The 144,179-nt window shown below is 43.0% G+C and overlaps 1 protein-coding gene across 3 annotated transcripts; it reads left to right on the top strand.

Moving 5' to 3' along the window:
* Positions 1 to 27,662: 27,662 nt before the first annotated feature.
* TAF1 (TATA-box binding protein associated factor 1) lies at positions 27,663 to 105,293 on the top strand. Of its 3 annotated transcripts, none has more exons than XM_075835705.1 (40): positions 27,663 to 27,851; positions 32,329 to 32,446; positions 32,935 to 33,051; positions 33,134 to 33,253; positions 55,803 to 56,044; positions 58,423 to 58,638; positions 59,111 to 59,353; positions 59,446 to 59,641; positions 59,722 to 59,838; positions 60,154 to 60,321; positions 60,483 to 60,610; positions 62,171 to 62,278; positions 62,904 to 63,077; positions 63,299 to 63,472; positions 63,559 to 63,663; positions 63,742 to 63,942; positions 64,051 to 64,192; positions 64,406 to 64,536; positions 66,429 to 66,509; positions 66,587 to 66,736; positions 66,970 to 67,092; positions 67,444 to 67,619; positions 71,185 to 71,426; positions 73,396 to 73,609; positions 73,727 to 73,889; positions 74,053 to 74,264; positions 75,786 to 75,894; positions 76,813 to 76,911; positions 77,313 to 77,490; positions 77,596 to 77,663; positions 88,836 to 88,958; positions 89,325 to 89,417; positions 90,479 to 90,563; positions 91,424 to 91,491; positions 91,587 to 91,703; positions 97,540 to 97,662; positions 98,700 to 98,810; positions 98,900 to 99,050; positions 99,265 to 99,439; positions 104,704 to 105,293. In XM_075835705.1, the coding sequence occupies exons 1-40, from the start codon at positions 27,744 to 27,746 to the stop codon at positions 104,915 to 104,917; spliced, it is 5,883 nt and encodes a 1,960-aa protein (XP_075691820.1). In that variant the 5' UTR covers positions 27,663 to 27,743; the 3' UTR covers positions 104,918 to 105,293. The 3 variants fall into 3 exon arrangements, with proteins under 3 accessions (XP_075691820.1, XP_075691819.1, XP_075691821.1); XM_075835704.1 differs by having other exon boundaries at positions 27,664 to 27,851; positions 73,724 to 73,889; XM_075835706.1 differs by having other exon boundaries at positions 27,666 to 27,851; positions 73,402 to 73,609; positions 73,724 to 73,889.
* The last annotated feature ends 38,886 nt before the right edge of the window (positions 105,294 to 144,179 follow it).

Genomic DNA, 144,179 nt, shown 5'->3' on the forward strand with positions numbered 1-144,179 from the left:
CATAATTCCGATGTGGAGGCAAAGTTTCAGCCTTTTGTTTGCAAAAGACATCCGCAAAACTGGTATATTGAAATGGTAGGCCGGAAAGTGACTGAGGCAGAGGAGGCACAACAGGACGGACTTGTGACAGGCAATGGCTATGGCATCTGGAACCCCATTGAAGAACCTCTCCAGAATTCCAGTCAAGTGTCGGGGCGTGTAGACGGAGCCATGGCAGACCCAGCAGGATAGGATTGATAGCCTTGGGTAGTACCAGGAAGGTGATCTGTTCTGAGTGAAGGGCTCCGACCCGTAGTGTCAACGGCTCTGTGATGAGCATGATCGGATCAGGCAATGGTAGACCATTCACAGAGGCAACTGCCAGGGGTCTCTCCAGACGGACTGTGGGTAGTCGAAACCGATCCACTAGATCCTGCTGGATAAAATAAGCAGCCGCTCCAGAGTCAAGATAGGCGGAGGAAGGATGTGATATCTCTCCGGTGACGATGGCCACAGGAATCGATAATCTGGAAGAGGTTTTAACGTTTGGAGACGTTCCACCTAGAGTTGCCTCTCCAATCAACCCTAGGTACTGGAGTTTCCCGGTTTCTGTGGGCATTGGCGCACAAAATAACCCTTGAGGCCACAATACATACAAAGTCCAGAGGAGCGTCTGCGCTGCTTCTCCTGTTCAGATAACCGGACTCTGTCTACCTGCATGGGTTCTTCAGGTAGCACAATAGGAGTGGACAACAGTGGTCTCTGGACAGAGGGTGCTGGTCTGTGGACCCGGCTCTCCTGACGAACCTCTTGAGAGCGCTCCCGGATTCTCATATCAACCCGGGTGGCTAACAGGATGAGGGCATCCAAGGTAGAAGGAAGGTCGCCGGCTGCCAGTTCGTCCTTGATGTGAGAGGACAGTCCCTGCCAGAAGGTCGCCACCAGTGCCTCATTGTTCCATGCCAGCTCGGCTGCTAGGGTACGGAAGGAGATAGCATACTCCCCTACTGTGGAGCCTTCTTGCTTGAGGGTCAACAGAGTGGCTGCGGCAGAGGATGTTCGACCCGGCTCCTCGAACACGGCACGAAAGGACTGCAGGAACAAGGCTAAGTCCGCGGATACAGGTCCTTGTTGCTCCAAGATTGAGTTCGCCCATGCGAGGGCCTTGCCAGCGAGGAGGGAGATAATAAATGCCACTTTGGCCTCCTCGGAGGGGAAGAGATGAGGCCGTAGCCTAAAATGCACCGTAGATTGATTGAGAAATCCTCTACATGCTCTGGGGTCACCGTCGTAGCGAGGAGGAAGAGGCAGAGGAACTGTGGATCCGGAACAAACAGGAGGAGCAATGGGCAGTGGCACAGCAACAGCTTCAGGAGGAAGAACCGGAGGTGGAACAGCGAGTAGATCCAGGCGGACCAGGATAGAATTCACCGCCTCAAGGAGTCGATCCTGACCTGCATCTCTGTCTGAATCTTCTGTACTGGGGTCTTGGGCTGGCCAGCGGGCTCCATCGCCTGAGCGTACTGTCACGCACACAGGGTATGTGTCACGGACACAGGGTATGTGGACCCACTAGGCCGCTCCGCCGTAGCGGGGAGGCAGCTGACCAGGTCACAGTCTATACGAAAGTCAATGGCAGACAGTAACGCTTGGGTACCTGAAATAGTCCGGACGGTGGCTGTGGCTTCAGCACGGATGGGGGCTGGTGCGGTAGGTGGCTCCAGATGTGGCGGGCAGTATCCGATGAAGCAGAAGACACTGGACGTGGCAGAAGACACTGGACGTGGCAGACGACACTGGACGTGGCAGAAGACAATGGACGTGGCAGATGACACTACTCCAACGCAGGTAGGCACAGGAACTAGAAAAATACAGAATACAGGAACGGGTAACAGGGCACGGGTAACAGCTGGAACGGGAAACACTAAGGGACCATTTGCGAGACAGACTGGGATAGACTAACAATGCTCAGGCAAGGATCAGAGGGCCTGGGGCCTTCTTATAGACCAGGAAATCAGTGCAGTTGATGATGATGACGAATAATTTGTGCGCTCGCTGGCCCATTAAGGCCGTGCGCGAGCGAGCGCTCGCACCCTACGGGACACAGCAGGACGGAGCGGAAGTGAGCGCTGGCGTCTCCTAGGAAGGAGACAGGGGCCAGCGCTCACGGATCCATGGCCGTGGGCGTCGGGAGGTAAGTAAACCCGACGGCCCACGGCCATTGACGTTACAGCATTCTGTTCCAAGCTGACTATTCCTGTGACCCTAGTATCCAGCGAGAGGACGCATCAAGTTTCTGCCTATCTTGACTCTGGGTCTGCGGCAAATTTCATCCAAAAGGAGCTAGTGGAACATCTTCTGTTGCCCACAGTTCCCCTGGAGACATCTTTGACTGTTGCCTCAGTGAATGGACTGCCTCTGCCTGATCCCATCGTTTCTAAAACCAAGCCGTTGAAGCTCCAGGTTGGAGTCCTTCATTCTGAACTGATTTATTTTCTTGTTTTGCCCAAGGTCATAAATCCTGTTCTACTGGGCCTGCCCTGGCTTCGACTACATGCCCCAGTCCTGGACTGGAATTCTGGAGAGGTTCTCCAATGGGGCTCCAAATGCCTTGGTCGTTGTCTGTTGCATATCCATCCTGTCCAGCCTCCTCTACCTCAGTCATTGGCAGGACTGCCCCCGAGTTTGCAGATGTTTTCAGCAAAAGGGAGGCTGAGACGCTACCTCCACATCAGACTTATGACTGCCCCATTGAACTGGTTCCTAATGCATCTCTCCCCCGTGGCCGAGTATATCCTCTCTCCTTGCCGGAGTCTCTATCCATGTCGGCCTATATCAAGGAGAATTTGGAGAGGGGTTTTATACGAAAGTCTTCCTCCCCGGCCGGGGCTGGATTCTTCTTCTTTAAAAAGAAAGACGGACCCCTTCGACCCTGCATTGACTACCGTGGTCTCAACCGGATCACGGTCAAGAACAAATACCTGTTGCCACTTATATCCGAGCTGTTTGATCGCATGCGAGGAGCCAACATTTTTTCTAAGCTAGACATGCGGGGGGCTTATAACCTAATCCGGATTCGCCGGGGTGACGAATGGAAGACAGAATTTAACACCCGGGACGGGCACTACGAATACCTAGTGATGCCCTTTGGACTGTGTAACGCTCCCGCAGTGTTTCAGGAATTCATCATTATATCTTCCGAGATCTCCTCTATGTCTGTATTGTTGTTTATCTCGATGATATTTGGATTTTCTCCCCAGATCCGACGACTCATCGGAGGCATGTCCGTCAAGTTCTACTACAATTAAGAGAGAATCGTTTATACGCCAAGCTGGAGAAGTGCATCTTTGAGAGGAGTTATTTGCCCTTCCTGAGCTACATCATCTCGGATCAAGGTCTCAAGATGGATCCTGAGAAAGTGAGAGCTGTCCTGGAGTGGCCACGTCCTCAAGGCCTAAGGGCCATACAGCGTTTCCTGGGATTCACCAATTTACCAATTTCTACCGGCAGTTTATTCCAAACTTCTAATCTCTGATGGCTCCCATCTCTACCCTTACCAAGAAGGGTGTGAACGCCAGGGTGTGGACTCCAGAGGCAGAGTCTGCATTTATTAGTCTCAAGAAGGCCTTCACTTCAGCTTCGATCCTCCATCATCCTGACGTATCTCGGCAGTTCTCATTGGAGGTGGACGCTTCCTCTGTTGGTGCAGGTGCACTTCTGTTCCAGAGGAGCTCCAAAGGAAAGGCAGTAATATGTGGCTACTACTCAAGACTGTTTTCTTCTGCTGAGCGCAATTACTCTATTGGAGATTGGGAGCTACTGGCCATCAAATTGGCTCTGGAGGAGTGGAGACATCTTCTAGAGGGCGCAGCTCACCCCATCCTGATCTACACCGACCACAAGAATCTTATCTACCTTCAGTCCGCTCAACGACTAAATCCCTGTCAAGCCAGGTGGTCGCTGTTCTTCACTCGTTTCCAATTTGTGCTCCACTACCGTCCCGCTGACAAGAATGTGAGGGCCGATGCCCTGTCCAGATCGTTTGAGACGGAAGACACGGTGGAGTCCCTACAGACTATCATAGACCCGTCCTGCATTGTCACTGCTAATCCTCTGCAGGTTAGAGACATCCCTCCAGGTAGGACGTTTGCTCGGTTGGCAGACAGGAGGAGAATTCTCCGCTGGGGACACAGTTCTAAACTGGCTGGGCACGCTGGTGTCCGTAAAACCCGAGACCTGATTGCTCGTCACTTCTGGTGGCGCACGCTGCCCAAGGATGTTGTGGACCTTGTCTCTTCTTGCACTGTGTGTCCTTCTAACAAAGTTTCTCACTCCAAGCCTGCCGACCTGCTTCAACATACACAATGCCCCCTGGCAGCACATTGCGATGGACTTTGTCACAGACCGCCCCCTCAGCAGGATGCAACACTGTCTGGATGGTGGTGGACCGGTTCTCTAAGATCGCACATTTTATCCCGCTGACCGGCCTACCTTCTGCTCCCCGACTGGCGAGTCTCTTCATTCAACACATCTTTCGCTTGCATGGCTTGCCTCTTCACATTGTGTCCGACCGGGGGGTTCAATTTACCTCAAAGTTCTGGAGAGCCCTCTGTAAACTCCTGGACGTGAGATTGGACTTTTCCTCAGCCTATCAGCCCCAGTCCAATGGGCAAGTTGAGAGGATCAACCAAATCATAGAGAATTATCTCAACCACTTCATCTCATTACAGCACGATAACTGGGTACAGCTTCTTCCATGGGCCGAGTTCCCGTACAACATCCACACAAGTGAGTCCACCACTTCCACTCCATTTCACATTGTGTACAATCAATATCCTAGAGTCCCTCTTCCAGTGTCGACTACATCTCAGGTACCCGCTGCTGACTCTGCATTTGGGGACTTTCTGCAAATCTGGCAACAGACCCGGTCCTCTATTTTGCTGGCAGTCGATCGCATGAAGCGAAAAGCAGATACTAAGAGAAAATAGCCGCTTCAGTATCTTCCAGGTACCAAAGTCTGGCTATCCTCTCGGAACATTCGTTTGAAGAGGCCTTCTTACAAATTTGCTCCTTGGTCCTTTCGAGATTCTGCAACAAATAAAACCCTGTCTCCTATAAGCTGCTCCTTATGATGCCTCCTACCCTCAGAATCCCCAACTCCTTTCATGTGTCCCTCCTGAATTCAGTGGTCCTGAACCGCTACAGCAAGACTTCTAGTTCCACAGTTGCTCCCAGCGGTTCTTCTGAGGTATTCGAGGTGAGGGAGATCCTGGACTGCAAAAGGGTAGGAGGAAGGACTTTCTATTTGGTGGACTGGAGAAGGTTTGGTCCTGAGGAGAGGTCCTGGGAGCCAGAAGAGAACTACAGTGCTCCTGCTCTCATTAAGAAATTCCTCTCTCGCTCTGGCCCCAAGAAGAGGGGGTGTAAGAGGGGGGATACTGTAGCGTCCATGGCCACGGGCCGTCGGGTTTACTCATCTTCCGACGCCCGCAGCCATGGATCCGTGAATACTGGTCCCCATCTCCTTCCTAGGAGAAGCCAGCGCTCATTTCCGCTCCGGTCTGCTGTGTCCCGTAGGGTGCGCGCGCATCTGTAAAACAATCATCATTATCAACCACATGATTTCCTGGTCTATAAGAAGGCCCCAGCCCTTCTGATCCTTGCCTGAGCGTTGTTCGTTATTCCCAAGTCTGTCTTGCAAATGGTCCCTTAGTGTTTCCCGTTCCAGTTGTTACCCGTGCCCTGTTACCGGTTCCTGTATCCCGTGCTGTGTTCTTGTTCCTGTGCCTACTAGTTGGAGTCGTGTCTACTGCACCTGCTGTTGCTTTGCCACGTCCTGTGTCATCTGCCACGCCCTGAGGGATTCGCCACGTCTGGCGCAACCTTCGGCACCTGCTGTCATCCATCACGTTTGGCGTTACCTGCTGCACCCACCTCCATCCGTGCCAGAGCTGCGGCCACTGTCTGGACTATCCAGGTACCCTTGTGCGGGACTTTGCATTTCTGGGGTTCCTGTTGTTTGGCTAGCTGCCTCCCTGCTATGGCGGTGCGGCCTAGTGGGTCCACATACCCACATACAATGACATTTAGGAGGTCGTCGGTAATAAATAAATGGAAGTAATCCATTTGGACAAAATTTGCATTGCCCACAGTTATGCCAGGAGTGGAAGTAAATCCGTGGATTCTAGGTCCAAAAGACAGAGCATGTGCCCATATGAGAGCCTGGACTGGAGGGACTAGGCTGTCCTGTGCTACAGCACTCCTAGGCCCTGCGCTTCCATGTTCTGCAGTTTCAACTGCATCAGGGATAACGTCCCCTGATGAAGAACCTGAAGTGACGCTATCATTGTCACTGCCTAAAACAGGTTCCATTTCCGATGCCATCTCTGATGCGGTCAGAATCTGACCACAGCATGGCATATGCCTCCTCAGACATAAGATAGATGGATAGTATCACGAAGGGTGCGTGGACCCACTGGGCCGTACCGCCTTAACAGTATGGCAGCTGGCAAATAGGACACAGGTCAAAGTCTATAGTTCATATAGGTGTACCTGTGGTAGCTTCAGACGGTAGCAAGACAGGCTCGGATGGGACTAGGCAGCTTGCAGGCACCAGGCGTGGTGAAGCAGAACAGGCGAGGTACTCAGCGCAGCACGACTCCAACTGAATACGGCACTTGGACCAGGATAACACGGGGCACTGGGAACTGGAGACACTTCGGGGACCATTTGCAGAGACAAACTTAGGTAACGACAACAACGCTCAGGAAATGCAGGAAGAGGCAGAGCCCTTCTTATAGTCCAGGGTGATCTGGGAGCAATCATCTCAATCTCACACATGTGTGCGCTCTGGTTCCTTGAGGCTGGACTGAGCTCGCGGGCGCACCCTAGTGGTTACTGAGGAACAGAACGGCCGCATGTGCAGACATCTCTGGAGAGAAGGGCGTCGAAAGGATGGGAGGAGTTCGTGATCAGTGACCACAGACATTACAGTATCCCCCCTCTTACGCCCCCTCCTCTTGGGACCAAAGCGAGAGAGAAACTTCTTCAGGAGGGTATGAGCATTCAGGTTCTCTTCTGGCTCCCAGGACCACTCTTCCGGACCATGCCCCCTCCAATCCACCAAATAATAAGTTTGGTGAATATAGGAATCTTTGTATAGCGGTTCCGGACCACCGGCTTCAGGAGGGAGACATGGAAGGAGTTAGGGATCTTGGGGGTAGGAGGCAGCCAAAGCTTGTAGGAGACAGGATTGATCTGCTGTAGGATCTCGAAGGGTCCGAGGAACCTGGGAACAAACTTGTATGATGGCACTCTGTCGGATATTCCTGGAGGACAGCCAGAGCTTGGTGCCTGGGAGAAATTGAGGTTCTCGTCTCGTGTCTGCCTTCCTTTTCATACGGTCGACCGCCAGCAGAATGCAGAATAGAGTCTGCTGCCAGATCTGCAGGAAATCCCTAAAAGCAGAATCAGCTGCTGGTACCTCGGACATAACGGACACCGGGAGAGGAATTCGTGGGTGTTGGCCGTAGACAATGAAGAACGATGTATTTCTTGTGGACTCGCTAGTATGATTATTATATGAGAAGCTGCACCCAGTCATCATGTCATCATGCTGCTTGGAGATGAAGTGCCGTAACTAGTTTTCCAGTATTTGATTGATCCTCTCGACTTGACCATTGGACTGAGGATGGTAGGCTGATGAAAAGTCCAACTTTACATTGAGGAGTTTACAGAGGGCGCCCCCCAGAACCTTGAGGTGAACTGAACCCCCCGATGAGACATGATATGCCGAGGCAAGCAGAAGATGTGTTGGATGAAGTGGGCGGCCAGTCGAGAAGCAGAAGGTAGACCGGTCAGCGGAACGAAGTGAGCCATCTTCAAAAATCGGTCCACCACCACCCAGACCACACTGCATCCCGCAGAGGGAGGCAGGTCCTTAACAAAGTCCATGGCTATATGCTGCCAGGGAGCATTCGGCACAGGCAGCGGCAGGAGCAGGCCAGCAGGTTTGGAGTGAGCAACCTTGTTAGCTGCGCACACCGAGCAGGATGAAACAAAGTCCATGATGTCTTTGGGCAGTGTGGGCCACCAGAAATGATGGGCAATCAGGTCTCGGTTTCTTACGGATACCCGAGTGAACTTGCCAGTCTGGAGCTGTGTCCCCAGCAGAGGATTCTCCCTCTGTCTGCCAGACGCACAAAAGTCCTCCCCGGAGGGATGTCTCTAACTTGCAGAAGGTTGACCGAGACAATGCAAGACGGATCAATAATACTTTGTGGAGACTCCATGGTGTCCTCTGTCTCGAATGACCTGGACAATGCATCGGCCCTCACACTCTTCTCGACCGGACGGTAGTGGAGCTCAAACTGGAACCGGGCAAAGAACAGCGACTACCTGGCCTGACGAGGGTTCAGCCGTTGGGCTGTCCGGAGATAAGTGAGGTTCTTGTGGTCAGTGATAATCAAGATGGGATGAACTGCTCCCTCTAGCAGATGTCTCCACTCCTCCAGGGCCAATTTGATGGCCAGTAACTCCCGATCCCCAATCGAGTAGTTGCGTTCTGCGGAAGAGAAGAGTTTAGAGTAATAGCCACATACCATTGTCTTGCCCTTGGAACCTCTCTGGAACAGGAGTGCACCAGCACCAACAGAGGAGGCGTCCACCTCCAATGAAAACTATTGAGATACATCTGGATGATGGAGGATAGAGGCTGACGTGAAGCCACTCTTCAGACTATTAAATGCGGATTCCGATTCTGGAGTCCACACCTTGGCGTTCATGACTTTCTTGGTGAGGGTAGGGATAGGAGATGTCAGTGAGAAGTTTGGAATGAACGGTCTGTAGAAATTGGCGAATCCCAGGAAACACTGTATGGACCTCAAGCTTGGACCAGGATAACACGGGATACAGGTTACACGAATGGATACACTGGGAACTGGAGACACTTAGAGGACCATTTGCAGAGACAAACTTAGGTAACGACAAAAACGTTCAGCCAATGCAGGGAGGGGCAGAGCCCTTCTTATAGTCCAGCAATCAGCTCAATCTCACACATGTGTGCGCTCTGGCTCCTTAAGGCTGGACTGAGCTCGCGAGCGCACCCTAGTGGTCCCTGAGGAACAGAACGGCCGCATGTGCAGACATCTTTGGAGAGGCCGTCGAGAGAATGGGAGGAGTTCGTGGTCAGCGACCATGGACGTTACAGATAGATTTCTATCTATATATACAATCTATCTATACAGAGAACGTATTGGTGTGTAACGCTGTGAATTTTTTTTTGTAACAATTCTTCTGGCAGCAAATCTCTCTAAGTCTCTTCTTCTCCTCAAACTGAAACAATGTGTGAGGAGAAGAAAAGAGGCAGGAGATTTGCTGCCATAAATGTCAAAATAAAAACAAATGTGATCGCTGTGATAGGTTTTCACAGTGATCACATGTTCAGATGTTCAGGGACCAACAGATTGGTCCCTGATACTCTGCCCAGTGCCCAGAGTTGTTGGTAACAGCGTGAACACTATATTTTGCATAGAAATACATGTGTTCGCTGTGATTGGTTCTCACATCGATCACATGTTCAGAGACCAAAATATTGGCCCCTGATACTCTGCCAAGCGTCCAGAGCTACTAGCAACAGCCAGGGTACAGGGTGATCGTGCGTGCACATTCTCTGAAGTCCCGCCGTAATTAGTCTATACGGCAGACTTCAGAGACCCTGACTGTAAAAACACAGTCAGTGGTTGGGAACCTGTTAAAGTCACCAATCATGAGAGTGGGTATTTTAGAAGATGGGAAGTGGGGAAGCTAGGCAGAACAGTCATCCAGGAACTGTGAGGTGAACCAGGGGGCGGAAGATAACCGCCACTCGGAGGGAAAATGGACGTAATAGTCTGAGGGTGTGGACCTCAAATCAGGGGAATGTGACTGAGGGTACCGGGGGAATGACCTGGAAAGTGCAGTGTGGGGAAAGAAGTTTTCAGATCTGTGGCGCATGAAAGAAGTGTAGACCACCATAAGATAGAGCAGCAGGGGAAGCGGTGTCAGACTGTTGAAGCCATCTTTCTGTGAGAGGCAGGAAGCTGTACATGGGCAGGGGGGACGGACTGATGTGGATAGAATCCGTCAAGGACATAAATGGCCAGTAGGTCTGAAAGCAAACAACTGCTAAATCTAAATTTATAGGGGAGTAGATGCTTAGTACTAGGCCTAATTTAGCTATTAATCAAATAAACTTCATTAAGCCCCAGGCTGCCATGACAACCATCGGGACCCATGGGGTGTCGGAGGGGGCTGCATGCCTAATATCTTAGATGCCGCAGTCACTATTGACCGCATCATCTAAGTGGTTAAACAGCGAGGATCGAAGTCATCTATGTTCCTGCCCATTGAAGTGAGGTGTTGGCTGTAACATACAGTCAAGACCTACTGAATATGGAGGGGCTCAGCCAGTGAGCCAGCTCCATACTTCCCCTTCCGGGCTATGATGTAACACTACGTCAAATGTTGGGAAGGGTTTAAAACGGTATAAAGCTACAGCTTGCCATGAAAAGATCAAGCCCTTATACAGCTTATACAACAGTTGTTTGTGTTGCGCTTACCCGCAGAATAAAATTAACATGTCATTTTTACCACACGGTGAACGCCATATAAACGAAACCCTAAGAAACTATAGAGTAATTGCCGTTTTTTTCGCATTCTACCCCCATGATAATTTGTAAAAGTTTCTCAGTACATTATATGGTACAATATATGGTGCTAATAAAACTGCAACTTGTCCAGCAAATAAAAATAAAATCCTCATACGGATTTGTTAAAGAGACTCTGTCACTAGTTTAGTAATGCCCTATCTCCTAGCTAATCTGATAGACGCTGTCACACTGATAAGGATAGTGAAAATTGTGTCCCACAAAGTTTATTATTTTAAAAGTTATGAGCTTAAAGAGGCTCTGTCACCAGATTTTCAAACTCCTATCTCCTATTGCAGCTGATCGGCGCTGCAATGTAGATAACAGGAAAGTTTTTTTTTTTTCAAAAACGAGCATTTTTGGCCAAGTTATGAGCATTTTTATATTTATGCAAATGAGCCTTTCTTATGTACAACTGGGCATGTTTACAGTTATGTCCAACTGGGCGTGTATTGTGTGTGTACATCTGGGCGTTTTTACTTGTTTTACTAGCTGGGCGTTGTGAATAGAAGTGTATGATGCTGACGAATCAGCATCATCCACTTCTATTCACAACGCCCAGCTAGTAAAACAAGTAAAAACGCCCAGATGTACACACACAATACACGCCCAGTTGGACATAACTTTAAACACGCCCAGTTGTACATAAGAAAGCTAATTTGCATAAATATAAAAATGCTCATAACTTGGCCAAAAATGCTAGTTTTTGAAAAAAAACAAAAACGTTACTGTTATCTACATTGCAGCGCCGATCTGCTGCAATAGGAGATAGGGGTTTGAAAATCTGGTGACAGAGCCTCTTTAATAGTAAATATGTAAATGATCCTTTATTAGACAACTCGGAGGTAATAGCAGCGATTCTCCTGTGGAGCGACCTCACAGCCTCTGACGCTGTCCTATCAGCTTCACACAGTGTGAGAGAGTGAGGCGGGAAGGGGGATCACTTCAAACAGCCAAGTCTCGGGCGGTGGACCACCTAGAACAGCGGTTCTGGTGTGATATGAAAGAGCAGATTCTAATCTTTCATACGACACACAGTTCTAAGGCTATGTTCACATCTGCGTCAGGGGTTCGTTCCATCGTTTTGACGGAATCAATAGCGGCGTAGACTATGGTATTGATACCCGTGCACAACGGAGACAAACGGAAACCATTGGCACTGGATCCGTCACCATTGAAATCAATGGTGATGGAAACGGAAACCTATAGTTTCCGTTTGTTTAAGTCGGGGCTCAGTTCCGACGGAAAGCTCTGACAGAACGGAGCCCTGACACAGATGTGAACGAAGCATAACTGTGACAAAACCGGAGGTATCGCCAGTTGAAAAGACAGGGAATGGAAGCTGTATACTATAAGATCACGCTGTGTTCTGGGCAGGGAAGGGGGAGAAGCTGTATGATGATTGTACAGTGTCATACAGAAAACATTACACCGCCCAGAGTGAAAAGAAAGAGTCACCTCCTATTTGGCTATTTCTAGCTACATTAGCATATTTCGAAAAATGCTCATAACTTTGCAAATAAACGTTTTTTTAAAACAAATCACACTGTAGTTATCAGCAGCAAAGCGCCTATTAGATTAGTTAGGTGATAGGGAATTGATAGACTAGACTAGTGACAGAGTCTCTTTAAAGAGGCTCTGTCACCAGATTTTGCAACCCCTATCTGCTATTGCAGCAGATCGGCGCTGCAATGTAGATTACAGTAACGTTTTTATTTTTAAAAAACGAGCATTTTTGGCCAAGTTATGACTATTTTTGTATTTATGCAAATGAGGCTTGCTAAAGTCCAATTGTGCGTGTTTACAGTAAAAGTGCAACTGAGCGTGTATTATGTGTGTTACATCTGGGCGTGTTTACTTCTTTTACTAGCTGGGCGTTCTGACGAGAAGTATCATCCACTTCTCTTCAGAACGCCCAGCTTCTGGAAGTGCAGACACAGCGTGTTCTCGAGAGATCACGCTGTGTCGTCACTCACTTCCTGCCCCAGGTCCTGCATCGTGTCGGATGAGCGAGGACACATCGGCACCAGAGGCTACAGTTGATTCTACAGCAGCATCGGCGTTTGCAGGTAAGTCGATGTAGCTACTTACCTGCAAACGCTGATGCTGCTGCAGAATCAACTGTAGCCTCTGGTGCCGATGTGGCCGACACGATGCAGGACCTGGGGCATGAAGTGAGTGATGTCACAGCGTGATCTCTCGAGAACACGCTGTGTGTCTGCACTGCCAGAAGCTGGGTGTTAACGAACAGAAGTGGATGATGCTGATTCGTCAGCATCATACACTCCCATTCCTAATGCCCAGCTAGTAAAAGAAGTAAAAACGCCCCGATGTACACACATAATACACGCCCAGTTGTACTTTTACTGTAAACACGCCCAGTTGTACTTTTGCAAGCCTCATTTGCATAAATACAAAAATGGTCATAACTTGGCCAAAAATGCTCGTTTTTTTAAAATAAAAACGTTACTGTAATCTACATTGCAAAATCTGGTGACAGAGCCTCTTTAAGGCTGTGTTCACGTCAGCGTTCCTTTCCGCTGACGGGTTCCGTCAGAGGTTTCCGTTGGGTTAACCCCTCAACGGAAGGGCAAACTGAAACCTTGGCTTCCGTTTCCCTCACCATTGAACTCAATGGTGACGGAAACCTAGCTAATGGTTTCCGTTTGTCACAGTTGTGACAGGTTTCCGTAGTTTTTGATGGAATCAATAGCTCAGTCGATTGCGTTAACCTGACGGAAACCTCCGATGGAACCCCTCAGCAGAAAGCAACGCTGATGTCAAAGGGCCCTAACAGCAAAAAACAAATTTATGGCTCTAGGAAGGCAGGGAGGAAAAGCCAAAACTAAAAAAATTCAAACTTGCTGCGGTGTGAAGGAGTTAATCACAGGGGTAATGTAGACTTCTGATGTTACAATGACAGAGATTCTTTCTGTGCAGTTTTATGTGAATAGCCCTAGGCAACAGCTCAGATTTCATGAGGGAACTAAACAGGTTTGCTTAGAGAGCATTTTACCTCGTTATTAGTCTACATAAAGACATATTTACGAAGACTGGCGTTTCATACCCCAATCTTAGTATGAAGCCCGCAGGAGTAAGATGTGTCTAATTTCGTAAGAGGCAAACACCTCTTTATAAGTGTGGCGCATCTTCTGCTGCTCGTGCATCAAAAAAAAAAAAAAAAAGGGTAGATTTCCTCTATAATTATTGCCAGTTTCTTGCATAAATTATAGTAAATGTGTTGGGCCATTGCGGTGCCCACCCCTCCACCCACTTAAAAAAAATGTGCCGTCAGCGGTGTGAATGAAGATGCATTTGCAACTTTTCTGGCATTGAAAAGTTGATAAATTCACCCCATAGCGTTCTCCATTCTTGGCAGAAGGCCCTATTTTACAAATATACTGTTCAAGGAAAGTGCTGATGTCAGGAAATATACATTTTAGCTTTTTGTCAGAAGTGCTTATTTCAGAACAAAGCAATGTAACAAATATGTTTTTTTATAGACTATCACATATAAGCTCCATCATAGTCTAGGGCAGTTTAAGGGTAACTAAACGTTCGACAAACTTCTGACATGTCATAGTGACATGTCAAAAGTTTTGATTGGTGTGGGTCCGAGCACTGAGACCCCATCAATCGCTAAAATGAAGTGGCAGAAGTGCTCGTGTGAGCGCTCAGCCACTCCATATCTTTTCAGCCTTCTCCGGAACTCAATGTATCGGAGTACGGACTCAATAGAATGTCTATGAGCCCGTACTCCGATACATCGGCTTTCCGGAAAAAGTCAAACAGAAATTAAGTGGCTGAGCGCTCACACGAGCTCCTCTGCTGCTTCGTTTTAGTGACCCCCACCAATCGAAACTTCTGACATGTCACTATGACATGTCAGAAGTTTGTCGAACGTTTAATTAACCCTTAAGGAAACAATAATCTCCACAATTATCGTAGCAGAACATTCAAGTTTTAATATTGTAATGTGAGTGCTTTTTGCTATTGTAATACCATTCCCTATATAAGTTGCAATCAGGACAACAGCCAAAACCTAGAAATACAATAAGTGCCAATAGTGAAAAGTGCATATAAAATTCCATTTTATTATTTTTCGACTAATTTAAATAAGCAATGATTAAAAATGAGTCTACTAGCAAAAGATGCTGGCATCACAGGAGCATACCTCTATGTTACCATGTATATATATTTATCCAAAGATAGCATAGACATATATAAAAATAGGTACATGTCCATTAAGTGCAAAACAATGCAAACAATAATCACATTATGTCATCCTATCTATTGCAGAGTGCATATTACATAACCATAAGAGAAACTGTCATCACAATCACATATCCTACTTTTTATGCATCAGAGATCAAATCCTATTCCACCTAATCCATTGCGGCGTTATGTAGAACGCAGACCCCACATCAGTCACTTCTGGCTTCCACATTACTTGATGGACTCGTAATGCATCACGTGATACCATGTACAATCTCTGTTATGGCAGGAAGAAGGGGAAGGGGATAAGTGAGCCCTAATCTACCCACCGCCCTGTCCCTGCCTACTTGCAACGACCCGCCCTAGGCGACGGGGTACAACTGGGCGGCGGTCCCTACGCTGACTAAGTGCAAGGGGATACAAACAGGGAACAAGCAAGGGAAGGGGCAGTAGCCCACGGAACACCGTGAGGAAACCAGACTGGTCATCGAGGCAGTCAGAATCAGGATGTCACGAAGTATACGAACGCAGAGCAAGGAGCAGGAAGCAAGCCGGGGTCAGAGCGAAGCAGGATAAGCGGAAGCTGTAGCAAGGCTGAAGCAAGGCAGTAGCAGGCTGGAGAAATGCCGTAGCAGGGCCAGGAAACCAGGAAGAATCACAAGCAATGAGGAAGAGAAAACGGCAGGTATAAATGGACAGGGGGCGGAGCTAACTCTGACTGACCAGGCCGCGATAGGCTCTCCCACTCCTGAGCCTGCCACCCTGATTGGTGGGAGCCGGAGTTAGTCTAAGAGGTCCGGCCTCAGGTGTCGATTGATTAATCCTGGGAGTATCCACTGACGTGGTGCCTGGCAGATCCTTTGCAATCTCCATATATACAGAGCAAAAGGAAAAATGTGGGGTTAGCGCACGAATGCATACGGAATCGGGGCAGATCGTAACCAGAGTAAACTTATACTATTAATCTAATTGGAAAGCCAATATCGAGTTATAAATATAGTGCCAAATGGAGACCAAACCTATATATTATATACCTAAAATAAGGCCCTTTTACATCTGTGTTCAGCAATTTTGTTATTCTGCTCAGTCATAGGAGCAGAAAAACGAAATTGACAGAGTGCCGGATCCCTAACAACGCCTGGCATGCTGGGTTATTTTTTTCGCCAAATGTGAAGGATCCTCCAGCGCAGATGTGAACAGAGTATGATGTGATACATATTAAAGTGCTATTGCGCTGTTCAGTGCAGGTATTACTGAGAACATCAGAACATACTGAAACCTATTGTGGCATTGCAAAATACATATACATTGACTTATAAAGTAATAGTGAAGAGGTGATACAATTAACAAAGAGATCACGTATCTCGCGCACACCCTCTCCTCTATCTTCGCTCTTGCTGTAACACTGTCCATATCTGATTGGACAGTGTCACAGCCATAATAACACGCCCCTTGCCAGTGCACGCCCTATTGACAGTTCAGGGGGTTATTTAAATATAACGCACCGATAATAACGGAGGAGGGTAGAAAAAAAATGTAAAGTGCCCCAGGGTTGGTGAAGCTCTGCCCATTACATGCTGCACATGTATGGGGAGGTGAAAGGTTCTCTTTAAGGCTCAGAGCCCATTTTTCAAATCTGACATGTGTCACTTTACGTGGTAATAACTCTGGAATGCTTTTACCTATCCAAGCGATTCTGAGATAGTTTTCTTGTGACACATTGGACTTGATGTTAGTGGTAAAATTTGCACAATATATTCAGTGTTTAATTGTGAAAAATAGCAAAATTTTGAGAAAATTTTGAAAAAATAGCATTTTTCTGAATATAAATGTATTTGCTTGTAAGACAGATGGTTATACCATACAAAATAGTTACTATTTCACATATGCCATATGTCTACTATACGTTGGCATCATTTTTTGAACATTCTTTTATTTTTCTAGGATGCTACAAAGCTTAGAACATAAACAGCAATTTCTCATATTTTGAAGAAAATTTCAAAAGGCTTTTTTTTTTAGGCACCAGTTCAGTTCTGAAGTGGTTTTGAGGGTCCTATATGTTAGAAACCCCCATAAATCACCCCATTTTAACTAGACCCCTCAAAGTATTCAAAACAGCATTTAGAAAGTTTCTTAATCCTTTAGGCGTTTCGCAGGAATTTATAGCAAAGTAGAGGTGAAATTTACAAATTTCATTTTTTTTGCAGAAAATCCTTTAGATTCCATTTTTTTCAGTAAAACAGAAGGTTTAACCAGAGAAACGTAACTCTATATTTATTGCCCAGATTCTGCAGTTTTTAGAAATATCCCACATGTGGCCCTAGTGTGGTAATGGACTGAAGCACAGGCCTCAGAAGCAAAGGAGCACCTAGTGGATTTTGAGGCCTCCTTTTTATTAATTATATTTTAGGCACCATGTCAGGTTTGAAAAGGTCTTGTGGTGCCAAAACAGTGGAAACCCCCAAAAGTGACCCAATTTGGTAAACTACACCCCTCAAGGAATTTATCAAGGGGTATATTGAGCATTTAAACCATACGTTTTTGTTTTTTTGCTGCATTTTGTGGAATTAGGCTGTGAAATTGAAAATATTTTTTTGCGGATAAAAGGTACAAACTTTTAGTGTTCACAAAGAATACAGGAGAAAAAACAGCAAAACATTTGAAAAGCAATTTCTCCCGATTACGGAAATACCCCATATGTGGTCATAAACTGCTGGTTGGACAAACGGCAGGGCTCAGAAGGGCAGGAGCGCTATTTGGCATGTAGATTTTGCTGGATTGGTTTCTGAGTGCCATGTAGCATTTGCAGAGCTTCTGAGGTACCAGTACAGAGGAAACCCCTTAAAAGTGACCCCATTTTCGAAACTAGACCCCTTGAGGAATTCATTGTAGTTTTCATGGGGTGCATGTGACTTTTCGATGAGCATTAATTTTATTTTTTAGGAGGCGTGGTGAATAAAAAACTGCAATTCTACTACGGTTTTTTATTTCAGCGTTCACCGCATCGTGCACTATAAATAACATATTCACTTTATTCTGCGGGGCGATACGATTACGGCAATATAATATGTTTATATTTTTTTTTATAACTTATGGCATTTGCACAATAAAATACATTTTATAAAAAATAATTTACTTTTTGTGTTGCCATATACGAAAAGTCGTAACTTTTTTATTTTTCCATCAAGAAAGCCGTGCGAGGACTTGTTTTTTGCGTAACGAACTGTAGTTTCAATCAGTACCATTTTTGGGTACATGCGACTTTTTGATCTCTTTTTATTACATTTTTTGAAAGGTGAAGTGACCAAAAAATTGTGATTCTGGTATGGTTTATTCTTATTTTCTTTTACGGCGTTCACCGTGCGGGATAAATAACAAAATACTTTTGAAGTTCAGGTTGCTACGGACGCGGTGATATCAATTATGTATAGTTTATTTATTTCATTTATAATAATAACGGACTGCAAAGGGAAAAGGGGGATTTAAACTTTTATTACTTTAAAAAAAAAAAAAATTTCCACATTTTTTGACTTTTTTTTTTGTCCCACTGGGGGACTTGAAGGCAGGAAGTCCTGATCACAATTCTAATACACTGCACTACATGCGTAACACAGTGTATTAGAGCTGTCAGCTACTCGCTGACAGCAAGCATAGTGGGACCTGACTTTGTCAGGACCCACTAGGCTTCCGTAGATGGCATAGCCCATAAATCCCCCTATGGCGGCTCTACACTGGCTAATAAAAAGGGTTTCCTTTTTGCAAAAGTTTGTGCTGACAATTTATTTTTTCTACAGATAAAGTGGCAGATGTGAGTCTGGGATTGCAATCCCAGGCACAGCCTCTACGAAAGTGTACAGCGCTGTGCCTGGTAAACTATGACTAGACCACGGCCCCTTAAAGGGAAGGTGTCATGATTTTTTTAATTTTTTTATTATATTGCTTTTAATATAATGTAAACAAAAATTTGATTTATTTGTGTTGTCACGTTCTACTTTTTAATGTATTCATACTTTAACTTTTCTATGGGGGCTGCCATTTTTTTTTCATCTCTGTATGTGATACAGAGATGGAATACGGCAGCTACAATACATAGTGCACAATGAACGGCAGCCGTCCATTGCCTCTGCTATCTGGCTCTGTACTGCGCAGACGCAGGTCAGAGTCACACAGCAGAGAAGCCGGTTTGTAGGGAAATAGCAGGCGCAATTCTGAAGACCAGCTGCACTGCAGGTAAGGTGTATGTCTCTGTCTGTCCCTCTCTCTCTCTCTCACAGACCACCGACGGGCCGCCCATGCATTGCATTGCAAACTACAAGCTGACATAAACGGCCCTTGTAATCTGCTGACGATACCTGCAGTGCAGCCGTGGAGTCTGTCATCCCCTGCAGGTTTATTATCAGTAAAGTTCCTGCTGATAACATATCGTGCTTGTTCTGATCTTCTAAGGGCCATTGCTTCTTAGTGTTCCTTGGAAAATCCCTGCCAGTGTCTGTATGTAGCAGTGCTGACTGTGTGTGTCTGTGTAGTAGAGCTGAGTGTGTGTGTATGTAGCAGTGCTGAGTGTGAGATGTATTGTCAGTGTGGAAGGTGTGCGGATTGTGATCAGATGAGGAGGTGAGGTATCCGTCAGCAGGAGGTCGGGGAGGAGACTGTCAGCAGCAGAAGGTTGTTCCTATCACAGAGTGGTGTGACAGTCTCCTCTACTGCGGAGGAGACTGTCAGCAAGATTGTATGGGGACACTGGAGGAGACTGTCAGCGGTATTGGGTGGTGATGCTGGAGGAGACGGTCAGCAAGATTGTATGGTGATGCGTCCCCACCCAATCCTGCTGACAGTCTCCGCCATCTTGCTGACAGTCTCTTCCAGCGTCACCATACAATCCTGCTGACAGTCTCCTCCAGCGTCACCATACAATCCTGCTGACAGTCTCCTCCAGCATCACCGCCCAATACTGCTGACAGTCTCCTCCAGCGTCACCATACAATCCTGCTGACAGTCTCCTCCAACATCACCATACAATCCTGCTGACAGTCTCCTCCAGCATCACCATACAATCCTGCTGACCGTCTCCTCCAACATCACCATACAATCCTGCTGACAGTCTCCTCCTGTCAGCAGGATTGTATGGTGACGCTGGAGGAGACTGTCAGCAGTATTGGGCGGTAATGCTGGAGGGGACTGTCAGCAGGATTGTATGGTGATGCTGGAGGAGACTGTCAGCAAGTTTGGGTGGTGATGATGTAGGAGACTGTCAGCAGGATTGCATGGTGACGCTGGAGGAGACTGTCAGCAGTAAAAAAAAGGTTTAATTTGCGACACATTCCCTTTAAGACAGCTGGTCGGTGGGGGACTCCCACCGATCTCAGGATAGACCATCAATATAAAAGTCACGGAGAATGCCTTTAATTTTCCATGATTTATTGCTTAAAAAGTACTGTTGTTTGTGGGCAATTCCTCTGTGAATTCAAACAAATGTAGAAAAAAAAATCCTACGTAATGTTGCAGTACAACCTAATACATGCGAAAGCAAAGTGAAAAAAAAAAATAACAAAAACAAGTTGCAAAAACATAACAAAGCAATATAGTTTATAATATACATAATTATATAAGAAATATTGGCAGGAATCCTCCAGCTCATCATTAGTAGATTTCACCCACAGGCTGCGCCACGATCGCCGCAACGGCACACGGCAATTAAGCAGGAAAAAGGAAGAAAACCAGTGATCCAGCGCGGAGATATTTAAAATGAAAACTTGTTTCAATTTTATTTCAAAATCTTTAAAAGAAATATATGAATAGCTTCCAGATACAGGGATATAGACACTGACTGTTGCCTACGCGTTTCAGATGTGCACCACATACCAGACGTGTACCACAAGCCATGAGGAAGGACGTGGTACACGTCTGAAATGCGTAGGCAACAGTGAGTGTCTATATCCCTGTATCTGGAAGCTATTCGTATATTTCTTTTAAAGATTTTGAAATAAAATTTAAACAAGTTTTCATTTTAAACATCTCCGCTCTGGATCACTGGTTTTCTTCCTTTTTCCTACATAATTATATATTATATATACACACACACACACACACACACACACACACACACACACACACACACACACATAGGTCCAGAAGAATATGGACACAATTTTCATAATTTTTTTCATCAATCCTAACAGAATCCACAACATGTAGACATGGCCTAAGTTAAAGAGGCTCTGTCCCCACATTATAAGTGTCCTATCTCCTACATAATGTGATTGGCGCTGTAATGTAGATAACAAGTGTTTTTTATTTTGAAAAACGATCATTTTTGACCAAGTTATGAGCAATTTTAGATTTATGCTAATTACTTTCTTAATGCCCAACTGGACAATTTTTTACTTTTGACCAAGTGGGCGTTGTGAAGAGAAGTGTATGACACTGACCAATGAGTGACCAATCAGCATCATACACTTCTCTCCAATCATGTCCATTTGTACTCCGCACAGTGTGATCTCTCGAGATCACGCTGTGCTGTCACATACACCCACATTAACTTTACTGAAGTGTCTTAGGGTATGTTCACACGTAGTCAACCAAAACGTCTGAAAATCCAGAGCTGTTTTCAAGGGAAAACAGACCCTGCTTTTCAGACGTTTTTTGACCAACTCGCATTTTTCGCGGCGTTTTTGGCGCCGTTTTCGCGGCGTTTTTTACGTCCGTTTTTGGAGCTGTTTTCATTGGAGTCTATGAGAAAACAGCTCCAAAAACGTCTGAAAGAAGTGTCCTGCACTTCTTTTGACGAGGCTGTATTTTTACGAGTCGTCGTTTGACAGCTGTCAAACGACGACGCGTAAATAACAGGTCGTCTGCACAGTACATCGGCAAACCCATTCAAATGAATGGGCAGATGTTTGCCGACGTATTGGAGCCGTATTTTCAGACGTAAAACGAGGCATAATACGCCTCGTATACGTCTGAAATTTGGCCGTGTGAACATACCCTTAGGAGTGAATAGACATCACCTCCAGCCAGGACGTGATGTCTATTCACACTCCCGACAATTCGGTAAAGTTTGTGTGGGACTTAATCGCTGCACAGCGTGATTTCGCGAGATCACGCTGTGAATGCCAGCATGCTGACAGCAAACTTTACAGAAGTGTCGGGAGTGTCAATAGACATCCGTCCTGGCTGGAGGTGATGTCTATTCACTCCTAAGACACTTCAGTAAAGATAATGTGGGTGTATGTGACAGCACAGCGTGATCTCGCAAGATCATGCTGTGCTGAGTAAAAATGGAATGAATGGTGAGAAGTGTATGATGCTGATTGGTCAGTGTCATACACTACTCTTTACAACGCCCACTTGGTCAAAATTTAAAAAACGCCCAGTTGGGCATTAGGAAAGTAATTAGGATAAATCTAAAATTGTTTATAACTTGGTCAAAAATGATCGTTTTTAAAAATTAAAAACAGTGTTGTTATCTACATTAAAGTGCCGATCACATTATGTAGGAGATAGGTAACTTATAATCTGGTGACAGAGCCTCTTTAAGTTGCTGACTGATACACGGGCCAATTATCGGGGAAAACGAGCGTTCATATGAACGCTTGTTCTCGATCATTGCCTTGTGTAAATTTTATTGCTTGAGAGGGGTGAGGTACTGATTTTGGTGGTATGGCATTGTAGTAGTTTTTAACTATATCATTACTGCCAGTGTGTTGTACAGACAAGATGTTTATTGTGCATGAGAAAAATATACTTTGGTTATATCATATTTGTAATTCTAACATCATTCATACATGTATCACATAAAATAGTTAATGCTAGCCCTTTAATATGGAGTCAAATGTAGTAGGTTATTTTAACATTAAAAGCATAGAAAATCTGCTACAATCGACAAATGAGGAGTAAAGTAAAGACACTCATAGGATAACGTATTAAGAAGCAAGGCAGCCTCAGATATACAGCTCTTTTTGAAAGATCGTGGATAGATTGAATAATAATGAAGAGGGGACAAGTATCGCCGCTTCTCCTAAAGAATATCCCATTGAAAGCCTTTGGCAGCAAAGAGCACAAAGCATCTATTTACAGCCATGAGTAATTTGTGATTACGTAACTCCAGCATGACAGAAAGCGAGAATACCAATGTCACTATTACCAATATACATATTCTGTACTAGGAGATATATTGTTGCAGAAACATAAAGCAAATAATTTGCTTGTCATTAGAGAGAACATTTCCACAACAGCACTGTAAATCGTTTTCATGTATGATAGTCTTCCCACAATAAAGTCGCTCAGGAATGAGAACTACATGGCTTACACATTTTTATGCTAGGTTTTTTTTTTTTTACTTCTGGAGCGGAACAAATGCAGGGGACAGATATTACATTAATGTGAATGAGATATGTAAAAATGACATTTAGGATTAATGCTCCTCTTGTTCAAGAGCTGTGACTATTTGCAGTCCCAATTATTTGAAAAATGGTAGGAGATTTTACATCAAGACATTTTGCAAATATTTTTCAGTTTTTAATTTAGATGCATTAGAGCAATGCAAAAATGTATTGCAAAATTGCACATAGCCTTTAAGGGGGTTGTCCTATTAGGGTATATGCATGTTTTGTGACCCCCACCTCTATTAGCTAGAGCAGAAAACTGCTTGAAAGAGTGGGTCCACATCTATGAGATTTGGAGCATAAATTACATGCCCGCACTTTCATTTACTTGGCCACTGTGTAATACCACATTTCCCTGCAACAATATGTGTGGCTACTCACAGCTTCCCCAGCGATAACAGCTGATATCTGAGGGTAATAGAAATGGCAATCAGCTAGATAAAGTCCAAAATTGGTTTTGTCACCTACTTTTCATCAGAGCTTTTGCCAATAGGGTACCGCCTAGCAATTTCTCAAGATACACTGCTCTGAGGAGAGAAAACCTAACCCTGTGGGCAAACACATAATAAATGAGCAGCACTTTGGACATGGATGGGATCTAGTGAAAGTCTATCAGTAGCACCCTGCAAGCTCTGTGAGGCTTGGTCACGGCTGTGCCTACGAAAGCCATATGTACAAGTCAATTCTGCAAGGAAAACGTCCTTGAGGTATTACATGTCAGTAGGCACCTCATGGACGCTAACTTATATGTGACTAACTGATGTTTGGTGCAGAGCAGTTCAAAGTGTGAGTATTGTTGGAATCCTCTGTTAAAGAGGCTCTGTCACCAGATTATCAAATCCCTATCTCCTATTGAATGTGATCGGTGCTGCAATGTAGATAACAGCAAAGTTGTTGTTTTTTTAAAAACTATCATTTTTGCCCAAGTTATGAGCAATTTTATATTTATACAAATTAGCTTTTCAATGGACAACTGGGCGTGTATTATGTTTTTACCAACTGGGCGTTGTGAATAGAAGTGTATGAAGCTGACAAATCAGCATCATACACTTCTCATCGTTCCCACCCAGCTTCTTTCACTGCAGACACACAGCGTGACGTCACCCACAGGTCCTTCAACCTTGTCGTCGGACAAAGAAGATACATCGGCTCCAGGCGTCCAAAAAGGTTAATATACTCGTCTCTAGGGAGTTTACTAGGCTTACCTGCACACGGTGATGCTGCTGCAGATTCAACTATACCCTCTGACGCCTGGAGCTGATGTGTCTTCTCTCTTCCGACGCCAAGGTTGAAGGACATGTGGGTGACCTCATCGTTCCCACCCAGCTTCTTTCACTGCAGACACACAGCGTGACGTCACCCACAGGTCCTTCAACCTTGGCGTCGGAAGAGAGAAGACACATCAGCTCCAGGCGTCAGAGAGTACAGTGCAGGGTATGTGCAGGTAAGCATAGCAAACTCCCTAGAGACGAGCATATTAACCTTTTGGACGCCTGGAGCCGATGTATCTTCTTTGTCCGACGACAAGGTTGAAGGACCTGTGGGTGATGTCACGCTGTGTGTCTGCAGTGAAAGAAGCTGGGTGGGAACGATGAGAAGTGTATGACACTAATTTGTCAGTGTCATACACTTCTATTCACAACGCCCAGTTGGTAAAAACACAGTACACGCCCAGTTGGTAAAAACACAATACACGCCCAGTTGGTAAAAACACAATACACGCCCAGTTGGTAATACGAGAAAACACGCCCAGTTGTCCATTGAAAAGCTCATTTGCATAAATATAAAATTGCTCATAACTTGGGCAAAAATGATCGTTTTTAAAAAAAAACTAAAAACGTTACTGTTCTCTACATTGCAGCGCCGATCACATGCAATAGCAGATAGGGATTTGATAATCTGGTGACAGAGCCTCTTTAAAAGAGTTTTCTGGAATGAGATATTTTTGGTAGAATCCAAAAGAAAATGTCCAAGGCACTAGAGATGTTCCCAGGTAGTTTATTTTTAAATAATACCATTAAGGCAAAAATGTTGCTATTTTCTTTGCACATGTGCCACCTATTAATAAAAATAATGTACTTGGCAACACAACCTTCTGTGGTGTCTTGGAGTTCTGTAATACCCCACATCCGAACGTAGCATGCAGTCTTTTGCATTGGTGAATTCACACACAACTTATTTTCATAAATAGATTTTAGTAGATAAATAAAACAAAAAATAAAATTGCTCTGTATTAAAAACATAAATAATAATAATAATAATAATAATTATACAGAGACTATTGTGACATCATCACACTGAAACAATCTGAAAATGAATACAGTTAATATTGTGATATCATCACAACGGAACACGCCTAGGAATAGACATACTATTGTGACATCATCACAATCACATATATGTATAAAGAGAATATTGTGATATCATGACAATAGAATAAAAACAAAGACTAATAACAAACACTATTGTGACATTATAATATAACTGCCTAGCAAAAAAAAAAAAAAAAGCACTATAGTGATATCATCATAATGACGTTATGCCTAGAGATTAATGCAAACACTGTTGTAACATCATCACAAAAGAATTCTGCCTAAGAAAAAAGATAAACTCCATTGTGTTGTCACAATAAAGCGTAGAAAATGTGTATATACAAACAATACTGTGACATCAGCACAATAGAAAACACAATGTATAAATGAATACAGAGAATATTGTGATACCGTGACAATGGAAAACACCTAGGAATAAAAACAACCTCTATTGTGACATTATCATGATAGGACTCTGTCTAGGAAAAAACCTTCAGGATACTATGGGGTTTTTTTTGTGGGGGGGGGGGGTGCCGTGTCGGGCACTGTAAAACATGTCAAGTTCAGCCAATTGCTTAATAAAAGCACTTTTGAGGAATATGGATGCAATACAGGGGGCTCTACTGCCCATAAATCCCCTATGGCGGCTCTACGCTGGCTAATAAAGTGTCTCCTTTTTGCAAAAGTTTGTGCTGCCAAAAAGTTTTTTATACAGATAAAGTGCCAGATGTGCCAAATATCTGCAACATTTTGGACTTTATTGAAATTCACAAGAATGTCAGTTTATAACATGGATGTTTTGTTCACTAAATGAACTCTGAATGACTCAATTATCAAAGGGGTTGTCTCACAATTGACATTGGTGGCTTATTCCTATGATATGATACCAATGTCTGATCGGCAGGGGTCCATTTGATGTGACCCCCATCATTTGCTAGAACATAGTGACAGTGGCGCTAGGAATGTGATGTGCCTATTTATCTCCGGTCAGCTTTGCTCTCCCTTTTCAAGCCCAGCCACATTAATGGCCATTGGATTATTACTATTTTAGAGCTTTATGTCTATATCTGCGGGATATGTCATAAATGTCTGCTACATGCAGTTCCAGAATTGGGACCCACACCTATCTCAAGAATAGGGATCACCCGTCCCCTTTCCTACCTGGTGAAGTGGCCGCTAGCTGCAATGAGCGGGCCACCACATCCAGGCAGGGGATGAATGGAGAGGAGGCTGCTCACTCAGGGTCGGCCATTTCCGCAATAGCGATCAATAAAATTGCGTGCCTGTCTTTCCAGGTCGGACAGGGGTTGGCGTGACCCGTTCTTGAGATACGTCTATCAAACATTTATCGTATATTCCACGGATATGCAGGAAATGTCTAAGGTGGCAATATATCTTTAAAGGCTATCCATGTGGCCACCTGGAAAGGCAAAGGGTCAGGGCACTTTCCTAGTGCTGCTGCCACTTTATTATAGTGATCGTCAGTGGTTTCATTAGCTGGAAACACCCGGTTAAACCATCCTAGCAATATGCCACTAATGTTGATGGCGAGACAAGGGGGCACGTCAATGGGCTACACTGCAATAAGCATATCATTGGAGGATCTCTCACCCCTGAATCCCTTTAATGAGGAATAGTAGGAGTTTTACCATTTTATAATGTTAAGAAAACCCAGTGACATCACCTTGCAGAAGAGAAAATTCACACGCTGCAGATTTGCTGCAAAACGCAACATAGGGTTTGCAGATATCCAGGCACATACTGCAGAAACAACCCAATTCAGATTTATGGAATGTTTTTGCAGTCGCAGAAATTTCTGCAGCAAATCTTTCTGTGTAAACATACTCTTAACACTTCCGGTGGTTGGGGCATTCTGGGAGTTGTAGTTTCACAACTGCAGGACAGCCGCAGATGTGTAGAGCTGGATAGGATGTCTCGGTACGATGTCCAGCCTTATAACGCTATAGGATATTATTACATGTACAACTACTAGCCATTCCGACACACCACTCGTTTCTCACATAGTCTTGGCGCCTACAATCCATAACCACTCAGCCCCCCCCCGTTTTCCGGAAACGGAAGTACCTGCGTTCCACAGTGCACACCGTGCACTTGCCCGAGTTTACCATAGGAACTTCCTGTTTATAGTCACCCACTTCCGGTTTACGATGTCGGACTCGGAGAGTGATGAGGAACGGCCGTTTTCTATCACAGGCTTTCTGTTCGGGAATATTAATGAGGACGGGCAGCTGGAGGATGACTCGGTGCTGGACAAGGTGAGCTCCTGGCATGTGACGAGCAAGAGGAATGTTCTTGTGTACTGATGATGTGTTGCTGGTACTTGTAGTTCATATCTCCCGTCTTCACTACATGAGAGTCAGGGCAGTGTAGTGATTTGTTGAATGACTCTTGGATTGTATATGATATTATGTATCTGTGCCAGTGTCGGTCATCATGGATTTGTGATCATTCGGTGGAGGAGTTGCCCATAGCAACTGATCAGATCCCAGTGTTTGAGGTCCTTTTGAGAATATGAACCGTCTTTCCTATTCTCAGATGTGCGAGATGAAGTTACTGTTGTTTGTTGCCCGTTATACGACTCGGTGCGTTTCTATGGCCATAAGGGTTCTCTTACGTGGGCCGTGTAAACGAGCGCCGATCAACGAGCCAGCTTATTGATATGCGCTCATTTGCTTCTTTCACAAGGAGCTATGTATGGGGGCGAGCGCTCGTTACTCCGATCGCCGGTCCCATACATTTCTATCATGTCAGCAGTTTATCTCCCTGATCACCCAGGAAGGTGTTGTGCCGTCAACGATAATATTTCATGCTGCATAAACGATACAGTCAGCCGATGAACAAGCGTTAGCGTTCATCGGCTGATCGTTGCGCTCTTTACACAGGGCAATTATTGGGAAAATGCTTTCTGTGAACGCTTGTTTGCCCGATAATTGGCCAGTGTAAAAGGGCCTTAAGCAATGTGCATGTCATTAGAAGAGAGTTCTATAAGCTAGTCCAAAGAAAAAGTTGCCAATAGCAACAATCAGGTCTATTCTTTCATTTTCCAAAAGAAAAATGAGTGCCCACGTAGGCGTTCTCCAGAATAGTCAAAGATTAAAGCGACTCTTCACTTGTTTAACTACGTGCCCCTATCTCTAAGATTAGCAAACTGTCATGATGTCATTGTCCTGTGCCCGCATGGTGGCGATGTAAGATGCAGTGTTGGTAAACTGTGTGATGGCTGGCACTATAGGGGGTTGTATGCGACTGGCACTGTAAGGTGGTAGTGTGGCTGGCATCAGGGGGCACTGTAAGATGACATTGTAGACAATATTATCAGGGAGTGCTGTGGCTGACTCTTGAAGGTGTGTGGTTCAAAGCAAAAAAGTTGAGTCAGTGGTTGGATCTGACAGTGGGGTACACTACTGGCCCACTGTGACTCCCAGATAGAGCACAGATATATTTGGAGCTAGCACTCTTACATTGCCTGCTGTGTAGACTTATCACCTGCGTTTCAAACACCCATCTGACTAAACTTATAGTTATCTAAGGTTTGCATGAAAGATACAATGCAGATTGTTACAAATGTTGACAGTTGCTGCTGTTTAATTTACATTTTGTTTTTATTTATTAATGTTTCTAAAAGGATCACGTTATTGTTTCTTTGCTTGCCAGCCCGTGACAAGTAATTTTTCTGCAATGAATGTATGCTGTCAGGGTCAGGCTGCATGCACACTTCCGTTGGCCGCTAATGACGGTTCCGTGAAACACGGACCGCACACGGATGGCTTCCGTGTGCAGTCAGTTGTTTCACGGTCAAAATCAATGAAAAGGCCGAGACTGTCCTATTTTTGAGGGAACAGACGCACAGTTCTGTTAAAACAACGGAAGTGTGCATGGCCCCATTGAAATGAGTGTGTCAGGGTGCTATCAGTTAAAACAACGGATAGCACCCTGAAAGAGGCTCTGTCCCCACATTATAAGTGCCCTATCTCCTACATAAGGAGATCTGCGCTATAATGTAGGTGACGGCAGTGCTTTTTATTTAAAAAAAGTGATCTATTTTATCCACTTTCACGATTTTAGATTTATGCTAATGAGTTGCTTAATGCCCAACTGGGCGTGTTTTTACTTTGGACCAAGTGGGCGTTGTACAGAGGAGTGTATGACGCACTTCTCTCCATTCATTTACACTGCACATAGGGATCCTTTTAGATCGCTATGTGCTGTCTTATACTAACACATTAACGATACTGAAGTGTTTAGACAGTGAATAGACATTCCACGGGATGTCTATTCACAATCTCTGCACTTCGTTACTGTTTCTGTGGTAGTTACAGCAGAGGAAGCGTGGTCTCGTTGTAACCTGTCATTTACCGCGTAATCTCTGCTGTAACTACCATAGAAACAGTAACGAAGTGCAGAGATTGTGAATAGACATCCCGTGGAATGTCTATTCACTGTCTAAACACTTCAGTATTGTTAATGTGTTAGTAAAAGGCTGGGTTCACACGACCTATTTTCAGACGTAAACGAGGCGTATTATGCCTCGTTTTACGCCTGAAAATAGGGCTACAATACGTCGGCAAACATCTGCCCACTCATTTGAATGGGTTTGCCGACGTACTGTGCCAACGACCTGTCATTTACGCGTCGTCGTTTGACAGCTGTCAAACAACGACGCATAAATTGACTGCCTCGGCAAAGAAGTGCAGGACACTTCTTTGCAACGTAATTTGAGCCGTTCTTCATTGAAGTCAATGAAGAGCAGCTCAAGATTACGGGCGTCAAAGACGCCTCGCATAATGCGAGGAGGAGCTTTTACGTCTGAAACGACGCAGCTGTTTTCTCCTGAAAACAGTCTGTCTTTTCAGACGTAAAAGGAAGCTAGCGGGTGCACATACCCTAAGACAGCACATAGCGATCTAACAGGATCCCTATGCGTTGACTAAATGAATGGAGAGAAGTATATGACGCTGATTGGTCAGCGTCATACACTCCCCTGTACAACGCCCACTCGGTCTAAAGTAAAAACACGCCCACTTGGGCATTAAGCAACTCATTAGCATAAATCTAAAATCGCTAACAGTGATGAAAACAGATCATTTTTTAAAATAAAAATCACTGCTGTCACCTACATTACAGCACCCATCTCCTTATGTAGGAGATAAGGCACTTATAATGTGGTGACAGAGTCTCTTGAAGTGGGCATGAGGCCTAACGGCTCGTCTACATTAGTGAGTTTTTATTTTTTCAAGTACCGTATATCCTCTTTTGATTGCTGTAAGCTGATGCCCCTTGGCTGTACTTGCCACCCCCTTGGGGTGTCTGTCTGTGGCTTGTCTTTTTTTGGGGATCAATATGCAAAATACGGGTTGGTATCTGACCTAATTCGGGTCTTTGATCTTTGTCACTTTTATATCTTTACCCCTTGTCTAGTGATTGTGTACTCATATACTGGTAATTCATGAGGTGTAATTTTATACTGTGTTTTTGAGTATTTATATACCATACCCCATTTTTGAATATATATGTAATTTGGTGCATTGTGATCCCTCATGCTACCACCACATTTTATTGTATGTTATTTTATATTTTGTGTGATGGCCTGTATATGTTTTTATAATCTATTCTAATAAAGGTATTTTTGATATATTGGATAGTGCTACATTTTGTACTATTGGTTAATTATACTCTGGATCTATGTATGTTTTAATAGGTATTCTATTTCTAGTGTTGATATATATGGCGGTTTTCGGTTTGGCTCGATAGGTATTGATGCCCCTTGGCTGCAGTTTATGTGGACTAAACAGTCATCATCAACTTTTCTAACTGAAACATACTGATGAAAAATAAATCTGGTCTGACTATTTCACACAGTATTTTGGTCAGTATTTGTAAGCCAAAACCAGAAGTTGAACATAAACATGAAAGACGTACAAATCTTTCCATTAGGTCTCATGCACACTTCCGTTGGCCGTCGTGCGGCCGCTAATAACTGATCCATGAAACACGGACCGCACACGGATGGTTTCCGTGTGCAGTCCGTTGTTTCAACGGACTAAATTTATTTAAAGGCCGAGACTGTTCTGTCAAAAACGGACAGGAGTAAGACCTGTCCTATTTTTGTCGGAACTGTTCCGTTAAGACAACAGAAGTGTGCATGGCCCCATTGAAATGAGTGTGTCCGGGTGCTATGAGTTAAAACAACGGATAGCACCCTGAAGAAAATAACTGAAGTGGGCCTGAGGCCTTATGCTCTCTCTGTGTATTTTGCACTCCTGGTCTTTGCTTTTGAAGGGGTATTCCAGCCTTGAGCATTTTTCACCTTTCCACTGGATAGGGGAAAAATGCCAGATCGGTAGTGGTCCGACCACTGGGACTCCTGTTTCCCCCAGCTGCAAGATTGCGACTAGAAGGAGTTTGAATGGAGCTGAAGCCCGGGCATGCGCTGCTTCATTCAAAATGAAAGTGAATAGGTGAAAACATTTTGAAGACTGGACTACCCCTTTAATTATACCTGGGCTGACCACCTGTCATCTGATGCCTTTGGGGAAATAAATGGATAGTTTCAGCTCAGGGAATGCTGTTTTATATCAATGGCACTGTGCAATGCTTCATTCTCCCTACAGCGCGGAAAAGGAGCGTTTACAACAGTGTGATCCCACCGACAACATTAACACGGATAAAAGAAAATTGTTTTATTACCGTTAAACCAATTGTCTTTGTCTCATTTTTTTTAATTTTTTTTAGGAGTCAAAGAAACACCTTGCAGGGTTGGGAGCTCTTGGATTTGGGAATCTTATTACAGAAATCACATCCAGTGTAGACGAGGCTGCAGAAACTGAAGGGGTGAACTTGGATGAAGATGGTAATGAAATGGAATACATAGAATGCTGTGTCAATGTAGTCTTGTAGCATCCAAATGTGTAGCATACATGTAAATTAGGCCTCATTCAGATCACGTTCTGCAATTCCATTGTTTAATATTAATGGAGTACCGGAACAGTGGCCCAATGGACACCAATGGTACCGATGGACTTTATTGACTTATAACCGGGTCTGTCGGGTTCCGTCAAGCGCTGTTGTTCCTAATGGAACAACACATAGAAAGCTGTAATTTTTGTCCGCCATTTTGGAAGGTATACAGACATGTCTTTGGTCACATGGACACTTCCCAAGTTTACACGAAGACTTTCCTATTCTCTGGAAGGAGCAGTGGTTGGTCAAAAAGCAGCTATGATCATAAACCCAAAATGCAGGAGGAGATAAATCGAGCACCCTGAGGCACATCTCTTCATACTTTTTTTTTGGATGATGTTCCTTATTGTTTATAAAGTTATTTATTTTATTATCTAGGTTGGGTTAAGAGTACTGATGATGCTATTGACTACTCTGATATCAATGAAGTGGCTGAAGATGAGTCTCGCAGATATAGGCAGGCTATGGGAAATCTTCATCTCTCTCGAAGAACAGGTAAATAAACCATGTCATAGTCATCCCAGTTGATGTGAAAATAGTTGAGGTTTTGTTGCAATTGATTTTGTGTTCTGCTTAGATGATGATGACGATGACTATGATGCAGACTGTGAAGACATTGATTCCAAGCTAATGCCGCCTCCACCTCCTCCTCCAGTGTCATGTAAGAAAGAGGAGGAAAAGGGATCAACGCCAATAAGTAAGTGATGTTAGGATTATGGATGAGGAGTTTTGTATTTAACCAGTTCAGGACCGGGCTATTTTGCGCCTTCAGGACCAGACACCGTTTAGCCATTTTTAGCACGTGTTAGTTAAATGGCTCTAACTTTTTTATTTGTTGGGCTAACGACGTGATTTTTGCGACGTTTTTTCCGTAGACAATGCAGGTTTCTTTTTTTTTTATCGTTTTTATACACACCTTTTTTGCTATTTTAGAATTTTTATTCATAAAGTTTGAAAATAATAGTAAAGAAATAAGCTTGTTTTACGTTTCAGCTGTTTTTTTATGGTAATAACATAGTTTTACCCTAAAATAGACCTTTTATTTGTAATCGTCATTGTTTACCGTAAATTTTAATATATTACATGTCTATATTAGAGTAATTGGGTCAGCGCTAGCGTTGCAACAATGATTGGCGGGGGGGGACGTTTTTTTTTGGGGTGGGTATTTTATGTGTATTTATTATTTAATTTTTTTTTGCACTTTACTTTACAATTTTTTTTATTACTATGGTCTGTCCCTCAAAGGTCAAAAAAGACCTTTGGGGAACTTTATATATTTTTTTTCTTTCTTTTACACCATGTTTTTCCCCTGTAACTGGGGAAATCAGCCCTCTCATAGTGACGATTGTCACTAATAGGGCTGTGCTGGGTCTAGTAAGACCCAGCAGCAGTCTGTCAGTAACGGCACCCGGCGATCATGTGACCAGTCACATGATCACCAGGAGGAATAGAGACAGCGCCGCTGCTGCTGTCTCTATTCCTATACACAGAGTTCATTGAGCGCTGTGTACAAATCATCAGAGAAGACAGAAGCAGCGAAAGCTGCTTCTATCTTCTCAGGGTCCCCGGAAGTCACTGACAGCCGGAGACCCGACATTCAGCTGCCCGATCGCGCGGGCAGCAAGTTAAAACCCCAGCCGTAAAAAGTCTATGGCTCGGGTTTTAAGGACCCTTCCCTGACCGCTGGCCGTAAAAATACAGCCAGCGGTCGGGAACCAGTTAAACTCTGCTGAACAACTCTTATTTCTCAGATTCCCAGACCACTGTTAGGCCTCATGCACACGACCGTAAAAACACCCGTTATTGCGGGTCGTAATTACGACCCGCAATAACGGGCCCATAGACTTCTGTTGGTCACGGGTACCTTCCCGTTTTCTCACGGGAAGGTGCCCGTGCCGTTAAAAAAATAGAACATGTTCTATTTTTTCATTTTACGGGCCGTGCTGCTATGCTTTATAATGGGAGCACGGCTCGCAAAAGTGCCCGGCCGTGCTCGTAATTACGAGTCGTAATTACGAGCACGGTCGTGTGCATGAGGCCTCAGTGTGACTTGGTGGGGGGGGGGGGAATTCTCATGTTATCTGCATTTACACCTTAACCCCTTCCCGACATCCGCCATATATATACGGCGCTGCCGGGAAGGTGTTCCCGCAAACCGCAGTACAGTTACGTCGCGGTGATGGTGCGGGCTCAGAAGCAGAGCCGGCACCATCAACACGGGGTGACAGCTGTTACCCTCCTGTAACTGCCAGGACCGGAGCTATTCTCCGATCTGGCTGATTAACCCCTCAGATGCTGCGCTCAATAGACGCAATCACTGCGTTGCTGTGGCATTTGGAGGCCAAATAATGGCGTCCCAGTCTGCCTTGTTTGTACAGGAGCCGATGAGGACCCGCCTGCGGCGTGTCCTCATAGGCTTGCTGTCAGTGAATAACTGACAGCGCTAATACACTGCACTACGTATGTACGTATGTAGTGCAGTGTATTAGAGTAGCGATCGGGGCATCAAGCCCACAAGTTCCCGAGTGGGACAAGTCAATAAAGTAAAAAAATGTCGTAAAACAATAAAAACACACGCTTCATTTTTAAAAAAAAAGCTAAACTGCCTTTTTTCCCATAGTAAGTCTTTTATTATGGGAAAAACTGTAAAAATAAAAAAAAACTATACATAATTGGTATCGCCGCGTACGTAACGACCCAAACTACAAAACTATTATGTCATTTATCCCGCACTGTGAACGCCGTAAAAAAAAACCATGAAAAACAACGCTAGAATCTTTGTTTTTAGGTCACATCTACTTCCAAAAAATGCTATAAAAAGTGATCAAAAAGTCACATTTACTCCAAAATAGTACTAATAAAAACGGCATTCCGTCCCGCAATAAAAATAATCCCTGACACAGCTTTGTCCACGCAAAAACAAAAAAGTTATGGGTCTTAGAATATGGCGACACAGAAAACAAATGATTTTATAAAAAAAAGTGATTTTATTGTGCAAAAGCCGCAATACATAAAAAAAACAAACTATATAAATTTGGTATCGCCGTAATCATATCGACCCGCAGAATAAAGTTAACATCGTAATTTAGGGCGCACTGTAGATGCCGAAAAAAAAAACAATAAAAAACTATTCCAGAATTGCTTGTTTTTGGTAATTTCCTTTACAAAAAAGTAATCAAAAAGTCGTATGTGTTCTAAAATGCTACCAATAAAATCTACAGCCCGTCTCGCAAAAAAACAAGCCAGCACACCGCTCAATCAACTGAAAAATAAAAAAGTTATGGCACTAGTAATGCTGTGATGAAAAAACATCTCAATGCGCAGGCCGGAGGGGAACATTCCTTCAGTTTCAGGGCCCTAGTATTTAGGAACTAGGAAAGGGAAGGGACATAGCAAATCCGCTGGAAGCGGTGGCGCCCATATTATATCAGCGCAAAACTTTCCCTGAAAAGTTTCCCAAACTGAAAAGGTCCCCAAAAGGTGCAGAGTATTACAAAAGGGGGATAAGAAAGAAAACAGTTTATCAGTGTGACACCGGCCTGCGCATAACTGATCGTTTCACATCGTAACACACATCTATGGAGAATTGTATTATTTACCCCATTATTATACCCTGATGTACTCCGCACAGATTACATATGCCCCCACATTATAAACTGAAATACCAGTAATACTCAAACAAAACGAATACCAAGCAAAATCCATGCTCCAAATGGCGGTCTTTCCCTTCTTAGCCCTACAGTGTGCCCAAACAGCAATTTATGGCATTACCATACCCGGGAGAACCCGCTTAACAATTTATGGGGTAAGATTCTCCAGGGGCACAACATATTGTGAGGTGAATAGGCATATCAGTGGAAAAATTGCAATTTTCACTTTGCACCATCCACTGCGTATTCATTTCTGAAAAACCCCTGTGGAGTCTAAATTCTCACTACACCCCTTGATAAATGCCTTTAGGGGTGTAGTTTCTAAAACGGGGTCACTTTTGTTTGGTACATCAGTGGTTTTGCAAATGCAACATGCTGTCCGCAAACCATTCCAGCAAAATCTACGCTCCAAAAGATAAATACCGCTCCTTTTCGTCTGAATGCTCCCATATATGTAAACAGCTGATTATAACCACATATGGGGCGTTACCGTACTCGGGAGAAATTACTTTACAAATGTTGGGGTGCTTTTTCTTCTCTATTCCTTGTAAAAATGAAAAATGTTTATCTAAAACTACATCTTGTTGGAAAAAAAAATATTTTTCATTTTAATGGCTTAAAGGGGTTGTCCGAGATCCCAACATTTTTTCAAAAACTCTGTCATACATTACCCCTTATACAGACAACCTAAATAAAGCATTATTTTTTAAAAAAATTCTACTTAACACATTTCTTCTTTGAATTCAGCACAGTTTGTTTACATGCAGTTCAGCTCTGGTTGGTTGATCTTTCCTTGTGATGAAACTTTTTTCACGTGCACGCTCATTGCAGGCTGCAATGAGCGTGCACGTACCTTCCAAGAGTTCATGTGAGCTGTCCTTGCTCCTCCCGCTGACCTCCTTCACTGCACTTGTCTTCTTGATGACATTCTTGAAGGATGATGAGCAAATGTTCTCCCCCCATTATGTTTTTCACATTTATGTTTTATTTCTCTTTTCACCTCTTCGTGTCTACCCTAAGGGTATGTTCACACGCACTAATTACGGACATAATTCGGGCGTTTTTGCCCCGAATTACGTCCAAAAATAGCGCCTCAATAGCGTTGACAAACATCTGCCCATTGAAAGCAATGGGCTGACGTTTGTCTGTTCACACGAGGCGTATATTTATGCGCCGCTGTCAAATGACGGCGCGTAAATAGACGCCCGCGTCAAAGAAGTGACCTGTCACTTCTTTGGGCATAATTGGAGCCATTACTCATTGACTCCAATGAATAGCAGCGCCAATTACGCCCCTAATGGACGCGGCGTTCAAGCGCCTGCACATGCCGTTATGGCTGAAATTACGGTGATGTTTTCAGGCTGAAACATCCCCGTAATTTCAGCCGTTACGGACGCCCTCGTGTGAACATACCCTAACCCTTGTCCGCCCTCCTCTATCTCATGTCTCTCTCCACTAAGGCTATGTTCACACAGAGTTTTTTGGCAGGAACAATATCTGCCTCAAAATTCCGTCTTGAAGTTTGCGGCAGATTTACCTCTCCCTGCACGTTGTTTTTTGCGTCGTTTTTCCCGGCGTTTTTTGTGCGCTGTTTGCGTTTTTCTTTGCCGATTTTTTTCGGGGCGTTGTTCGCTTACTTTATCTTGGCGTTTTTTGCTTGTTTGTTTGCGTCTTTTTTTGCGATGTTTTTGAATGTGTTTTCCGTTTCGTTTATCGTATCCTTTTTTTCGCGTCGTTTATCGTTTCTTTTTTTGCGTCGTTGTTGTCGGAAATTTTTTATGCGTTTTTCATTGCGTCTTTCGTGTGGTTTTCCCCGTTTTTTTTCGCAGCCTTCTTTGCCTCTTTGTTTGCGGCTTTTTTCGCGTCATTTTCCACTATATTTTTTTCGTCGTTTTGCGTGTCGTTTATCATAGCCTTTTTTTCTACGCTTTTCGCGTATTTTTGGGGGGTTTTTTATTTCTGCGTTTTTCGTTGCGTCTTTCGTGGCGTTTTCCCTGTCGTTTTTCGTGGCGTTCTTTGCCTCTTTGTTTGCTGTTTTTTTCACGTTTTTTTTTTAATGTTTTTCCCCGCGTTTATCGTAGCCTTTTTGGCGTTGTTTTTTTATTGTTTTTTGCGGCGTTGTTTGCGGCTTTTTTTGCGTTCGTCCAGCCCCGTCTTATGCCTCATGCACACTTGCGTGTAAGATTGACGCCCGTGAGAAACGCATATGAAAACAGGCCAATTTAAAATAATGGGTCGCGTGTGCTGTGCGTGGTTTTCACAATCAGCACACGGGCGAGATTCACCCTGTTGAGAATGGGGCCTTAGGCACGATTTACACAAGCGTGAATCACGTCCGTGTGCTGTGCTTTGAAAAAACGCACAACACACGCGACCCATTTATTTCAATGGGGCCGTTGACACATGCGTGACTTTTCACGCAGCGAGAGTCCGCTGCGTGAAACATACTGCATGTCCTCTATTGGTGCGTTATCCTGCACCTACACTCACATTGAAGTCAATGCATGCGTGAAAACCACGCACCGCACACACGTGTTTGGTGCGTGATTTACACAATTTGTTAGATGAAAAAAATGTGCTGGCTTTGTGAGTGCGTGAATAACACATGACAATCGAAAAGCACACTGATGCATAAGGGCGGATTTACACGAGCGTGTGCGTTTTGCGCACGCAAATACAGTGGCGTTTTGCGTGCACAAAATGCACTTGACAGCTCCGTGTCATGTTCATATGGTGCGCAGCTGCGTGCTTTCCGCGCAGCCACCATCATTATGACACTACGTTTGGATGTTTGTAAACAGAAAAGCATGTGGTGCTTTCCTGTTTACATTCATACTTTTTACTGCTGTTGCGCGAATCACGCACGTCCCACGGAAGTGCTTCTGTGTGGTGCGCGTGATTTTTACGCACCCATTGACTTCAATGGGTGCGTGATGCTCGAAAAACGCAGAAATATAGAACATGTCGCGAGTTTTACGCAGCGTACTTACGCTGGGCAAAACTCACGGACAGTCTGCATGCCCCCGTAGACTTGCATAGGTCCGTGCGACCCGCGTGAAAACCACGCGGGTTGCACGGACGTATAGCACGTTCGTGTAAATCCGCCGTAACGCACACACACAGACATGATTGACGCAAGTTTTTCACGCGTGTAAAATACACACGCTCGTGTGCATGAAGCCTTACTAATGGACGCTGTTAGACAGTAATGAACTAGTAATACATTTTAAAATAAATGAGGACATAGAAAAAATATTGTAATGAAATAACACACACAACACTGGTTAACGATTTTATTAAAAATAAAAAAGGGTGTCATTGAAGTAGTCCTTGAACTGTAAAAAACACATAACTAAGAAAAAAAAAGTGATGCTTAGATACACTGCTCATGTGTGATACTGTCTGTTTGACCATGTATCTAAGCCTACCACAAGGTAGCCTTAGATACATTACCCAAGCAGACAGTGTCACACATGGGCCATGTATCTAAGAATACATGTTAGGCTTAGATACAGGGCCCCAAAACACAAATCTTATACAGGAATAAAAAGAATGTCATCTGGGGTCCTGTATCTAAGCATACATTGTGTTAGGCTTAGATACAGGCTCCATGTGTGACAATTTTTTTTAGCCACTGTATCTAAGCCTAACAATGTAGGCTTAGATACAGGACCCCAGAAGATCTTTTACAGTTTAATATTATACGCTCTGCTCCGGGACTCCTGACATCGTAGCAGAGCCTATAATAGCGTAGTGCGGCTCCTCCTTGGGCCTGCTCGGTGCTACGGCGCAACGGTGTCCCGCGGGCCGCAGATAACAGCCTCAAGGGCTGCATGCGACCCGTGTGCTGCATCGAGTTGTCTGATCCCCTATCAAAGCCTACTATGTGTAGGCTTTGATAGTGGAAGAACTAAAAGTACAGAGGTCACTGTACCTCTCTAGTCCGCGGGTGCCGTCCCTCTTCACTTTTTTCACTGTGAACACGCATAGGCGCGCTCACAGTGAAAAAAAGCTGCATAGGCTGGGCGGGCACCCGCAGAAACGACACATCTCCAGTGACGTGTCGTGTCCCATCCGAGGTCTCGCTGGGGCGAGACCATGTGATCGGGACACGACACGACAGTGGAGGAGGAAGAAAACGTGACGTCAGAAGACAGGTGATCTGAAGAAAAGAGCTGCCAGAACGGAGAACAGAAGCAAGATTGCACAGGTAAGTATATTAGGGAATATTTAATGTGTGTATTGTGTGTTTAACTTTTAAATAAAAATTTATCTCGGACAACCCCTTTAATTCTAATGAATTCAGCAATAAACCTTTGGGATCAAAATGTTCACTATACCCCTAGATGATTCCTCAGAGGTGCAGTTTCCCAAATGGAGTCACTTTTGGGGTGTTTCCACTGTACTAGTACTACAGGGGCTCAGCAAATGTGACATGATTCCCAGAAACCATTCCAAAATCCAAATGGTGCTCCTTCATTCTGAGCCCTACCGTGGGTCCAAACAGACGTTCATGACCACATGTGGGGTATTGTTTTACTCGGGAGAAATTGCTTTACAAATGTTGCTTTTTCTCCTTTAGTCCTTGTGGAAATGGAAAAAAAAATTAGGTAAACCTACATTTCCTTTGAAAAAATGTTGATTTTCATTTTTACGGCCTACTTCCAATAAGTTCTGTAAAACACCTGTGGGGTCAAACTGCTCACTGTACCCCTAGATAATTTCCTCAAGGGGTGTAGTTTCCAAAATTCGGTCACTTGTTGGGGGTTTCCACTGTCTTGTCCCCTCAGGGGCTTTGCAAATGCGACATGGCCACCGCAAACCATTTGTGATGGCAGGAAGGAGGTGACGGGAAAGTGAGCCCTAATCTACCCACCGCCCTGTCCCTGCCTACTTGCAACGACCCGCCCTAGGCGACGAGGTACAACTGGGCGGCGGTCCCTACGCTGTCTAAGTGCACAGGAAAACAAACAGGGAACACGCAAGGGAAGGGGCAGTAGCCACGGAACGACACGAGGAAACGGAGCGGCGAACGAACAGTCAGGACCAGGACGAAGTGAGTAACCCGAGCGGGCACGGAGACAGAAGCAAGCCAGGGGCAAAGCAAAGCAAAGCAAGTCAAGTCAAGGAGAACTGCAGCAAGGCAGAAGCACGGCAGAAGCAGGCTGGAGCAAGCAGCAGTGGGGCCAGGAATCCAAAAGAATAACAAGCAATGAGGAAGAGAAAACTGCAGGTATAAATGGACAGGGGGCGGAGCTAACTCTGACTGACCAGGCCGCGATAGGCTCTCCCACTCCTGAGCCTGCCACCCTGATTGGTGGGAGCCGGTGTCAGTCTAAGAGGTCTGGCCTCAGGTGTCGACTGATTAACCCTGGGAGTCTCCACAGACGTAGTGCCTGGCAGATCCTTTACAGTACTCCCCCTTTTATGAGGGGCCACCGGACCCTTACTAAGAGGACCCGGTTTAGTGGGGAAGAGAAGGTGGAACCTCCTGACCAATACCCCAGCGTGAACATCTCGAGCAGGTACCCAAGTCCTCTCCTCCGGCCCGTATCCTCTCCAATGGACCAGGTACTGGAGGGAGCCCTGGATCATCCTACTGTCCACAATCTTGGCCACCTCGAATTCCACCCCCTCAGGGGTGAGAACGGGAACAGGAGGTTTCCTAGAGGGGGACCAGGACGGGGAGCAGCGTTTAAGGAGGGAAGCATGAAAGACGTCGTGTATGCGGAAGGATGGGGGCAGCTCCAGACGGAAGGATACAGGGTTGAGGACTTCAATGACCTTATAAGGCCCAATAAATCGGGGAGTAAACTTCCTGGACGGGACCTTAAGGCGCAAGTTCCTGGACGACAACCAGACCAAATCCCCGACGACAAACCGGGGGTTAGCAGAACGTCTACTATCCGCCTGAATCTTTTGTGCGCTCTGGGACGCCTCTAGGTTCTTCTGAACCTGGGCCCAGACAGTGCACAGTTCCCGATGAACCTCCTCTGCCTCAGGATTATTGGAACAACCAGGGGAGACGGAGGAGAACCTTGGGTTAAACCCGAAATTACAGAAAAACGGGGAGACCCCTGACGAGTTACTGACCCGGTTATTCAGGGAAAATTCAGCAAGGGGAAGGAATGAGACCCAATCGAATTGACAGTCAGAGATGAAACACCTTAAATATTGTTCCAGGGATTGGTTGGTCCTTTCCGTTTGGCCGTTAGTTTCGGGATGGAAGGCGGAGGAGAAGGACAGATCAATCTCCAACTTTTTACAAAAGGCTCTCCAAAATAAGGAAACAAATTGTACCCCTCTGTCCGAAACGATATTGACTGGGGCCCCATGGAGACGCAGGATGTGTTTCACAAACAAAGAAGCTAACGTCTTGGCGTTAGGTAGCTTCTTAAGGGGCACAAAGTGGCACATCTTGCTGAAGCGGTCGACTACCACCCACACCACCGACTTGCCCTGAGATGGAGGCAAATCGGTGATAAAATCCATGGAGATATGGGTCCAAGGTCTCTGGGGAATGGGCAAGGGACGTAGTAGGCCCGCAGGTCGGGACCTAGGGGTTTTGGACCTAGCGCAAACCTCACAAGCGGCGACGTAAGCCCTAACATCTTTAGGCAACCCAGGCCACCAATAGTTTCTGGTAATGAGGTGTTTGGTGCCCAAGATGCCAGGATGACCAGATAGAGCGGAGTCATGGTTTTCCCTGAGTACCCTCAGCCGGTATTGCAGGGGAACAAACAGTTTGTCCCCAGGGACGTTCCCGGGAGCTGCACCCTGATCAGCCGCGATATCAGAAGCTAAATCAGAATCCGTGGCAGAGACGATTATACCAGGGGGTAAAATACAAGCGGGATCCTTCTCGGAAGGAGGATTGGCCATGAAACTACGTGACAGAGCATCAGCCTTAATATTCTTGGACCCAGCCCTATAGGTAACCAAGAAATTAAATCTGGTAAAGAATAGTGCCCACCGAGCTTGTCTAGGATTAAGCCTCCGGGCCGATTCTAGGAAAACCAGATTCTTGTGATCCGTAAGGACCGTTACCTGGTGTCTGGCCCCCTCCAGGAAGTGCCGCCACTCCTCAAAAGCCCATTTAATGGCTAGAAGTTCGCGGTTGCCAATATCATAGTTACTCTCCGTGGGCGAAAACTTCCTAGAGAAGTAAGCACAGGGGCGGAGATGGGTGAGGGAGCTGGTACCCTGGGACAAGACGGCCCCCACTCCCACCTCGGAAGCGTCAACCTCCACAATAAATGGCTCCTCTTGGTTGGGCTGAATCAGCACGGGGGCCGAGATAAAGCACTTCTTGAGAGTCTCAAAGGCCTGGACGGCCTCAGGGGGCCAATGGAGGACATCAGCACCCTTGCGGGTAAGGTCCGTAAGAGGCTTAGCGACGACCGAGAAGTTGGCAATAAATCTCCTGTAATAGTTGGCGAACCCTAAAAAACACTGTAACGCCTTAAGGGAGGCAGGTTGGACCCATTCCGCCACAGCTTGAACCTTGGCAGGGTCCATGCGGAATTCATGAGGAGTGAGGATTTGCCCTAAAAATGGTATCTCCTGTACCCCAAAGACACATTTTTCAGTCTTAGCAAACAGATTATTCTCCCGAAGGACCTGGAGCACCTTCCTGACATGCTCCACGTGAGAGGACCAGTCCTTGGAAAACACCAGTATGTCATCAAGGTACACAACAAGAAAATTACCCAGGTACTCTCTCAGGATTTCATTAATAAAATTCTGGAAGACAGCAGGGGCGTTACACAACCCAAAGGGCATGACCAGGTATTCGAAATGACCCTCGGGTGTGTTGAACGCAGTTTTCCACTCATCCCCCTCTTTGATGCGGATAAGGTTATATGCCCCCCGTAGATCGAACTTAGAAAACCATTGGGCTCCCTGAACCTGATTAAAAAGATCCGGAATCAAAGGAAGTGGGTACTGGTTCCTTACAGTGACCTTATTCAGGTTACGATAATCAATGCACGGCCTAAGACCACCATCCTTCTTCCCCACGAAGAAGAAGCCAGCACCTACAGGAGAAGTCGAGGGGCGAATGAAACCCTTGGCCAGGCATTCCTGGATATACACCCTCATGGCTTCACGTTCAGGACATGAAAGATTAAATATCCTACCTTTAGGAAGCTTGGCACCAGGCACCAAATCGATAGCGCAATCGTAATCTCTATGGGGGGGCAACACCTCGGAGGCCTCCTTAGAAAACACATCGGCGAAGTCCTGAACGAACTCAGGAAGCGTGTTTACCTCCTCCCGGGGAGAAATAGAGTTAACAGAAAGACATGACATAAGACATTCATTACCCCATTTGGTGAGATCCCCAGTATTCCAATCAAACGTGGGATTATGCAACTGCAACCAGGGAAGGCCTAAAACCAGATCAGACGATAATCCCTGCATTACCAGTACAGAGCACTGCTCCAAATGCATGGAGCCAACCAGGAGTTCAAAAACAGGAGTATGCTGAGTAAAATAACCATTAGCAAGGGGAGTAGAGTCGATTCCTACTACAGGGATAGGATAAGGTAAATCAATACAAGGCATCTTTAGAGACATAGCAAATTCCACAGACATGATATTAGCAGATGAGCCAGAATCCACGAAAGCACTGCCCGTGGCAGACCGGCCAGCAAACGAGACCTGAAAGGGAAGCAAAATTTTATTGCGTTTCACATTAACGGGAAATACCTGTGCGCCCAAGTGACCTCCCCGATGATCACTTAGGCGCGGAAGTTTTCCGGCTTCTTATTCTTGCGCCTGGGACAGGTGTTCAGTAGATGCTTGTCGTCCCCACAGTAGAAGCAGAGACCGTTCATTCTGCGAAACTCCCTACGTTGTCGAGGGGACATGGAGGCCCCGAGTTGCATAGGTACCTCCGAGTCCTCCGTGGAGGGGCGAGGAGGCGGGACCTCGGGGGGGATCGCAGAAAAGTCAGAGGGGAGCACACTGAAGCGTTCTAGCTGACGTTCCCTGAGACGTCGGTCAAGTCGTACTGCTAGGGCCATAACCTGGTCAAGAGAGTCAGACGAGGGGTAGCTAACCAGCAGATCCTTCAGGGCGTCAGATAATCCTAACCTAAACTGGCACCTTAGGGCCGGATCGTTCCACTGAGAGGCTACGCACCACTTCCTAAAATCAGAACAGTATTCCTCAACCGGTCTCCTACCCTGACGTAAGGTCACCAACTGACTCTCGGCTAAAGCAGTCCTGTCAGTCTCGTCGTAAATGAGTCCGAGGGCAGAGAAAAAACGATCAACAGAGGAAAGTTCAGGGGCGTCAGGAGCCAAGGAGAAGGCCCACTCTTGGGGCCCTTCCTGGAGTCGGGATATGATGATACCCACCCGCTGGTTCTCGGAACCTGAGGAGTGGGGCTTAAGGCGGAAATAGTCTGCAACTCTCCCGGAAGGAGAGAAACGTCTTACGGTCCCCTGAAAACCGGTCAGGTAACTTGAGGTCGGGTTCTAGAGGTGAGGTGGTGCGCCCAACCCTTTGGGCCAGGGCCTGGACCTGTAGGGAGAGGCCCTGCATCTGCTGGGTCAGGGTCTCAAGGGGGTCCATGATAGCGACAGCGTAGGAGAAATGGTAGACTAGGTAAGGGCTTGTTATTCTGTGATGGCAGGAAGGAGGTGACGGGAAAGTGAGCCCTAATCTACCCACCGCCCTGTCCCTGCCTACTTGCAACGACCCGCCCTAGGCGACGAGGTACAACTGGGCGGCGGTCCCTACGCTGTCTAAGTGCACAGGAAAACAAACAGGGAACACGCAAGGGAAGGGGCAGTAGCCACGGAACGACACGAGGAAACGGAGCGGCGAACGAACAGTCAGGACCAGGACGAAGTGAGTAACCCGAGCGGGCACGGAGACAGAAGCAAGCCAGGGGCAAAGCAAAGCAAAGCAAGTCAAGTCAAGGAGAACTGCAGCAAGGCAGAAGCACGGCAGAAGCAGGCTGGAGCAAGCAGCAGTGGGGCCAGGAATCCAAAAGAATAACAAGCAATGAGGAAGAGAAAACTGCAGGTATAAATGGACAGGGGGCGGAGCTAACTCTGACTGACCAGGCCGCGATAGGCTCTCCCACTCCTGAGCCTGCCACCCTGATTGGTGGGAGCCGGTGTCAGTCTAAGAGGTCTGGCCTCAGGTGTCGACTGATTAACCCTGGGAGTCTCCACAGACGTAGTGCCTGGCAGATCCTTTACACCATTCCTGCTAAATTTGAGTTCCAAAAGCCAAATGGCGCTCTTTCCCTTCTCAGCCTCGCCGTGTGTCCAAACAGCCGTTTATTACCACATATGGGGTATTGTTTTACTCGGGAGAAATTGCTCTACAAATGTTGTGGTGCTTTTTCTACTTTAGTTCTTTTGGAAATGAAAAAAAATTTGATAAACCTACTTTTTATTTGAAAAAATTGAGATTTTCATTTTCATGGCCTAGTTCCAAAAATTTTTGCAAAGAAACTGGCGGGTTAAAATGCTTGCTACACCCCTAAATAAATTCCTCGAGGGGTGTAGTTTCCCAAATGGGGTCACTTTTGCGGGGTTTCCACTGTTTTAGTTCCACAAGACCTCTTCAAAGCTGACATGGTGCCTAAAATATATTCTAATAAAAAGGAGGCCCAAAATCCATTAGGTGCTACTTTGCTTCGGAGGCCGGTGCTTCAGTCCAGTAGCCCACTAGAGCCACGTGTGGGATATTTCCTAAAACTGCAGAACCTGGGCAATAAATTTTGGGTTGCATTTCTCTGGTAAAACCTTCTGTGGTAGAAAAAAAATGGATTAAAAATGAATTTCTGGAAAAAAATTATGAACTTTGTAAATTTTACCTCTACTTTGCCTTAATTCTTGCAAAATGTCTAAAGGGTTAAGAAACTTTCTAAATGCTGTTTTGAATACTTTGAGGGGTGCAGTTTTTAAAATGGGGTGACATTGGGGTTTCTAATATCTAAGGACCTCAAAGCCACTTCACATCAATGGGAGGCAGAGAAAGCGTATTTCGTTTCGTTTTATGCCTGCGGCGCTCAATGGCCACAGGCGAAAAACGCAGGGAAAATCGGCGTGCAGGCAGAGGAAAATCTGCCTCAAAATTCCAAACGGAAACGGAGGAAGAAGTTTTCCTCCTGCAAAAAACTCTGTGTGAACCCAGCCTTACAGTGACGATCAGATTATGTAGAAGATAGGGCACTTAGAATCTGGTGACAGAGCCTCTTTAACCCCTTCCTCCTGCTTGCATTCTGGGCCCTAATGACCAAGCCATATTTTACGTTTTCCATCGTCACATTCGTAGAGCTATAACTTTTTTATTTTTGCGTTGACATAGCTGTATAAGGGCTTGTTTTTTGCGGGACGACTTGTAGTTTTTATTGGTACCATTTTGGAGTAGATGCGACTTTTTGATCACTTTTTATCACTTTTTTTTAAGTCAGGATTCACAGAAAATAGCAATTTTTCCATAGTTTTTTATTTTATTTTTTACGGCGTTCACCGTGCGGGTTAAATAATGTAATAGCTTTATAGTCGGGGTCGTTACGGACGCGGCAATACTAAATATGTATAACTTTTTTCCTTTATTTTGTTTTTTCTAATAGTAAATAATTTTTTCACATTTTTTCTATTAACTTTATTCAACTTTTTTTTTTTTACTTGTCCTACTAGGGGCCTTTAATATGCGAACATCCGATCGCTTTTATAATACACTGCAATACTTTTGTATTGCAGTGTATTACTGACTGTCCGTTTAACATCTGCTAGGTCATGCCTCTGGCATTCACTACAGGCAGACCTGGGGGCCTTTAATAGGCCCCCCCGGCTGCCATAGAAGACACAGACACTCGGCAATCTTATCGCCGGGTGTCAGTGGGATGAGAGGGAGCTCCCTCCCTCTCTCCAAAACCACTCAGATGCGGCGCACGCTATTTAGCCCTGCATCTGAGGGGTTAAACGCGTGAAATCGATACTAATATCTATCTCACCCGTTCAAGTAGGGATGTCCCCAGCCCTCAGCTACCTCTGGTAGCTGAGAGCAGGGAGATTTAACGGCTCCCTGCTCTGTTTATTTATCCTGATGCAGCGCTGTGAAACGGCTATTGCATCAGAATAAAGCCCACTAATAACCGCCGTGGAAAGGCTAATCGGCGGTCATTAAGGGGTTAAGGCCTCTTTCACATGAGTGTGTCCGATTTGCATGTGGCATCCGCTTTTCTCCTCTGCAAGCACTTCCTGGTTTAACTTTTTTTTTTTCTTGCAATTTCTTTAGCAACTGATGCGTGAATCACGGACAGCACACTGATGTCGTCCGTGTGCTGTCCATTGTTTTCAGGCACACATTGACTTCAATGGGGCGACAAGTTTCCTCAAAAATGGACCAGAATAGGACATGCAGTGAGTTTCACACAGCGGACACACCCTCCGTGAAAAAACACGGATGATTGAATAGCCCTAGTGAAATGCATTGGTCAGTGTGCTGTCAGTTATTTAAACAAACCGCACATGGACATGAAACATGCTCGTGTGAATATATACGGGCTCTTTCTGTGTGATGTTTGCCTTTAATTTATATAGTTATAGTTACATCGTTTATTTCTGCCTTCACACCTCATAGTGCTGTGCACTGAACTCTGATATAATTAGATATCTCCCTACTTCCTCTCCTCCTCCCCTCCCACAGCATGCTGTTTCAGTGAAAGAGAAGCTGCAGCTGCATCTCCTCCCACCTATTCCTCTCTGCCTAATATTTACTCTATTGATGCAGACCTTTTTTATGAGGATTAAATTGGTTTCGGAACATTTTTACAGAGAGCAGGGCAATGACGACTACAGGTTACTAGAAGGGGAGAAAGATGACACTTTCTCCTAATAAGACTTGTTGCAGATATTTGATGTTCATGTTTACAGCTGATTTAAGAATCAAACTAATGAACATCGTTTTTGCATAAAAGGGTGAGATACTAATGATAAGACTTTAAAGAGGCTCTGTCACCAGATTATAAATGCTCTATCTCCTACATAATGTGATCGGCGCCGTAATGTAGATAATAGCAGTGGTTTTTATTTTGAAAAACGAAAAATTTTTGAGCAAGTTATGAGCAATTTTAGATTTATGCTAATTCGTTTCTTAAAGACCAACTGGGTGTGTTTTTACTTTTGACCAAGTGGGTGTTGTAAAGAAGTGTATGAAGTTGACCAATCAGTGACCAATCAGCTTCATACACTTCTCATTGTTCCAGCCCAGCATGATCCACAGCACAGTGTGATTGTGCAGTGAAAGAAGCTGGGCTGGAACAATGAGAAGTGTATGAGGCTGATTAGTCACTGATTGGTCAGCCTCATACACTCCTCTGTACAACACCCAGTTGGTAAAAAGTAAAAACACGCCCAGTTGTCCATTGAGAAACTCATTAGCATAAATCTAAACTAGCTCATAACTCGCTCAAAAAGAATCGTTTTTCAAAATAAAAAACCACTGCTGTTATCTATATTACAGCGCCAATCAGATTATGTAGGAGATAGGGCACTTATCTGGTGACAGAGCCTCTTTAAGGCTATGGACACCTTTTGGAATACACTTTTTTTTTTTATTTATTGTTAGTTTGCTTCTTAAATGCAAAAAAGGAGATTTTACATGGCAGATCGGAGAGTGGAGAGAGAAAAAGCTTCCAAGTCTTCAAGGTGGGCAGACCACACAGGCTTGTTAGTATCCGAGTGTAGATAGGGAGGGGAGCGGAGGGGGAATCACATAGGCTATCAGTGGAGAGAGAAAGTTGTGCTGATACATGAGAGCTAGTGAAGATATCAGCATCCTGGATACACAGAACTCACATTCCGCATGTATTACTGGCATTGATACAGCCACAGTAGAAAAGCCTGAAACTAGAACAGCTTGGAACTGAATATTAGGGTGGTCTGAAACTGAATGAACAAATAAAGATTGCAGCCTGAAACTTTTTTAACTTGGGTGACTACAAAAAAAAAAATAAGACTGAGCACTGATTTAATTGAAAAGATTTCACCCGTTCTTTCTCTCGCTAACGTTTTAAAGACCAATTCCTACACCTTTTCATGCCTAGCAGCCAAGAGTTGGATGCAGGCTTTAGTGCATAGTGACTACTGATATGTCTATTTTCGACTGACTTTTTTGAAAGGTTATATCCTACTACTGGCCTTAAAGAGGCTCTGTCACCACATTATAAGTGCCCTATATTGTACATGATGTGATCGGCGCTGTAATGTAGATTACAGCAGTGTGTCAATAATGATCGTTTTTCTAAATGAAACAGAGTTATGACCTATATTAGCTTTATACTAATGAGTTTCTCAATGGACAACTGGGCGTGTTTTACTATATGACCAAGTGGGTGTTGTACAGAGGAGTGTATGACGCTGACCAATCAGTGACCAGTCAGCGTCATACACTTCTCCCCTTTCATTTACACAGCAGCATCGTGTTCTTACTAGAACACGATGTGCAGCCACATACACACACATTAATGTTAATCAAGTGTCCTGACAATGAATATACATTACCTCCAGCCAGGAAGTGATGTGATCAGCGTCATACACTCCTCTCCATTCATGTACACTGGAGATAGCGATATAGGTATATCGCTGTGTGCAGTCACATAAACACATTAGAACGCTACTAATGTGTCAGGACAATGAATATACATTACCTCCAGCCGGGATGTGATGTGTATTCAGAATCTGGAATATTAGAGAGAGACCCTGGTAGCTGGCAGGTCAGACCAACAATTGTAAATAACTAATGTACCGGAGGTACAATGAAAACCATTTTCCCAGCTACCAATTAAATAAATATAAAATATAACCTTTAATAGTAAATGGATTAAAAGTCCAGGAGGGCCAGACCAGCACACAGAAAGGTTAAAATTAGCTAAAGACCATTTAGCATATGCTCTTTTAGAATGCTGCCAGAAAAGCAGGGTTTAGTGTATAGATCCAGTTACAAGATAGTGCCTGTGTCAGCAGCTGCAGACTGCGCGACGAGCAGTAGTGAACCAGAGTGGAAGAGATGAGAGCCAATAGGTCAAGCAGTTAAAATTGCTAAGTGTATAGCCCCCCCCGACATGTTTCGTTGTTCACACAACGTCCTCAGGGGATAACAATGGGGCTTGTAAGCGCGCGCTTCAATTACCTGTGATTTAAAGACTCAGATGAGCCTCATAACCTTTCTGTGTGCTGGTCTGTCCCTCCTGGACTTTTAATCCATTTACTATTAAAGGTTATATTTTATATTTATTTAGTTGGTAGCTGGGAAAATGGTTTTCATTGTACCTCCGGTACATTAGTTATTTACAAGTGTATTCAGAATCCTGACCACTTCTGTAGCGTCTCTGAGTTACAGCATAGCAGGCGTAGTCTCGCGAGATTATGCTGTAAACTGTCACTCACAGCGAGATCTCGCTGTGCTGTGCTGTAAATCACATAGACGCTACAGAAGTGGTCAGGATTCTGAAAACACTTCAAGTCCTGGCTGGAGGTAATGTATATTCATTGTCATGACACTTGAGTAGCGTTATGGTGTGTTTATGTGACTGAACACAGCGATATAGCTATATCGATATCTGCAGTGTAAATGAATGGAGAGGAGTGTATGACGCTGATTGGTCAGCGTCATACCCTCCTCTGTACAACGCCCACTTGGTCATATAGTAAAACACGCCCAGTTGTCCATTGAGAAACTCATTAGCATAAAGCTAATATAGGTCATAACTCCGTCAAAAATGATAGTTTTTCTAAATAAAAAACACTGCCGTAATCTACATTACAGCGCCGATCATATCATGTACAAGATAGGCCACTTATAATGTGGTGACAGAGCCTCTTTAAACCCTTATTCTCTAAGAAGAACCCCCAGTATTTCTCAAGCATGGTTCTTCTTTGGTTATGGGCCTTCTTCAAAGCCCTATGACCATCATATAGTTTTTTGATTGTTCCTTTACCTGGGGAATTAACAAATCTCTTAGTTTACAATTGATTGCCACATTAAAGAGGCTCTGTCACCAGATTCTCAAATCCCTATCTCCTATTGCATGTGATCGGCGCTGCAATGTAGATAACAGTAACGTGTTTTTTTAAAAAAACGTTCATTTTTGGCCAAGTTATGAGCTATTTTATATATATATATATATATGCAAATGAGCTTTGAAATGGACAACTGGGTATGTTTTTTTTCGTATGTCCAACTGGGCGTGTATTGTGTTTTTAACTGGGCGTGTTTACGTGTATGACGCTGACCAATCAGTGACCAGTCAGCGTCATACACTCCTCTCCATTCATTTACACAGCACATAGTGTTCTTACTAGAATGATGTGCAGCCACATACACAAGTGTCCTGATAATGAATACACATGACCTCCAGCCTGGACGTCATGTGTACTCAGAATCCTGACACTTCTGAATCTTTTCTGTGAGATTCCAGCAAGCCACGCGTAATCTCGCGAGATTACGAGGTAAACGAGAATTCGTTTCCCTTGCTGGAAATCTCACAGAAAAGATTTATTATAGGAGTTATTATAGGAAAAAAAGCATTCTTTGTTAAAAAAAAGTACACATATTTGGTATCACCGCGTTCGTAGCGACCCCAACTATAAAACTGTAATATTATTTTTCCCGCACGGTGAACACCGCGAAAAAAATAAATGAAAAACAGTGCCCGAATCACAATTTTTTTGGTTACCAACCCTCCCAAAATATACAATAAAAAGTGATCAAAAAGTCGCATCTACGCCAAAATGGTACCAATACAAACTACAACCCGTCCCGCAAAAAACGCCCTTACACCGCGTTTTTGACTGAAAAATAAAAAAGTTATGGCTCTCAGAATATGGTGACACAAAAAATAATTTATTTCATAAATAAGTGATTTTATTGCACAAACGCTGCAAAACATAAAAAAAATTATATACATATGGTATCGCCGTAATCGTACTGACCCGCAGTATAAAATATAAGTAATTTATAGCCCAGGGTGAACTGCATAAAAAAAAAAAAACCTTTGTCAGAATTGATGGTTTTTGGTCACCTTGCTTGCCAAAAAATGGAATAAAACGTGATCAAAAAAATTTCTGCTACCCCAAAATGGTACCAATGAAAACTACAGATTGTCCCGCAAAGAATGAACCCTCACACCGCTCCGGTGGAGAAAAAATAAAACCGTTCTGGCTCTCAGAATATGGCGATGCAAAATGTGCAGAGTGTTCCAAAAGCAGATAAGATCGGGCGCCATTTATCAGTGCGACACCGGCCACATATCGGCGGATTATTATTTATTTACTGCATTATTATACCCTCTTATTATGCCCTGATGTACCCCGCACAAATTACATATGCCCCCACATTATAAACTGAAACACCAGTAAAACCCCAAACAGAACTACTACCAAGCTACATCTGCGCACCAAAAGCCAAATGCCGCTCCCTCCCTTTTGAGCCCTGCAGCGTGCCTAAACACCAGTTTACGTCCATAGATATGACATCGCCATACCCAGGAGAACCAGGTTAATATTTTATGAGGTATTTGTCTTCAGTGGCACAAACTGGGCATAACATGTAGTGCACTAAAATGGCATATGAGTGGAAAATTATAATTTTCACTCTGCACCATCCGCTGCACATTAACCCCTGCGCGCACCACGACATAGCATGTCGTAGTGTGGGGGGGGTGATGTCTGGAGCGTCTCACGTGAAAAATAAAGTATTTAAAACGGCAAAATCACTGTTTTTTGGTCACCTTCGCTCTACCTAAAAATGTAATAAAAAGTGCTCAAAAATTTGTATTTACCAAAAAATGGTACCAATAAAAACGACCGCTCGTCCCTCAATAAATAAGCCCTCATACCGCTCTATTGACTGAAAAATAAAAAAGTTGTGGCTCTTGGAACGCGGGGAGGAAAAAACTAAAAAGGAAAAGAAAAAAATGGATCAGTCCAGAAAGGGTTAATTACTTTCTAATGAAAAACCATTTATGACCACACGTGGGGTATTGCCGTACTCGGGAGAAATTGATTTACAAATGTTGGGCGGCTTTTCCTCCTTTATCCTTTGTGAAATTGAAAAAATGCAACATTTTAGTGGAAGAAATGTTGATATTCATTTTCACGGCCTAATTCTAATAAATCCTGCAAAAGACTTGTGGGGTCTAAATGCCCACTATATCCCTAGATAGATTATTTAAGTGGTGTAATTTCCACTTTTGGGGGGTTTCCACTGTTTTGGCCTCTCAGGGGCTTTGCAAATGCGACATGGCACCCAAAAACCATTTCAGCTAAATTTGAGCTCCAAAATCCAAATGGTGCTCCTTCCCTTCTGAGTCCTGCTGTAGGTCCAAACAGCAGTTTATTACCACATATGGGGTATTTCTATAATCGGGAGAAATTGCTTTACATATGTTGGGGTGTTTTTTCTCTTTTATTCCTTGAAAAAATTAACAATTTCTACGTTTTTTCAGAAAAAAAGTAGATTTTCATCTTCACATACTAATTCAAATAAATTTAGCAAAAAAAACTGTGGGTTCAAAATGCTAACTATACCCCTAGATAAATTCCCTGAGGGGTGTAGTTTCCAAAATGAGGTAACTTTTGGGGGTTTTTATTGTTTTGGCCCCACAAGACCTTTTCAAACCTGACATGGTACCTAAAATATATGCTAAAAAAAAGGAGGCCCCAAAAACTGCAGAATCTGGGCAATAAATAATAAGTTACATTTCTCGAGTAAAACCTTCTGTGGTATAGATTTTTTTTTTATTACAAATGAATTTTGTAAAAAAAAAAATGAAATTTGTAACTTTCACCTCTACTTTGCTTTAATTCCTGTGAAACGCCTAAAGGGTTAAAACACTTTCTGAATGCTGTTTTGAATACTTTGAGGGGTGCCGTTTTCAAAATGGGGTGAATTATGGGGACTTTCTAAAATATAAGGCCCTCAAAGCCACTTCAGAACTGAACTGGTCCTTGTAAAAATCGCCTTTTGAAATTTTCTTGAAAATATGAGAAATCGCTGCTAAAGTTCTAAGTCTTGTAACGTCCTAGAAAAATAAAAGAATGTTCAAAAAACGATGCCAAACTAAAGTAGACATATGGAAAATGTTAACTAGTGACTATTTTGTGTGGTATTACTATCTGTTTTACAAGCAGATACATTTCAATTTAGAAAAATGCTAATTATTGCAAATTTTCGTCAAATCTTGGTGTTTTTTACAAATAAATATTGAATTTATCGACCAAATTTTTTCCCTAACATAAAGTACAATATGTCACGAGAAGGCAATCTTAGAATCACTTGGATAGGCAAAAGCATTCCGGAGTTATTACCACATAAAGGGACACATGTCAGATTTGAAAAATCTGCTTCGTCCTGAAGGCCAAAACAGGCTCAGTCCTGAAGGGGTTAAAAGTAAGCAGATATACACAAGAAACCAGTTATGACAAAAACGTACAGGGAATAGTTTGGCTAGTTGATTGTTGACTATGCAAGGGAGAATATCCATTTTAACGATAAAGTTTTGTTTCTTACCTAATCACACTGCGGACTGAGCCCTAAAAGAAAAAATATACTTTTTTTTTACAGCCTCTGAAGAAGCTGATGGAATCATACTCCCTTCCATTATTGCTCCATCTTCTGCTTCCTTGGAAAAGGTGGACTTCAGCAGTTCATCGGATTCAGAATCTGAGATTGGCCCTCAAGAACAGGGGCAAAGTGAGGGAAAGGAGGGAAAGTTGACTTTACCACTTGCTGGAATAATGCAGAGAGATGGCACGAAACCTCTTCCAAGTGTCACTGAGCTTTTCCCAGAATTCAGACCGGGCAAGGTATTTTCCATTATTCTCATCTACTGGGCTTGCCTTACAAATATGGCTTGGGAATACGTAACATGCTTTGATGTTAAGATTAAGTATCCATTAAGGTGCTTAGAACTGGAGATCAGATAGAAATTTCTAGAAAGAAGGAAAAAAAACGATAAAAGAGATTAGATTTTCTTTATGTTTGATGCTGAAATTTCCTTGGAAGGGATTGTGTTACAGTTCTCGGCATAGCACCAGGTTTACAGCAACTCTGACACCACTTTGTTCTAAGGATTGGGGACTGTCCTGGAGGTCAAACTCGCATACTCTACATGTAAAAAATAAGTCCGCACTCACCTAGTGAAGTATCTCTGTGACCTAATTCTCCACTTCCGGTACTGCAGTATGAAGTGAGTGGGCAGACTGCGGTGAAGAACGTCGCCAGCTTCTACTTGCACTCCCTATCTTCGCTTCTTACTATTTGGTGTCTTGACGTTCTACAGAGCCAATTTCAGACCACCGCTTTCCCCTATGTCACATAGGTAGGCCATATTCACACAGCGCTAAAAAAAAACAGACGTGTGCACGCCTTCAGCAGATTTTTTTTTGGTGCGTAATTAGGATTCCCATTGACTATGGGAATTAGGCACATTCTACGCGCCAAAGAATTGCCCTGGTGCTTCTTTGTTCACGCGATGCATTTTTTAAATACGCTTGCGTAAAAAAACGCGTCGTCTGCACTAACAATGCGCTTTTTCATTGATGTCAATGGGAAGCTTAACTTGTGCGGTTTTCATGCCGTGTGAACAGGGCCTTATGGTGACGTCTGTAGACATGACTACCACTAAAACGGCTCCAGCTGAAATCCTGTCACTCTAATCCTGCTAAAGATAATGAGATGACTCTGCTGACCCACTCCTAGTGTTACAGCACAAACTGCAAGGTGATCAGCGCAAAGCAGGAAATGTTGTGTCTGTTCCAGTGGTCAGAGTAAAAAAAAAAATGTAATTTCAGAAGTTATTTTCATATGAATAAGCTATTTTATATAACAGCTTGCTTTATAAGTAATGTAATTTTCTCATTATAGATTCCCGTTAGCCATTTCAGTATAGAGCTATTTTGTTCTGTTAATGGCCACCCTGTTAAGGAACTGTTTTCACTCGTGCAGGTTAACCCCTACCCGCACCAGGACGCGACTGTATGCCATAGCGAGAGGTTACTTCCCGCACCAGGAAGTGCACAATGTGCATCAGGACCAGGGAGATCAGCTGTCCCCGACAGCTAACACTCCCGAGACACCGGCAATGGATCCAGAATAGCGGTCCAATCCCGGCAATCAATGTGATCGGTGGATCTGTACAAATCCACCGATCACATTGTAACTACGTTTAAAAACCGTTCCCGGTACTTGTATTAAGTCTGGGGACAATAACTATAGTTTCCCCCCCCCCCCCTGCCCATGCCCCATGTGACTGGCAATGGACCAATAGCAGTGGTCCATTGCTGTGATTGGTGGGTTTTCACCCAGGGTGGGTGAAAAATAACAGATACAGGCTCTGATCTCTTAGTAGGTGAAGAGAAGTTGCAGAGATCAGAGCCTGTGCCGTTTTGGCCCCCCCTCCCCCCCCCCAGAAAGTCAAAAACAGCATTAGCCCCTCTCATCTCCAGCTTCCTGTTCTCAGTGTGTGACCCCCCCCCCCCCCAGTGTATAAGGGGGAAAAAATTGTTTGGTTTTTTTTTTTCATCATAATTCACAAAAAATAATAATTAGATTTAGTTGTTAGGTAGATGTCTATCTCGTCTTCATCAATTCGTTGCATGAGTTCGTTCGCGTGAATCAGTTGTCAGTGTCAATCTGTAGTGTCCGTGTCAATTTGTAGTGTCCCTGTCAGTCTGTCACTGTCAACTAGTCGCGTTACTTGACAGTTAGTCAGTGTAAGGAAGTGACCAGTGTTATAAAATAAAAAAAACTCCATGTCCGATTTGAAAAAAATCGTCCGTGTCCACATGGCCAAATCAAGCGGTGTCCTGAAGGAGTTAAACAGCTGTAACTTTTTTTTTTTTTAAGGTTATCCAAATAATGTGTGTCTTTTTTTTACATAATGTGTCCCCTGTAAGATCTTTCGGAGTCATTATATCTTTATACTTACTTTGTACCTTACTTTTATCAACCCCAGTAACAGGAGAAAATACAGGCAGGTTCATCACATTCTAGAGCTGATCTGTGTATCGCCCGGCAGCTCTAGCCATACAGGGCAACCTGTGATCACATAATTTATCACGTGTCGCTGGGGCGGCTAGTACAGTGATACACATGATTGATATAATAAAGATACATTATAAGTAAACAGTATTTCTGGTAAAAATGAGTTCTTCTAAATCTTTAATTATCATTTTGCCTCCAGGTTTTGCGTTTTCTTCGACTTTTTGGACCTGGAAAGAATGTCCTGTCAGTCTGGCGCAGTGCACGCCGAAAACGCAGAAAGAAGCACAGAGAATTGACCCAGGAAGTTCAGACAAAAGAGGGAGAAGAAACAGAGGCAGTAACTGAGAAGAAGTCTTGTTGGGAATATGAATATGCTCCACCACCACCACCTGAGCAATGCCTCTCCGATGATGAGGTCAGGATGTTGTCCTTAAAACAAATGTAACTGTTCTCAGTTACATGTTTAACGTAAATCTTCACCTTTTAACTTTGTTGCTTTTAATTCCAAAATTCTGCGCTGATTAACTTCTTGAGATATATTTATAGCAGGCCAGAGCTCCGTTCTTCTGATACAGCGCTCCGAACCCCTGCGCTAAGCTCCCTCTTAGTTGCCCACATGTTATTTTTAAAATATATGTCTTTGTGGGGGATTTGGAGCACGGCATAAGAAAAAATAACCCTCCGTCCGCTTTAAAGATACATTAAGAAATTAATTAGCACAGAGTTTTGAACCTATTTAGATGAGAAAAAAAAATGTATTCAAGAGTGAAAATTCACTTTTTAAAAGTTTATTACATTTAGCCTTGGCAGTATGCCTCTAAAAATAACTGTTTACAAATATTATATGCAACTTTGATAGAGATTTTGGAATATTGTGCTTTTTGCAGATCACCATGATGGCTCCTGTGGAGTCCAAGTTCTCACAGTCCACTGGGGATACGGATAAAGTTGCCGATACAAAACCCAGAGTAGCAGAATGGCGCTATGGACCAGCTCAGTTGTGGTATGACATGCTTGGTGTACCTGAAGATGGCAGTGGATTCGATTATGGGTTTAAGCTGAAGGATGACGATGATGATGATGATGATAATGATGATGTTGATGCTATTGAAGATGACATAACAGACAAGGTACATGAATAGTTTAACTATGTGCCGATACTTGGCTAAAATATTGCTATGAATACTTTACAGATTTATTTTTTTTTTCTGACCTTATTTAGAAACCGGAGGAATCCACAGAGAAACAATTTGAAGATGAACATTTCCTGATGGTAACGCAGCTTCAGTGGGAGGATGATGTGATCTGGAATGGGGAGGATGTGAAGCACAAAGTCACAAAGACCCAGAGAGCCAGTTTAGCAGGTTGGCTTCCCTCCAGTATGACCAGGAATGCCACAGCCTACAATGCCCAGCAAGGTATTATCAATGATAGCAATTATGTCAGTAGCATGAGGTGTATTTACTTATTTACTGATGTTAAAGGGTCTTCCATGCAGGGCTGAATCGAAGTGGATCACTATTAAATCTGCCAACGCCTCTAGTGCAAAAGCCTACTATGCCAGGTTCACTGATCTCTTCCAAAGGGAAGGAAAAACACCCTCCAGAACAGCAAGGTAAGGCCTGATATCATGACTATAGGGCAATTTGAAATAGATCAATAGATGGAAGTTAGAAATGTTACGAAGAAACCTTGGACATTTACAGGAAAGCGATCACTTACATTTTATATGTTCCTTGTGTGTAAAGATTTTTCTCCAGACCAGGAAATATGCCAGCTGAATGCTAATGGACTCTCCCTCCACAGGCGCCAGTTAGCAGATGCACACAGTCATGTGACAATTACGCCCAGGCTATACGATAACTTGTTATCAAATTGTGTTTTGATATTGTGAACCCGCTTACAAAGATGTCTTCATTTTGCTTTTTAGCATCTATTGAAGAAGATCGCCCATGGTTTTCAATTTTTCCTATTGACAATGAAGAACTGGTGTATGGACGATGGGAAGACAATATAATCTGGGATGATCAAGCCATGGACAAGATTTTGGAGCCTCCTGTGTTAACATTAGACCCCAACGATGAAAACATTATACTGGGTTGGTAACAATTTATCTATTGATGTGTATTGTTACATGTAAACGTGTCATTAGAATTGTTATCGTTGACTGGTGAAGCGCATTTGGAAAATACATTGTCTGCTTTGTTAAGCCAATGAGAAAAAGGAAAGTCCAATATATAGCATGTATTTTATCAACAGAAATCCCAGATGAGAAAGAAGAAACGACGTCAAACTCTCCCTCTAAGGAAAGCAAGAAGGAGTCCTCTTTAAAGAAAAGTAGAATTTTATTAGGAAAAACTGGGGTAATCAAAGAGGAGCCTCAGCAGGTAAGTGATCCAACTCTGATTGAGGTATTCCGGACAGTATATTCTTATTTAGAACAATCCAAACAGCTAAAATCTTCCATGTAACCTATCTGTATCAAAAGTTCCTTACCACTTTTGAAATCTCACTCCCACCTCCTTTTTTCTGGGTCCAACATCTTGATTGCTATCCTAGGAAACCAATTTCTGTGGCAAAACTGGCCTTGCAAGTCCAGTCTATTGTGCATTATGAAGTGAGGGCGGCTGGTAGATGGTTACGGGGGTGTTCGTCTCCACTAACCGCAGTTGCCTTCAATACACAGCGAGAACTAGCAGGGAGTGAAATCAGATTATACTTGCATTAAAATTGGGATACTAGTTATAAATTCTTTAGCAATTTGTGATATCATACCAAACAATGTAATCAGAAAACGCCCGCAATGTATGGCTTTATTACTTTCTGTGCTGAATTTCCTCTGATCCTAAAATCTTTTAGAAGGTGATGAACCAGCAGATGTTTAGTTCTGCCATTATCACTTTTTTTTTTTTTCTCATAAAATAAAGATGTTTATATAATGAGAACACTTTGACCCACATTTATAAAAAGTGGGGTCATTTTAGCCAATGTGTAGGTTATAGTTGGGCTACTTTATTGACATATTGTGAAAAATGTATGACCGCCTGTGTATTTGATAAATCTGTCACAACAAACATCGCTGCCATTAAATGTCTCATTGGCTTGAATGACACCTTTTTTTCAATACCAGGGTCTGTGTGGAGTAGAGATGCAGCTTGTTTCCCCATTTGCACATTAAAGAAAAAAAAGCTGCGTTTCATAAATGTCCAAATCCTGGCCAGGCAGTGAGCCAAACCTAGATTTTACTCCACTTTTACAAACTGACGTTCATGGTGCAAATGGAACTACATTCTGGTGCAAATGGTTAAGAAATCTGTCACATAGCAAATAAGACAAAATTGTGGAGTAAGATGCGCAATTACATTTATTTAGGCCTTTAGAACTTAAGACATTGGTGAGCAACCGGGTGTTACAATATATTGCTCCGCTGCCCTTTTACCCTGCCGCGTCTGTGCAGAAAAATATATTTTCTTTAGACCCCAGAATTTCGAAGGAAGTGAACTTATTTTGGCCTTGTGGTTATTTATTTTTGTGGACTTTTTTTTAGCCCTTTACACATGCATCGTTAAAATCTGGCTTAAAAGTTTCAAGTGGAAGTTTGATTGATTGGGGCTTTTACCTCCTCCCTTATTTGCAGCACAGACGTAGCCATACGTACATGGAGTCCCTCTATTATAGTGAACAGAAACAGATGAATGCGCTAATGTATCTGTCTGTCTCTCAAAGACTATAATGGAGAGTAAAAGCGCGTAAGCACGTGTGCTGCCACCTCTTCTTTGCAAGCAGGGACAAGGCACTTTGAATGTAATGTTAGCTTTCTAATGGAATCAAGAGCCACATCTAAGGCCCCCATAGCGTATTCTGTTGACCACCACAGATCATCACGGAAGTATTTCTGGCAGGTGAGAGTACTAAGAGATTTAGTTTCATGTTTTTTTTTCTCACAGAACATGTCCCAGCCAGAGGTAAAAGATCCTTGGAACTTATCCAATGATGAATTTTACTATCCAAAACAGCAGGGCTTAAGAGGAACATTTGGAGGAAACATAATTCAGGTAATTCTTACAAAACAAACATCTACTGCACACAAGCCCCCAAAAAAGCATTGATACTAGTATGCCAGAGTTCTCTAAGTGTATTCCTGTTGAGTTCATAACAAAGTCATAGTCTAGATTAAATTTGCGCTAAGCCGTTTTATGGCACATCCAGGCACTGAATGCAAGGAGTGTGGTCACCCTTGTGATATGTAGTGTTAGTGTGGCAGTCACTGAAGTCATGGAAGAAGCATAGGAGCATTTTTTTTTATTTTTTTTTTGCTTTATTTGAGTAATACATCAGGATGAAGATCATGCAGTTGATGGTGAATCCTCTTCCATTGTAGGGGTTTCCAATATTACATAGTTATTACGGTACGGTATAAAATAGACATACGTCCATCAAGTTCAACCAAGGGATGACGCCTTCCCTACAGTAGTAAAAAGAAACGATCTACTATGTTGGCCATCATCTCTCAGACTTGTTTAGACGTGACTACCATAACATCTATTGAATAAAGAAAGTGAACATCTCTTATAAAGCTAAACTTGAAGGCGGGGGGGGACGACACAAAATAGTTTTGTGACCAATCGTAACGTCAAGTGTTTCCATCATTGATCATGTTCCTTTTCTCCTTTGTGTCAGCACTCTATCCCAGCTGTAGAGCTTAGACAACCTTTCTTCCCTACACACATGGGTCCGATGAAACTCCGGCAATGCCACCGTCCCCCATTGAAGAAATATTCATATGGGGCCCTGTCCCAGCCAGGAGCACACTCTGCACAGCCTCTTCTTAAACATATCAAGAAGAAAGCAAAGGTAATGTTATTCTAAGTTGTTCTAAGTATTTGCTTCACTTACTTTGGAGTTTAGATTCGACATGACCTACCCTTTGTAGCTTCCTAAGCATTGGACTACAGAAAGCTCTCCATGTTGTCCCTACTTTTCAGTGTTGTATACATCACAATATCACATTCGCATTGAGTTATATCTCTTAGTTTCTGTGTCATGTATAAATCGATTTATTTCCTGTGCATCAGATGAGAGAGCAAGAACGGCAGGCATCTGGTGGAGGGGAGATGTTTTTTATGCGAACATCACAAGATCTTACAGGCAAAGATGGAGACCTCATTTTGGCTGAGTACAGTGAAGAAAATCCACCGTTAATGATGCAAGTTGGCATGGCAACAAAAATCAAGAACTATTATAAGAGAGTAAGAACCAAATACCATAGAGAAATGTATACGGTTGTATAGGAGACATCAGAACACTGTTTTCTGATTGTTTTATTTCTTAATAGAAACCAGGGAAGGACCCTGGAGCCCCGGACTGCAAGTATGGAGAGACCGTATATTGTCACACCTCACCATTCCTTGGCTCTCTGCACCCGGGGCAGCTTTTGCAGGTATGTGCCAACACAGATGACAGGTTGTCACTTCTGGTCTGTACTTATACTGAACAGTTCTTTTTTGTGTTTTCTTAGGCTTTTGAAAATAATTTGTTCAGATCTCCAATCTACTTGCACAAGATGCCTGAGACAGATTTCTTGATTATTCGCACTCGTCAAGGCTATTATATTCGTGACTTGGTGGATATTTTTGTAGTTGGGCAGCAGTGTCCTCTCTTTGAAGTTCCTGGCCCAAACTCCAAAAGGGCAAACACGCATATCCGTGATTTCTTGCAGGTGTGTGGTCTGTCCCAGCAACAGTTTGTTTTTTATCCACTATTTTATGTATTCCACATTGTGCAAATTCATAAACTACAAATAATTTTGTTAATTAACTGTTATCAGGTGTTCATATATCGTCTCTTTTGGAAAAGTAAAGATAGACCTCGTAGAATTCGTATGGAGGACATAAAAAAAGCTTTTCCTTCCCATTCAGAGAGCAGCATCAGGAAGAGGCTCAAACTGTGCGCTGATTTTAAAAGAACAGGTAACATTTTACCGTTTTTTTTTGTTTTTTTTGTAGCCTTGATTGACAATAAGCAGATTTGCCACCTACAGACAAAGCTACAAGATGGGTACAGCTTGCATAGGAGCAAGAAATTTCTAGCCAAGTCTATACCCATAGTGCTGTCCTCCCAATGACTGGCTCTAAAGGATTTTACTTTGAGTACTCCATAGTCCTTTATTTTTTGTGTTCTAGGTATGGACTCTAATTGGTGGGTGTTGAAACCAGATTTCCGCTTACCAACAGAAGAAGAGATTCGTGCAATGGTTTCTCCAGAGCAGTGCTGTGCGTACTACAGCATGATTACAGCAGAGCAGCGTTTAAAGGTCAGTAATATTTGTAATATTATGAAACAACCAAACCAATTTCCTTACCAGCTTTTGGACACTGTGAACCTTCTTTATTCTTTGTGATCAAAACATGTTATATGTGAAAAAAATGAGACAAGTGGTAGAGCATTGTCCAGCAGTGGAGATTAGAGAAGACATGTGCGTGTAGGGGCAGGTTAAAGATGGCATTGTATGGATGGTTTATGAATAGTATTTTCTGAAGTTTTGGTAGCCCAAGGTGGGACTGGAATAGAGTTAGCGAGAAGAGTGTTAGGCCTCATTCACACGACAGGGTCCGAGTGTCGGCCGGGAGAATCGGCCGTTTTTGCCCGATTTTCCCGGCCGGTTTGCATCCGTTCCGATTCCGGGCCGTGTTGCCGATTTGCATCCGTTTTTTTCCCTGTCCGTTTTAAAATCGGATGAATTTCATTTAAATTTGTTGCCACACACAGCCCTTTGTAGATAATGCCACAGCCCCCCTGGTAGGTAATGCCGCCCAGCCCCCCGTGGGCGAAGCCGCCCAGCCCCCCGTGGGCGAAGCCGCCCAGCCCCCCGTGGGCGAAGCCGCCCTGCCCCCTGTGGGCGAAGCCGCCCTGCCCCCTGTGGGCGAAGCCGCCCTGCCCCCTGTGGGCGATGCCACCCAGCCCCCCGTTCCAGGAGAAGTCACTGACTTCAATGTCCATATATGGACAGTGTAGTCACTGACTTCTCCTGGAGAGGAATTCCCTGCCACAGGTCGGGAATTCCGCTTCAGAAGTGAGTCACGTCACTGTGTCCATATATGGACAGTGTAGTCACTCACTTCTCCTGTAGCGGAATCCCCGGCCATAGAGTCGGGGATTCCGCTGCAGAAGTGAGTGGCTTCGCTGTGTCCATATATGGACAGTGTAGTCACTCCTCCTGTAGCGGAATCCCCGGCCATAGAGTCGGGGATTCCGCTGCAGAAGTGAGTGACATCGCTGTGTCCATATATGGACAGCTTAGTCACTCACTTCTCCTGTAGCGGAATCCCCGGCCATAGAGTCGGGGATTCCGCTGCAGAAGTGAGTGACTTCGCTGTGTCCATATATGGACAGTGTAGTCACGCACTTCTCCTGTAGCGGAATCCCCAATCCCCGGCCGGGGATTGGGGATGCCGACTCCTACAGGGAGCAAAAAAAGACACTCCTCCTCCTCACATGCACTCTGCACTGTGAGGAGGAGGAGGAGGAGATAGAGCGCGAACGACGGTAGACCCGGCCATCACTCGGGACACATTCCGGTGATGGCCGTGTATTACCCGGCCCCATAGACTTCTATGGGGCCCGGGCACCCGGCCGAAAATAGGGCATGTCCCATTTTTTGACGGCCGGTTTTCCCGGCCGTCAAAAAATTGGTCGTGTGAATAGCCCCATTAGGGGTCTATTATTCCTAATGCAGCCGGGTGCCAGCCGATTTATGAACGGCCGGCACCCGGCCGGGAAACCCTGTCGTGTGAATCCCGCCTAAATGAGTCAAGCAGTAGAATTGAGGATAGATAAGAGTGATGCTTGTGGGTTTATTAATAAGGCTGCAAGAGAGAGTGGAGTAGTAGTCCATGATGGATATGAGCGTGGACGAGAACTTCAGTGGCAGGAAGTGGTTATAGCTTGGATGTTATTTAATAAATGAAATGAGTGCTAAGATGGCTCTACAGCATTGTGAATTTTAGGAATTCAAGTTATGGACGCATAGAACGTAATGTAATACAGCGAACATGTGATGACAAGTTTTTCCATACTCTATTACCTTTTAGCGTTTTTGTTATTTCGATCCTTTATATATATATATATATATATATATGTGTGTGGGTAACTACCTTGTTTAGGGGACCATACAACGTTATCCAATGTTCTATCATTTCCTTGCAGGATGCTGGTTATGGAGAAAAATCTTTTTTTGCCCCAGAGGAAGAGAATGAAGAAGACTTCCAGATGAAGATAGACGATGAGGTAAGGAGTGGAAAGTGAGAATATTCCACTTTTGTGTTGTTTGAATATATCATACATGATCATATATGTTTGTACAGGTCAGGACTGCACCTTGGAACACTACAAGAGCGTTTATTGCTGCTATGAAAGGAAAATGTCTATTGGAGGTGACTGGAGTTGCAGACCCAACTGGCTGTGGAGAAGGATTCTCTTATGTGAAGATTCCTAACAAACCAACACAACAAAAGGTTAGAAATGGACATTAATACTCTTGTAATAAGCAAACATTTATGATGGTTACATTTGTGTAGATTTGCATTCTTGCGTCCCCTCTCTGGTCTACTTTCCTTCATATAAGAAGTATGCTCGCCTATTACAAGATTGGTTCAGTTGCTAACCACTGTTGATGACTATAAGATATCAGTCTACGTGATTGCTTAAACTAGAATATCTTATTAATGATGTAACTTTCTTATAACAGCAAGATGATAAAGAGCCTCAGCCGGTGAAAAAAACAGTGACCGGAACGGATGCAGATTTGCGTAGACTTTCCTTAAAAAATGCCAAACAGCTGCTCCGCAAATTTGGAGTCCCAGAGGAAGAGGTGAGTATGGAAATGTGAAGGACCAGAAAATAATATCAGAATTGTTATCAAGTGTTAAACCAGTACATAATAGTCAAATTGATAAAATACAGCCAAGATATATTTCTTACAACACACTGACCTCCATATAATCTATATAAAGCTTGAGATAACGACACTATATATATATATATATATATATATATATATATATAATATATTTTTTTTTTATTTTTATTTTATTTATGTGGGAGAAGTTTAAAGGTAAAGTACACTATTTGTGGAAGCAGCAGCTTTCATTCCTATTTCTTGTTTTTCTTTTGCATTCAAGGTTAATACTAGTCATGTAATCGCTATCTCTGTCTTTTTTAGATTAAGAAGTTGTCTCGCTGGGAAGTAATTGACGTTGTGAGAACAATGTCCACTGAGCAAGCACGCTCTGGTGAGGGGCCAATGAGCAAATTTGCTAGGGGATCACGCTTCTCAGTGGCAGAACATCAAGAAAGATATAAAGAGGAATGCCAGCGGATATTTGATCTTCAAAACAAGTATGTTGCACAGTGATAGAAAAAAAAATTCTGCTCATCCACCTCCGTGATCCTTTTCTTGATGGTTTAGTTTTGCGACATATTAGTGATCCTGATAAGCCTGTTGCATGCATTCTGTTACTAAGGGCACAGTCTGAAGCCTCCGTTATGCCATTTCCTGTGTCTTTGACTTGCATCTTGTGGTTCTTCAGCATCTAAATCATAATTTGGAATAACCAATATAATTATAGCTTTTGATAGGTCTGACCACACCTCCCTATGTGATGCCCGGGCCTGATGGCCTGCCCCTTCTGCTTCATAAATTAAAAACAGCCTGTAAACCGTGTCGTGCAGCCTATATTTTACTAATAGATTCACTGGGCAGCAATTGGGGGAGTGATTCTGGTCAAAATAACTCCATAGCCATTATATTGAGTATACCCCTTTTGTTCTTAGAACAGCTTGAATTCTTTGTAGCATGGATTCAACAAGGTGCTGGGAACAGTCATAATGTGATAGTTTCGCCCGTTTTTCAGGCCGTAATCGGCTTGAAAAATCGGAAGCAGAACGCCTCCAAACATCTGCCCATTGATTTCAATGGGAAAAACGGCGTTCTTTTCCAAAGGGGCGTTTTTTACGTGGCCGTTTTTCATAGACTCTATAGAAAAACAGCTCCAAAAATGGCCGTAAAAAACGCGACTTTGATTAAAAAACATCTGAAAATCTCGAGCGGTTTTCCCTTAAAAACAGCTCAGTTTTTGTAGACACTTTTGATCTTGTGTGTTCACATACCCTAAGGGTATGTGCACACACAAAATAAAAAAAGCTCCTGATTTTGAGACGTTTTTTATTCAAAGTCGCGTTTTTAACGGCTTTTTTTGTAGCCGTTTTTCTATAGAAACGGCTCCATAAACAGCTGAAGAAGTGACATGCACTTATTTTTTGCGGATCTTTTTTTACGCGTCCGTATTGGAAAACGGCCGCGTAAAAAGCGGCCAGTGCTTCCGATTTTTTTTCAGCTGTTTTTTTTTCTGGACGTTTACTGCCCGAAAAACGGCTGTAAACACTTAGTGTGAACATACCCTTACACTTCGTTGCAGCAGATTTGTCGGCTATACATTCATGCTTAGAAACTCCCAGTTCACCACATCCAAAGGTACTCTGAGATCCATTGAGTGTGAAGTCCATTAGATTATACTAAACTCTTTTTCATGTTCCGTGAGTTGAAGTACGCTTTGTAACATAGCATATCCAAAATAATGGAAGGTTACAGTGAGCTATCGATTGATAATTAGAAATCTAACACAGAGGATTTCTATGAATAATGTGACAAAAAAATTAATGTGAATCAGTAGTTACAGGTATGTGTCATTATTCAGTATATAAGTAATAGTATTATCCAGTAAAGGTAAATTCTTATTTATTGTTCGTCTCCTTGAGGGATACAGACCATGGGTATATGCTGTTGGCACTAGGAGGTGTGACACTAATAATAAAAAAATATTGACTCCTTATACAATGTATACCCTTCCTGCAGGCACTCAGCTAGTCAGTCTTCGCTCAGTGACTGTAGTAGGCAGACACCCCCTGCTGGTACAGAAAACTCTTTGCCTTTTTTTTTTTATGTTCATTTTTTTCTTCCAATGGGGTAACCGGGGTGGCGCTGTCCTTACTTTTCCCAACATCTGGTCTGCGCTCTGTGTTTTCAATGCACGGTTGTCTCCCTGCCATGCTGAAGACAAGAGGGACAAAAGCACAAGCATCTCTGTGACCCACCAGGCTGAGCGTTGTTCCCTATTTCCTGCTTTACCAGTGTCCTACCTTATTAGAATTAGCATACGGAGGTGACTTCATTGCTGATTCCAATTCTGCAGATGGTGAATATTCACCTGACCTGAAGTCTAATAATTTCCCTGATCGCGCCGCCCTCCCCAGTCTCCCTATTAGGCGTCATGTGCCTAACGCACCTTTCGACACACTATTACAGTGCCCCGCACAGAACGACTCACTAACGGCAGTGGAGCTTTAGGCAAGCTTTGCGGGCACTTTCCAAGAGGATTCCTTTACTGGGGTCCTTGTCAAGCGTCACAGCCGGCATATTCCTATGGGGGTCGTCCTCTTCAGGCTCTCGAAAGGGGCAGAACGCGGGCACCTGCGCCTCCTTAGTGATTGGTCGGTGGCAGTCATGTAACTGCCGACAGTCAATCACGGCAGGGGGGCAGGTCATCTTCTCTTGCTCTCTGCTTCTCACAAACAATTGGGGACGCAGCCTCACAAGACCTCTCTGACACTGCTGCTGCTGTTGGCAATGTTAATCCATCCTCCAAACAGGTAGTATTGGCCTTTTTCACGTGTGCCCAAAAATTCTCATGTGGTCAACCTTTTTCTCTGTGCGATGCATGCCGGCCTTCTGGCCAAGCATCTATGGATGGTTACCTTGTGGCTCAATCTCCGCTATCCCCAGCCATGCCCACGACTAGTGCTGACGCTGAGCCACTATGGGCTGACTCCCTCACCAGGGTCGGCGACCTCTCCAATGTCACCCAGTCCATGATGGGCATCTTTGTTCGCCTTGCCGATTAACCCTCTGTGGACTCTGCCCTTGACTGCCAAAAAACCCTTCTTCCCTTTCATGTCCGCTAATCTCTTCTCTGGTGGCTCTCCTACTTGGCCGCTCCGTTCTCTTGCTTCGTTGCCAGGTCCTCTCAGCTGATGCCAGCCTTCGGGGTCGGGGAGGTGCCTTTTTGAAGCTCGGGACCCCTGGTCCCACGAGGAGGTCAGTCTGGCCATTAAAATCTTAGAACTGAGAGTGATCTTCCTCTGGAAGTCATTGAATGTCTCTTCTGGCTGGCTGGCCGGTCCGAGGCCAGAGAGACCATGTATAGGCAGGGCCTATCACAATCACCAAGGCAGGACCTGTACTTCAGCGGGATTGAGTGAAGCCTCCCAAGATTCGGGAGTGGGCAGAGCATCAAGCTTCTGCTCTCTTGACTGTTCACATTCCCGAGGTCAACAACTGGATCACGGATAAACTCAGTTGGGAGCGGATCAACCAAGGGTGTGGGCCCTTCATCCAGAAGTGTGGGACATCCCATGGTCTATGTGCCCTAATGAGACGAACAAGAAAACAGGATTTTTTGACTACTAACCATAAAATCCTTTTCTTTGCCGGTCAACTGGGGGGCACGGCTTCCACCCTTTTTTAGTTATGAAGTTGATAAGGTTGTCTGTCGGACATGGGCATTCATATCTGGTTCTGATATTGTTATATTCCCTTTTGTATTTTGCTTCTCCCACTGCTTCTGTACAGACTGGCTAGCTCAGTGCCTGTAGGAGGGGCATATACTGTAGGGGGAGTCAACACCTTTTTTTTTTTTTTTTTGTGTCACTCCTAGTTGCAACAGCATATAACTATGGTCTGTGTCCCCCAATGGACTGAACAAGAAAAAGGTTTTACTCAAAAAAATACTATTTTTGTGAAAGAAGGCTCTCTTTTTACTTTTCATGTTATTTCAAGTTACTGCTGATGTTTTGTATATATTTTACAGTGTTATTTATATTTTTTCTTTTCTCCTACCTTTTCCAGAGTTTTAGAATCTGCAGAGGTTTTGTCCACAGACACAGATAGTAGCTCTGCTGAAGATAGTGACTTTGAGGAGATGGGGAAAAACATTGAGAACATGCTACAGAATAAGAAGACTAGTTCTCAACTGTCTCGAGAGCGTGAAGAGCAGGAGAGAAAAGAGCTGCAGAGAATGTTAATGGGAGAAGACAGTGGTAATGACAAAGAGCGCAGCCGAAAGGACAAAAAAGACAGAAAAGGATTTTGTGAGTATTGTAGACATTGTGTTTAAGTTTGACTTTAAAGCACACCTATCATCCCAGGTGAAACTTTTGAATAAGCTATCGTGTGGGTGCTATATCTGGCCATTATATGTTTCATATCCTGCATTTATCACCAGTTTTCCCCTCTCTGCTCCATCGTGAATTGTCAGTTTTCCCTGAGCTCCGCGCCAGAGGGGGCAGAGTCTAACTACTATGATGTCTCCCATACACAGCACACCGAGAAAAGAGGAGATGCTGTTCTCCTGTCTCTCTGTAGCACACACTATAGAAGCAGCAGCAGCATGGAGGACATTATACAGCAGGACTAAGTGTAGCTGAGAATTCAGCACTGGGGTGGGAACGTAAAACACTTACTAGAAGCTTCAGCAGCATCTGTGTTTTTTGTTTCTCTCTCTTTCTCTGTATCTACTCCCTCCAGGGAGGAGTGGTTTGATAATTGAAGAAAGACATTTTTCAGTAGTAACATATGTTACAAAGTCTCTTCTCTTCGCTTATAGTATTGATTTTATGGGGAAAAAATTGTAACCGATGGTTACTCTTTAAAAAGAAAGCAATGTAATTTATACCATTCTAATTAAAGGGGTTTTGCACTGGGTGATTATCGGGCAGACAAGCGTTCATAGAATGGTCCTTGCCGATATTTGCAATGTGTAAACAGGGCTGCAATCGGCAGATGAACGAGCAAACGCTCTATCATCTACTGATCGTATCGTTCTAAAAAAGTAAAATATTGTTGTCGGCAGCACATCTCCCTTTGTAAACAGGGAGACGCGCTGCCGACATGATGATAATGTATGGGGACGAGCACTCGGAGTAACGACCGCTCGTCCCCATCCATAGCTCCGTGTGACAGGAGCAAACGATCACCGATCAACGATGTCTCGTTGATTAGCGCTCGCTGCACCGGCCGATAAGACATCGATGATAATAATTTATTGGTATAGTCTGATAACTGATCATTTCAGTTTATGCTGTTACACATACTGGAGTATCTTTTCTTACAACTCTGCTGTCTGCCGTTCCGCTTGTTATGTCTCCCTGTAATATATGAATAAATTGACGACTGAGCATTACCATAACCCTACTAAACCGGGCGTGACACTGTCCAATGAATGCTTACCGTGTCAGACTTCGTAGGGACACGTTTTATTAACAAGGGGAATGGTAACACCTAGTTTAATTTATGCATACATTTCCAGGAAGAATAATAAAAGAGGCTCCAGCATTGTTGTTTTAAAGGGAATACAAGTATTTATTAAAAAAAATAAGTCCTCTTTAAGAGGGTTGTCCCAAGATTTAAATGTTATCCCCTAACCACAGGATAGGTGAGAACATCCTGACCAGTGGGGGTCTGATTGCTGGGACCCCCACCGATCACGAGAACGGGAGTCCCGTTCCCCTGAATGAATGGAGCGGCAGGTGAAGAACGCGTCCTGCTGGTCCATTCATTTTCTATAGCACTGCCGGAGATAGTCAAGCGCTGTACTCTATCTCTGACAGTCCCATAGACCGAGAATGGAGCGGCAATGCGCATGCTTCACCTGCCTCTCCATTTATTCGGAGGAACAGGATCCTCGTTTTTGTGATCGGTGGGGGTCCCAGCTATCGGACCCCCACCGATCATCATGTTATCACCTACAGAATCCTGTGGTTAGAGGATAACCACCTTGGGACAACCCCTTTAAGTTGAAGTTAGTTTCAAGTGTTTTTTGTTTTTTTTCGTGGTCTATACCTGGCCATGTTTTCCAATTATGCAGACTGCACCCGTATACCTGTTCACAGCATTGCACTGTTGCAGCGTGTGCCGTTTTATACGTGATTATCAGCTAAACTTTCCTTTATCATTCCTAGGTGTCTTCTTGCAGGATTTTTGAGTCTTCTGGAAGAATTGTTTTGTGTAAATAAAAAGGATAAAGGCTATGCAATCTGGTAAATAATGTATTTTGTCTAGCTACAGGGTCAGCCACTCAAGGAGGTTCTCACAAGGATGATGACACGGCTTCAGTGACCAGTTTAAATTCAGCAGCTAGTGGACGTCGACTGAAAATCTACCGCACATTTAGGGATGAGGATGGAAAAGAATATGTGCGATGTGAGACAGTACGCAAACCATCTGTCATTGATGCTTATAGTCGAATTCGCACCACCAAAGATGACGAGTTTATGTGAGTACTACTAAAATTTTTGATATGACATCCTAGGGTGTCATTTAATTTTCATTAAAAAAAAATGACATCTTATGCTATTGTATGACCCTGGCTGCTCTATGTTTTTAAAAGAAGGAAATTCGCCCTATTTGATGAGCAACATCGTGAAGAAATGAGGAAAGAGAGGCGAAGAATTCAAGAGCAACTGCGAAGATTGAAACGCAACCAAGAAAAGGACAAACTGAGAGGTCCTCCCGAAAAGAAACCCAAGAAAATGAAAGAACGTCCAGATCTGAAGGTTGGTCAATAGATAAAGTAAATATAACTGTTTACAAACGGCGCAGAAAACTATATTATAAGAATTGCTTCTAATTACGTAATTGTTGGATCTAGCTTAGTGCGGTTAATGTGAGATAGTTTAACTTTTATCTTCCCTCCTAATCTGTACTTTTCTCTTCAAGCTAAAATGTGGAGCTTGTGGAGCAATTGGACATATGAGAACCAACAAGTTTTGCCCTCTGTACTACCAAACAAATGCTCCTCCATCTAATCCAGTGGCAATGACTGAGGAACAGGAAGAGGAGTTGGAGAAGACAGTGATACACAATGACAATGAGGAGCTGATCAAAGTAGAAGGAACCAAAATCGTTTTGGGCAAACAACTTATTGAAAGGTATGGCCACAACTTAAAACAGCAAAAGGCACTTTTTTGTGGATAAAAAGATAAATATTCTACATATTGCTTCATGTTTTCTAGGCCGGTATCACAATGTTACTTAAAGAGGCTCTGTCACCAGATTTTGCAACCCCTATCTCCTATTGCAGCAGATAGGCGCTGCAATGGAGATAAGAGTAATGTTTTTGTTTTTTTTTAAACGAGCATTTTTGGCCAAGTTATGACCATTTTTATATTTATGCAAATGAGGCTTTCTAAAGTACAACTGGGCGTGTAGCTACATCGACTTACCTGCAAACGCCGATGCTGCTGCAGAATCAAATGTAGCCTCTGGTGCTGATGTGTCCTCGCTCGTCCGACACGATGCAGGACCTGGGGCAGGAAGTGAGTGACGTCACAGCGTTGTCTCTCGAGAACACGCTGTGTCTGCACTGCTAGAAGCTGGGCGTTCTGAAGAGAAGTGGATGACACTTCTATACACAACGCCCAGCTAGTAAAAGAAGTAAAAACGCCCCGATGTAACGAACACAATACACGCCCACTTGTACTTTTACTTTAAACACGCCCAATTGTACTTTAGAAAGCCTCATTTACATAAATATAAAAATGCTCATAACTTGGCCAAAAATGCTCGTTTTAAAAAAAAACAAAAACGTTACTCTTATCTCCATTGCAGCGCTGATCTGCTGCAATAGGAGATAGGGGTTGCAAAATCTGGTGACAGAGCCTCTTTAAAGAGGCTCTGTCACCACATTATAAGTGCCCTATCTCTTACATAATGAGATTGGCGCTATAATGTAGGGAACGGCAGTGTTTTTTAGTTAGAAAAACTATCTATTTTCACCAAGTTATGAGTGATTTTAGCTTTATGCTAATGACTTTCTTAATGCCCAACTGGGCGTGTTTACTTTTGACCAAGTGGGCGTTGTGGAGAGAAGTGTACGACGCTGACCAATCAGCGTCATACACTTCTCTCCATTCATGTAATCAGCACATAGTGATCCTGCGTTGTTCACTATGTGCTGTCACATACACCCACATTAACGTTACTGAAGTGTCCTTACAGTGAATAGACATCACCTCCAGCCAGGATGGGTGGTCTATTCACAATCCCGACACTTCGCTAACGTTTGTGTGGGACTTACAGCACAGCAAACGTGATCTCGCTGTAAGATGAATGTAGAGAAGTGGGCATTGTGGAGAGAAGTGTATGACACTGATTGGGCGTCATACACTTCTCTCCACAACGCCCACTTGGTCAAAAGTAAAAACACGCCCAGTTGGGCATTAAGTCATTAGCATAAATCTAAAATGGGTCATAACTTGGTGAAAATAGATCATTTTTCTAAATAAAAACACTGCTGTTACCTACATTATAGCGCCGATGTCATTATGTAAGAGATAGGGCACTTATAATGTGGTGACAGAGCCTCTTTAAAATATGTATGTATGTGTATATAAAATATCTATCTCGTAGCCTGCTTATTATAATAATAATACATTTATATCTTCTTCCAGTGCGGATGAGGTCCGTAGGAAATCTTTGGTCTTGAAGTTCCCTAAACAACAGTTGCCTCCAAAGAAGAAGAGAAGAGTGGGAAGTACTGTGCATTGTGATTACTTAAACGTAAGGTCTTCCCACATGGTTTAACCATTTCAAATACATAATTTGTGTAGAAAAAAAATAGGAATTACTTAAATGTGCAGAAGAAGGGAGGGGAGTGTAGCACCCACTATGTGTCTCTGACTGCGCATCATTTTCCAAACAAATGTACGTGTAAGTTCCCATGCGCCTCCCTGCCCCTTAGGTAAACCCACCATGTCCTCTCTAGTTAAAGGCGTGTGTCCTGCAGGCAATTGCTCATTAGTTCCCAATAATTTTTATATGTGGCAAAATAAAGCCTGATTTGTTTTTGTGTTGGCACTGCCCTTATAGCTAGCTGGGTGTATGGTGATATGCATCCTCAGGAAACATGGAATTCCACTGGTGGTAGTGTTATGCCCTGTTCACACTGAGTTTTCAACACAATTTTTGCCGAGGAAACCGCGGCAAACAAACGTCCGTAATTTCCTGCCATTGATTTTAATGGGAGGAGGCGTCGGTTGTTTTTTTTTTCTTTTACAGCCAGCGGGAAAAAAGGTTGCGTTTTTTTTCCCCTGCCTGTTAAAAACATGGTAAAACAACGCGCCAAAATTTTCGACAAAAAACCGCCTGTGGCGCAAAACCACTTAAAAAAAAAAACGGAGCTGATTTTTGCAGGCAGAATTTTCTGCCTGTAAAAAAAAACTTTGTGAACAGGACCTTCATCATTCTCCATATGCAAGTCACCTTGTAACTAGCGGTGATCTACCTTTTTAAACACCATATAATGGGGCTGCATAAATATTCTTGGAAAGTCCAGCAGGAGGAGTTCTGCATTCAGTGTTGTTTACACAGTACAAAACCATTCATTCTAAAATGTGATTTAGCCTTGCATGATCTGACATACACATGTAAGGTTTCGAAAACAAATCTTAATACTTGTTTTTCTGCCTGTCCCTTCAGCGACCCCATAAGTCAATACATCGTAGAAGAACCGATCCCATGGTCACCTTATCTTCGGTCCTTGAGTCCATCATTAATGACATGAGAGATATGCCCAATGTAAGTTACTTCATTCTATGTACTATAGTTTTTTTTAGACGCGGGCTCCACGTTGACAGAGTTGCATGCCATTTGCGGTAAAATTGTGACCCACGACTTCCGTGTTTTTCTATGGATCATATCGTTTCAATAACCCTGTAAAGATACATGTCAGATTTTTGGCGATGGTCACATAGGGAAACATTGATGTTGCGCGTGATTTACACTAATGCCTTGATTTTAAAGCAACTTGCATGGAACCCAACGTCACCATGGAGCCCCAGCCTAAGATTATCATGCAATAAAAAACATGATCGTTCTGTTGATTCAAATGCAGAGATGGGCAGAAATCCGTTTTGTTGGGGTTTTTATCTATCGCGAAGTGGTTTTAAATTTTTTACATTTTTGGTTTTCTTTTGAAGACATACCCTTTCCAAAGCCCTGTTAATGCTAAAGTAGTGAAGGATTACTACAAGATAGTGATAAATCCTATGGATCTGCAAACATTAAGAGAAAATGTGCGCAAGAGAATGTACCCATCCCGTGAAGAGTTCCGTGAACAGGTGGAGCTAATAGTTAAGAACAGCATCCTTTATAATGGTGAGGACATTCATATATATTGTTTGTGTGGGTTTGAATTCGTTAGTGGGTATATATATATATATATATATATATCTCTATGTATTTTTTTTCTTCAAACTTTAGGACCCAAACATACATTGACCCAGATTTCCCAAGAAATGTTGGACTTGTGTGATGAAAAACTGAGAGAGGTAAGGCACTAACATTCTGACAATAGACCGAGACAGATGTTATGGAAAGATTACTACTATAAGAATGCAATGCAGCTCTCATAAATAATAGAGTGTAATGTATGAGAATATGGGGACCAGATATCTAGTACCAAACTGTCAAATTGAAGCTGGCGCAGACACAGCAGCAGACAAAGAAGAGTTATTTGTCAATGAGGATAGAGCATGTGAGCAGACGTGTGCTCTGTTGTATTCTTCTTTCCCGTACACCTCCGTGTGACGAGCGGAGAGCTTCTGCCGTGACACGCTGCCCTAGTCCTCCTGCCTTCGTGATGCGATGGCACACTTCTTCACCTGCTGCCTTGGTCTCTCCTGCTGGGTCTTAGACTCAAGTAAGCTACTTCCCCCACTGTCCCCCTCCTCCTCACAGGTACTTTGCTGCACTATTTTCTCCTGCTGAGGAGCTCTACAGGCAACTCTGCGCCTAGCATTGTCACTTAGGCTTGACAAGCTGCTTACTACTGGGAAAAGTTCCATTGAGCATCAGATATAATTGGGTGAGATTGCTTCTTTATTTTTACTTTTAATACTTCTTTATAAGGCATGTATCCGATGCGTATTTTGGCACTTCTAACGTGCTGAAAAAAAGCATTCATGAATTAAGCTTTCTATTGACATCAATGGGAAAGCATGCCGTTAGTGCATACAATGCGTTTTTTTTCCGCGAGCGTGTTTAAAAAAACGGGTCACAAAAAAAAGCGGCAAGTCAATTCTTTTTTGCGCGTAAAACGCGCCTAATTCCCATAGACAATGGGAGTCCTAATTACGCACAAAAAACGTGCCAGAAGCACGTTTAAAAAGCGCTTTAAAAAAAATACTAGCATTTTTGACACGTTTACACGTTGTCTTTTTGAGCGCTGTGTGAACAAGGCCTTAAAGTTTTAATACAAATAAACGTAATTAAGGAAAAGTAACCCTATTCATAAAACAAGGAAGAAGAAGATAATTTTACATTTAATCTTCATTAGACCTGAATCTACAGCTACATAAATATATATATTTGCTACCCTACATTGTCAAAAAGACCACGCTTTCAGCCAAGTATAAACTGTTTAGATGCATATATACAACTCCACACATTTAAAAAAACAAAATGCTTTTTTTTTTTTTTTTTTTTTTTTTTTATTAATTGGAGAAGCCCGGCAGATTACTGGATTCCCTGATTGAGAACCAGAAATGGACGTTTTCTATTTTAACAATCAGTCAGAAGTAGACTGAAGGAAAACATTTATAAAGAGAGGAATTTGTACTTTACTATGAAGGGATTTATACTTCCCAAACCTCATATACTAAGGCCCCATGCACACAAACGTGCTTTTGCTGCTGCAATTCCCCCGAAAATCCACGGGTGAATTGCGGTCCCATTTATTTCTTTGTGCCCATGCACATGACCGTGGTTTCCACGGTCCGTGCATTGCCGCAGAGCCTGGACCCCAAAAAGAAGGCTCATAGAAAATAATGCACGCGATTTGCGGCCGGCCGACCCGAAAATCACAGCCGTGCACATGGCTACGGTCGTGTACATGAGGCCTAATACTGAACTGGATAACTCTCTGGAAACTATACATTTTCCATCTTTATATAGGGAACAAAGGGATACATTTGATTCTTCTTTGTCTTTAAAAAAAATTATGGAGGCAGGAAAACAATATGCAAGGAATAAGTCCTCTGGTCTGGACGGGATCTCATTCAAATTTTATATTCGATATCAAGACATTAAGGAAAAACAGATTTTTACTTTGGAATATGCCTGGAGATAGAGCACCCTCCCCAAATCTATAGTTATTGTAGTAATATTGAAAAAAAGATAAGGATCCTCTCTCTGGAATGCTATCGTCCTATTTCTTTTTTGAATACTGACATAAAATTGTTGAGTTATGTAACAGCTTGTAACCTAAAAACTTTTTGCAAACTTGCAATCATTAAATTTAAAGGGGTTTTCCATTTAGATAGGTGAAAAATTCTAGATCGTCCCCATCATTTGCCCGAACGGGGACCCCCGTTCCCCCCCCCCCCCCCTAGCCACAAGACAGCGGCGGAGTTTGGATGGAGCGGAGGCTGGGCATAAGCGTTGTGTTTGTGTGGCTGACTGTACTTAGTGGTTTCCATCAGCCTCATAGTCTTTAAATGGGGCGCCAATTCTCATTCCCAGCCTGCGCTCCATCCAAGCTCCTCTCAGCCGCTGTCTTGTGGCTGGGTGGAACTGTGAAACGGGGTCCCCGTTCTGGCGAACAGTGGGGGGCAATCTAGCATTTTTCCACTGAATATTTGCACTTGTATTTGCACACATTGAGCACTGGAGAATTTGACTTTTACAAACACAGTTACTGTTACAACACATTACTGAGTTCATGGCAGAGCGGTCTGGAGGGTACAAAATTACTGCTAAAAGGAATGTATTGTTATATTCTCATGAAAGGCTTTTAGAGAATAGAAACTGATATATAGCATACAGTTGCTAGTTCAGGTACAGTCTTATAAATGAAAGTTCAGAATTTCATACCATAGCCCAGATATTGAAATCTCTCTGCATTGAATAGAAATAAATTAAAATCCTACATCAGGACTGGTTTTGAAAAATAAGCTACTTATTGCATTACAGAAGAGCTGAGGGACAATTCTACAATGCTGAGCAAAATGCATAGGGAGCCCTTTAATTTAGCTACATTTCCCATATGTGCTCTACCTGTTCTGGTGCTTTCAAATGCATCCTTATATAAAGTGGGACTTGACTAGAAGATCGTCAACTGGCATCTTTTCAATGAACTCTGTTTCTTCTTATCTGTATGTGCCATAAACTGCATAGTTACCTTGCAATGTAAGGTATGTAATTAAAGTGTTGTTTCGAAAGCTCAGCCATTTGTTAGACAGACTTCTCCTGCTCCCTGGCGAAAGTGTTTGTCATATTGAAGATCTGGATGGAGGGGTCGCTTGGTTCCTCAGTCCTCTCTTTTTGCTAGTCAGTGAGAGTTGCTTCGGATTGTCATACCACTGTCTGAAATGTCCTGGAAGGGCTGTAGGGAAGCTACGGGGTCTACAGAAATGGATTAGAACACAGATCCTTGAACAGCATCACTCTGATACAATAAAAAAAAAAAAAAAGACATTTACGTTTGATGCAGGATTTACATTAAACAAACAAATATACCCTGTGGCAAACATCCTCGTGAATTTTATTTTTATTTTTTTTTAATTCTCTTTTTATTGAATATTTAAAACAAGCAATTTGTGTAGAATAGCAAATACAAGTGTAATGCCGGGGTAGGGAGACAGACAGGTGAGCCCTAATCTACCCGCCACTCAGTCCCTGCCTACTTGCAACGGCCCGTCCTAGGCGACGGCGTACAACTGAGAGACGGTCCCTACACTCAATAAGTGCACGACAGACAAACAGACAAGGGTACACAGAAGCTAGGGAAATGGGGCAGTTGCCCACGGCAGCACCGTGAGCAACGAGAGTAGTGAACGAGCCGAGTCAAACCAGGAGTGTACGAGGTACCAAACGCAGAGCAGGAGAGTAGTGAACGAGCCGAGTCAAACCAGGAGTGTACGAGGTACCAAACGCAGAGCAGGAGAGTAGTCAGTAAGCCAGGGTCAAAATGAAGCAGAAGACAAATAGTTCAAGCAGCAGCAGCAGAGCCAGGAAACAGGCAGAATCACAGGCAAAGGAGGAGCAGGAAGTGAAGGTATAAATAGTCAGAGGGCGGGAGCTAGCTCCGTCTGGCCAGGCTGTGATAGGCTCTCCCACTCCTAAGCCTCCCAGCCTGACTGGTAGAAGATGGAGTCACTCTCTCAGACTTAGGAGCAGGTGCAGACTGATTACCCATGGGCGTCGACACAGAAGCTGTGTCTGGCAGATCCTTTAGGGTATGTGCACACACACTAATTACGTCCGTAATTGACGGACGTATTTCGGCCTCAAGTACCGGACCGACCACAGTGCAGGGAGCCGGGCTCCTAGCATCATACTTATGTACGATGCTAGGAGTCCCTGCTACTCCGTGGAACTGCTGTCCCGTACTGAAAACCTGATTACAGTACGGGACAGTTGTCCTGCAGAGAGGCAGGGACTCCTAGCATCGTACATAACTATGATGCTAGGAGCCCGGCTCCCTGCACTGTGTTCAGTCCGGGACTTGCGGCCGAAATACGTCCGTCAATTACGGACGTAATTAGTGTGTGTGCACATACCCTTAAAACAAGCATGAAAGGCATCTGAGTATAGTATGCATTAAATAGTACAGTCACTACACGAAATTTTATCATGAAGGCATTCAAGGAGCGAATATTCCAACAGAAAACAAAGAACTATATACACACAGTTCCAGAAATCGAGTAATTACATATTACCCGTTAGGGGAGGCGGTGAGGGGATGGGAGGGTAATAAGGGTTAAAGGAGGGGGGGTGAGGGATGGAAATCCTTTGGGAGTTTGTAATACAAATGAAATAGTTAGCAGTCCATAGTTAACACAGTCCACAGTTAACACAAGGAGCCTCTATGTTCCCTCCAAACTGACCAGGTGGCAGCGAACACATCGTGTCTTCTATCCCGGTGAATTTTTTATATGGTCACTGGTAGTTTGCCTTAAAGGTGTTGTACTAACTAGATAACCTCTTCTCAGAATAATGTTGGTTGCTGTGGATCCGGCTTCTCTTACCTCAATCACTTGTTATGAAGCTGTGTGGCGGGGCATTTATTTTCTCAAGCCCAAGCATCCCTCTCTGGGATGTCCATATGCCATTGATTTAAAAAAACTAAAAATAAAGCTGATCGTTCCTTGGACTCTATTTCAGCAATGTTGGAATGTGATGGCTCGTGTTCTTGTTCATATGGGTGAATAGTGACAAGAGAAAGGGGATTAGTGTAATGAAAAGTGAGCTAAATCGGTAGAAAAGACAGGACAAGAGATTGTGGTAGACAGATACAGGGCAAAACATATATAGTTACTTGCTGGTATGATGTTATTGATGATATTTGTTACCTCCAACAGACCCAACCATTGACGTTAAAGGGGTTATCCCAGGTTTAACATTTTACACCTAACCACAGGATTGGTAAAAAAAAATCTCTGATTGCGATGAGCCCCACTGGGACCTTATCACTAGAATAAGGTTCCCAATACCCCCGTTCCTCCTCACTGCGTGATCGCAGTAAGGAGCAGTTTGAATGGAACGGACTGGCATGCACGGTGCTGGTCCATTTTAAAGTCTACGGGTATGATGGAAACAGCCAAGTATGGCGTCCGGCTGTTTTCGTTAGCCCCTTAGACATTGAATGGAGCGGCAGGGTGCATGCTCAACCACCACTTAATTCAAGCTCCTCCTCTCTGCGGTCGTTCCGTAAAGAGCAACGGGGGTCTTGAAACCCTCGTTCTACTGCTCAGTGGGGGTCCCAGAGGTGGGTGATCAGACATTTATCATCTATCTTGTAGATAGGTGATGAATGTTTATCTTGGGATAACCCCTTAAGGATGCAGCCTTGTTTTGGCCTTAAAAAGGCCCTGTCACCAGATTATCAAATCCCTATCTCCTATTGAATGTGGTCGGCGCTGCAATGTAGATAACAGCAAAGTTTTTTTTTTTTGTTTTTTTTTTATAAAAACGATCATTTTTGCCCAAGTTATGAGCAATTTTACATTTATGCAAATTAGCTTTTCAATGGACAACTGGGCGTGTTTAGTCGTTTTACCAACTGGGCATGTATTGTGTTTTTACCAACTGGGCATGTATTGTGTTTTTACCAACTGGGCGTGTATTGCGTTTTTACCAACTGGGCGTGTATTGCGTTTTTACCAACTGGGCGTTGTGAATAGAAGTGTATGACGCTGACAAATCAGCGTCATACACTTCTCATTGTTCCCACCCAGCTTCTTTCACTGCAGACACACAGCGTGACGTCACCCACAGGTCCTTCAACCTTGTCGTCGGAAGAGAGAAGACACATCAGCTCCAGGCGTCAGAGGGTACAGTGCAGGGTATGTGCAGGTAAGCATAGCAAACTCCCTAGAGACGAGCATATTAACCTTTTGGACGCCTGGAGCCGATGTATCTTCTTTGTCTGACGACAAGGTTGAAGGACCTGTGGGTGACGTCACGCTGTGTGTCTGCAGTGAAAGAAGCTGGGTGGGAACGATGAGAAGTGTATGATGCTGATTCGTCAGCGTCATACACTTCTATTCACAACGCCCAGTCGGTAAAAACACAATACACGCCCAGTTGATAAAAACACGATACACGCCCAGTTGGTAAAACGAGAAAACACGCCCAGTTGTCCATTGAAAAGCTCATTTGCATAAATATAAAATTGCTCATAACTTGGGCAAAAATGATTGTTTTAAAAAAACAAAAACAAAAAAAAAAAAAACTTTGCTGTTCTCTACATTGCAGCGCCGATCACATTCAATAGGAGATAGGGATTTGATAATCTGGTGACAGAGCCTCTTTCACCTTGCTGTAATTCTGGGAAGTGCTCCCTCTGGTGGCCAACATAGGAAAACATGTCAAATTATTATTTAATTTTTAATACTTTCCACCATGTGGAAGAAAAAAAAATACAGCAAAAAACGTAAAAAAATATAACAGAAATAAGTAACTTACTTTAAAAAAAAAGGTTTAATTTGCGACACATTCCCTTTAAGACAGCTGGTCGGTGGGGGACTCCCACCGATCTCAGGATAGACCATCAATATAAAAGTCACGGAGAATGCCTTTAATTTTCCATGATCTATTGTTTAAAAAGTACTGTTGTTTGTGGGACAATTCCTCTGTGAATTCAAACAAATGTAGAAAAAAAAATCCTAAGTAATGTTGCAGTACAACCTAATACATGCGAAAGCAAAGTGGAAAAAAAAATAACATAAACAAGTTGCAAAAACATAAAGCAATATAGTTTATAATATACATAATTATATAAGAAATATTGGCAGGAATCCTCCAGCTCACCATTAGTAGATTTCACCCACAGGCTGTGCCAGGATCGCTGCAACGGCACACGGCAATTAAGCAGGAAAAAGGAAGAAAACCAGTGGTCCAGCGCAGAGATATTTAAAATGAAAACTTGTTTAAATTTTATTTCAAAATCTTTAAAAGAAATATATGAATAGCTTCCAGATACAGGGATATAGACACTGACTGTTGCCTACGCGTTTCAGACGTGCACCACATACCAGACGTGTACCACAAGCCATGAGGAAGGACGTGGTACACGTGGCAATCAATTGTAAACTAAGAGATTTGTTAATTCCCCAGGTAAAGGAACAATCAAAAAACTATATGATGGTCATAGGGCTTTGAAGAAGGCCCATAACCAAAGAAGAACCATGCTTGAGAAATACTGGGGGTTCTTCTTAGAGAATAAGGGTTTAAAGAGGCTCTGTCACCAGATTACAAGTGCCCTATCTCCTACATAATCTGATCGGCGCTGTAGTGTAGAGAACAACAGTGGTTTTTATTTTTAAAATTGTTCCAGCCCAGCATGATCCACAGCACAGTGTGATTGTGCAGTGAAAGAAGCTTGGCTGGAACAATGAGAAGTGTATGACGCTGATTGGTCAGCGTCATACACTCCTCTCTACAATGCCCACTTGGTCAAAAGTAAAAACACGCCCAGTTGGGCATTAAGAAACGAATTGGCATAAATCTAAAATTGCTCATAACTTGCTCAAAAATGATTGTTTTTCAAAATAAAAAACACTGTTGTTCTCTACATTACAGCGCCGATCAGATTATGTAGGAGATAAGGCACTTATAATTTGGTGACAGAGCCTCTTTAAACAGGCTCTGTCACCAGATTATAAGTGCCCTATCTCCTACATAATCGGATCGGCGCTGTAATGTAGATTACGGGGGTTTTTATTTTGAAAAACGATTATTTTTGACCAAGTTATGAGCAATTTTAGCTTTATGCTAATTAGCTTCTTAATAGACAACCGGGCGTTTTTTTTTTTTACCGAGTGGGCGTTGTAAAGAGAAGTGTATGACGTTGACCAATCCGTGTCATACACTTCTCTCCATTCATGTCTAAGTTTGGGACTTAATCACAGCACTGTGAATGACAGCACAGCGTGATCTGGAGATCACGCTGTGCTGTGTGAGTAAGTCCCACAAAAACTTTACAGAAGTGTCGGGAGTGTGAATAGACATCGCGTCCTGGCTGGAGGTGATGTCTATTCACTCTCAAGATACTTCAGTAAAGTTAATGTGGGTGTATGTGACAGCACAGCGTGATCTCGCGAGATCACGCTGTGCTGAGTACAAATGCACATGAATGGAGAGAAGTGTATGATGCTGATTGGTCAGCGTCATACACTTCTCTTTACAACGCCCACTTGGTAAATACGTAAAAAACGCCCAGTTGTCTATTAAGAAAGTCATTGGCATAAATCTAAAATTGTTCATAACTTGGTCAAAAATGATTGTTTTTCAAAATAAAAACCACTGCAGTTATCTACATTACAGCGCCGATCAGATTATGTAGGAGATAGGGCACTTATAATCTGGTGACAGAGCCTCTTTAAGTCTCAGAGCCCATTTTTCAAATCTGACATATTTCATTTTATGTGGTAATAACTTCAAAAGGCTTATACCTATCCAAGCGATTCTGAGATTGTTAGTGGTAAAATGTGGTCGATATATTCAGTGTTTATTTGTGGGAAAAATAGCATTTTTCTGAATTCAAATGCATCTGCTTGTAAGACAGATGGTTATACCACCCAAAATAGTTACTAGTTCACATTTCCCTTACGTCTACTATATGTTGGCATCATTTTTTGAACATTCTTTTATTTTTCTAGGATGTTACAAGGCTTAGAACATAAGCAGCCTCATTTTTTTAGGTGCCAGTTCAGTTCTGAAGTTGCTTTGAGGGGCCTATATATTGGAAGCCCCCATAAAGCACCCCATTTTAAAAAATAGACCGCTCAAAGTATTCAAAACAGCATTTAGAAAGCTTATTAACCCTTTAGGTGTTTCACAGGAATTTAAGGAAAAGTAGAGGTGAAATTTCCATATTTCTTCTTTTTTTTTTGTCAGAAAATCCTTTTTTTTTTTTTTTTTTCTGTAAAACAGAAGGTTTTACCAGAGAAACGCAACTCAATACTTATTGCCCAGATTCTGCAGTTTTTAGAAATATCCCACATGTGGCCGTAGTGTGGTAATGGACTGAAGCACAGGCCTCTGAAGTGAAGGAGCACATAGAGGTTTTTTTTTTGTTTTTTTTATTAGGCTCCATGTCATGTTCCTTTTTTTAAGAGGTCTTGTGGTGCCAAAGCTGTGGAAACCCCCCAAAAGTGACCCTATTTAGCAAACTACACTCTTCAAGGAACTTATTGAGGGGTATAGTGGGCATTTAGACCCCACAGGTTTTTTTTGCTGCATTTTGTGGAATTTGGCTGTGCAATTGAAAAATCGAATTTTTCCGATAAAAGGTACAAATTTTTAATTTTGACAAGGCATAAAGGAGAAAAAACACCCCAACATTTGTAAAGCAATTTCTCCCGATTACGGCTAAACCCCATATGTGGTCATAAACTGCTGGATGGACAAATGGCAGGGCTCAGAAAGGCAGGAGCGCTATTTGGCATGTAGATTTTGCTGGATTGGTTTCTGTGCGCCATGTCGCATTTTCAGAGCTTCTGAGGTACCAGTACAGGGGAAACCCCTTTAAAAGTGACCCCATTTTGGAAACAAGACCCCTTAAGGAATTCATTGTAGTTTTCATGGGGTGCCTGCAACTTTTTGATCCGTTTTTATAACATTTTTTTAGGAGGTGAGGTGACTAAAAAACAGCAATTCTATTATTGTTTTTCATTTAAAAAATTTTACAGCGTTCACCGTGCGCTATAAATGACATTCACTTTATTCTGCGTGGCGATACGATTACGGCGATACCAGATGTTTATAGTTTTTGTTATATCTTATGACAATAAAATATTTTTATAAAAAGTTATTTACTTATTGTGTTGCCATATTCTAAGAGCCAGAACTTTTTTATTTTTCCATCAAGAAAGCCGGATGAGGGCTTGTTTTTTGCGTAACGAACTGTAGTTTCGATCAGTACCATTATTTAGGTACATGCGACTTTTTTGATCTCCTTTTATTCCATTTTGTGGAAGGTGAAGCGACCAAAAAAATTGTGATTCTAGTATGGTTTATTATTATTTTCTTTTATGGTGTTCACTGCGCGGGATAAATATAACGAATAACTTTTGTAATTCAGGCCATTACGGACGTGGCGATACCAATTATGTATAGATTATTTTTATTTTTTAATAATAAAGGACTGATAAGGGAAAAAGGGGGATTTTTAATTTTTACTTTTATATAATTTTTTTTTATTTTTATTCAATACAATATAAAATTCCATACAAGTAAGGAATAAAGAAAATACAATTATGCACATTTTTACATTTAAACTTGTATTTTTTTATTTTTACACAACTTTATTTTTAACTTTTTTTTATTTTGTCCCCCTAAGGGACTTGAAGGTAGGAGGCCCTGATCGCAATTCTAATGCACTGCACTACATGCATAGTTCAGTATATTAGAGCTGTCAGCTACTCTCTGACAGCAAGCATAGTGGGTCCTGACTTTGTTGGCATAGCTGGAGGCCATTGTTAGGCCATTGTTTGTTTCCATAGCAACCATCGCCGCCAGCTATCATGTAGCGGGCCGACGATGCTGGTTTAACCCCTAAGAAGCTGCGATTGCTATTGAACGCGGCTTCTAAGGGGTTAATCAGCGGGGGCACCGCGATCGGTCACCGCTGAAGGAGCTGTGGCAACTGCTGTACGAGACAGCAGTTGTCACAGCTCCTGTATGTGCCGAGGGTGCGGCCGAAATGGAACGATGCACTTAACATGACCTAATAGTACGTCAAGGAGCGGGAAGGGGTTAAGGGATAGCAGTCTAATTATTTAGTCAAATAGTTTTTCCTTTAAGCTGCTGTAAAGCATGCTAGCCAACATAGTTCTAAACTCATTCTTTTTAAAAAGTTCAGCAGCAGTAATAAGACCGCTCAGGATGTCCATGTGTGACAGATTATTACAGGTTAATTTTTTTAAAATATACATACATGTAACTGTGGCACAATTTCTAGGCTTGAAAAAATATATACTGTGCCCTTATGTTTACAGAAGGAGGACAAGCTAGCAAGACTGGAGAAAGCAATTAACCCATTGCTGGATGATGATGACCAAGTCGCCTTCTCCTTTATCTTGGATAATATCGTGACTCAGAAGATGATGGCAGTGCCCGATGTATGTTGTGTGTTTGTGCACCACTATTTTATTGTTCAGGTTGAAGTCACCATTTTTGGAGATAGTAGAATTTTTAATACTTGGCTTTACATGTAGATAGAAATCAAATCTTTAGCAGGGTCTGAGGACCACATTTTGGATGAATTCACACACTGCAGATTTCATCTGAATTAGGCTTGCAGAAATCCATGCACATGCTGCAGAGACCTCACCAATTCAGTGATTTTCAGTTGCAGCTTGGTGGACCTCCTCTAGAATACTTTAAATGGTATACGAGAGAGAGTAGATGTACTTTTTTTTTCAATATTCTCGAGTAAACTGTCCTAGTATGGATAACTTATTATCCCTTTCTGATAACTTCTCTAGTCCTGGCCCTTCCATCTTCCTGTCAATAAAAAGTTTGTTCCTGACTACTACAAAGTTATAATCAACCCAATGGATCTGGAGACAATTCGGCAGGTAAGGGATTTATTTTTCTTTACTATTTTACCTTAAATGGACACTAACTTTTCAAACAACTTATGCTGATGTAATATTATACTTGATATTGATCAATTTTGTGATTTATTTACGGTTACATTTTCGTTGTTTTATCCATGCCAATTGTGTGAAGTTACTGCCACTTGGTGTCTTCTTTCCTGTAATCTGCTGTCCACTCCCTATTGTCAAGCAAAATCTGTCTCTAGTTACAGAGCAGAGGAGACAAACTGTAGGAAGTGGGAGCGTCTCTTCGCAGCATGCCCATAGAAGTCTATAGGTAGGGGAGGAGGGAGCAGGGAATGAAAGACACATACATGTTGCATATAGAAGTCTATGGAGAGAGTAAGGGGGAGCAGGGAAGAGACACATGCTGCTGGTATGATTTATGTGTCACCCCATTGCTGGATTCTCTTCTATGTGTGCTGTTTATAGAAGTCATGATAGCCGTTAGGCTTCGCCCACTAGCTCAGAGAAAACTGAGAATTCGAGATAGGGCCAGCAGAAGGGAAAACTGCAAAAAAATTAAGACTACAAGTCATATCATGTCCAGAAATAGTGTCATTCCTTGTGCACACACATATGACATCTTATTCTGAAAAGTTAGGTACGCTTTAAATGGTTTCTAGTTTACATTTTAAGGCCTTGCACACATGAGCATTTTTATATCTGTCACTTTCTTGTACTTATAAAGGGGGTAGAGATACATAATTACATAGCACCACTGTTCTATATTGAGACACATGCCGTTAATGCACATGGGTACTACAAAAGCGGGATCTTGGAGGGAAACCGATGGAAAAATGAATATATTTTTCTTCTGACATCTCTTTTCTAGAGCTTTTATAATCATTGTGTTTAAACATGCACAAAAATGATAATTGGCAATGTTTCTGTGCGTGTGTATGAGATAAATAAAAATCTATCCCCCTTTAAAAAAATGTAAGCTGAAATTGTGGAGAAATGCTCATTGCCAAAGTCCTAATTGCTAACTTTTTTCCCTGTGAAACTTACTGATGAATTGTGTTCATGTTTGTTTCTAGAACATATCCAAACACAAATATCAAAATCGGGAAATTTTCCTGGCTGATGTTAATTTCATTTCTGCAAACAGTATAAAATACAATGGTAAGTTCTTAGTGATGCTCCTACTTTAAATTGGCTTGAATGATGGACAAAAACATATGGAATATAGCACCGGATTAAATGTTTCTTCAAATAATTTGTAATGTTTTGGGAAACTCCCTAGATTTCTTCGGGTGCCCATACACTTTAGATATCTGATATCTGAACAGCTATTTTTCCAGATTCCACCATTAACGTGCACGCTCGGCTGAGTGTGCGTGTTTATTTTAATGAGATGGGAATAAACCGCTGCCAGATCCCCCAAGCAGCAGGTTCTGAGGATTGGGCATCTGTTAGGGCCTGTTCACATCAGCGTTGCCCTTCCGTTGAGGGGTTCCGTCTGAGGTTTTCTGTCGGGTTATCCCCTCAACGGAAAGGCAAACGGAAACCTTCGCTTCCGTTTCCCTCACCATTGATCTCAATGGTGACGGAAACATTGTTAATGGTTTCCATTGGTCACCGTTTTGACAGGGTTCCGTTGTTTTGACGGAATCAATAGCGCAGTCGACTGATCAATGGGGATGGAAATGGAAGCTAAGGTTTCCGTTTGCCTTTCCATTGAGGGGTTAACCCGACGGAAACCTCCGACAGAACCCCTCAACCGAAGGGCAACGCTGATGTGAACAGACCCTTACGCATTATCTCACCAGATTTGCCGACTTTCATCTGATGTGTTTGGGCACCTGAAAACTTCTATTGGAGGAAATTTTTAGAATTCTGGCCAGAGGGCTGGACCTTATTATCTAGGTACTTTTTCTTTATTTATTTTTTATTGTAGGATTTTTTTGTTTTTATTTATTGATGTATTATCACGTTGTGAATGTGGTTACACAACATTCTTACATGTTTTATTTTATACACAGGGCCTGACAGTCAGTATAGTAAAACAGCACAGGAAATAGTCAATGTTTGTAGCCAGACTCTGGCTGAGGTAAGCAGATTTTGGGTGATTTTAAAGTCAACCATGCGTACACTTTTTTTTCTATTGTAGACTAATGTATGGTCTTTGTTCCCTCTCTGTATCAGTATGATGAGCACTTGACACAACTTGAAAAGGACATTTGCACAGCTAAAGAGGCTGCTCTAGATGATGCTGATCTAGAAAGCCTTGATCCAATGACTCCTGGACCCTACACTCCCCAGGTTAGTACAGGGATGCTATGAGTAATATAGTCAGTCAGTATCATTCATTAGGGTGCCCAACGTTTATTGGTCCAATTTTAAAGCAGCCTCTTCAAATGGCAAAATTTAACCGGTTAAGGACTGGGCTGTTTTACAGCTAAATGACCAGAGAAAATGTCACAATTTTGCTATGCGCTTCTTTAGATGACTATAACTCTGCAGGTGAATAAAGTTCATCTTTGAATTTTACACTCTTTTTAAAGGACAGATAGGGCTTTGTTTTAGTGGCCAGTATACATCATTTTTATTTTCTTCTCTAAAGTGGGCAAAATTGGAAAAAAAAATGCAAGAATTTAGCAATTGCGTCAGTTTATGATAGCATTTTTCACACACAGTATAGACCATTGACAAAATTAATCTTCTTTCACATTCTTCCACTTCTCCCGTGCATGGGGATACCAAATATGTGTGCCTTATTCACTGTGTGGCAGCACTTCCAAAAAGCATCAGCAGTTTATTCACCCGTGCGACGTTTCAGTCCAACAGGACTTTTTTCAAGCATGCTTGAAAAAAGTCTGCCTGATATTGAGGACCGTGGACCAGGTCCAATTGAGGCGTGCACCCAGCTGCAGTCCAGTGCTGTGGAAACAATTAATTTTTTTATTCACTGTGCGGGCATGTGCCAGGGCTTGGCATAAAAGGAGGCTATTTGGCCTTTTCGGTCCAGGAATTTTGCATTTGATTTTATAGCAGCATACTGTTTTCTGGGGGGCGTAATGCTGCTGAAAGATTAGAATCACCCCATAAATGACTTAATTCACACAAGTAGACCCCACAAGGTTTCCTTCAAGGGGTTTATCATATTTTTAGAGAGTCCAGTTTTCTTCTGAAAGTTTCTTGAATAAGAAGGAACAAAATAAAATTTGCATTTTTTTTTTAGCAAATGTGTTCGTTTACATGAGCATTTTTCACACACAGTATAGACCACGGTCAAAATTAATCTCATTTCACATTCTGCCACTTCTCCTGTGCATGGGGATACCAAATATGTGTGTCTTATTTATCACATAGAGATGTAGGATCGCGGACGATAGAAGAAGCTTATTTCACTAATTGCCTTTTTTCAAAGCTGGTTTTACAAAACTCAACAGAGTTTCTATAACACTTCCAAAATATCTGCTCTTGAAGCAGAAATCCCAAAATATTCATCTAGGGGTATAATGGGAATTTATTTTTTGGGGTTTCCTAAAATAAGAAATTGCAGGTTTATGCAAATGGAGCTCTCCAGCAGATGAACTTTAGAGAATATGCAAACATGACATCCACCCCCCACCCACCCATTCCCTCCCTCACCCTTGGAGTAAAATCATTGGAAAAATAAAAAAGTAATGCAGGGCAAATATATTTTCAACTAATTAACTAAAATCTAATAATTCAGAGCCGTGTGGTATTATTTAAAACATGGCTCAATGCACAGGCCTGGTTGTGAGGGACAGAAATATCGGGAATCTTTGCAGTGCCCGTCTTTTCTGCAGACGCGGCACTTTTTCTGAGGGTTGCTTCTAGTTGGTGTTGGGGGAGTGCAAGTGATGAAGTGTCTTTCAGTCAGTCGCGTGACATCCTCAGACTTGGGGCATTCTCTGGTGTCCTGAACGTCAAAAATGAGGCCTTCAATTATTTTCTCCTGGAAATCCAGGTATGTGTCTCTGCCTCTGGTTTTTTTGTAGAGCACAAATGAGTTGTGGATGGCCACCTGTAACAAATAAATGGCCACTTTTTTGTACCAGGTTTTTGTTTTGCGTTTTACTAAATAGGGCTGTAAAACCTGGTCACTTAAATCCACCCCCCCCCCCCATGTACTTGTTATATTCGGACACGCTGACTGATTTGTGCTTGTCCGATGTTGCCCCCCTTTCCCTCACTGCCACTGTTCCTGCGGTATGAATTGTGCTTAGTACATACACATCTTTGCGATCCCTGAACTTGACCGCCAGCAATTCCTCAGATGCATAAGCACAGGAGTCCCCCTTTACCATGCGCTTCCCCACTAATTGCTACGGAAAACCAATTCTGTTTTTGCGCATGGTACCACATGCCCCAGTCCTTGCAGCATGCAAATGCCTAAACAGGGGCACACTGGAATAAAAATTGTCGCAGTACAGGTGGTACCCCTTGTGAAGCAGAGGCTGCATTATCTCCCACACAATCTTACTGCTGGTGGAAAGATCAGGGGGGCATCCAGGAACATTTATTGAGCGGTCCCGCCCTTCATAAATCCTGAAGGCGGTAGTATATCCTGACCCGCTTTCACACAATTTGTAGAGCTTAATGCCATAGCTTGCCCTTTTGGAAGGCAGATATTGGCGAAAGCTAAGTCTTCCATGGAAGTTGAGGAGGGATTCGTCCACGCTTACTTTCTGCTCAGGGGTGTAGAGTTGCAGAAATAAATTATTGAGGGAATTTATCAGTGGTCTTATTTTGAACAACCGATCACGGTTTGCATCGGTACTTGGGGGGGCCTGTGCGTTGTCATTGAAGTGGAGGAACCTCATTATTGTCTCATAACGAGACCTGGGCATTACTGCAGAATACACTGGGGTGGCTTGGGCGGGTCTTGTTGAGCAGTAAGACCTAATGGAGGGCTTTTTAACAATACCCATATTTAGGATGAGCCCCAAAACATTTTTTAATTCCTGCAAATTGGTGGCGTCCAATCTCTGGCATGGGTGGATGAAGGTTTCTGCCTTATATACTGAGCGGCATATAAATTAGTTTCGTGGACAATCATATTAAGGATGTCGTCAGTAAAAAATAAATGGAAGTAATCCATTTGGACAAAATTTGTATTGTCCACAGTTATGCCAGGACTGGCAGTAAATCCGTGGATTCTAGGAACCAAAAGATGGAGCAGGTGCCCATACAAGAGCCTGGACTGGAGGGACCAGGCTGTCCTGTGCTACAGCGCTACTAGGCCCTGCACTTCCATGTTCTGCAGTTTCAACTGCATCAGGGACAACGTCCCCTGAAGATGAACCTGAAGTGACGTTATCATCGTCACTACCTAAAACAGGTTCCATCTCGGACGCCATCTCTGATGCGGTCTCAGACTCTGATCACAGCATGGCGTATGCCTCCTCAGCGCTAAATAACTTCCTCGCCATAAATGTCACTAACACTAACTAAACACACAATTTTTTTTTTTTTTAATAAACACAAACTAACTGGTATATATATATATATATCTACACTACCGCTAACAAAAAAATAAACCGCTATTGCTATATATATATATGTGTGTGGATATATTGAAGAAAATCCCACAGCACTCCGTGTTAGTGAAAGAAATGGTGGTTTATTAAGCCAGCACAAGCAGCTTGTGCTGGCTTAATAAACCACCATTTTTTCACTAACACGGAGTGCTGTGGGATTTTCTTCAATATTGATCTATATCCCCCGGATCGGGATTACCTGCTTGCACCTGAGACCAGCTTGGAATTGCATTGTGAGTGCTGCTGCTTTTCCATTGTGTATGTGTGAATAATATATATAATATATATATATATATATATATATATATATATATATATATATATATATATATATAATATATAAATTCTATATTCCCTACCTGCGTATTCTAATATAATAAAAGATAGATAGATAGAAAAAAAGATAGATGGATAGATTGTATAGATAGATAGAAATCTATACAGAGAATGTTTTACAGTGTAAGGCCTCATGCACACGACCGTATTTTTTCACACCCGTAAATACTGGCGTAAATACGGGTCCGGTGTCACACGTATTCCACCCGTTTTGCACCAGTATTTACGAACCCGTGCTCGTAAATATGGGTCCGGTGTCACACGTATTCCACCCGTATTTACGAGCACGTTTTTGGCAGCAAAATAGCACTGCACTAATCGGCAGCCCCTTCTCTCTATCAGTGCAGGATAGAGAGAAGGGACAGCCTTTTCTGTAATAAAAGTTAAAGAAATTCATACTTACCCGGCCGTTGTCTTGGTGACGCGTCCCTCTCTTCACATCCAGCCCGACATCCCTGGATGACGCGGCAGTCCATGTGACCGCTGCAGCCTGTGATTGACCTGTGATTGGCTGCAGCGGTCACATGGCCTGAAACGTCATCCAGGACGTCGGCCCGGATGTCGAGAGGGACGCGTCACCAAGGCAACGGGCGGGAGACCGGACTGGAGGAAGCAGGAAGTTGTCGGTAAGTATGAACGTCTTTTATTTTTATTTTTTACAGGATAGGGGATACATGTCTTGTTTATGGCAGAGAGGGGAGATACCTCCCCGCTCTGCCATAGTTTTCATTGTAGTCCCGGCGGTAGTTACGCCACTGGGCTGTGGCCTGCAGACCGGGTAGTCCCCTGACCTCGCCTCACCTCGCAACGCTCCCGTAATCACGGGTGAACACACGCAGCCACCCATGATTACGGGAGCCCCATAGACTTCTATGGGATGCCCGTGCCGTTATTACGGCATGAAATAGGGCATGTTCTATCTTTTTTAACGGCACGGGTACCTTCCCGTGAGCAAACGGGAAGGTACCCGTGGCTAACAGAAGCCTATGAGCCCGTTATTGCGGGTCGTAATAACGACCCGCAATAACGGGTGTTTTTACGGTCGTGTGCATGAGGCCTAACACTTTTTTTCACAGTATTCTTCTCGCAGCAATTCTCTCGAGTCTCTTCTTCTTGTCACACTGAAACAATGTGTGAGGAGAAGAAAAGAGGCAGGAGATTTGCTGCCAGAAATGTCAAAATAAAACAAATGTGATCGCTTTGATAGGTTTTCACAGCGACCACATGTTCAGGGGCCATCAGATTGGTCCCTGATACTCTGCCTAGTGCCCAGAGCTGTTAGTAACAGCATAGGCAGAGGGCTGTGTGCACGCGATTGCGTGCACACTATATTTACATACAAATGCATGTGATCGCTGTGATTGGTTGTCACAGCGATCACATGTTCAGGGACCAAAAGATTGGCTCCTGACACTGCTCAGTGCTCAGGACTGTTGGCAACAGCCAGGGCACGGCTGTGTGCACGCGATTGCGCGTGCACACTCTATGAAGTGCCGCCGTAATTAGTCTATATGGCGGACTTCAGAGACCCTGACCGCTGGCCGTAAAAAAACAGCCAGCAGTTGGGAACCTGTTAATAATGCGGCCACATTATAAAATTTTGCCATTTGAAGAGGCTGCTTTAAAATTGTTTTCTAATAAGCAACTCTAGGGCTTGATTTATAATAATTCACAACTTCTTTAAGTTTGTCTGGAGCTAGATAGATGTCAATATTAGATAAAATGTCACATAGTAACGTTCCATAATGTGGTATGCAAAGCATTAGATGACATCTGTATGTTAACAGATGAGACGCAATGTGGCTGCACCATGGTTCAAGGTATCCTAGCACAAGTGTTCCAAGGCATCAAGAGTGGAAGATGCACTGAATAGGTAATAAATGTCAGATCTGTGGGGGTCCGACCTTTGGGACCTCACCGATAGCTAGAACGGGAGACCCCGGTCCCCAGTTTCCCTCAGCCACACGACTGCAACTAGGAGGATTGTGAATGGAGCGGCAGTCTAGCATATGCCCAGCCGCTCTAGTCAAAGTCTATGTTACTGATAGAAATAGCCTAGCGATCGGTGGGGGTCCCAGCGGTCGGAACCCACTCATCTAACATTTATCACCTACGTAACGGTTAGGTAATAAATGATTTTGGCTGGAATACCCATTTAAAGCTATGAAAATACAGCAATTTCCCGAATGTCCTTTAAGTAATAAGAACTTTTTGTGGAATGACTCCACATACATTTATCTGTTCAATTTCAGCCTCCTGACTACTATGATACAAACACGTCGCTCAGCATGTCCCAGGAAGGTGTTTTCTACCCGGATGAAAGCAATCTGTCCGCCACAGAAGCAGCTACAGCTTCACTGGGGAGGAGAAGCTTGGTAAGAAAGGATCTGCTTTATTTTCTATTTTCCTACAAACCAGTGATCCTTTTTATTTTTATTTTTTTATCCTTTTACTTTTTCAGTTTATTTGCAAAGCTAGCATTGTAGTTTAACATTTAGGATAAAAAAAAAGTTATTTCTTGAGTTAACTGTAATGCAAGTCTGTCACCTATCCCGTATTAAGCAGAGTCCCTTTGTTTTAGCTGTTAGTAGGAGTCACCGCTCATAGATCCCGGACATGCCAGACGTTTTCTGTAATTGGAGGCTCACTTTAAAACGGATCTGTCACTAGTTTATTAATTCCCTATCTCCTAACTAATCTAATAGGCGCTATGATGCTGATAACTACAGTGTAATGTAAAAAAACAAAACGTTTATTTGCAAAGTTATGAGCATTTATCTAAATATGATAATTTGGCTCTACTTGCCAAATGGGAGATAACGCTTTCTTTTCACTCTGGGCGGTGTAATGTTTTCTGTATGACGCTGTCCAATCAGCATACAGTCCTCCTCTTCCTAGCCCAGCATCACAGCGTGATCATATAGTATACAGCTTCCATTCCCGACTGTGTTTTCAACTGGTGATATCTCTAGTTGTTTCACAGCTAGAACTGTCTGGTGCCGTATGAATGATTAAAATCGTATCTTTCATATGCCATCAGAACCTCTGTTCTAGGTGGTCCACAGGCGGAGATACAGCTATTTGAAGTGATCCCCCTTCCCTCCAGCCTCAGTCTCTCACGCTGTGTGAAGCAGCTTCACGCCGATAGGACAGCGTCAGAGGCTGTGAGGTCGCTGACCCCTCTTGACCCCCTCTTGACCCCCTCTTGACTAGTATAGCCTCATTTGCATATTTAGAAAAAAGCTCCTAACTTTTCAAATAATCGTTCTGTACAGGATGTTCACTGGAATTATCAGTGTGACAGCATCTATTAGATTAGCTATGAGATTGGGCATTACTAAACTAGAGACAGATCCTCTTTAAGAAGTTCTGGTGTTTTTGCCATCTTTGCATTTGCCATTTTTATCTGCAGATGAGACTAGGAAGACACCGTCTAGGAGAAGATGACTCTGATATTGACATTGAAGGATTTGAAGATGATGATGACGATGATGATGATGGGAAACCTAAAACTCCAGCCCCTGTAAGTTTTCCCTTAAAGGTGTAATGACCCGTTTGCAAACACGCTTAAGACAAGACTTCATTCCGTTTTTATCCCATAAAATGTTTTAGGAAGTTGAAGATGTTGATCGTGATTTGGCGGAGGAAGACGAGAACACAGTGCAGCATCCTCAGGCCAGTGTATTATATGAGGATTTACTGATGTCGGATGGTGAAGACGATGATGATGGAAGTGATGAGGAAGGAGATAATCCCTTTTCATGTTAGTACATTGTTTTCATGTACAGTGATGATGTTCTGTATGGGGAGTGATATAAACAGTTGTAATAAATAGTTTTGTGTATGTATTCATTCAAAATTACTTTTAATATCAAGTTTGTTTTGTTCACATTAAGCACAGTTTGGGAAATCAAATATTACCAAATATCATTGTAAAGTGTGATCTCTTACCATTTTTGTATATTCATTGTCTGCAGCCATCCAGCTTAGTGAGAGTGGCAGTGATTCAGACATTGAGTCAGGAGGAATTCGACCTAAGCAACCACAGATGATGCAGGAGAATACCAGACTGGGGATGGAGAACGACGAAAGTATGATGTCCTATGGGGAAGGAATGGAGACCTCACAAGGGCTGGAAGACAGCAATATCAGGTATGTGGCAGCTATCAAGTCATCTATATAGTGTCAGAACAGATCACTCAGCATGAAATTGCTTATGTTGAACGCGCAGTAAAATATTATGTATTGCACCTCCACAGTAGAAAAAAAGGTATGTAAGAACTCTGCAATCTATGTGACAAAGAGAGTCTGTCATCACATCTTCACCTCCCAAACTGCTGTATAGGGAAGGATGAGGTTTTCAAACATAACTATGTTTCCCAAGTCAGCCCATCGTGAACAATAAAAAGAGCTTTTATTCCTCCGGGTGAAGTGTCCAATTCAGGAAGTGTCCTGAACCATGTAAAATGCAGGACTAAAAATCTCACTAAATACTCTGCTTCCCCTTACTGGTAACCAAAGGGGGCTTTGCCCTTCCTGACTGGAGGAAGTACTTTTTAGCTTCTCAGTTCCAACAGTTTCAGGACTGGGAGGGCTTTGGGGTAATAATAGATTTTTGTTGAAAACACTAGGGGACAATTGGTCTAATATATTTGAAGCTCTGGAAGCTGGGGTTTTTAATTCCCCTGATTTGGGACTCATGTCTATTTATGATAACCAGCTGCGGGTCTGGGATGCTGTCAAACTCATTGAAAAAATGTATATCTTTATTGAAGTCACTCCTCTATGGGACAACAGGAATATTGGGGAGTGTGACGGCCTTAAATATATTAAATATAAATCTCGGTTTGTTCTTACACCTCTTTAATCATTAGAATGTTTAAAAAGTAAGGCCTCATGCACACAAATTCACATGCAGGTGAATTGCGGTCCCATTAATTTTTATGGGCCCATGCACACGACCTCCACGGCCCGGGAGCCTGGATCGCAAAAAGATACGACATGTCTTATTACGGCCGCATTTTGCGGTCCATGCTCATTGAAATGAATGTACACGGCCATGTGCGTGGCCCTTGATTTGCGGTCGGCCCGCGAGTGACACTACGTCCAAGCCGCAAATGACGGGCCATGCACACTACTATGGTTATGTGCATGAGCCCTAAGAAAGGACTTTTGTCCTCTATATAAAAATTCCCTTTAAGGAATCAAGGAAATCATATTAAATCACAAGGAAAATGGGATAAGGATCTTGGGATTAGGATCAATTGGGGGTTAGTTTATAAACCTATTATAGAGGCATCATTAAATAACGATCACCGATTTATTTGTTTTATGATCAATCATAGACTTTATTATACACTGAAGCTTTTAAAGGTTATGGGGTTAAGGAATAACTATAATTGTCAGAAATGCGATATTCATCAAGCGGATCTCATGTGGTGTTGTCCCAAGCTACATAGATACTGGAGTGCAGTAGCAGCATCTATTTTTAAATTAATTCGGAAAGAGGTTCCAATCGTATCAATGCTTTTTGGCATCTCCTGTCTTTTGAAAGACTGTGGTCGTAGCAAACTAATTAGAAAGAGTTTGTTTCTGGCAAGATTGGTTATCATTTAGAAATGGATCTCAAAAGATTTCGCATGGGAAGTAGAATGGCACCATAAGGTGAATAGAGTGAAATATATATATATATATATATATATATATATATATAATATTAATATCTATTATATAACCGAGAAGGACGTGGCGTCCGAAACTCACATAGAGCTCCGCCCACATCCCAACCGACAGTTAGCTCCGCCCACAGCCAGAAGACTGAGGAAGGAGATTAGAGTGATTAGTGGCGTAGCTATAATGCCCCCTCCCTCCCATACCCAGTATAATGCCCTCCCTCCCATACGCCGTATAATGCCCGCCCTCCCTCCCATACGCAGTATAATGCCCACCCTCCCTCCCATACGCAGTATAATGCCCGCCCTCCCTCCCATACGCAGTATAATGCCCGCCCTCCCTCCCATACGCAGTATAATGCCCGCCCTCCCTCCCATACGCAGTATAATGCCCGCCCTCCCTCCCATACGCAGTATAATGCCCGCCCTCCCTCCCATACGCAGTATAATGCCCGCCCTCCCTCCCATACGCAGTATAATGCCCGCCCTCCCTCCCATACGCAGTATAATGCTCGCCCTCCCTCCCATACGCAGTATAATGCTCGCCCTCCCTCCCATACGCAGTATAATGCCCGCCCTCCCATACGCAGTATAATGTCCGCCCTCCCATACGCAGTGTAATGCCCGCCCTCCCTCCCATACGCAGTATAATGCCCGCCCTCCCTCCCATACGCAGTATAATGCCCACCCTCCCTCCCATACGCAGTATAATGCCCGCCCTCCCATACGCAGTATAATGCCCATCCTCCCTCCCATACGCAGTATAATGCACACCCTCCCTCCCATACGCAGTATAATGCACACCCTCCCTCCCATTCGCAGTATAATGCCCCCATATGTACAGACCTAATAGAAAAATAATAATATACATACTTACCTATCCCCGTTCCCCCGCCGGGTGGAGGATCCTTCTCCGGTCTGTGCGATTTGAGTGACTCGGTGCAAACAGACGCGATGACTTCACTACATCGCGCCTGCCTTCGCCGAGCCGCTTACAGCACACTAAGCACAGTGCAGAGGAGGCAAAGGATCCGCCACCCGTCGTGGGAACGAGGATCGGTAAGTATGTATGTTATTATTTTTCTATTTGGTCCGTACATATGGGGGCATTATACTGTGTATGGGAGGGAGGGGGCATTATGCTGTATGGAGGCAGCTATGTGAACATTATACTGTGTGGGGGCAGCTATGGGGGACATTATACTGTGTGGGGGAAGCTATGGGGGGCATTCTACTGTGTGGGGGCAGCTATGAGGGGCATTATACTGTGGGAGGAGCAGCTATGAGGGGCATTATCTGTGGGAGGAGCAGCTATGAGGGGCATTATCTGTGGGAGGAGCTGATATGGGGGGCATTGTACTGTGTGGGGGCAGCTATAGGCAGCATTTATATATATATATATATATATATATATATATATATAGAAGCAGCACCATTATCTATAGTATCGGGTGCACATTGCTTGAGAAAGACCCCATTGAGTAGGGTTGAAATGTCGCAAGAAGTGATTAAAGTGATCCTATCTATCACTGAATTTGGAGTGCTGTCTTGTCTTTTGGAATTGTTGCTATATATATATATATATATATATATATATATATATATATATACAAACAGACCACTGCATTCCTTTTGCTAGCAAACCCGTGTAATGGGTCTTCTGTACTAGTGTGTGTGTGTGTGTGTGTGTGTGTGTGTGTGTGTGTATGTGTGTGTATATATATATATATATATATATATATATATAGTGTTTTGTATATTCAAGTTGGGGAAGTGATGGTTTGGGAGGCGATAAAATGATGACAGACTCCCATTAATGCCATATCTAACACATTTAAAAAAATAATAAATACAACGTTTACAACGTTCACCATCAGGCCAGATTTAAACTGGGTTGTTCGGTGCAGTTTTTTGTGAAGCCAGGAGTGGATCATGGATTGAGCAAAAGTTTTAAGGAAAGACTGTATCTAGTTCTTTTATAAATTGGTTGTAATTTTCTCAGAAACTTGTAACCCTAAGGCTGGGTTCACACACACTATTTACGGACGTAATTCGGGCATTTTAGCCCCGAATTACGTCCGAAAATACGGTTCCAAAGCGCCGGCAAACATCTGCCCATTCATTTGAATGGGTTTTACGATGTTCTGTGCCGCAGGTCATTTTTTTTTACGCGCCGCTGTCAAAAGACGGAGCGTAAAAAAGACGCCCGCGTCAAAGAAGTGCCTGTCACTTCTTGAGACATAATTGGAGCCGTTTTCCCTTGACTCCATGGAAAAACAGCTCCAATTACGTCCGTAATGGACGCAGCGAAAAGCGCCTGCACATGCCATTACGTCTGAAATTCCGGAGCTGTTTTCTCCTGAAAACAGCTCCGTAATTTCAGCCGTAACGGAGGCTGCCGTGTGAACATACCCTAATACAGTCAGGTAATTATGCACAAAAACTGTTTTACCAAAAAACATCAGTTACCTGTAGCAATTAATCAGGGTTTTGCTTTTCATGAGATGTAGTTTCTTTCGGCACACTATTAAATGGCTGTAATACCCTTAGGTTTTTAATCTTGGAAGTGCGAGATTTAGAATAAGTCCCTGGATCATACATCCATCTCAGACAGTCCACTACAAATAACCTGGACTGTTATTGGAGAACGGCTTCCAGATTTAATTTAATATTTTAACCACCACAGCATGTACCTGACCTAACTGTATAAAAGAAAAATAAACCTCTGCTGTGAAGACCTGCTAGATGTTGAGCATTCTCGACCCTTGGTAAAATTATTAAACAGCCCTTTGTTGCAGCACTGCAGCCCCTTCATTCAGCTGATCAGAATTTGGACCCCCGCTTAAATGTTAATTATTGATGTGCTATCCTAAGGCCATCAATATTAGTGTCTCAAAAAACCCCTTTAAATACTTTGGTTACCCACCTCCGAACCATTTCCAGCTCTGCTATGTTTCCTATACACAAATTATTCCCATACACTACAGATTATTCCATGTGCAGTGTAGCTAGTGATCCGTTGATTTATTCTGCCTGGTTTTATTGGATTAAATAGGGTTGTCTAAAAGCCCTTAGATAGTTCTGTAGATCTCATGACACTGGTTATAGAGTTTATGAATGAATTTTAGTTTGAGTGTAAAATCTCCTATATTTGTGGGCATTGCCATATGAGACTGAAGAAAATACCCGCTTCTTATTTCCATCTTGCTGATCTCTACGGTCTGGGTAGTTTGGCAGACCCTGCATAGGCCGCCCTTTGCATTTCTTTTCAATCCTCTTTTGTAACCGATCTTAAAGGGGTTTCATGAGATTTAAAAAAAATATATATATATATATATTGCTTTCTTCCAGAAACACCATCAGAACTGTCCATCATTTATATGTGGTATTGTAGTTCAGTCCTTTTAAAATTGAATGGGACTAAGCTGCAATACCACACACAGCCTATGGGCAGTTGTGGTATTTCTCTTCGAAACAAGTCATGTTTTGTATTTTTATTTACTGTCTGAGGCCCCATGCACACGACCATATAAATAGTCCGTAATTGCGGACCGTATTAATCATGCAATCGCGGCCCATGATTACGGGCACGGCCGTGTGCATGAGGCCTTAGCAAGGTTTTTAAACTGAACTGTCCTCTCTGTGGTTATCGCACTTGCCATAAACCGTGTTTATCCCAGTTACATATGTAAGTTAATATAATATCCACAATTCTTATGAGTCACATTGATCTATATATTATAGTTATGGAAGTTATGAGGAGCCTGACCCAAAATCGAACACCAGGGACACCAGTTTCAGTAGCATTGGAGGCTATGAGCTGTCAGAAGAAGAGGAAGATGAAGAAGAGCGTCATGGGCCCAATGTACTCCGTCAGATCCAGTTATCAGAAGATGAAGAAGACAGCGAAGAGTTTGCATCAATTCATGGAGATAGTGACATTGACTCTGACAATTAAAAGAACTAAGAAATGGGAGACCTTCTCTCCTTGTGCATTCTGAATACATTCGATTAATGTGATTTATGGTTTTGAATACATTTGAACATATGAATTCAGTCTGTGAAAAGATTTGTCATCAAATGTGTTCCTATAAAACAGAACTGAGGGTATACGTGACAAGAAGTTTAAAACGTATGCGAAATGTAGCCTTTTGGGGGTTTTAAGCATTGGGAGCAGCTCTGTATCAGAGGCCTGTCTTACCTGAAGCGTCGTACCATTGGATGTTTGCTGTAAATATGCGCTTGACTGTGAAAACTTTGTCCGTGAGTTTCTCTGTTTAATTTATACAATTTTTTCTTCATGTACAATTTCTTAATAAAGTCCGCGTTGTTTATCTTTTGTTTTATTCTTTTTCATGCTTAGGTAAATCCAGAAAATGTTTTTTATTTGTTTTTTTTATATAAATGCATACATAAAAAAGCAGGGTAGGCACAAACTGTGGCTTCCCTATTGCCTGGATGCTCAATGCATTGTGTTGCTGAATAAGCGACAAGGGATCGTTTTTATTTTAGTTCTGTCTCACATTTCTCAAATAGTAGGTATATACAGTTAGGTCCAGAAGTATTTGGACAGTGACACAATCTTCATGATTTGGGCTCCGCTGCCACCACATTGCATTTGAAATGAAACAACTGAGATACAATTGAAGTGTAGACTTTCAGGTGTAATACAAGGGGTTGAACAAAAATATCCGGTGAAACGTTTAGGAATTGCAGCCATTTTTCTACACAGACTCCTCATTTCAGGGGCTCAAAAGTAATCTGACAAATTAACATTACCATAAATAAAATGGTTCTTCTTTTTTAATACTTAGTAGAGAATCCTTTAGAGGCAATGACTGCCTGAAGTCTGGAACCCATGGACATCACCACACGCTGGGTTTCCTCCCCTGTGATGCTTTGCCGGGCCTTTAGTTGTTGCTTGTTTGTGGGTATTTCTGTCTTAACCCCTTCAGGACCAAGCTCATTTTGGCCTTCAGGACCAGACCCATTTTTTCAAATCTGACATATTTCACTTTATGTGGTAATAACTCCGGAACGCTTTTACCTATCAAAGTGATTCTGAGATTGTTTTCTCGTGACACATTGGACTTTATGATAGTGGAAAAATGTGGTCGATAAATTCAATATTTACCAGTGAAAAACACCAAAATTTGGTGAAAAATTGCAAAAATTTGCATTTTTCTAAATGTAAATGTATCTGCTTGTAAGACAGGCAGTTATACCACACAAAATTGTTGCTAATTAACATCCCCCATATGTCTACTTTAGATTGGCATCGTTTTTTGAACATCCTTTTATTGTTCTATGACATCACAAGGCTTAGAACTTTAGCAGCAATTTCTCACATTTTCAAGAAAATTTCAAAAGGCTATTTTTACAGGGGCCAGTTCAGTTGTGAAGCGGCTTTTAGGGCCTTATATATTAGAAACCGCCAAAAAGTCACCCCATTTTAAAATCTTCACCCCTCAAAGTATTCAAAACAGCATTTAGAAAGTTTCTTAACCCTTTAAACGTTTCACAGGAATTAAAGCAACGTAGAGGTGAAATTTTCAAATTTCATTTTTTTTTGCAGAAATTCATTTTTATTCTATTTTTTTTGTAACACAGAAGTTTTTACCAGAGAAACGCAACTCAATATTTATTGCCCAGATTCTGCAGTTTTTAGAAATATCCCACATGTGGCCCTAGTGTGGTAATGGACTGAAGCACCGGCCTCAGAAGCAAAGGAGCACCCAGTGGATTTTGGGCCTCCTTTTTATTAGAAAATATTTTAGGCTCCATGTCAGGTTTCAAGGGCTCTTTCGGTGCCAAAACAGTGGAAATCCACCAAAAGTGACCCCATTTTGGAAACTACACCCCTTGAGGAAATTATCTAGGGGTATAGTGAGCATTTTGACCCCGCAGGTTTTTTGCAGAAATTATTGGAAGTAGGCCGTGAAAATAAAAATCGTCATTCTTTCAAAGATTATGTAGGTTTAGCTAATTTTTTCTAATTTCCACGAGGACTAAAGGAGAAAAAGCACCACAACATTTGTAAAGCAATTTCTCCCGAGTAAAACAATACCTCACATGTGGTAATAAACGGATGTTTGGACACACGGCGGAGCTTAGAAGGGAAAGAGCGCCATTTGGCTTTTGGAGCTCAAATTTAGCAGGAATGGTTTGCGGCGGCCATGTCGCATTTGCAAAGCCCCTGAGGGACCAAAACAGTGAAAACACCAAAAAAGTGACTCCATTGAGAAAACTACACCCCTTGAGGAATCCATCTAGGGGTGTAGTGAGCATTTTGCCCCCACAGGTGTTTCATAGATTTTATTAGAATTGGGCAGTGAAAATAAAAAAAATCCTTTTTCTTCAATAAGACGTAGCTTTAGCTCCAAATTTTTAATTTTCTCAACAAATAAAGGAAAAAAAGAACCCCAACGCTTGTAAAGCAACTTCTCTGGAGTACGGCAATACCCCACACGTGGTCGTAAAATGCTGTTTGGGCACACGGCAGGGCTCAGAAGGGAAGGAGCGCCATTTGCTTTTGGTGTACAGATTTTGCTGCATTTGGTTTCTGGTCGCTATGTTGCATTTGCAAAGTCCATGTGGGACCAAAACAGTGGATCCCCCCCAGAAGTGACCCCATTTTGGAAACAACACCCTCAAGGTATTCACCTAGGGGTGTAGTGAGCATGTTAACCCCACAGGTGTTTTGCAGAAATTCGTGTGCACACGATGTGGGAGAATGAAAATGGGAATTTTTCCTTAGATACGCCAATATGTGGTGCCCAGCTTGTGCCACCATAACAAGACAGCTCTCAATTATTATGCGGTGTTTCCCTGTTTTAGAATCACCCTACATGTGGCCCTAATCTTTTGCCTGGACATTCGACAGGGCTCAGGAGTGAAAGAGTACCATGTAAAATTGAGGCCTAATTTGGCGACTTATAAAGTATTGGTTCACAATTGCAGAGGCTTTGATGTGAAATAATAAAAGAAACCGCTGAGAAGTGACCCCATTTTGGAAACTGCACCCCTCAAGGCATTTATTAAGAGGTGTAGTGAGCATTTTCACCCCACGTATCTTTTCCATAAATGATTGCGCTGCGGAAGGTACAAATTAAATAGTTTCCCTAGATATGCCAATTCAGTGTCAAATGTCATGCCTAGCTTGTGCCACTTTTTTTTTTATATACACCGTTCACCGTACGTTATAAACTACATGTTACCTTTATTCTGCGGGTCAGTACGATTCCGGCGATACCAAATTTATAGAACTTTTTTATAACTTTTTGCACAATAAAATTACTTTTGGAAAGAGAATGTATTTTTTCTGTCGCCAAGTTGTGAGAGCCATAACTTTTACATTTTCTCATCGATGGAGCTGTGTGAGGGCTTGTTTTTTTTTGCGAGGTGAGGTATAGATTTTATCGGTACCATTTTTGGATACATGCGACTTTTTGATCACTTTTTATTTCAATTTTTGGAAGACAGTGACCAAAAAAACAGTAATTATGGCAGTGTTTTTGAGGTTTTTTTTTACGGCGTTCACTGCGCTGGATAAATAACATAATAATTTTATAGTTCAGGTCGTTACGGTCGCAGCGATACCAAATATGTATGGCTTTATTATTTTTTTCAATAATAAATGACTTATAAGGGAAAAAGGGCGATTGTGTTTTGTGTTATTATTTGAAACTTTTATTGTATGTTTTCCAACTTTTATTTTTACTTTTTTTACACTTTTTTTTACACTTTTCTTTAGTCCCACTAGGGGACTTGAATGTCCAACTATTTGTTTGATGTTCTAATACATTGCACTACCTATGTAGTGCAATGTATTGGAACTGTCAGTTGTTCACTGACAGCAAGCCGATCAGGCTCCGCCTCTGGGCGGGGCCTAATCAGCTTACGTAATGGCAGACAGGAGTCCATTGTTAGGGCTCCTGTTGCCATGGTAGCAGTCGCCAGCCTTGCCATCGCATGGCAAGGCTGCCGATTTTCTACAAACCTCTAGGATGCAGCGATCACAATGGATCGCTGCATCGAAGGGGTTAATGCCAGGAATCGGAGCTAGCTCCGGTTCCTGGCGATAGATCGGGGTGTCCGCTGTAACATACAGCGGACACCCACTGCTGATGACGCCGGCTCAGCTTCTGAGCCGGAAGCTGAGCCGGCGCCATCTTGCCGATGTTACCGGAAGCCTCCTGGGCCCCGCCGACGACGGGGCATAAGAGGATTCCGTTACAGGCTGATCGGGAGGTAAGCATTAGCCCTCCGATCGCCTTTGCAGCCACCGGCAACCCAGCGATCACGTTGCTGGGGTGCCGGTGGCTATAAACTCCTCACATGCTGCGATCTCTATTGAACGCAGCATGTGAGGGGTTAATCGGTCCGATCGGAGGCTAGCTCCGGTCCTGGCCGATACCTTAGGGTGCCAGCTGTAACATACAGCTGTCACCCGGTGGTGATGTCGCTGGCTCAGCTCCTGAGCCAGCTTCATCTCCATGACGTATATTTACGTGAAAATGCGGTAAGCCACCGATTTTAATGACGTACATATACGTGATCCGGCGGGAAGGGGTTAAAGGAAATGTGTTGCCAGCAAAACATGTTGTTTTTTTTTTAGTTAAACAGTTAGTGTATAGGTGATTAAACATTGTTCTAATTTTTTTTTTTTTTTTTTCACGAGTCAGGAATTTCCCAGCACTGGTGCAGATCTTACCTGCAAACGCTGATGCTGCTGCAGAATCAACTGTAGCCTCTGCTGCCGATGTGGCCGTCACGATGCAGGACCTGTGAGTGACGTCACAGATCTGCACTGTCACAAGCTGGGCGTTCTGAAGAGAAGAGGATGATACTTCTCATCAGAGCGCCCAGCTAGTGAAAGTATTAAAAACGCCCCGATGTACGCACATAATACACACCCACTTGGACTTGTACTTTTAAACACACCCACTTGGACTTTTGCAAGCCTCATTTGCATAATTACAAAAATGGTCATAACTTGGCCAAAAATGCTCGTTTTTTAAAAATAAAAACGTTACTGTAATCTACATTGCAGCGCCTATCTGCTGCAATAGCAGATAGGGGTTGCAAAATCTGGTGACAGAGCCTCTTTAAGGGGCCAAACAAAATATAATAAAATCAATTCGAACAGAAGGAAAGCGTAAAACTATCCATGATAAATTTCATACAGGATAAACAACACGATCATCAAAAGTGTTGACAATAGCATACAAAAGCCTAGGCCATACAATAGAAGTGGAAAACAATCCATCTGATTGGTCAGTGTCAAAGCCATAGTAACTCGCCCCATTGACAGTTCAGGGGGTTATTTAAATATCGGGCGCCAAATATAACGGCACCGATATCTAAATAACAGGAGGTTAGAAAAAATATGTCAAGTGCCCCAGGGTTTGCGCAGCCCTGTCCATTACATGCTGCACATGTATGGGGAGGTGAAAGGTTCTCTTTAAATACTAACGTGTTATTAACCCCTTCCTGACATTGCTCGTTTAACTCGTTAAATGCTGCGGTCAATACCGACCGCAACATTTCAATTGTTAGAAAGAGGGGGGCGACCCCCTCTTACAAGTCATCGCGCCCCCTGCAAAGCAATCGTGGGGGGGGGGGCGATGGTTGCTATGGCTGCCTGGGGGCCTAATGAAGGCCCCCTGGTCCGCCATCTTTGTGCGCCTATTAAGCCCTGCCTCTGGCAGAATCACGATCTACTGCAATACATTAGTATTGCAATATATCGTGCAAGCGATCGCTGGTTGAAGTCCCCTAGGGGGACTAATAAACAAAAGTAAAAATTAGTTAAATAAAGTTTGGTTTTTTTTATGTAAAAAAAAAAAATGTAAATGTAAAAATTCAAAAAACCCCCCTTTTGCCATTTTCCCTCTAGAGCATAGTAAAAAAATAAATAAATAAACATAATTGGTATTGCCGCGTCCGTAAAAGCCTGAACTATTAGAATATATCATTATTTAACCCGAACTGTGAACACCGTAAAAAAAAAAATTTAAATGCCAGAATCTTTCTTTTTTTGGGCACCTCATCTCCTACAAAAAATTAAATAAAAAGTGATCAAAACCTTGCATGTAAACCAAAATGGTATTATTAAAAACTACAGCTTGTCCCGCAAAAAATAAGCCCACATACCACTTAATCCACGGAAAAATAAAAAAGTTCTGGCTCTCGGAATTTGGCGACACAAAATAAATTAATTTTTTTACACTTAGGTTTTTACTTGAAAAAGTAGTAAAATATAGAAAAAACTATATATATTTGGTATCGCCGTAATCGTATTGACACACAGAATAAATGTAACATGTTGTTTTAATTGCACAGGGAATTCCGTAAAAACGACGCGCAAAAAAACAATGGGGGAATCGCTGTTTTTTTTCATTTTCTACCCCACAAATAATTTTTCCCCGTTTCCTAGTACATTATATGGCACAATAAATGGTGCTATGAAAAACTACATCTCGTCCCGCAAAAATCAATATAGGACTATATTGACGGAAAAATCAAGAAGTTATTGCTTTTGGAAGATGGGGAGGAAAAAACTAAAATGAAAATCTGAAAAATGGCTGCGGCGGGAAGGGGTTAATATACTTTGTATATATTTGAACTGTTTATGGGTGGCTCTCCAGCTGTTGTAAAACTAGACATTCCACCATGGAAGACAGTCCATATGGCATGCTGGTAATTGTAGCTCAACACCAGGTTGCAAAACACAGAAACCACTGTACGAGGCAATTGTATTCTTGTTTAATAATATCTTCCATTAGCGCGTATTTCGGGAGAGCTGACACAGAGTGGTTATATGTACAGAAACAGATTTGTAGGCTTCCTGTGACTGGGAGACCAACATAAGAGAAAATATGGCCAACAGGAAGTAGCTTCTGTTAGGAACACAAATAACTGAGACTACTAGAGAAAGACTACGTTATAGACAACCTAAACAAAACCTCACACCAAAAAATGGCGCATATTGGGGTCCCTTATTACAAGTAGACAACCTAAAAACGAACCATACAGGGACATAGCCCTTAGAGAAATAATATATTAAATAATATACAAATGTACAAAAAATCTTTATTAAATATGACCAATAACATATAATGGAAAGAAGATGGGATACATCATACACGGAGATATATACAGCAGGGTCAGGTGGAATAGTTCCCTGCAGCGTGTGGGTTTACCTTCCTATACATTGGAGAAGACCGTCTTAATTTGAACTTAGGAGTGGAGAAGATTTAAAAATATCTATTTGTACTGATGTAGTATGAGCTACATGTAACACAGCAGCTGTGGTATATTTTGCCACCTGCCCTTGTGACCTTATTTATGTTGGCATGACTAGCAGGCATTTAAAGGTACGGGTGTTGGAACATGTCAGCAAAATTAAGTCAGCTTCCAGTGCTATAGATTTGGAAAAACTCCAGCCCGTTGCTCGTCATTTTCGCGAGTTTCACTCCTGCAATCCAAAGGGTTTTGAGGTACGTGGAATAGATAGTCTCTTTGGGATGTAGAGGTGGTGATGTTCGATCAGCGTTATTGAGAAAAGTAATGAAATGGATTACGTTACTCAATACTGTGTCGCCATTTGGCCTAAATGAGGCCACTAGTTTCAGGCCTTTCTTGTAAAAACACAGAAAAAAACGAAGCCCCACCCAAAAAATTTCGCAATCGCTGTTTTTTGCCCATTTCACCCCACAAATAATTTTGATTTCAGTTTCCCAGTACATTATATGGTACATTAAATGGTGCCATGAAAAAAATACATACTTGTCCTGCAAAAAACAAGCCCTTATACGTTGACAAAAAATGTAACAGTTATGGCTTTTAGAAAGCGGAGAGGGAAAAACTTAAATTGGCCGTGTCAAAGAACTTCTGTGATTTTTTTTATTTTCTGTGTCATTATCTATATTCCTAAAATCTTGCAGTTTTTACTCTGGCCACTGAGCCTCACAATAGACTGATACTTCCTGTTCAATAGAGATCAGTTCTCGGCAGTCATCTCATTATCATCACAGGCAGGATTACAATGACCGGTAACACTTTTATATAGATAACTCTGGATCGACCATTCATAATCAGTGATGGACATGACTCCCCCTTCCTGCATAATTACCTCTGCACAGCTCACAAATCATGCCTAGAACACTCCCCCATAGAAGTCAATGGGTCATCTGCAGACTATTATTTACTATGTTCAATGTGGCTGCTGTAAAACATATCTTTAAAAGCTGTTAACAGCAGCTCAGGCAAGATGGCTGCCCCCATAATCATGTACAGAAAATAGAATTAAAAAAATCTGCAGTCAAAAAATAAAAACAAAATATGTTTCACTATCTGGTTTTAATTAGAAAAGTAATAACTTTGACTTCAAACTCATGCCACAGATTCACAATTGGATTTAAGACATTTAAAGGTTTCCCTTTAGGCCACTCCATTGTAACCTCTGTCCCAGTCTCAGTTCTCTGACAGATTAAATGTGTTTTCCTCAGGAATTGCCCTGTATATAATGCCATTTATCTTTCCTTCAATCCTGACTAGTTTCTTCCAGTCCCTGTCGATGAAAAGAATCCCCACAGCATGATGCTGTCACCACCATGTGTCACGATATGTGGACCCACTAGGCCGCACCGCCGTAGCGGAGTAGCAGCTCTCTACACCTGTACCAAGTCTCTACAAAGTCCAAGCACAAGGGTACCTGTAATAGTCCAGACAGTAGCAAGGCTTAGGTTCAGATGGTACTTTGACGGCAGGTGATGCAAAACATGGCAGTTGGTACCAGGCGTGGCAGATGACACCAGACGTGGTGTATGACCTCAGGCGTAGCAGGCGGCACAACACGACTCCAACACTAGAGAGGGCACAGGAACAAATACATCACGGGATACAGGATACAAATAGTAAAACAAAGGGTTGGAGCAGCACTGTGGTTTAATATTGATAAGAATACATGAATTATACATAAGGGGAAAAGCCTGGAAAAGTAGAGTTTCATATCAAAAAGCAATTATAAAACAATGTCAATTTTACAAAACATTACATAGTGTACAGTGACATGTAAAAAAAAATCATAATGTTAATAAGAGTCATAGCATGATATATTAGTTTTCAAATCAATACATCATCAATAACATTTAAAATAGTGTTCAAAGTTAATTAGTCATACACAGTGTTAATTATTAAAATCAGAGAAACTGGCACTCACCAATCTAAATAGAATCAGTATATCAGGACTCATATGTATTCCACGTTCTCAGCTATCGGCGTTCTCAATGTCGAATTGTGCATGCCCATAGGTGTCTCACCAATTGGGCCAAATCAGACGTGATTGGTAGTCACTGTGGAAACACAATGCAGCAATGCAGGGGGAGTGTCCCAAGAGCCACCTACGTAGGTAGATACACCCAGGGCCAGATTAAGACTGCCGGCAGTATGGAGCAGTTATTTATGATGGGGCCCCCCACCCAACTAACACAGGGTTCTCCACGACAATGCTTCTAGGCATTTGAAGCTTAGTACAACCTATTATAAACTGTGCCACACAAAATAGAAGCCAGAGTGCTTGAGATATTAAATGTCCACTAAGTTAAACATTAAAAGCAGCGACTTACATTTGATGCCCATCATTCCTCGCTCTGTACCCATAGATGGTGGGTGGCATGTAGTGAGTGTAGGTTCGTCTTTGCTAAGTGATAAAAAAAAAATGCAGATAACATTACACTCATTGCTGGCTGGGCCGGTTGCTCTCAGGAAACATAAGCATGATTAAACCAGGTGTCTTAAAAAGAACACGCTATGCTAGAGGTCACTGAGACACTAGTGACCAAAAGTAAAATATACATTATATATAAAATATGTAGAATAAAAGATGTTTTCTCATCTCATACATTTATGGTATATCCACAGGACAGCACAGCGAGCTACACTGTTTTCGTAACTCAGGAGTCATATATTATCTCATATATTTATGGTATATCCACAGGATAGCTCGCTATGCTATTTTTTTTATCCAATTAACGTCTATTGGAGTTATGCAAACAGCTGAAAACAGCCCGCTTGGCTATTTCTGTACCTCCTGTCCACTTTAGAAGACTTGAAAGGTGTGAGGAGACCTGCGTTCTTGAGATGGGTGCAGGTCCCAGAAGTGGATTCCGCATCTATGAGACATTTATAGCATATCATGGAGATATACCATGAATTTATGAGATGAGATTCAAAAACTCATTTAATTACTGCAATATTTCTCATAAGCAAATAACAGTGAGGGTCTTGCCACACAGTTTAATCAAATATGATAAAATTGTGTGAGCCCACCTGCCCCGACAAGGCAGCCTCATTCAGATGGGTACAAGAAACTGCATGTGCAGCAGTGCTAACCAGTGCTTGCCTGATTAAAAAAATATTATTTTTTTAAGGAAAAGCTGTACAAACTTTGCTAACAGCAACAGATTCCTGTTAAAAATCCAACATATTAAAATTCTGCATTAAAACATGTTTTAACATTAACCCCTTCCCGCTCCTGGACGTACTATTAGGTCATAGTAGCTGTATCGTTTGTGGGAGTACAGCAGCTGCCGCAGCTCCTACAGCAGGGACCGATCGCTGTGTCCCCGCTTATTAACCCCTTAAAAGCCGCGTTCAATAGGGATCGCGGCTTTTTAGGGGTTAAGCTACAATCGCCGGCCTGCTACACGATAGTGGCCGGCGATTGTAACTATGGCAACTGGCACCAAACAATGGCGTCCGGCTATGCCATCGATGGAAGCCTAGTGGGTCCTGACAAAGTCAGGACCCACTATGCTTGCTGTCAGTAAGTAGCTGACAGCTCTAATACACTGCACTACGCATGTAGTGCAGTGTATTAGAATAGCGATCAGGGCCTCCTGCCCTCAAGTCCCCTAGTGGGACAAAGTAATAAAGTGAAAAAAAAGTTAAAAAAAAGATGTGTAAAAATAAGAAAATAAAAGTTTTAAAAGTAATAAAAGTAAAAATCCCCCTTTTTCCCTTATCAGTCCTTTATTATTAATAAAAATAGATAAATAAACAAATAAACTATACATAATTGGTATCGCGGCGTCCGTAACGGCGTGAACTACAAAATTATTTCGTTATTTATCCCGCGCGGTGAACGCCGTAAAAGAAAATAATAAACCGTACCACAATCACAATTGTTTGGTCACTTCACCTCCCAAAAAATGGAATAAAAAGAGATCAAAAAGTCGCATGTACCTAAAAATGGTACTGATCGAAACTACAGTTCGTTACGCAAAAAATAAGTCATCGCACGGCTTTATTAATGGAAAAATAAAAAAGTTCTGGCTCTTAGAATAAGGGAACACAAAAAGTGAATGATTGTTTACAAAACGTATTTTATTGTGCAAACGCCATAAGACATAAAAAAAAACTATAAACATCTGGTATCGCCGTAATCGTATCGCCCCGCAGAATAAAGTGAATGTCATTTATAGCGCACAGTGAACGCTGTAAAAAAAAAAAGAATAAAAAAACAATAGTAGAATTGCTGTTTTTTAGTCACCACGCCACCTAAAAATAGAATAAAAACTAGTCGCATGCACCCCAAGAGAACTACAATGAATTCCTCAAGGGGTCTAGTTTCCAAAATGGGGTCACTTTTGGGGGGTTTCCACTGTTTTGGCACCACAAGACCTCTTCAAACCGGGCATGGTGCCTAATAAAAAAGAGGCCTCAAAATCCACTAGGTGCTCCTTTGCTTCGGAGGCCGGTGCTTCAGTCCATTACCGCACTAAGGCCACATGTGGGATATTTCCCAAAACTGCAGAATCTGGGCAATAAGAATTAAGTTGCGTTTCTCTGGTAAAACCTTTTGTGTTATAGAAAAAAATGCTATAAAAAGTATTTTCTGACAAAAATAAATTTGTAAATTTCACCTCTACTTTGCCTCTAAATTCCTGTGAAACACCTAAAGAGTTCATAAACTTTCTAAATGCTGTTGTGAATACTTTGAGGGGTCTAGTTTCTAAAATGGGGTGTTTCATAGGGGCGTCTAATATATAGGCCCCTCAAAGCAACTTCAGAACTGAACTGGAACCTAAAAATAAAAAAAAAATGAGGCAATACTTCGCTTCTCCTAATGAGCATTGCCTACTCCAAGATGACCCCAGTTTTGACCGTTTGTATAAACGGAGACCCCTATTAGACCGTTTCAGTGCCCGGTTTCCCCAAGCATACACCACCGAGACGTGTATTTCTATTGATGAGTGCTTGGTACATTTTAAAGGGAGGCTTCAATTCCGCCAGTACCTGCCGGGTAAGAGGGCAAGGTATGGCGTGAAGATGTATTAGCTGTGCGAGTGCATCAGGGTATACAGTGAAGGAAATAAGTATTTGATCCCTTGCTGATTTTGTAAGTTTGCCCACTGTCAAAGACATGAACAGTCTAGAATTTTTAGGCTAGGTTAATTTTACCAGTGAGAGATAGATTATATAAAAAATAAAAATAAAAATCACATTGTCAAAATTATATATATTTATTTGCATTGTGCACAGAGAAATAAGTATTTGATCCCTTTGGCAAACAAGACTTAATACTTGGTGGCAAAACCCTTGTTGGCACGCACAGCAGTCAGACATTTTTAGTAGTTGATGATGAGGTTTGCACACATGTTAGATGAAATTTTGGCCCACTCCTCTTTGCAGATCATCTGTAAATCATTAAGATTTCGAGGCTGTCGCTTGGCAACTCGAATCTTCAGCTCCCTCCATAAGTTTTCGATGGGATTAAGGTCTGGAGACTGGCTAGGCCACTCCATGACCTTAATGTGCTTCTTTTTGAGCCACTCCTTTGTTGCCTTGGCTGTATGTTTCGGGTAATTGTCGTGCTGGAAGACCCAGCCACGAGCCATTTTTAATGTCCTGGTGGAGGGAAGGAGGTTGTCACTCAGGATTTGACAGTACATGGCTCCATCCATTCTCCCATTGATGCGGTGAAGTAGTCCTGTGCCCTTAGCAGAGAAACACCCCCAAAACATAATGTTTCCACCTCCATGCTTGACAGTGGGTACGGTGTACTTTGGCTCATAGGCAGCATTTCTCTTCCTCCAAAAACGGCGAGTTGAGTTAATGCCAAAGAGCTCAATTTTAGTCTCATCTGACCACAGCACCTTCTCCCAATCACTCTCAGAATCATCCAGATGTTCATTTGCAAACTTCAGAAGGGCCTGTACATGTGCCTTCTTGAGCAGGGGGACCTTGCGGGCACTGCAGGATTTTAATCCATTACGGCGTAATGTGTTACCAATGGTTTTCTTGGTGACTGTGGTCCCAGCTGCCTTGAGATCATTAACAAGTTCCTCCCGTGTAGTTTTCGGCTGAGCTCTCACCTTCCTCAGGATCAAGGATACCCCACGAGGTGAGATTTGCTTGGAGCCCATGATCGATGTCGATTGACAGTCATTTTGTATGTCTTCCATTTTCTTACTATTGCACCAACAGTTGTCTCCTTCTCACCCAGCGTCTTACTTATGGTTTTGTAGCCCATTCCAGCCTTGTGCAGGTCTATGATCTTGTCCCTGACATCCTTAGAAAGCTCTTTGGTCTTGCCCATGTTGTAGAGGTTAGAGTCAGACTGATTAATTGAGTCTGTGGACAGGAGTCTTTTATACAGGTGACCATTTAAGACGGCTGTCTTTAATGCAGGCACCAAGTTGATTTGGAGCGTGTAACTGGTCTGGAGGAGGCTGAACTCTTAATGGTTGGTAGGGGATCAAATACTTATTTCTCTGTGCACAATGCAAATAAATATATAGAATTTTGACAATGTGATTTTCTTATTTTTTTTTTATATAATCTATCTCTCACTGGTAAAAGTAACCTAGCCTAAAAATTCTAGACTGTTCATGACTTTGACAGTGGGCAAACTTACAAAATCAGCAAGGGATCAAATACTTATTTCCTCCACTGTACCTACAAATTTAGGATATATGAAGGGAAGGACAGCAGTATTCAGCCCCCAGAATGCCCCCCCTTACTGGGAGTTAATGCAAAAATTGTGTGAGATTTGGTGCACCCACTGCTGGACCAGGGATACCACCTCTACCTGGATAATTTTCATACCAGCGTCCCACTCTTCAAGTGCCTCGCTACCAGAAGTCCTGCAGCATGCGGCACTGCTAGAAGAAATCTGAGAGGCCTCCCTAAGACACTGCTTGGGCAAACACTCAGAAGGGGTGAGAGCAGGGCACAATCTAGCAGCAACATATTGTGTGTCAAGTACAAGAGAAGAAAAATGCCACACCAGTACCCATGTACCTGTACGAGGTACCAGTACAGACACCCCCAAACCAGACTGCATCCTGGACTACAATAGGTACATGGGAGGGGTGGACTTGTCAGATCAAGTCCTGAAGCCCTACAGCGCCATGCGGTGTGGTATAAGAAGCTGGCCGGGCACCTCATACAGATGACATTGTACAATGCATATGTGCTACGTCGATGTGCAGGCCAGACGGGAACTTTCCTGGAATTTCAAGAGGTGGTTATCAAGAAGCTAATTTTTAGGGACCAAGAAGGGGGGGCACCCAGTACTTCTGGAAGCGGGGCCACACGCATCGTACCAGGGCAACACTTTCCAGGAGAAGTTCCCCAAACTGGCAAGAAAGGAAAAAGTCAAAAGAGGTACAAAGTCTGCTATAAGAGGGGGATAAGGAAGGACACAATATATCAATGTGACACGTGTCCCGAAAAACTAAGGCTCTGTATAAAAGAGTGCTTCAAAATTTATCATACATCCCTTGATTTTTAATCTACCCCAGTTTTACTTACCCTGATGCACTCCGCACAGCTTATCCCCCTCATCTTTCCCTTCTGAGCCCTGCTGTGTGCCCAGGCAGCTGATAACAGCCACATTGAGGGTATTGCCATACCCGTGAGAACCCACATTACAGTTTATGGGGTGTATGTCTCCGGTCAAAATGCTCACTACACCTCTAGATGAATGCCTTAAGGGGTGTAGTTTTTAAAACGGGGTCACTTCTTGGGGGTTTCAACTGTACTGGTACCTCAGGGGCTTCTGCATACATGACTTCGCACCAGAAAATCCCCAGTAGGCCAAATGGTGGTCCTTTCCTTCTGAGCCCTCCCATGGGCCCAAACGTCAGTTAATCACCACAAATTGGGCATTGCCACAGTCAGGACAAATTGGGCAACAAAATGGGGTATTTTATTTCTTGTGAAAATAAGAAATTTTGAGCTAAAACTACATATTATTGGAAAAAATTATTATTTTTTATTTATTTATTTTAAATTCCCAGCCCAATTCAAATAAGTTCTGTGAAGAAACTATGGGGTCTAAATGGCCATATTACCCATCAATTAATGCCTTGAGGGGTGTAGTTTCCAAAATGGGGTTACTTCTGGTGGGTTTCCATTGCTTTGATACCTCTGGGGCTCTGCAAATGTGACATGGCACCCGAAAACCAATCCAGCAAAAACTGCACTCCAAAGAACACACAGCGCTCCTTCCCTTCTGAGGCCTCCCAAGGACTGAAACGGCAGTTTATCGCCACAAATGGGGTATTGCTGCACTCAGGAGAAATTGGGCAACAAAATGGGATATTTTGTTCCCTGTGAAAATAAGAAATTTTGATAAAAAAATGACATCTTATTGGAAAAAATGACATTTTTTTAATTTCACAGCCCAATTCAAATAGCTGCTGTGAAAAAACTGTGCGGTCAAAATGGTAACAACAAGCATAAATTAGTTCCTTGAGGGGTGTAGTTTCCAAAATGGGGTCACTTCTGGTAGGTTTCCATTGCTTTGATACCTCTGGGGCTCTGCAAATGCGACATGGCACCCGAAAACCAATCCAGCAAAATCTGCACTCCAAAGAACACACAGCGCTCCTTCCCTTCTGAGGCCACCCATGGACCCAAACGGCAGTTTATCGCCACAAATGGGGTATTGCTGCACTCAGGAGAAATTGGGCAACAAAATGGGGTATTTTGTTCCCTGTGAAAATAAGAAATTTTTATCAAAAATGACATCTTATTGGAAAGAATGTCATTTTTTTTAAATTTCACAGCCCAATTCAAATACGTGCTGTGTAAAAACTGTGGGGTCAAAATGGTAACAACAATCATAAATGAATTCCTTGAGGGGTGTAGTTTCCGAAATGGGGATTCCTACTGTTTTGGCACCTCAAAACCTCTGCAAACCTGGCATGCTGCCTAAAATATTTTCTAATAGAAAAGAGGCCTCAAAGTGCACTAGGTGCTTCTTTGTTTCTGGGGCTTGTGTTTTAGTCCACGAGCGCACTAGAGACACATGTGGGACATTTCTAAAAACTGCAGAATCTGGACAATACATATTTAGTGATGTTTCTCTGGTAAAACCTTCTGTGTTACAGAAAAAATGGAATACAATTGAAATTCAGCAAGAAAAATTAAATTTTCAAATTTCACCTCTACTTTGCTTTAATTTCTGTGAAATGCCTGAAGGGTTAAATAAACTTTCTAAATGCTGTTTTGAATACTTTGAGGGGTCTACTTTTCAAAATGGGTTGTTTTATGGGGGTTTCTAATACATAGGCCCCTCAAAGCCACTTCGGAACTGAACAGGTACCTTAAAAAAAAGGCTTTTTAAATTTTCTTAAAAATATGAGAAATTGCTGTTTATGTTCCTTGTAACTTCCAAGAAAAATAAAAGAATGTTCAAAAAACGATGCCAATCTAAAGTAGACATATGGGAAATGTGAACTAGTAACTATTTTGGGTGGTATAACCGTCTGTTTTACAAGCAGATGCATTTAAATTTTGAAAAAATTTTTATACATTTTCTCTAAATTTTGCAATTTTTCACTAATAAACACTGAATATATTGTCCAAATTTTACCGCTAACATAAAGCCCAATGTGCCACAAGAAAACAATCTCAGAATCGCTTGGATAGGTTTAAGCATTCCGCGTTATTAGCACATAAAGTGAAATATGTCAGATTTGAAAAATGGGCTATGAGCCTTAAGGCCAAAACAAGGCTGCGTCCTTAAGGGGTTAAATAATAACTACACTTTGATCAAACTTTTGAAATGTCTCCCTTTTGGGGAAAAATTTTTGATCTTAGTAACAAACATTTTCATACTGAGGTTCAGACTTCGGCCTCCATTGGTTTACTTTCCATCGTTCCTGGATCACTCCCACACCTCAAAAAGGGTGTCTTTCGGCATTTTTTGACCACAGCAAGAACGGTGATCCCTCGTCATTGGAAGTCCAGTACTGTGCCTTCTTTGAAGGAATGGGTAACGGAGGTAAATGGGATTATGAGGATGGAGGAGTTGATGTCCGCTGATCGGGGCAAATCTGAGCTCTTTGTTCGCACTTGGGCAGTGTGGTCTGGATTCCGGGGTGGTACTGATCTACCTCTCTAGCTGGATGACCTCTTTTGAAACGCTTATATAGCCAACTTTGGTGTGCTGTGTCCGTATGTGTTTCCCTTTGTTGTCTTGTGTCTGTGTAAGTCTAAGTTTTAATGTGCACCTGTATGTGACAATTCTTAACCAATTGTGGGGACTGGTTTCCCTAAAATATTGCACTAATTCCGCTGCACACATGGTACTGTTATTCTCATTGCATCTCTTATTTAGCCTATATCTGCTGGTTGGGAGGCTACCTCCTACTGCTGTTTCTATGTTTTTGTAATTTTTATGCAATATTGAAGTTATTATATTGCACTGCGTGAAAAGTTTGCAAATTTATAAAACATTGTGTATGCCATGTTATATTTTCAAAATAAAAATCTTTGATAAAGAAAAAAAAACTTTTGAAATGTGATAGACACATACCAGAAGTCGGTCTAGGTGCTGAGATCGCCACCGTTGCTGAAACGAAGGTGCAGAAGTACTCAGCTGAGAGCTTTGTATTCTCGGCTGTGAGCAGCTCTGCCTGTCAGGCTGAAGTCGGCTTATATAGAACGTCTATGAGAGCTGACGATGAGCGCTGCTCTCAGCTGAGTACTTCTGTACCTTCATTTCAGCAACTGTGGTGGTCTCATTTACAAAATTAATGTACGTTACGCAGCTTATTTCTATTTTTAAAGCGGTTGTCTAGGACTTTAAAAAAAGTGTTGTTTTTTTAAACAGCATCACGTCGGCCCATGGGCTGTGTCTGGTATTGAAGTTCAGCTCCAGTCACTTAAATGAGGATGAACTGAAATATGTGGCCGCTCATGGACAGAGCTCTTAGCATATTCCTTGAGGCTGGCGTCACAGTTTTTTGAGCCAAACACAGAAGTGGATCCTAAAAGAAGGAAAAGAATAAAGAAAAAACTGCTATGTCTCTTTTGTATGCACGCCTGTGTTTGGCTAGAAAAATTGCTCAAAAACTGCCAGAAAAAAAAGTGACATTAGCCTAACATAATCTATAAATCATCCCCTTCCTATTTAATACAGTGTTATAAATAAGCCAATTGACTACTTACCAATTGTAAACTACACCAAAGGGACAAGTTCAAGGCTATGCCCGCTGGGCAGCCGGTATACAGGAGATACAGTTAGAAGAAGCCTGGAATCTACTCCCACCAAGTAGAGTGGTCAGGTTCTTCACGTCACCTAAAGAAAACAGTAAATACGTTAATACAGCTACTTTTCAACACATTAGTCAGTTCCTAACCTGCCCCACCTCATGATTTACTTACATAGCAGCATCCTCTTCCATTGCACCATGCCAATCAAGTATGAGCCCATCCCCCAAAATGAATTTTCCAATTGAAACAAGTGATCTTGACCTACCCCACTCTGTTTAATACTACACTGTCTACACACCTAATCACCAGTTGTAAACTACACCAAAGGGACAAGTTAAATTTTATGCCTGCTGGTGACGGTGCAAGCATCAACTGGGCATGTGGCAATGTCAAATTAGCGTTTGCGGCCCGTGACGGGGCCCGGCCGGGAGACTATGTATATTAACATAATATGTATCTATACCAGGGGCGATGTTAGGGTCTTATAAGATCAGGGGCACAAGGCCCAAAACATGCACCACCCCCAAAAATATATATATATACAGATCTAAAAGACTATGAACCCTATAGCTACACCACTGAATAGAATTAGACACATTGTCTCAGCAGACATCAGACATGATAGGATTAGATACAACAGTTCAACAGTGTCACACAATACGTTTAGATACCGCGGCTCAGCAAACAGTATTATGATAAAATTAGATACAACAGCTCAGCACTCAATATCACACGATAGGCTTAGATAGAGCGGATCAGCAGACAGTATCACACATTGCCCCCTGTAGACAGTGCCACACAGTGCCCTCTGTAGACAGTGCCAAACAGTGGCCCCTGTAGATAGTGCCACACAGTGGCCCCTGTAGACAGTGCCACACAGTGGCCACTGTAGAGAGTGCCACACAGTGACCCCTGTAGACAGTGCCACACAGTGCCCTCTGTAGACAGAGCCACACAGTGGCCCATGCAGGCAGTGCCACACAGTGGCCACTGTTGAGAGTGCCTCACGGTGGCCCCTGTAGCAAGTGCCACACAGTGGCCCCTGTAGAGAGTGCCCCAGCTCCCTCTGTAGATAGTGCCACACACCCCCTGTAGCTAGTGCCACACACATCCCCTGTAGGCAGTGCCACACACATCCACTGTAGGCAGTGCCACACACATCCACTGTAGGCAGTGCCACACACATACACCCTAGGCAGTGCCACTTACATCCACCGTAGGTAGTGCCACACACATCCGTTACAGTATCCCCCCCCTCTCTTGGGACCAGAATTAGAGAGAAACTTCTAAATGAGGGCGTTACACAGTTATATAAAATGTTGTCATGAAACTGTCACTCATAGCATTCCATTAACCAATACTAGACGATATTAACCCTTTAAAGACCGAGCTCATTTTGGCCTTCATGACCAGCCCCATTTTCTCAAATCTGACATGTGTCAATTTATGTGTTAATAACTCTGGAATGCTTTTGCCTATCCAAGCGATTCTGAGACTGTTTTCTCGTGACATATTGTACTTTATGTTAGTGGAAAAATTTGGTCAATAAATTCTTTGCTTATTTGTGAAAAACACCAAAATTTTGAGAAAATTTGCAAAAATTATGATTTTTCTCATTTTAAATGTATCTGCTTGTAAAACAGATAGTAATACCACACAAAATAGTTACTATTTTACATACTCCATATGTCTACTTTATATTTGCATTGTTTTTTGAACATTATTTTATTTTTCTAGGACGTTACACGGCTTAGAACTTTAGCAGCAATTTCTCACATTTTCAACAAAATTTCAAAAGGCTATTTTTACAGGAACCAGTTCAGTTCTGAAGTGGCTTTGAGGGCCTTATGTACTAGATAGACCCCATAAATCACCCCATATTAAAAACTGCACCCCTCAAAGTATTCAAAACAGCATTCAGAAAATTTCTTAACCCTTTAGGCGCTTTACAGGAATTAAAGCAAAGTAGAGGTGAAATTTACAAATTTTATTTTTTTTGCTGAAATTCATTTGTAATACATTTTTTTCTGTAACACAGAAGGTTTTACCTGAGAAATGCACTTAATATTTATTGCCCAGATTCTACAGTTTTTAGAAATATCCCACATGTGGCTCTAGTGTGATAATGGACTGAAACACCTGCCTCAGAAGCAAAGGAGCACCTAGTGGATTTTGGGGCCTCCTTTTTTTAGAATATATTTTAGGCACCATGTCAGGTTTGAAGAGGTCTTGTGGTGCCAAAACAGTTGAAATCCCCCAAAAGTGACACGGTTTTGGAAACTACACTCCTCAAGGAATTTATCTAGGGGTATAGTTAGCATCTTGACCCCACAGGTCTTTTGCTATATTTATTGGAGTTTGTCTGTGAAAGTGAAAATCTACTTTTTTTCTGAAAAAATATAAAAAAAAATAATTTTTGCAAGAAATAAAGATTAAAAAGCACCTCAAAACTTGTAAACCTACTTCTCCCGATTACGTCAATACCCCATATGTGGTACTAAACTGCTGTTGGGACCCACGGCAGAGCTCAGAAGGGAAGGAGCGCCATTTGTATTTTGAAGCGCAGATTTTGCTGGATTGTTTTTCAGTGCCATGTCGCGTTTGCAATGCCCTGGAGGGACCAAAACAGTGGAATCCCCTCAAAACTGACCCCATTTTGAAGACTACACCCCTCAAGGAATTTTTCTAAGAGTTTAGTTAGCATTTTGACCCCACAGTTTTTTTGCTGAATTTAGTGGAATTAGGCCATGAAAATGAAAATCTACTTTTTTCTGAAAAAACATAGAAATGTTTAATTTTTACAATGAATAAAGGAGAAAAATGACCCCAAAATTTGTAAAGCAATTTGTCCTGATTACAGCAATACGCCATATGTGGTAATAAACTGCTGTTTAGACCCACGGCAAGACTCAGAAGGGAAGGAACAATATTTGGCTTTTGGAGCTAAAATTTAGCTGGACTGGTTTTCGGGTGTCATGTCGCATATGCAAAGCCCCTGAGGTACCAAAACAGTGGAAACCTCCCAAAAGTCCCTTTAGGGGACTGGAACGAGCGATCATTAGGTCTCTGGTACAATACACTGCAATACTAATGTTTTGCAGTATAATGTCATTTTACAGGCTCCTGTAACAGCACGATCGCTGTTCCTGTCCGTTAGTCCCGCGTGTCAGCTGTAATACACAGCGGACACCTGCAGAATATGGAGCGGGTGCAGCACGTGAGCCCGCTCCATATATAACCCCTCGCACCACGACATGCTATTAAGTCGTGGTGCGCGAAGGCGTTAATGCGCAACGGATGGTGCAAATTGAAAATTAAAATTTTCCACTGATATGCCATTTTAATGCACAATATATTGTGCCCAGTTTGTGCCACTGAAGACAAATACCTCGTACAATGTTGAGCGGGTTCTCCCGGATATAAAATATAATATATGTGGACATAAGCTGGTGTTTGGGCACGCTGTGGGGCTCAGAAGGGAGGGAACACCATTTGGCTTTTGGAGCGCATATTTTGCTTGGTATCTGTTCTGTTTGGGGTTTTGCTGGTATTTCAATTTATAATGTGGGGGTATGTGTAAATTGGGAAGAGTACATCAGGACATAATAAGAGGGTATAATAATGGGGTAAATAAATAATAATTCGCAGATATGTGGCCGGTGTCGCACTGATAAATGGCGCCCGATCTTATCCGCTTTTGGAACACTCTGCACATTTTGCATCGCCATATTCTGAAAGCCAGAACTTTTTTCTTTTTTCTCCACCGGATCCGTGCGAGGACTTATTTGTTGCGGGACAATCTGTACTTTTCATTGGTACCATTTTAGGGTACATGTGATTTTTTTTTAGCACTTTTTATTCGATTTTTTTGGCAAGCAAAGTGACAAAGAAACATAAATTCTGACAATTTTTTTTGTATTTTTTTTTACAGTGTTCCCCGTGCGCTATAATTGACATTTTACTTTATTCTGCGGGTCGGTACGATTACGGCGATACCATATGTATATAGGTTTTTATGTTTTGTGGCGATTGCGCAATAAAATCACTTTTCGATAAAATTATTTATTTTCTGTGTCCCCATATTCTGAGAGCCATCATTTTTTTATTTTTCAGTCCAAAAAGCGGTGTAAGGTCTTGTTTTTTGCGGGACGGGTTGTAGTTTTTATTGGTACTATTTTGGGGTACATGCGACTTTTTGATCACTTTTTATTCTATATTTTGGGAGGGTTGATGACCAAAAAATAGTGATTCTGACATTGTTTTTTAATTATTTTTTTTGTGGTGTTCACGGTGCGGGAAAAATAATATTATAGTTTTATCGTTTGGGTCGTTATGAACGCGGTGAAACCAAATATGTGTACTTTTTTTAACATTTTCATTTTTTTCCTATAATAAAAGTCTTATTATAGGAAAAAAAGCATTTTTTGTTTTTGTAACTTTTATAACTTGTTTTTACACTTTTATAAAACATTTTTATTACTTTATTTTTTACTTTTTACTTGTTTTACTTGAAGACTGGCAGCACAGATCGCTGCTATAATACATTACACTACCTAGGTAGTGTAACGTATTATAAACTGTCAGTGTGACGCTGAGAGTCACACTGACAGGAAGCTTATGAGGACCGGCCTCCGGCTGGTTATCATAGGCTGCTGTGCATGGCAGACCCGGGGGCCGTTGTATGGCCTCCGGTTCTGCCTTATAACCGACTGCAGCACCCACAATCGATCCCCGGGAAAGTTTGTTGTAGCAACAAACTTTCCAGTTTGTTGTAGTAACAAACTTTCCAGTTCGTTGCTACAACACACTTTCCCTGCGATCACATGACCGGTACCTGAACTAATCAGGTCCCGATCATATCTCCGGGACCAGAGGCAGGTGATAACAGCGCGATCCGGGTGTCAGCGCTACTCTGAGACACCCGGATCGTGCTTTTAACACCCACCGGGAATTCACGTCGGCACTGCACAGAGCCCAGCAAATGCCGACGTGAATATACAGTGGGCGGTCGGGAAGCGGTTAATAGAACAAAATCTAAAAAATGAGAGAAAGAAAAAGGAAGGGATCCATAGGACCATCCAAAAGAGAAACCAATCCTATTATTTCTATTTTTAAACGTTAAGAGGATAATCTACATTCAGACCATTTGGGTGTAAAGAATTCAATTTACTAATCTATTGTAGTTCTCGTTGTTTTAAAACTAATTCCCTATTGCCACCCCGTTTCAATGGATGATCATCTATAATGGTGAATTTGAGCTGTTGGACCTGATGTCCAGCCTCCATAAAATGTTGGGCTACAGGCAATTCCTGTTTTTTGGTTCATATACTAGACTTATGTTTGTTTAATCTTAGTCGGCACTCCGTCGTCCTTTCGCCCACGTAGATCAAATTGCGCGGGCATTGTAACACGTGTTTCACAAAGTCACTTTTACATGTATAAAAATAATTTGTCTTAAAGGACTTGTGAGTCTTCGGATGTATATATATATATACATATATATATATATATATATATATATATATTTATATATATACATATATATATATATATATATATATATATATATATATATATATATATATATATATATATATATATATATATATATATATATATATATATAAAAATAGAAAACAGCAGCACTCACAAATATACTGTTGCACGGGTGCCCAGGGACGAAATATCATGTATTGAAAGAGAAAATTTGCAGCACTCCAGTATGAAGAAAATGGTGGTTTATTCAGTCAAACAAAAAGCGGCGTTTCAATCCAACAATAGGATCTTTATCAAGCATAGTGACACATCAAATACTGCAAACATATATAGGGTTGAGATCAATTTGCATAACTAATCTCATTAGAATACAAATAAAGTGCATAGTGCAAAAATTCATTGTCAACGAATAGTATAAGGTATCAATAAAAACGTCAGTTTGATACATAAAGTGCAATCGTGCATATTAGATATCGTGAACAACAATATACAATACAAAATTTATTAAAATCAAGTGATTAGGACATAATCACATATGCCTCAGTTGTGTTGGATTAACATCTCGTAGATCCGCTCACCAATCAGAACTTCGGGTCTTCATTAGTGTGTATAGCCATCAGGCTTCTTGACGATGCTCAGCTGTACACCGCATTGTGATCAGAATATCCTGGTGTGGAGTGCGTCTGCGTGAAGGACAGAAGCGGAAGTGTACCGTTGCCAGGCAACAGGACGCTCAAAGGACGTGGTAACGACACAATGCGTTCTGCTATGTAAACATTGTAAGTGACGGCGTCCTCGGTTGTCAAGCAACCGATCCGAATCCACCGCACACATTTGACTACAATATCAATATCATTCTCATGCAGTCTATCAGAGGCGTAGCTAGGTTCTCCAGCACCCGGGGCAAAGATTCAGTTTGGCGCCCCCCCCAACCTCTTTCCCGACATCTCCTTCCCCCTCGCCGTGTTTGTTTTCTCTACCAATCGACGTGTCATTTATTTTTATGTAACGCGAGCATAAAAACATTTGTACATTTTACAAGCAATATGGTTCTATACACAACACCAGAACCAAGCTCGGTACATATATACAACACCAGCACAAATACAGCTCAATTTAGTGCAACCCCTGCCGTATAGGTATGTACGGCGTAAAACGACAGCTCCCAGCATGGCCCAAACAATGATAAGGATGTGCTGGGAGATGCCGTTTCACAAAAAAGAAATCCTATTATAATCATACCACCCATCATCTCGCTGCAGATCATATAGTGACTACAGTGCTGATTAAAGGCAGAATAAACATTTACATTAAGTGACTCACTGGTGACGTCTCAGATTCTAGTTCTTTTTCTCCATCCGGTCCAGACCTCTATGATGAATTCTCCCGGTCACAGACCATTTCTGCAGTTTGCTGCTCACATGTCTTCAGCTTCTCACTTTTCCAACATTTCTGCACCTATAAATAAATATAAAGTTATCATTATACCACACACTACGCCCGTAAATATAATAATGCCATACACTGCACCTCTAATTCTAATAGCACCATACACCATACACCGTGTCCTACACACACACACTGTGCCCCCTGTAGATCGTGCCTGCCATAGAGCCCCCTGTAGATAGTGCCTGCCATAGAGCCCCTGTAGATAGTGCCCCCATACAGACCACCACTGTATAGTGTCCCACAAATAACTCCCCCTATAGTGCTCTACAGATAGCCCACCCCTGTATATAGCCCCCTGTAGATATAGCCCACCCCTGTATATAGTACTCTACAGATAGCCCAACCATGTATGTAGCCCCCCTGTAGATATAGCCCACCCCTGTATATAGTGCTCCACATATAGTCCACCCCTGTATATAGTGTTTCACAGACAGCCCACCCCTGTATATAGCCCCCCTTGTAAATATAGTCCACCCCTGTATATAGTGCTCCACTAGATAGTCCACCCCTGTATATAGTGCTCCACAGATAGCCCACCCCTGTATATACTATATACAAGGGTGGGCTATCTGTGGAGCACTATATACAGGGCTGGACTATACAGTGAAGGAAATAAGTATTTGATCCCTTGCTGATTTTGTAAGTTTGCCCACTGTCAAAGACATGAGCAGTCTAGAATTTTTAGGCTAGGTTAATTTTACCAGTGAGAGATAGATTATATTAAAAAAAAAAAAGAAGAAAATCACATAGTCAAAATTATATATATTTATTTTCATTGTGCACAGAGAAATAAGTATTTGATCCCTCTGGCAAACAAGACTTAATACTTGGTGGCAAAACCCTTGTTGGCAAGCACAGCAGTCAGACGTTTTTTGTAGTCGATGATGAGGTTTGCACACATGTTAGATGGAATTTTGGCCCACTCCTTTTGCAGATCATCTGTAAATCATTAAGATTTCGAGGCTGTCGCTTGGCAACTCGGATCTTCAGCTCCCTCCATAAGTTTTCGATGGGATTAAGGTCTGGAGACTGGCTAGGCCACTCCATGACCTTAATGTGCTTCTATTTGAGCCACTCCTTTGTTGCCTTGGCTGTATGTTTCGGGTCATTGTCGTGCTGGAAGACCCAGCCACGAGCCATTTTTAATGTCCTGGTGGAGGGAAGGAGGTTGTCACTCAGGATTTGACGGTATATTGCTCCATCCATTCTCCCATTGATGCGGTGAAGTAGTCCTGTGCCCTTAGCAGAGAAACACCCCCAAAACATAATGTTTCCACCTCCATGCTTGACAGTGGGGACGGTGTTCTTTGGGTCATAGGCAGCATTTCTCTTCCTCCAAACACGGCGAGTTGAGTTAATGCCAAAGAGCTCAATTTTAGTCTCATCTGACCACAGCACCTTCTCCCAATCACTCTCAGAATCATCCAGATGTTCATTTGCAAACTTCAGACGGGCCTGTACATGTGCCTTCTTGAGCAGGGGGACCTTGCGGGCACTGCAGGATTTTAATCCATTACGGCGTAATGTGTTACCAATGGTTTTCTTGGTGACTGTGGTCCCAGCTGCCTTGAGATCATTAACAAGTTCCCCCGTGTAGTTTTCGGCTGAGCTCTCACCTTCCTCAGGAACAAGGATACCCCACGAGGTGAGATTTTGCATGGAGCCCCAGACCGATGTCGATTGACAGTCATTTTGTATGTCTTCCATTTTCTTACTATTGCACCAACAGTTGTCTCCTTCTCACCCAGCGTCTTACTTATGGTTTTGTAGCCCATTCCAGCCTTGTGCAGGTCTATGATCTTGTCCCTGACATTATTAGAAAGCTCTTTGGTCTTGCCCATGTTGTAGAGGTTAGAGTCAGACTGATTAACTGAGTCTGTGGACAGGAGTCTTTTATACAGGTGACCATGTAAGACAGCTGTCTTTAATGCAGGCACCAAGTTGATTTGGAGCGTGTAACTGGTCTGGAGGAGGCTGAACTCTTAATGGTTGGTAGGGGATCAAATACTTATTTCTCTGTGCACAATGCAAATAAATATATATAATTTTGACTATGTGATTTTCTGTTTTTTTTTTTTTATATAATCTATCTCTCACTGGTAAAATTAACCTAGCCTAAAAATTCTAGACTGTTCATGACTTTGACAGTGGGCAAACTTACAAAATCAGCAAGGGATCAAATACTTATTCCCTTCACTGTATGTACAAGGGGGCTATATACAGGGGTGGGCTTTCTGTGGAGCACTATAGGGGGAGCTATTTGTGGGATACTATATACAGGGGTGGGCTATATCTACAGGGGGACTATATACAGGGGTGGGCTATATCTACAGGGGGACTATATACAGGGGTGGGCTATCTACAGGGGGACCATATCTACAGGGGGACCATATCTACAGGGGTGGGCTATATCTACAGGGGTGGGCTATATCTACAGGGGTGGGCTATATATACAGGGGTGGGCTATATCTACAGGGGTGGGCTATATATAGGGGGACTATATCTACAGGGGGCTATATCTACAGGTGTGGGCTATATCTACAGGGGTGGGCTATATCTACAGGGGTGGGCTATATACAGGGGGACTATATCTACAGGGGGGCTATATCTACAGGGGGGCTATATCTACAGGAGGTGGGCTATATACAGGGGGACTATATCTACAGGGGGACCATATCTACAGGGGTGGGCTATATCTACAGGGGTGGGCTATATCTACAGGGGGCTATATACTATATAGCCCCCCCTGTAGCTATAGCCCACCCCTGTATATGGTGCTCCATAGATAGCCCACCCCAGTATATAGCCTACCCCTGTAGATATAGTCCACCTGTATATAGCCCACCCCTGTAGATATAGTCCACCTGTATATAGCCCACCCCTGTAGATATAGTCCACCTGTATATAGCCCACCCCTGTAGATATAGTCCACCTGTATATAGCCCACCCCTGTAGATATAGTCCACCTGTATATAGCCCACCCCTGTAGATATAGTCCACCTGTATATAGCCCACCCCTGTAGATATAGTCCACCTGTATATAGCCCACCCCTGTAGATATAGTCTACCTGTATATAGCCCACCCCTGTAGATATAGTCCACCTGTATATAGCCCACCTCTGTACTGTAGATATAGTCCACCTGTATATAGCCCACCCCTGTAGATATAGTCCACCTGTATATAGCCCACCCCTGTAGATATAGTCCACCTGTATATAGCCCACCCCTGTAGATATAGTCGTCGTCGTCTCCCCCAGATACAGCCACACACTTCTATTACAATTTAAAAAAAATAAAAAATATTCAAACTCACCTTAATCCCGCTCCCACGCCGTCCGGCAGCCATGGAGACATGCTCTCTTCTGCGCAGGTCTCCAGGGGGTTGAACACAGCGTCTATGAAAGGCGCTGATTGGCTGGGCAGGATGACTTTCCCTGTCAGTCAGTCAGCGCCTTTCATCGACGGAAGCGTCACTGGTACAAAAGGTACCAGTCGCTTCATTCGTGGAGAGGCGCTGAATGGCCAGGCACGGAACGTGCCCGGTCATTCATTGCTTCTGATTGTACCTGTGTCCTTGCGACACAGGTACGATTATAGTGAAGGAGGTGGCGCTGGCGCCCCCCTCTGAGCTGCGCCCGGGGCACGTGCCCCGCCTGCCCCCCCTAGCTACGCCCCTGAGTCTATAACATTGGCAGCATTGTTATAACGAGTAACCCAGTCAATAATGGAAAGAACCATATATAATAGTGCTCCAAAGGTAAGTGACGGAGATATATAAAAGAAAGGGGAGGGGAAAGCAACACATAAATGTGTCTATCCTTCATCATTGTAGTAAGGGGTTACTATTGTGGATCCACATGTGGGTATGTGGATCTCTGACCACTGTCACGTGGTCAGAATGATCACACCCCCAGGATTCCAGGAATCGCTGAGTGACATCTTCATGCACCCAGGATATTCCATCAACCACTCACTTGTAACGGACCAATAGTGTTTCTTTGTAACGCCACGATATGGCAGTAAAAATAAAGGTATAAATAATTCCTCAATATCTCAACATCATTTATCCTTAAAGGGAGACTAGGAACAAATTCCCGTTAAAAAATACTTTATTAAGATGTTTAGGACAAAACTCGAAATACAACAATGTGTGTTATCTGAGTACCAAATTAATTACTGATAGATATCATATGCAAGACATCCCGAAGTTCTGTTGGGAGTGTTGTTTGGATCTATAAAAATACAAAAATTCAGTGTTAATAAATAAACATAAAAACAAAATATGTCACAAATCATCGCCAATGAGAACATAGGAGAACCTCAAAATGGAGAAAAGAAATAAAGACATCACATAGCAATCCTATCTACATTGAATTCAACATTGAGACCATCTGGTCTCAATGAATTTAGTAAAAATATCAATTTCAATTCTCTCTTATGTAATGCCATATGCCTATCACCGCCGTACTGTAGTGGAGGGATATGATCAATGATCATAAATTTTAAATCTCTTTCATTATGACCCTGTTCCGAGAAGTGTTTCGCTACAGGCAAATCAAGTTTCTTTTTTTGATAGAAAAACGGTGGTTATTTAGACGCATTTTAAAGGCACAGGTGGTTTCACCCACATATAGGAGACCGCAGGGACACCATAGTACATATATGACCCAATCAGAGTCGCAAGTAAGTTTATGTCTGATATCGAACTGTTTTCCAGTTAACGGATGTATGAAAATATTGCCCCTACACATAAATGAGCAATTCACACATCTGTGACAGGGGACATTCCCAGGTTTTAAAGGCTTAAAGGAACAGTGTCATCACAAATTATTTTTTTATATGTTAAAGATGTTAGTGCTTTATTAAAAACGTTTATATTCATTTGTGTGTTTGTGTTTTACTTTTTCTTATTTTTACACTTTTTCTTCCCTATGGGGGCTGCCATTTTTTGTTCCATTTCTGTCTGTGTCGATTAACGACACATACAGACATGGAATACGGCAGCCACAGTCCCATAGGGACTGTGAACGGCTCCCGTCCCATTGACTTCCGTGTACGGCGTCTGTGTGGGAACTGCGCATGCGCCGCTCCCACACAGTCCAATTCGAAATTGGCGCCGTCCGGTGCCATTTTCCTGTGGACCGGAAGTCGCGGCCGGACAGTAATATTACTACTTCCGGTCGCGGCTTCCGGATTTGTGCACTTGGACCAGCGGCAGCAAACGGAGCGGACGGGTCGGAGGGAGCCGCGGCGGCAGGAGCAGGTAAGAGCTTTCAATGTATGTTCGTGTTTGTGTGTTTACTACTGTATGTAAACCTACTACGCTGTGTGTTAGCTCAAAAAATGGCGACACACAGTGTAGGAGGTTACACCGTTCAAACCCCTCGTTTATCCCGGCACTAGCCAGGATAAAGGAGGGGGGGAAGCTGAGAGCTCACTAGAGCGAGGGCTTTTAACCCAATGTTGCAATGCTGCAATTTTGGGAACTAGCTCCATCTAGTGACCAAAAATGGGTAGTATTATAAATTAGAAATAATTTATAATATTTCCTGACTCGCGAAAAAAATAAAAAAAATTTGAACAATGTTTAATCACCCACACACTAAATGTTTAATTTTTTTAAAAAAAACATGTTTTTCTGGCAACACATTCCCTTTAAGTATGGATTGCAAACTTTTTTTACGCTCTTGTGTCCTAGTCTTAACCAATCTGTCGCAAAGATTTTGTAAACGTCTATAGGACATTAATGGATTGTTTCTTCAATATGGCAATAACTGTTACTGATAACCGACCAGTGTCTGTTCATAATCCTAGAAAGATCCCCACTAACCTCACTATATGTGGAAATGAATGGGATACGTTTTTTCCGTATTGGGGGTTTTGAAGTCTGAAACAGACTGTCTCTAGCAATATTACAAATCTTATTCTTGTGGGATAGCAACAATGATCTAGGATATGCTCTCTGTAAAAAATTATTGGTCATAATATTTAAGGATTTGTCCAAATCCCCTTGTTTATCAGCATTACGTTTAGCCCTAATCATTTGACTATATGGTAAGGACCCAACCATATTCCTCGGGTGGCAACTTTCAAATCTCAGCAGAGTGTTTCGATCAGTCTCCTTCGTGTACATCCTCGTTTTTAATGTATTATCGTCAATCAATACTGTTACATCTAAAAATTGGACACTGCCTGTCGAGTATGTCATAGTAAATTGGATGTCCTCATCCATAGAATTGAGAAATTGATGAAACTCATTTAATGAAAGAACTGAATCAGTCCAAATGACGAAGATATCATCTATGTATCGCCACCACCTCAGAACATGTGAGAAGTGGTGGGATACATAGACTGACATCTCCTCCATCTTATCCATAAAAATGTTGGCATAGGTCGGTGCCATCTGGACCCCATGGCCGTCCCCTTAATTTGAATGTAGTAGTTATCATTAAATAAGAAATAATTTGAAGTCAAAATGAGTTCCACCAAAGTCATGATAAATTCACATGAAGCGGCATCATACTCAGAAGCCGCTAGTTTGCGTCTCACAGCATCAAGTCCCTCCTTGTGGCTGATTGACGTATAAAGTGAGATTACATTGAAGGAAACTAGAAGAGACCCTTCTGGTAAAGTGATCGTTTTTAATTTTTGTAGAAAGTCAGCAGTATCCCTAATATAGGATTTAAAATTTATTGCAAAATTCCTTAACACTTTATCCACAAAGATGGAGATGTTACTCATTAATGAGCCTCTACCGGACACGATAGGGCGACCCAGAGGGTTGGTCAGACTCTTATGGATCTTTGGTAATAGATATAGACAGGGGGTGATAGGAAATTCTACAATGAGAAATTTATGTAAAGTTTGATCAATCGTGCCTTCTTCAAGTGCTGATGTAATGACTGTTGTAATTTTGCGTAAAATGTCTTGTCTAGGATCCCCTTTTAATAATTTATAGACATTGGTATCAGACAGTTGTCTATTGCATTCCTTAATGTACATATCTGTGTCCATAACCACGATTGCTCCGCCTTTATCTGCGGGTTTTATCGTAAGATCCTGGTTATGGACCAGTTCTTCCAATGCCACAACGTCAGAGGTAGTCATATTGGGCCGTTTAAAATGATGATTGTGTGTCTGAGTCCTCAAAATATTAATGTCTTTCTGAACTAGTTCCCTGAATGCTTCTATTGCATGTGCTGTAACAGGTGGTTGAAATACGCTGTAATGACAGGGATAGGGAAACAGACAAGTGAGCCCTAATCTACCCGCCACTCAGTCCCTGCCTACTTGCAACGACCCACCCTAGGCGACGGGGTACAACTGGGCGACGGTCCCTACACTCAGTAAGTGCATGACAGACAACCAGACAAGGAAACACAGAACAAAGGGAAACGGGGCAGTTGCCCACGGCAACACCGTGAGCAACAAGAGTAGTAAACGAGCCGAGTCAAACCAGGAGAGTACGAGGTGCCAAACCCAGAGCAGGAGAGTAGTGAACAAGCCGAGTCAAACCAGGAGTGTACGAGGTACAAAAACGCAGAGCAGAAGAGTAGTCAGTAAGCCAGGGTCAATACGAAGCAGGGACAAGTCGTTCAAGAAGCTGCAGCAGGGCCAGGAAACCAACAGAGAAGAATCACAAGCAAGGAGGAACAGGAAAGGCAGGTATAAATAGACAGAGGGCGGGAGCTAGCTCCGTCTGGCCAGGCTGTGATAGGCTCTCCCACTCCTAAGCCTGCCATCCTGAGTGGTGGAAGATGGAGTCAGTCTCACAGACATAGAAGCAGGTGCAGACTGATTACCTATGGGCGTGGATACAGAAGCTGTGCCTGGCAGATCCTTAACAGTACCCCCCCTTTTATGAGGGGCCACCGGACCCTTTCTAGATGGACCTGGTTTATTGGAGAAACGAAGGTGCAACCTCCTGACCAATACCCCAGCGTGAACATCCCGGGCGGGTACCCAAGTCCTCTCCTCAGGCCCGTATCCTCTCCAATGGACCAGGTACTGGAGGGAGCCTTGGACCATCTTGCTGTCCACAATCTTGGCCACCTCGAATTCTACCCCCTCAGGGGTGAGAACGGGGACAGGAGGTTTCCTCGAGGGAGCCAAGGACGGGGGGCAGCGTTTAAGGAGGGAGGCATGAAACACGTCGTGTACTCGAAAAGATGGGGGCAACTCCAGTCGGAAGGAGACAGGATTGAGGACTTCAATGACCTTGTATGGCCCTATAAACCGGGGAGCAAACTTCTTGGACGGGACTTTAAGGCGCAAGTTCTTTGACGATAGCCACACCAGATCCCCGACCATAAACAAGTGGTTAGCAGAACATCTTCTATCTGCCTGAGTTTTTTGTATGCTCTGGGACGCCTCTAGGTTCTTCTGAACCTGGGCCCAGACTGTGCACAGTTCCCGATGAATGACCTCTACCTCGGGATTGTTGGAACTACCAGGTGAAACGGAGGAAAACCGTGGATTAAACCCAAAATTACAGAAAAAGGGGGAGACCCCTGACGAGTTACTGACCCGGTTATTAAGGGAAAATTCGGCGAGGGGAATGAATGAGACCCAATCATATTGACAGTCAGAGATAAAACACCTTAAATATTGTTCTAGAGACTGATTAGTCCTCTCGGTTTGGCCATTAGTTTCAGGATGGAAGGCAGAGGAGAAGGACAGATCAATCTCCAACTTTTTACAGAAGGCTTTCCAAAACAAAGAAACAAATTGTACCCCTCTGTCAGAAACAATATTGACAGGGACCCCATGGAGACGCAGGATGTGTTTGACAAACAAGGTAGCTAACGTCTTAGCATTGGGTAGTTTTTTGAGGGGCACAATGTGGCACATCTTACTGAAGCGGTCTACTACAACCCACACCACCGACTTGCCTTGAGATGGAGGCAAATCGGTGATAAAATCCATGGAGATATGGGTCCAAGGTCTCTGGGGAATGGGCAAAGAATGTAGTAAGCCCGCTGGTCGAGACCTGGGAGTCTTGGACCTAGCACAAACCTCACAAGCGGCAACGTAGGCCTTAACGTCTTTAGGCAACCCAGGCCACCAATAGTTTCTGGCAATGAGGTGCTTGGTACCCAGGATGCCTGGATGACCAGATAGTGCGGAGTCATGATTTTCCCTAAGTACCCTTAGCCGGAATTGCAGGGGAACAAACAGCTTGCTCTCAGGAAGGTTCCCGGGAGCTGAACCTTGATCAGCAGCAATTTCGGAGACTAAATCAGAATCAATAGAGGAAATGATTATACCTGGAGGCAAAATACATGCAGGATCTTCCTCCGAAGGGAGGCTGGCCATGAAGCTACGCAACAGTGCATCAGCCTTAATATTTTTAGACCCAGCCCTATAGGTAACCAAAAAATTGAATCTGGTAAAAAATAACGCCCATCGAGCTTGTCTCGGGTTTAGCCTCCAGGCCGATTCTAGGAAAACCAGATTCTTGTGGTCGGTAAGGACCGTTACCTGGTGCCTAGCCCCCTCCAGGAAGTGGCGCCACTCTTCAAATGCCCATTTAATGGCTAAGAGTTCGCGGTTGCCAATATCATAGTTACTCTCAGTGGGCGAAAACTTCCTGGAGAAGTAGGCACAGGGACGGAGATGGGTGAGGGACCTGGTACCCTGGGACAAGACAGCCCCCACTCCCACCTCAGACGCGTCAAGCTCCACGATAAATGGCTCCATTTGGTTGGGCTGAACCAACACCGGGGCCGAGATAAAGCACTTCTTAAGGACCTCAAAAGCCTGGACAGCCTCAGGAGGCTAGTGGAGGAGATCAGCACCCTTGCGAGTGAGGTCCGTAAGAGGCTTAGCGATGACCGAGAAGTTAGCAATAAATCTCCTGTAATAATTAGCGAACCCCAAGAAGCACTGTAACGCCTTCAGGGAGGCAGGTTGGACCCATTCCGCCACAGCCTGGACCTTGGCGGGGTCCATGCGGAATTCATGAGGAGTGAGGATTTGATCCAAAAATGGTATCTCCTGTACCCCAAACACACATTTTTCGGTCTTCGCAAACAGTTTGTTTTCCCGAAGGACCTGGAGCACCTTCCTGACATGCTCAATGTGGGAGGACCAGTCCTTGGAAACCACAAGTAAGTCATCAAGGTACACTACAAGAAATACCCCCAGGTAATCTCTTAAAATCTCATTTATAAATTCTGGAAGACCGTGGGGGCATTGCACAACCCAAAGGGCATGACGAGGTATTCGAAATGACCTTCGGGCGTGTTAAACGCAGTCTTCCACTCATCCCCCTCTTTGATGCGGATAAGGTTATACGCCCCCCGTAGATCAAACTTAGAGAACCATTGGGCCCCCTGAACCTGATTAAAGAGATCAGGAATCAAAGGAAGGGGATACTGGTTCCTTACAGTGACCTTATTCAAGTTACGGTAGTCAATGCATGGCCTAAGACCACCATCCTTCTTCCCTACGAAGAAGAAGCCAGCACCTACCGGAGAAGTAGAGGGGCGAATGTAACCCATGGCCAGGCATTCCTGGATATACTCTCTCATGGCTTCACGTTCGGGACAAGAGAGATTAAATATCCTACCCTTAGGGAGCTTAGCTCCTGGTACCAAATCGATAGCGCAATCGTATTCTCTATGAGGAGGTAACACTTCGGAGCCCTCCTTAGAGAAAACATCAGCGAAGTCCTGAACAAACTCAGGTAGGGTGTTCACCTCCTCAGGGGGAGAAATAGAATTAACAGAAAAACATGACGTCAAGCATTCATTACCCCATTTGGTAAGTTCCCCAGTATTCCAGTCAAACGTGAGATTATGCAACTGCAACCAGGGAAGGCCTAAAACCAAATCGGACGATAATCCCTGCATCAACAGTACAGAGCACTGCTCCAAATGCATGGAGCCAACAAGGAGTTCAAAAACAGGGGTATGCTGTGTAAAATAACCATTAGCAAGAGGAGTGGAGTCGATACCCACTACCGGGACAGGTTTAGGCAAATCAATCAAAGGCATAGCTAGAGACATAGCAAATTCCACAGACATAATATTAGCAGACGACCCTGAATCCACGAAGGCACTGCCGGTAGCAGACCTACCACCAAATGAGACCTGAAAGGGAAGCAAGATTTTATTACATTTCATATTTACGGGAAATACCTGTGCGCCCAAGTGACCTCCCCGATGATCACTTAGGCGCGGAAGTTTTCCGGCTGCTTATTCTTACGCCTAGGACAGGTGTTCACTTGATGCTTGTCATCCCCACAATAGAAGCAGAGACCATACTTCCTGCGGAACTCTCTACGTTGTTGGGGGAACACGGAGGCCCCGAGTTGCATAGCTACCTCCGAGTCTTCCGTGGAAGAACGAAGCAACGGAACCTCGAGAGGCATCATGGGGGAGTCAGAGGAGAAAACACATAAACGTTCACGTTGTCGTTCCCTGAGACGTCGGTCAAGTCGTACCGCTAAAGCCATAACCTGGTCTAGCGAGTCAGAAGAGGGATAGCTAACTAGCAGGTCTTTCAGGGCGTTCGACAGACCCAACCTAAACTGGCACCTTAAGGCAGGGTCATTCCACCGAGAAGCTACGCACCACTTCCTAAAGTCAGAGCAATACTCCTCAACAGGTCTCTTACCCTGACGTAAGGTCACCAGCTGACTCTCGGCAAAGGCAGTCCTGTCAGTCTCGTCATAAATGAGTCCGAGAGCAGAAAAGAAAAGATCAACGGAGGAAAGTTCAGGGGCGTCAGGAGCCAAGGAGAAGGCCCATTCTTGGGGCCCTTCCTGGAGCCGGGACATAATTATACCCACCCGCTGGCTCTCAGAACCTGAGGAGTGGGGCTTTAAACGAAAATAGAGCCTACAACTCTCCCGAAAGGAGAGAAAAGTCTTCCGGTCCCCTGAGAACCGGTCAGGCAACTTTAGGTGGGGTTCAAGAGGTGAGGGGCACTACCATGGTAGCATCAGGCTGGTTGACCCTCTGAGCCAGGGCCTGGACCTGTAGGGAGAGACCCTGCATTTGCTGAACCAGGGTCTCAAGGGGGTCCATAGTGGTGTGAGGGACCAGGGTAGAGTAGGTATATGGGCTTGTGATTATGTAATGACAGGGATAGGGAAACAGACAAGTGAGCCCTAATCTACCCGCCACTCAGTCCCTGCCTACTTGCAACGACCCGCCCTAGGTGACGGGGTACAACTGGGCGACGGTCCCTACACTCAGTAAGTGCACGACAGACAACCAGACAAGGAAACACAGAACAAAGGGAAACGGGGCAGTTGCCCACGGCAACACCGTGAGCAACAAGAGTAGTAAACAAGCCGAGTCAAACCAGGAGAGTACGAGGTGCCAAACGCAGAGCAGGAGAGTAGTGAACAAGCCAAGTCAAACCAGGAGTGTACGAGGTACCAAACGCAGAGCAGAAGAGTAGTCAGTAAGCCAGGGTCAATAAGAAGCAGGGACAAGTCGTTCAAGAAGCTGCAGCAGGGCCAGGAAACCAACAGAGAAGAATCACAAGCAAGGAGGAACAGGAAAGGCAGGTATAAATAGACAGAGGGCGGGAGCTAGCTCCGTCTGGCCAGGCTGTAATAGGCTCTCCCACTCCTAAGCCTGCCATCCTGAGTGGTGGAAGATGGAGTCAGTCTCACAGACATATAAGCAGGTGCAGACTGATTACCTATGGGCGTGGATACAGAAGCTGTGCCTGGCAGATCCTTAACATACGCTTTTATTAAATAATCCCAATTTATTCAAAGATAATGTAGAGAGAGTGTCATGAACAACTGTATTATTAGGTTGCATGTCAAACCATACTTTTAGCTTAATATATCTAATAAATCTATACAAATCTAGTTCTACCTGAAACCAGTCAATATGCTGATTTGGACAAAATGTAAGCCCTTTTGACAGTAATTGCAATTGTGTATCTGATAAAAGATGCCTAGAAATATTTACCACTATTTGGGTAGAGTCCTTTTGTTGCTGTCTTGTACTGACTTCTGACCCTTGTGGTGTGCCAATTTCTGGAAGCGGGTTCTTCCTCCTTCTGTGTCGCCTGCGCATTGCTCGTCTGGTATTCTTCTTTTTCGAATCTCCAACGTATTGGAATCTAAAAAATCAATTTGTTCACTTCTTGGAAGGTTCTTCTGGAAGTATCCTTGTGTGCGTACATCCTTTTTATTGTAACTTTGATCCCGTACTTTTTTAACACGTCTAGGAGCACCGCCAGCATGATCAAAGAAGCTATCCCATGTATAAACGCGTCCTGATTGATAATCCGATTGATCACGATACCATTTCTTTTTCTTGGTCTCTTCAATGTCAATCCTTGCTTTACTGAGTGTAGTACATAATTCATCCATGTAAGCCTTAAATTCATCTGTCTGTGTAAGCGTTTTCAAGGTACCCTCCAAATCTTGTACCTTCCTTTTCAGAGCACCCAGATCTCTCTGTAAAAAGTCCATATTCAATAATATAGTTTCCAAAGCGTACTTACTGGCAAGCTGCTCACATTTACTTCTAAATTCCTCATGTTGCATATGCATTGTAGTTTTAAGTTGGGTTCTCATCCCACGTGGAATCATGTTGTTTCTGTAGTACTGTCCCAGCGTAAGTAAATGGAGTTCGACATTGATCAATCGTTTTGATTCAAATTCAAGGTTCCGTTTGATGTCTGATGTAGACGGAACACTCAGGAATGACACATTACCCTCTGCTCCATTTAAAATTCTCACAATGTCCTTATCGGTAAAAGCAATAGTGTTGGCTGAAGTCATCCCA

The sequence above is a fragment of the Rhinoderma darwinii genome, chromosome 8 (genome assembly GCF_050947455.1).
Source record: "Rhinoderma darwinii isolate aRhiDar2 chromosome 8, aRhiDar2.hap1, whole genome shotgun sequence".
Lineage (NCBI taxonomy): Eukaryota > Metazoa > Chordata > Amphibia > Anura > Rhinodermatidae > Rhinoderma > Rhinoderma darwinii.

Bases quoted from the DNA above. Each gene is read 5' to 3' on its own strand.
- TAF1 (XM_075835704.1), top strand. From the start codon at position 27,744: ATGTCGGACTCGGAGAGTGATGAGGAACGGCCGTTTTCTATCACAGGC. The intron at 91,704-97,539 runs GTTAGTACAGGG...GTTCAATTTCAG, and splicing joins CTGGACCCTACACTCCCCAG to CCTCCTGACTACTATGATAC. The intron at 99,051-99,264 runs GTTAGTACATTG...CATTGTCTGCAG, and splicing joins AGGAGATAATCCCTTTTCAT to CCATCCAGCTTAGTGAGAGT.